The following is a 144179-nucleotide window of genomic DNA, read 5'->3' as shown; positions in this document are numbered from 1 at the left end:
CCTTTCGAGAAGTGCTCTAACCCTAGATTTTGAAGGCCATTTTGTAATCCCTGATTTTCCAAAACTGACATTCCACTGTATATTTCTACTAAGATCACATATGTCATTCACTGAAGGTCAATATGACTGTGGACAAATCACAGAACCTATGTGAGCATCAATTTTCTCATCTGTAAAATGGGGATAAAATACCTACTTTATGGGTTGTTTTTAGAAATAAATTAGTTTTTGCATGTGAAGTATTTAGAATACCATCTGGTGCATACTAAGGGGCAATGCAACAGAGCATTCAGAGTGTGGGTTGAGAAGCTGGAGGCTATGCATTATACAATTTCAGGGACATTCTTCCCATAGATCCTGAGAATGGTGTCTTCTGGAATCATTCAGTGTGTGACAGCCCTGCCTTTGACCTGAATTTCAAGAATATGTCCCAAAGACAAAAAGTACAAACAGACCAAATATATAAGTTGTGTGTAAGTATAATTTGAATAAGTTAATAGAAACAATTTAAATATTTACTAAAGGAGAGATGCTTAAATAAATTATGTAGCATATAAACAATGAAATATATACTCTGCAGCTGTTACAAAAGACTATAAAAAGATCTATATTGATATTCTACAAATTCTATAATACATAAACTAACAAAAGCAAATTGCAGTGCATTAGTATATTATTAAATATTAAATATATAGGGAAATTTTAAATACTTTTACCAAACTATTAACCAGTGATTATACTGAAGAGTGGGATTACAGAATATTTTCCTATTTTCTTAAGTAGCAAAAATGTGTGATTAGTACCATTTACACATAACTGATAATATTTCTATCTGTCTTAGTCCATACAGGCTTCTTTAACAAAATAGCACAGACTAGGTAGCTTATAAATAATATAAATTTATTTTTCACAGTTTTGGAGGCTAGGAAGTCCAAGATAAGGCACTGGCAGATTTGATGTCCTGCTTCCTGGTTTATAGATGACTGTCTTTTTGCTCCATCCTGAAGTGGTGGAAGGGATTAGGAATGTCTAATACTTTCATGAGGTCTCCATCTTCATGACTCAATCACCTCCCAAAGGCCACCCACCCCAATATCACCAGGTAGAATGTTAGGATTAAAGGTGCGAATTCTGGGTGACACAAGTCTTTAATCTACAGGTACTAGACAACCTTTTAACTAATAGTCATTACTTACAGGATAAAGCCCAGGACCTTCGTAAAGTGCACAGCTGCTTGCTTGTCCAGTATCTTCTGCCATTATCCATTTTGCTGGAAATCCCCAAGTTACAGAAAATGACTGTAGTTCCTATTAATCATATCATTGGATAACTTGATGTTTCTGTCCATGCTGATTGGCCTGCATATAACACACCTCTGTGATGGACTTTATTTCAACTGCCTATTTGTATACACATTTCTCTTTCTACATTTTGACCACTTAAGGAAAGACAACTGGCGTTCCCGTTGTGGCTCAGTGGTTAACGAATCCGACTAGAAACCATAAAGTTGTGGGTTCCATCTCTGGCCTCACTCAGGAGGTTACAAGGATCCGGTTGCTGTGAGCTGTGGTGTAGGTTGCAGACGTGGCTTGGTCCCCACATTGCTGTGGCTGTGGTGTAGGCCTGCGGCTACAGCTCCAATTGGACCCCTAGCCTGGGAACCTCCATATGCCATGGGTGCAGCCCTAGAAAAGACAAAAAATAAATAAAAAAAAGAAAGAAAAGACAACTAAAAGAGGGAATAGTAAATAATAATCCCTCAATAAATGCTCATTAAACTAAAGTGAGCTGTCATGATATTTTGAGAGAGTTGACAGGTCAAGATGAGCTCTGTCTCTCTCACACTCAAAATTTAAGCAATATATGTTGTTAATTGAATATTGACCAGAACAGCAGTAGGTAGAAAGAAATTAGGTGCAAACCATGTTTGGTAAGGTGATATATGATTTTTGTTAAGTACATGATATTATAATTTTATAATTGAGCATATTTGGGTGATTAATGGTTTATCAGATACATACAAGGATATAAATAAAGAGCACAAATTGTTACATTAATATAGGACTGAGCAGATAAGTTTCTTGAATAGTTATAGACCACTTACAGATAAGGCTGGGGATAAGAAAAACATCAAGAGATGGAAGATTGTGTAGAAATAATATAGGAAAATAATTAGAAAGAAATAATGTCAGTTTAAAATAAGAAAATGTAAGATAAGAGATTGAATTTGAGATTACTGATGTAAAACAATACAAAGAAGAAGCCTTATTTTGGAGCATCTTTTAATTAAAGTACCAGCAGAAGCTTTTTATGGGAGTGCTTCATCTCTTAAATGGATCTATTTAAGTGGATGCCATATAATGTGGGGCTATTTGATTACTTGTAATAAAAGCCAACTCTAGCTTCATTTGATAATGTATCTATCTTCTTTTTGAGAAAAGGAACAGCCAGATCAAGGATGAGATCTCTTAATTTCAGATCCAAATTTGTTGGGAAGTGCCAATTTAGCTAACATAAAGCAAAGGTTCCGTTACATTCATTTAGCTGTATCAGTGAGGTTCAATCACATTTGTAGAACATTGCTTTTAAGAATTCATAGCTGTCACCATGAAGTTTGAGATAGATGCTGTTTATAGAAAAATGTGGGCAGAAGTAATTTCAGTGGATGTTTGCTGCTAAACCCAGAAAGAAGTATGAAAACCCCCAGATAACTTCTCTTGGATTGCTTTTTTGTAAACATTTATGTACCCATTCATTCGTTCCTTCATTCACTCTTACATCCAATCATCTACTCATCCGTTTATTCATTCACAAACTATGTTTGATGGCTGGCACCATGACCAATGCTATCTATAACCATTTATACGTGTGCAGTCATTTAAAAGCATACAGACTGGCAAAGGTACAGACATTTTGATACAAGTTGCAAAGTACTCTAATAATTTCTGGATATATGCCTTAGAGATGTCAGTATAAATAGCAGCCTATTAATCTTGACCAATGAAATCTATAAGGGGAAATATTTGAGTTGAGCTTTAAAGGATACATAGGAATTTCAAGAAGAAAAGAGAGGAAAAAATAAGGGATGTGAAGCCTCAAAAGAAAGAAGGGACTTTATGAGTTTAGGAAATGGAGCAAAACTAAGGACAATGAGTCTGAGGGTGTGATAGGAGACAAATATAGGGAGGCAGGTTGATTACAGATTCTACAGGCCTTAGTGTAGCATGTCAAGTAGGTGGAATTTGTCAGGGATTAAAAATGTCTTTAAGAAGAGGAAGAACTTGATTAAATCAGTGCTTAGAAAGAAGACTCTGATACGGTGAGGGTGAGTAGGAGTGAGATGGTGTGAAAGCAGGGAAATCAAATAAGTGACTTTTATAAAAATTAGGTGACAGATATGAGTCTAGACTGAAGATAACAGTGTTTAATTTCTCTTAGTAATTAAGTTTTTCACTTACAAAAAGAATATGGAAAGGAACAGAGCTCTGTGACTGATGAGGTGATTCCCTATATCTGTGGCCTAATTAATTAATTGTTCTCTGATAGATATTTAATTAAATAGTTGTAGGTATCTTTATAAAGGATGTGGAACAACCAATTAAAATTTTCATCGTGGCCTTTCAAAATTAATTAACCATGAAATGCCACAGACTAACCTATATCACAGATATTTAGACATAAAGGAAAAATAATGTTTGGACTTGGGTGAATCATACTATGTAGCCCATATTCATATCTCACAGGGAGAACAAAAGGCAACTGGAGATATATTACAGACTAGTGTTCTTCTTTTTTTTTTTTTGGCCACCCTGCGGCATATGGAGCTCCAGGGGCCAGGGATCAGATCCAAGCCATAGTCACAACCTAAGCCAGAGTTGCAGCAATGCCAAATCCTTAACCTACTATGCCGGGCCAGAGATCAAACATGTGACCCAAGACTCCCAAGGCACTGCTGATCCAGTTGCACCATAATGGGAACTCCCAGAGGGGTGTTTTTCAATAAAACTTTCAGTAATAAAAATTTTCTATACAGCTGCTGTCTAATACACTCGCTTCTAATGTATATGGCTATTGAGCATGTGAAATGGATCTGGTACAATTAAGACACTGAATTTTTAATATTTTACATTTTTGTTTAATAGTACTTAGTTTCAATACAAATTCAATAATCACATGACGCTAGTGGCTACCCTACTGGAGAGCACAACTATAGACCATGAGAAATGTGCAGATTCAGTTAGACAATACTGCAATGCATCTATGAAGTAGGCAGTGAGAGGCAACAGAGGAAGAAAAGGGTGGAGATTAGGGGTGAAATTTATTCTCAGCACAGCTAGTTAATAAGCTGTGACATCTTGGAGAAAGCAGTTCACACAAAAACTTTTGTATGCTCACATGTACTATGAAGTGACTAACCATTTAACCTCCATGTTTCTATAGAAATAAAAGCAACTAGTTATGATTCAACCAAATAAGACAGCATTCAAGAAAATGGCTTATTTTCCTTGTTGTTTCATTAATTCTTATTGTGAAATTGCTGTATTCTTCCTATAAAATTGCTCTAATATGAATTTGAGATATGAAAGTTAAGAATGGACATTTTGGGCAGGTTGAAAAAGGGAAGGCAAATGTGAATATTTGGTGAAAGCTGTTTATTTTCAAACTAGTTATTTACGTATATCTTACTCTGTTATTGCTTTTTATTGCCTTTTACCTTCTGTGACAGCTGCCTCCAAAATGACCTCCAATGGTCCCCAATTCCTGTAATTTATATGCTCCTTTTCTGCCCTTCTGCAGAGTAGCAGGTTTGTTCTGTGTGAATATGGCAGAGGTAATAGAGAGTCACTTCTGAGATTAGGGTATAAAAGACTGAGGTTTCCAAGCTTCCATTCTGGGTTTTCTCTTACTCTTACTCCTTTGGAAAGGACCATGCAGTGAAAAACTTAGGTGTACAGTATACAGTTACTAAGGAAATAAGGACCCAAGATAACAGCTGAGCGAGGGAATCTCCTTGGAAGAGAATCCTCCAGCCCCAATCCAAACTTCAAATAATGGAGCTTCATTGCAACCTTATGAGAGATTTTGAGTCCAAAATACCCAGCTAAGCTGCTCCCAAATTTATGATATTGAGATAATAAATGTCTGTTGTTTTAAGCCATTAAGTTTGGATAATATGTTATGCAGCAATAAATAATACACTGCCTTTACTATTCTTTCTTTACTCATCTTTCAAAAGCACTAGTCACCATACTACACTATCTGAAATCCCCCAAACATTTCCCATTCATGGAGGCCTCCATAATTTCTTAAATATTATTCTTTTAGCATCCTCCTTTAAAATATCTTAACACAGGAATTCCCATTGTGGCTCAGCAGGTTAAGAACCCAACCAGTATCCATGAGGATGTGGGTTTGATCCCTGGGCTTGCTCAGTGGGCTAAGGATCTGGTGTTATTGCAAGCTGTGGTGTATGTCACAGATGTCGCTTGGATCTGGCATTGCTATGGCTGTAGCTGTGGTAAAGGCCAGCAGATGCAGCTCTGATTCAACCACTAGCCTGAGAACTTCCATATGCCACAGGTACAGCTCTGAAAAAAAGAAAAAATAATTCTTAACCCATACTTTGTCTTTTGAAGTGCTGTTCTTCTTCAGGAATTCATGTTTCCACTAATCTATATTAAACACCCATCATCGTTCATATCTCAATAGAACCAGCTGCCTGTATCTAACTTAGCGCTTGGCACACTGCTGTGGTTATAGTTTTCCACAAAACAAATATTTCATGTTCTTCAATATATATGTGTAACACTCCCTTCATCCCTCCAGACATCCCAACAAAACACTAAAAAAGAAGTTTTGTTCTAGAGAAAAAAAAGCCAAACTCTGAAACAGAGTGGAAAAGTGGTTGGCAGGGGTTGGGTTTGGGAGAGATAAGGATCATAAAAGGTCTTAGGATCTAAAGTAAAACATAGTGGCTACAGTTGATAACACTGTCTATTACGACAGAAATATGCTAAGAGTAGAATTTAAATGTTCTCACACACACACACACAAAAGATAAGTATGTGAGATGATGGAATTCATTAATTAACTAGATAGAGGGAAATCCCTTCATAACATATACATATATCAAATTGCCACAATGTATATGTTAAATATCTTATGATTTTAGGTGTCAATTATACCTCAATAAAGCTGAAGAGGAAAGAAGATTTGCTCTGATGTGATTTTTAACTACAGAGAGATTGAGAGAAACTCCAATCTCTCCACTGTCAGTTCAGAAAATCCTGACGGAGTTTCTCATTCATTGTGGCCAAAAATGTTTCTGGCTGCTATTGACAACTGTCATTTTAACAACCATTGGTGAATTTCTTTGTTTCATTTTCCATTTCTGCGGTAGTATCATTTTATTGTTTGGTACCAAATATTTTCAAAATGTGTTCCAGCAGTTTCTAACAGCCCTTAATTCCAAAAATACTACCTCTTTTCTTTCTAGCCTAACAAAATGTTTTCTTGGGTCCCTGATCTCTTTGAGACTTTAGAAATATAATCTTAAAATTCCACTTAAAATTTAAGATCATAGAGAAGGTGGGCTGGAAAGAAAAACAAAGGAAAAGAAGAGAAAAATATCAGCCTGTTGTTTCACTGCTTTTCAAAGTGTTCCAGCCAGGTGATATATTAGAAGGGAGTGAAAGCACATCTTATGCAAATGTTTATAAGATATCACATGCTCTTTAACATGTTCATGTTGCTTTAAAATAGAAATAATTTCCTTAAATTTACCTACCATTGGATGAAACAAGGTCTTTGGGAATACAAACCTGAAACATAATAGGACGATTTTATCAAACAATTTTGTAGTTTTGCACAGTCACCACCAAAAAGCTCCATCTCAAAAAAATAAAATCCCTTTCTCTTTTCGTAGCAAAACTTCCTTTTATTCTATACTTATCTTCTTGGTTCTCTATTATGCAAGGATTGATCTTTTTATTATTATTAAAACTCTTGGGCTGTTTTGCAAGTTTATGTCTATATACTTAACAACCTGAGCTTTAGCATAGCAAAACCTGTATTGTGTAGAAACTGAAGTTTATATCCTGAGACCAGAAATATTAAGGTAAGGTACTTTTTTTTTTTTTTTTTTTTTTTGCCTCACCCATAGCATGTGGATGTGGAAGTTCCCAGGCCAGGGATCAAACTCACAATGCAGCAGTGACTTGAGCCACTGCAGTGACAACTCCAGGTCCTTAATCTGCTGTGCTTTAAAAGGGGAACTCCCGAGATAAGGTGGTTTTGAGCTGTTCTGGATGTAGTTACCTATCCTAGATAAATGAAATAAAATGGACTCCTGAATCTAAAGAAAAAAAAAAAAAAAGAAAAACAAAGTTATATTTGATACAAACAAACCCACCCTGAACAGACCTTTGACTTCATTATCAGTATTAGCCATAGCAGATGAAGGTATTTAGTAGATGTTTAAATAACATACAATGGGATTACATCTTTGAGACCTAAATTCCTTACCAAAAAGGAAAATACTAAAAGTGAAAATATATACACAGTACCCTCTAAATTATATCACAACGCTATCAGTCAGTTTCAGTGAGAGTTGGTACACTGCCAGTTATTTGAAAAGTCTCTGCTTGACTGACTTCTTTCACAGAATATAAGTATATATTTCTTGTTTGCAGAAGCCAGTTGGCATTCAATCATTCCCTGGCATATCTCATTGTTGCTATAATAATGTGATAATAATTTAATGGCACAGTGTATTAGAGAGATATAGTGGCTACTCCCTGCTGAAAGTTTTACAAGGGGTGCTTTTCTTCTGCTCTAAAGAAGGCTTGCTATAGTATTAAGAAAAATTACCAAAGCTGCAGTAGAAAAATGAGGACGACTTTTTAAACAAGGTTTCAGCGACTCCTGTCATTTCCTTACTATTGCTTGTGGGAGGCATCTGGGGGATGGCGGAAGAGGCATTGGTTTTAGTGTCAGAAAACGTGGGATCAAAAGTGGGCCCTGTCTTTTACAGGCTGTGTGACGTGGGGCATAACTGCAGGCTAATTGTAGTCTTTTTCCAACCTCAGTTTCCTATAGTAGGAATAAATATACCTTGGTAAACAAGAACTATATGGCTCCTCTCGCTCTGGCGATACAGCCTAGCAGGCAAGATTGAAAGAGGAAGTAGCAGTGAACAATATGATGTGTGTTGGGAATAGGAAGGGTAGGATAAAATGATGTTTCACGGGGATGACAATTGGTGTATCACAAAAGCCATCCTGAGGAAGTGACAAGTAAGCTGAATGCTAAAGATAAAAAGAAGCTAAGGGAATAAGGAAAAGTCGTGGGCAGATGAGAATAAAACATGTCCTCACATGTCTAGAAAAAAAGACCCATTTTTCTACAGCCCTGGTAATAAGTAGGACTGTAGAAACATGTTTTAAAGTCCTTTGATCAATCAATAAGAATAACTCAGCTCAGTGAACATGTTCTTATTAGCTGATGAATCAGTGACAGTTCCTTTAAGTCAGGCAATTAGGAATGGAAATACTCCAGTGAAAACTCTTCTAAGTGCCAACCAATCAAAAACACCTCCATTCAAGCATCTAAATATTTAGAATATAATTCTCTGAAAATCCAATCAACCAGTTAGGTCTGGTACAGGCCCTTGAAAAATCCAACAATCCTTGAACTCTATACATTCCTAAAACTCTATATAATAGCAGTGACCTATTCTGCTCAGAGAAATTACACCCAAGCAGCATGGTTCTCCCTTGCTAGAGAAAGCAAAACATCAAGTTTATTCCCCCAGATATTGAGTAATGGTCTGTCATCCTTTGCCGTAGGTGAAAGAGTATGGCATACCTGAGGAAGTGGAAGGAAGTCCAACAGAACTTGATGGTAATAAACATAGGAAAAACTGGCTACGGGGTTAGTCAGCAATAAGATTTGGGTTGGGGGGGTGCATTGTAAGCTATGCAAGTGATTTTGGACTTTATCTTGGAGCAACAGAAAGTCACTATACCCATGGGTGGTGTGATCACATTTCTTTTTTAGGATGATAACTATGGCTGTGTTTTGGAAAATAATAAAGGAGAGTAGATGGAGAGAGTGCAAAGAAGATCTTTAGTAATAGTTGGAGTGATGGCCGACTGTAGCTTGTATGGCTTTCTGGAAAAAGGATGAATACAAGGGGATGAATTAAAGAAAACTACAGAAGAACAGAATGAGCTTAATTAATACTCACTGGAAGTTTTAGAGTGAGGAGGGAGAATGAACAGTCCTAATTTCTGGCCTATACAGCTGGATGGTTGCTGTCACCATTCTCTGAGGTCAGGAAACACCATAAAAAAAAAAAAAAAAAAAAAAAAAAAAAAAACAACAGTTTTGTGAGGAAGGCGTTATCACTGTAGCATAGGTTTTAATTTGAAAAAAAAAAAAAATGAGGAAGATCCAAGTGGAGTGGTTTAGTAGAAAGTTGGAGTACAGAAGACAAGGCTGAATTGAAGATACAAATCATCTGGAGTCATGCTCTAATAATTCCTAACATTTTCTTCCACCATGCAAATGAAGTCATTGTTTTTTTTTTCTTTTTTCTTCTTCTTTCATAACCACACCAGGCTCCTGTGGAGACTGTATCCCAAATCTGAACAGGCACCATGCTTGTGCCCAGTGCTGAACCCCAAAAGACTTAAGGCTGGAATGCTGGTTCTCTCAGTGTTCTAGTGGTTAGAGGTCCCAAACCATTCAAATCAGGCTCCTTCTTGGTTGATCTCATAATATTGAATAAGTATTAGGCATTTCTTTTATTTTTCTGGGACATATCTCTTTAACAAAGATCTCTGAAAGAGTTCATCAAATGCCTTAGTAAAATGTAGATAGAACATATTAATACTCATTCTTTAATCCAAGATCTAATGTCAATTTCCTTATACAACATTTCTGAACATCTCTATCCCCCAACTGGATATATTAATTACTCTCTCCATAGCGTTCTTCCAAGAGTTTAAAATACCTTTATTATAACGATTGTTTTGAGTCATAATTTTTTTCATGTTATTGCAGTATAGTTGGCTTACAATGTCCAGGTATACAGCAAAGTGAATCAGTTACACATATACATATATCCATTCTTTTTCTGATTCTTTTGAAATCTGAAATTGAGGTTTCAGAATATTGAGTAGAATATTGAATAGAATTCCCTGTACTATACAGGTTCTGGCTATTTATTGATTTTATATATAGTGGAGTATATATGGTATCCCAAACTCCTAATTTATCACTTCTCACCACATTTCCCCTTTAGTAACGATACATTTGGTTTTGAAATCTGTGAGTCTGTTTCTGTTTTGTAACTAGGTTCTTTCGTATCATTTTTATTAGATTCCACATATTAGTGATCTCATACGATATCTGTATTTCTCTGACTTGCTTAACTTAGTATGATAATCTCTAGGTCCATCCATGTTGCTGCAAATGGCATTATTTCATCCTTTTTTATGGCTGAGTAATTTTCCATTGTTAAATATGAGCTCCAAAATGAGAAGATATTGGTGAAGCACTGGTAAAGACTATTTAACAGAAAGCCCTTTGTTATTCAGTATGCATCGGTGGTTTGGGTTCTAAAGTAGCAAGGGCTTGGATTCCTTGACTAAACAGAAAAGGAAGAGTTTTTTTTTGCTTCCTGGAGGAACCAAAGAAAGAGATGTGTAACTGGTAAGAGAGGGCTCCAGCAAGATCACAGAGGTGGTACAAGGTTGATCTGGTGTCTCTCCATGATACTTTCAAATACCTATGAGGTATAAGTCTCATGATGTGTATGGGCTGAAAGAATCTGTGGTATCAACAGGGTAACAGCCTAAATTCTGTGCCCGGGTGGTTTGGAGGATCATGATGCACACTTAGAAAGCCGTTCTGAAGAAGAGCCATGGGAACGTAAATATGAGAACTTTTAAAAAATGACAGTTTGGGAGTTCTACAGATTGAAGAATCAGTTCCGTCTTAGTCAACCTAGATCTATGCAGTAGTAAACTTCTCTTTACTTTTTTTTTTTTTTCACCTCTGCTTTTAAAAGCTGAACCCAAGGAAAAAGGCTGAACTTCATCTCAATAGTTGATTTAGAAGTGGGATGGGTGGGAATTTGGGGTTAATAGGTGCAAACTATTGCCTTTGGAATGGATAAGCAATGAGATCCTGTCAAGTATAGCATTGGGAACTATATCTAGTCACTTATGATGGAGCATGATAATGTGAGAAGAAGAATGTATGTGCTAGTGGGTCACCTTGCTGTACAGCAGAGAACTGACAGAACGCTATAAACCAGCTATGATGGAAAAAATAAAAATCATTTTAAAAAACTCAAAAAACAAATAGCTGATTTATTCCCAAATGATTTAGCCTTTTCATAATGAGATCTTGATACCAATATTATTCCTAGCTACAAGGAGCTAAAAGTAAAAAGCTTGTCTTTTTAAATGATAGGATTTTCTTATGAAAGTAAATCCTTTGGAAGGAATTTAAAAATTGCTCTGTCCAGCTTATTTCTTCAAATTTTCTTCAGCACCCTTATCTAGTAGGAAGACTTTTCTCTTGGGTAGAAAAGGAAGGGTGTGAAAAATCTGAAGCTTTATATCTGCCCAAGAAAAACAGAAAAATTGCCAAATAGGGTCCTCAGCAACTTTCCAGGTAGGATGGAAGTGTTTCCTCTGAATTGCAAAAAAACAAGGAAACAGATAAAAAGTGATTTTCTAAAAGAATTACAAAGTAAGTAAAAGAGGTTTTCTACTAAAAACATAAAGACCTGTGAATTCCAAGAGAGAAATAAAGAAAATAACATTTATCAAAGACTTTAAAATTAATATAAATTTATATTTAATGTTAAAAAATACGCTCTCTTTTTTTTTTCTTTTTCTTTTATTTTATGGCCACATCCATGGCATATGGTAGTTACTGATCCACAGCTGTGACCTATGCCACAGCTGCAGCAACTTGCATCTTTTTAACTCAGTGCACCTGACCAGGGATCAAACCTGCTTCTCAACAGAAGTGTGAGCCGCTGAAGTCAGATTCTCTTTTTTTTTTTTTTTTTTTGATTTTGATGTTTTTCTATTATAGTTGATTTACAGTGTTCTGTCAATTCCTGATGTACAGCAAAGTGACCCAGTCATATATATATACATAATATATATATATACATTTTCTCACATTATCCTTCATCATATTTCATCACTCCACTGTGCCATGACAGGAACTCCTTAAATGCTATTTCTAATAAGATATCCCATCAACATTTTAAAACCTTTTAGTGATGGATTAAACTTTTAATATCAAATTTGTGTGTTGAAATGTATAAATTCTTTTTACATATGCACCTTTAAATGAGACATTTCCTTTCTAAAAGGGAATACAAAAAACCTGTTTCATTCATATAACCTAAAAATGTTTCTTCCCCTTTTTTCTTTATAATATAAACTATAACCTTTTCAAAATTATGGCATTTTAAGACCTTAAAGAAAATATTAACAACTTTGTTGAAATTTGTACTGGAATATCCTTTCTGAACTCCTCATGGTTAGTCCTTCATTGACTTTTTCCCTTTAATACCATCCTCAGTTACCTAATGTTTGATCAACAGTATCTTGTGACAACTAAGTCACAGCGCTGGTTTTTCTCAGCTCAGACTGTCTGGAGCCTTGTTCCATCAAGAGTAACTCTGCACTTAACACCTTAATGGTCTTAACAAAGAGAGGGAGGAAATGGAGAACTTCTGTGGCTGAGAATGACTAAAGACGGACATACAAAGGCATTTGGTGCCAGATTTGATTACCTCAAATGAGCAAAATTATAGCAAACACCTTATCATCATCAATTACACAGTTACTCCCTTGAGCATAATTCAGACAAATGGATAGAAGACACTAATGGAAAAACTTTACTTAGTTCTCAAGACAAATGGGAGACTCACATCCAAAATAACTTCAGAGCAGAAATATTTACTATTTAGTTATTATTTCCAGTTGTTATACAAGGTGGGAAAATCCCTCTTATTTTCTTCCTCGTCTCTTGTCAAATCATAGACAACCATTCAGCCTCATTTCTTGCACCAAGCTTTTTTTAAGTATAGCATAGCTTATGTGAAGACAGCCTGGGTTAGCATGAAGCAATTGGACTTTGAATTTAGATAGCCTAAAGTATGTATTTCATTAGCTACATGATGTTGACCAACTTAGCGTAAACACTCGCTTAGTTTCTCTGACCTTCAGTTTCTTTGCCTAAGCAATTAGGAATTACAGCAATGTCCAATCACATTAACCCCACAAGGTGGCTGTGAGTAGCAGATGTAATAATGTGAATGACAATAATTGATGAATGGTAAACGAGTATATAAAATTTAATCATTAGTTATTGGCCTTTCACCCTCCTGATCTCTAATATTTTATAATAACTGAAGAACCATTCTTAGAACAAGATGACTGCCGTTGTAAATTCAAAATCCAACTAGCAGATATTTACTCAAAAAATGTTATATGAATCACATAGCCGAAATCTTATGAGGACTCAATAGCTCTTTTGCATTCAGCTGGGGTCATTTATTCAGGTAACATGTGTATTATTCATTTTTTATATCCCAAATGTCTATTCTAAAAAGTGGTAAATTCAACTGAGTAAAGAGTAAATAAATATATTAAAGAATAATAAAAATGTCTTATCGATTGATTTCAGCAACAATATTTGGCAAGTAAAATATATATTACTGAGAAAAAACAAAAATTCAGGGAGGTTGAACAATATGCTCAAGGTTAAAGTGATAATAGTCAAAGATAAAGCAGTATTATATCAAATCAATCTAATGAACTCTTTGCTAAGACACTTCAAATTTTGGATTTGGCAAGCTTTTCTACTTATAATAGGATTCTCCTAATCAATGCATAATTCAACTAGTGAAATAAAAATATATGAATTTCTAGTCCTTAGCTTTGCATCCAACTGCCTGTCTGGAGTTTATATAAAATGCCAAACATGATCTATTATATCTGCAGATATCCTGGCTTGGGACCAAGAGCATTTTCACATTAAAGAAAACCCATGGAATTCATTAGTCTTTGGCAGAATTGCTCATGCATGTGTTTAATATATAAGAACTCATGGTCACTTTGATACAGAGCTTTTCGTGGCATGTAAAGTAAGGCACAGCTTTCCTCTGCCTTTACACTGGTACACTGAAATCTGAATACAAACTCTACGTGGTCAGAATGGCTTGGTGAGGATTAGCCAATTTTTAAAGATGTTAATTTATAATATGCTATCCCTTTGACTGTCCTTTCTTTCTTTTCATTAATTAAGTTTCAGGTACCAAGTGCCTAACAACTAAACCCGTCTGTCCAGAAACCCACACCATTACAATGATACCCACATCCCAGTCCAGGCCTTCCTACAGCTCTAGGTATTTTTTTAAATTTGAATTCCTGAAAGCTTTATGTCCTGTATGTCCAGACTTTGCTTGCGAGAGTGTTAACAGAGTTGTCCACTGGCACATCTTTTAGCCTGTTTACTTCATGCTCTTTTATCTGTACAATGAAAGATGGAGTTGAACTTGCTGCTTTTCAAGGCTTCTTTCATTTAAATATTGCCATACTACTTCCTATAATACTGTTTTGGGGCTTGCTTTAATATTTCTCACATATACATTGCTTGTTTCATGGACTAACAGTATAACAGAATTTGAAGGGAGTTTGGAAGCTATTTGCATCTTGACTCACCAGTCATCCTATCTCTGAATATCTTCAGTAGCAAAAATACTTATCCCCATTTGCTGATAGTTCTAACTCGTGGAAAGTGTTGTCTCATAGGGAGCCAAGGATAACTCTGACCATTCATTCTATATTTGCTCTATCTACTTGAAATCTCTTCACAGATTAAAAATTGGAAGTCATGTGCTTCTGAGGTTTCTCATATTCAGGGTTAATCTCTTCCCATGTAAAAATCCAGTAACTCAACATACCAGTTATTAGAAGCTGTGTGGTATAACGAATTAGCACAGGGCTGGAGGCTGTGTCTGAAAGCCACATCTAAATAAGAGTCATTTGACCTGGGGCTTGATATTTAGCATATGCAAATTGTCTACCTCAGTGTCTGGAACATAGCCACTGTAATGCTTCTTTTTGTCTGAAAGCATGACTAGTTATTTCCTTTACCAAGTTCTCATGGTTCTTGTTCACATCTCTATTACAGACACTACCATGCTGTAGTGAGTTATTATTTTTTTATATGCATCTTTACTCTGTACCTTTTACTAGAGAGTTTTGAGTAGGGCTCTATTTTATTCATCCCTATATCTAGAGTGGTTGGCATCTAGCACACTTTTAATATTTGTTGAAAAAATGTGATAAAAAGTATAACTTGTAGTACTAGATGTGATATAGTCACCCCAGAGCAGCAAAAGCTGCTTTCCCATCTCCTAGATTCTGTATCCCTCTTCATGCCACGTTGAACTCCTTTTCATTTCCAGCCACTAAGATATTTGATTCTGTTACCACAAAGAACCTCAGCCTTTCAAGTCATCCCTCATCCCTACAATACTTTTTATATCCCTTAATCTGACTTAGATATCTTAGGTACAACCCCTTCCACTCTACTCTCTGTAACTCATGGTCTGTCATTAACAACTTTCTCTTTATCTCCTCCTTTCAATTTTACCCATTTCAGCCACACATTTCCATAACCATACTCAAAGCTGACATATCATTTTGATCACCACCTCCTACTTTGCATCTCACACCAGCTACACGTTCATGCCATTAATTCTTGAACCCAGTTATATCTTCAAGGCATTAACTTGACCATTTTTCTATCACTCCTCAAACCTCTTTACTTCCTTTCATACAAAGCAAGCATCACATGGTTTTGATCCTAAGCATTATCATTCTCTTATTGTGTCTTTCTTTCCTGTGAAGACCTGTCTGCAAAACTTGAACCATCATAATTTTCAACTCTGTGGCTATCGCACATCTACTTCTGAGGTGCTGAGAATATTTCCAGGAAATGTGCTACCACTGACACATGCTATGTTAAATTTATGATCTAGAGATTTTAAAACAGTTATATTATAGGTCCTCAGTCAGTTGGTTCTCTGATTCTCTGGGGAAAAAAAATATTAATATCTTTTCCTCTCACTCTAAACTTCCAACACCCAATATTCTCCTTATTTTTCTAAATATCTAAAGTTCTAGCTTCTTATTTGCCTGAGTAAACAGAGGCAATATGAAGAGAATTGCCATGTCCCCCAGTCACCAAATGGACTAAGTTTTTTTTAGCTTTCTTCCCTCCTATTGCAACTACTGAAATGACTCTATTCTTACTTAAGGTCCACACCATTTATTTTTTCCATTTTTACTGAGATGTAAATTGACACATAACATTGTATAAGTTTAAGGTGTATAGCATAATGATTTGATATATGAATATATTGCAAAATGATTACCACAATAAGCTTAGCTGACACATCCATCATTTCACATCTCACATGTGTTGATAAGAACTTTTCAGATCTGCTCTCTTAGCAACTTTCAAATATACAATACTGTATGGTTAAATATAGAACCACATTGTACATTACATCCCCCAAAGTTACTCATCTTATAATTGGAAATTTGTACACTTTGATCACCTTTATTTCCCCCCCCCCACACACACTACTAATTTTTTCTCTATTTCTATGAGTTCATTTTTTTTTTCCTTTTAGGTCCCACATATGGTTGAGATCATATAGGATCTGTCTTTCTCTGACTTATTTTAATCCATTTTATATCACATATTCAAGAACTCTTGTGATTGTCTTCTTTCTATCTTGTATCAACAGATTTTCCCTAATAACCCAGGCCCATCAGAATAAAAATACTAAATATTAGTCTCACTTAAAAAACATTTTACACTCCACATCTTCTTTTGTAATACACTTTTTCTTCTCCCTTTAGTGAAACTGCCTTTCTGTTTTCTCTTAAGCATAATCTAATGAATCTCCAGAGACTGCTAATTTATGTCCTTTATACTTCAGCAATGGAATTCTTAAATTTTAAGTTGGTTTGTGGCCACCTAAAAAAAAGTATCACCTTTTTATGCCTCCCTAGCAGTGAGGTTAGCTCCTTTAATTAATTCCAGTCAAATAATTGTAAGAAGGAAAAGAGATACATGCATCTTTTGGAACTATTGTTTAAATGGTGGGGTCAGGGCTCCCTTTCTATTTTGCTCTATCCAGGTCCTTGAACTGTATCCCAACAAACCAGAAGCAGCCTGCTTATGGACCACTATGGCACTGTAGTACTAGTTCCAACCTGCTTATGCTTGGACTTGCCTTCAGAAAATAATAATACTTCTGCCTTGGTTAAGTCACTATTGATCTCTTTTTGTAGCCAAACCAAAATTCTAATTAATAAGATATGCAACAATTCCCTTTTAAAATTATATGTAAAATATAAATATTCTGGGATCCTGGGCATTTGACTATCCTTTCTTTACTCATCTGTCATTAAATAGCTAAACTTTACCTTACAGTATCCTAGCCAAACTACTGGATTGAAGGACAGAACAAGGGTATAGAAGATATAGGATTTTAATTATACAAAGGCTCTTTGGAGAGAGAGAGACTGAAAGGTTGAGGTTGAGAGCAGGAGAGGGGAAAAGCAGAGAGAGAGAGAGTCCTGCAACTGGGAGGTTTGGGAAAAAAATAAAAAGCAGCCACAGAAGATTTAAATCTCAATAAACAGTTTTATATGCAATTTCCGCAAACATATTTTCATTTGCTATAAAACAGCAAACAGCTTAGGAGGGAAAAGCCAGAAATATGCACAGAGGAAAAAATCATCTTAAATAAATACTGGCTTGCAAAAAAGAAATGGGTACCTACGTCGAAATATGTTTATGTTATGGTGCTTTAAAATGCAATAAATTTCTCCTGACAAACAATAATTTGGTTCAAGGTTAAAACAAATTCCCATTTTGTCATAAGAAGGTGCATTTTCAGATTTCTGAAGGAGAATGGTTGTTTTTGCTTAGATATTGACCATTAGCTGTGCAATTCTGGCTGGACTAGGTTATTTAGACTTTGTAGTTGTGCTGAAAGAAATTTCATTAATATGATTCTTTGAAAGTTAAGCACAGATGACTGAAGAAAAAGAGGTACTAAAGCTTATAAGTGGAAAGCTAATTCAATTTTCATCATAAGGGAAAAAATATTTTTAAAAAAGAACTTCCTTTGGGGACAGGGACTTAAAGAAAAAATCTGGCATGATATGTTATATTTGAATAATTATGACTTATAAAAGAGTTTTGCTTTACATCCCCAAAGCCCAAAACATTTTAGGTTAATGAGTCACATCTCAATGAGATCCAGTGAAATGGCCCATCACACTGTATCTGTTCACAAGAACAAAGAAAATTATATATGAATTTCTGTGTGTGTGTGTGTGTGTGTGTGTGTGTGTGTGTGTGTGTATTACTAGGGCAGGTAGCAGAGAAGTAGATGCCTCTTTTACTTACAGAAATTAGAATGTGGCTGTGTATTCCTTAAACTTTTACTGCATACCCTTTATACAGAAGGTACTATCTGGGAATAAAGAATACAGAAATGAAAGTATTTCACATCTTTTCTTTATGAGCTTATGGACTAATAAAATATATCTAAAAGCAAATAAATAATTATGCTTTCTGTAAGGAAGGCTGTAATCTCAAAATATTTTATTTGGATCTCATTTTGTTTTAAATAGAATTTAAGGGAACAAAAAGACTCCTAATTTGAAAATGAAATAAAATATGTAATTTTGTTTATTACAACATTTCAGTAATTTAAAAAACTCTAACAATTTAAATGTCCAACAAAAGGAATCACTTTAACTCAGTAAGAAAAAAATACATCCAAATATTTAAAATACTCTGTACTGCCACAGAAATATTTCCATAGTATAATTAAGAAGAAAACATTATAACTAATTTGAATCTACTTTAGGAAAAACAGCATATATGTAAGCATTAAATTGTGCATGTATACATATAACATCCCCACCAGACACTTTAAAATTTTAATTCCTAATGACTTAGGACAGGGAGGAAGAGCTGGGGGAGTTTCCTCCAAAATAATTCCAGTCATCAGAGAAAGCAGGGAATTAGCGGCAAAAGGAACAAGAGAGAAAACTGCAGGTAAGGCTCAAAAGAGAGAAAGGACTCCAAAAAATGACACGCTAGCTATAAAGCAGTGAAAGATTTCCCATAGGCTAGAGACCAGATCTGTGAAAGAGAAGATTTCAAAAACCTGGGCACTGCAATGATCCTTGTTTCTTCTGGAAGGCAATTTTAATCTCATTTTTGAAACTGAATCAAACTAAATCTGCAATAAGCCCCAAACACTCCAATCCTGTCACATATCAACCCAGCTCCTTCCTACTCCAGCAAAATGACAGAAGAATAGAAATATCAACTTTCTGAGGATAGATATTTATTTCAATCTCTACTGAGTTGTTATAAAAAAATCCAACACTCAATCAAGGATCATAATATATAAGAAAGTAATCAAATGTGACCCAGACTCATTAAAGAATAAACAGAATAGTCAAAGAGATGACACAGATGCTGCAGTGATTGGAGATAAAACCAACCAAGCAAACAAATAAATAACAACAAAAAACTCCTGCCAAAATTCTACAGAACCTAGTAGAAAATAAGGTAAAAAACATGTATGAAGATATATAAGAATTTTAACAAAGACATGGGTATTTTCTCTTCAAGCACTGAAGTATTCATCTCTAACATATATTTCATATGCTAAACTTTTTCTCACCTTTTAAAGCATATTTGATAGTTATAAATTACTGTTGTAATGTCCTGATCTAAAATTTCTAACATCTGTGCTAGTTCTTAGAGGATTTTGATTGATTAATTTTCTCTTGATTTTGCACCATATACATCTGCTTCTTTGCAAGCCTAATAACTTTTTTATTGGTTGCTAGACATTGCAGATTTTACATAATTCATTGCCTGATGTTTTATGTTTGTAAAAATATTTTTCTTTTCTCTCTTTTTCTTTTCTAGGATGCAGCTAAGGTACTTGGAAACATTTTGAGTCTTTCAGATCTTGCTCTTAAGATACATTATATGGGGCAAGAGTAGTCATTAATCTTGAGATAATTATCTCTCAATACTGAGGCAAGACCTTTTTGAGTACTCTATCCAGTGCCCTTAATCAATGAAGTTTGGCTAATACCTGGCACTCTTTGTGGTCCTGTGGTGAGTGCTAAGTCTAATTATTTATAGTGGCTGTTTACTTTCTTTTGGACATTTTTCTCTCACACATAAGCTCTGACTAGTACTCTTCTGAGTACCGGAGGGGAATCCTGTGAAAATCTCCCAAATCCTGTGTGCAGCTCCTTCCTTTCTGGAACACGCTAGCCAATGTGGACTCAGCACTATGTCCTTTACTCAGTAGCGTCTTTCCAGCTCAGCCTGGGTTCACAAGCTCTATTGTTGTTACCTGGAATTTCACATAATGACAATAAGCTGGGACAAGGATAAGGCTTACTTCATTTGCTTCTAATGTCTCAGGGATCATGACCTGATGTCCAATATCATAAAAAATTTTTTTCATATATTTCTTATATGTTTTTTAAAATTGTTTCAAATGGAAAGACAGATCCAATCTTAGTTACTACTTCCTGACCAGAAGCAGAAGTATGTGTGATTCTCTTTATGTGAAACTTATGATGTCAAAACTAATCTGTTGGATATAAATTAGAACAAGTCTGCCTGTGGGTGATGACTGACTGAAAGGGTACAAACTATTATTCTGCAGTGATGTAAATATTCTGTATCTTCTGTGAGTGGTTGTCAAACTCATGGAAATTAACACCTAAGATATGTGCTTTTTATTTTCTATAAAGGGTACCACAGATATGCAGAATAAAAAATCTCTACATTTGGTCTTTCTCAAGCTACTCTAATCTCCAAACAAAAGAATTCAATCTGACGTTCCAGACCAGAGTCATGTCTTTTCGCTAAAATCTTTCCCCAAACCCTACCCCTCACACATAGAGAAAGCAGTGTTTGGGCTTGTTTCTATCACAAAAGAAATTCTGCCTCTTTAGTTTCTATCCAAGACATCTAAGATACTGAAGTTATTTAGGTAGACTCTAACCCAGTTTTAAGTTAAATAGAAAGAATCCTATTCATTAGTGTTTAATAAAGGCTAACTCGGTTTGTTCTTTTTGGCTTCAGAGGGAAATATGCCAGTTTTCCTACCACTGTTTATTTTCAATACCTTTAACCATAATTTCCACAAACACAGCCTTTTGAAGACAGTATAACCAGCTTCTTGTTTTTTGGTGGGACAGATTTACGACCACACCAGTTTTAATGGTTTCTAAGAGTTGTGGGTTTTTTGGTTTTTTATTTTTTTATTTTTTGTTTCAGGGCTACTCTCGATTGGGTTTTACAGCTTGGCAGTTAGGGGTCCTTAATTTATTATAACAAAAGTTACAATTTGCAGACTTGTTTTTAACCCACCGTTCCCCCCTCACCTTAAAAACATCTTACATTCTGCCATTATGATAAGCAGGCATAGTTGTGATGATGGCCTTAGTTTTTAAAAGATTCTTGCTTGCTCATATGCATTTTAAAGGTTGGTATAAAATAAAGCCATATGGATTTGATTTCTAGGATATGATCAGCTGATAGCTGGAAAACATTTGTATTTGGGATCTAACATGACAAAATTAATTTCCTTATTTGATAGAATGATACTGAAATTATAAGCAAAATTTAGAGGGTTAAATTAGTGACTCCAGGAAGATAGAAAACAAACTGGGAGGCTGATCTGGGTTCCGGTTCCCCTGCTCCTCTTTGGTAATCTCTAATTAGAGAGTAAATAAGGAAGTATATGTAAAATCCATTTGTGTTATTCATGAAATATATACTTCATCTACAATTAAAATCTGTATTAAGTCATGGAGGCATAAGTTATCTCAACTTTAACTTAAGGGATATCTTGCTTTCCTGAAGGCCAGAGGCTGTTCAAGTGATTATTATGTGGTATTTTTTGAGACCGTCCTATGATCAGGCACTTTGCAAAATGCTATAAATATAGATAAAGTAAACGACTTGTTTACTTTGAGGTGCCTACAAAGAATCAAGTTCAATGTAGACTGCAGGCTTCCTTCCTATAAAGTCAATCTTCAGAGAACTGACAGAGGGAAACATGGAATTAAGGAAAATAATGTTGACATCAACAGCAGCATAAGTAAGCAAAAGAAATCTGAGAAATTACTGGTAAGATGGAAGGCTGTTTGAACTCAAGAGAGTTTGTAGAGTGGGGAGGAATGGCTTATTCAGAGACAGAGTAAAAGAATCAACTAGAGAACAGTTGGAATCCAGCTCTTCCCTATCCGTTTCTTTTACCTTTAGACTATCGTTATTTACCTTCTTACTTAAAGTTCAGACCTCTGATGGTGATGTTCACAAAGATTAGAGAAAGGCACTAGAAAAAGTCTCTTGGGATGAAAAATTAGGAAAGATGGGCAGGAAATGTTGATTAGTTCTTGGCATTCATCTACTTCTGCCCCACCAAATATTTAGGACTGTTGGAGTCCATCATTTTCCCAGAGCTACTTACATCTGTAAACCAAAGGTGAGGCAGTGATCTAGATTATGGATTGCCAAAGTTATGCCTAAGTGCAGTGATTTGTTGTGGTTTTGTGATCTCAGTAATTCCTGCCACAGGGACAATTCTGTTATCTTTTCTTGAACTTCCTCAAGCAAGCAAACTCAGAATAGGTTCTGATCTCTCTTCCCTAATGTGCAATATGAGGGTGCTTGTCTAGCAGGTTATGAGCTCACAAATCAAAATAAAGAGAAACTATCCTATAGCACACTATCCCCAAAGAACAAAATAGCCACTGCACAACATGTATCATTAGAATGATTTCCATCTAAACAGGAGCACTAAGAATTTAAGCAAGCAAACGATGTAAGAAAAGTGTCGCATTATCAATTTGAAATGCAGGAAATTATTATAAAGATGAGTGAAAATATTATAGTTAGAGCATGAAGTTGTTTTAGTAAGGAAGATAATATACGGACTTGATAATGTAAGTAAAGCTAAAAAAATGAGTATGAGGTTGAGCAATCTCAAAGTGCCTCCCCCCCCAAAAAAAACAGAGACTGATAAAAAAAAGTGAAGAAACTTAGGTTATGTAAAATATGTAATTAGAAGTTTCTAATAATAGGAACCACAAGGAAGAAGAAAATCAAAATTGGAAAAAAAGAAATATTTGAAGAAATGGAGATGTATTTTCAGGAAATGAAGAAAGATGAATAACCTCAATGAACATCATGACAAATGCTAAATAGAAGAGTTAAGAGAAAACTCACACTACATAACTTCTAGTGATTTTTAAAAGCATCAAAGGCAAAGACAGAATTCTAAATGCTTCCAGAAAGATCAATTCACTTATGAAAAAAAATATATGATTTTGACATGAGCTTCTCAAAAGCAATACTAATGGTAAAAAGAAAAGGAAGTAAAATGTTTCTTGGTTATTGAATGGAAATCTTTGCTGTATAATTTATGTAAATATAACTTCTATTTCAATATTAGAGGATAGTACAATTATTTCATAAAAAAGTCCTACGGAGCTTTTATCAATTATCCAACTGAAGAAAATATTGGAAAGAGTGATGAAATAAGATAAAAAAACAATAGCAGGAGACACTGCAAGAGATAGGTGAAGTAGGGGTAATCAAATATCTTTGTGAAGTCTTATTGTCAAGGAAAATGCATGAACACACACACACACACATGCACACACACACACTATAAAGATGAAAATAAAAGGAGAAAGTTTGTCTCTAATAATTCAGAATTCAATTTATATAATACCAACATGTTAAGACTTTCTTTTGCTGATGCTTTTTAAAATGTTTTTATTAACTGCGTGTTGGATACATTGGCAAGTTTTTAGATTTCTTTTGTAAGTTATTTAAGGCTTTAAATCCTCTTTGTTTTCATAATATATATAGATATATTTTCCAAGTATTTTTATAATTTCTATTGCTCTTTTTTCTTTGATAAATAAACTACTTGATACTCCCTTAAACTTATAAAGTGAGGAATTAAAAATGGATTTAACCCCCAGCTTAAATGTGTTATGATTGGAAAATATGATTTATATGATACCAGTTCTGTGTATTTGTTGAGACATGTCTGTTTGATAGAATAGAGTTGTTTTTAATCTGAGGATCTTTGTTTTCCAACTGATATAAGTTTAATCAATTTATGTTAACTTTAATCTTTATATATTTATCTGGTTTGCTATATTATCCTTTTCTTCAAAGTTATTATAGTTTTCTTAAAATATCCCCTCTTTTCAAAATTCTGAATTGATATCCTAATCTTTCTCCAAGGAAATGATTTTAAATTCTCTTCCTCATGAAATACATTCTTCAAATCTTCATTATGTTGATATAGGTGAAAAATGTAATATTTGAGATGAAAAGTAAACAAGGTATAATTAATAGATCATACATAGACAAAATAAGTAAATTTGGAGACATTGCAATGTAAACAATCCAAATTAAAACAGAGAAAACAGAGGCTGAAAAAAATAAACAGCACATCGCTATAATTTGTGGGACTAACTCAAGTACCTAATATAAGTGAACCAGAAGAATGTGGGAAAGAAAAATATATGAATAAATGATGAGAAAAATTTTCCAAATTTCATTAAACTATCGTACATAGATTCAAAAAAATCCAAAACAATAAGCCCACTGAAAATCTATAATTCTACAGATTCAAAAAGATTACTTAACAAGCACAATGAACACGAATAAATCTACACCAAGGCATATTGCAATAAAATTCCTTAAAACTATAATAAAGAGAAAATCTGGGTCATAAGGTGGTTCTATGGATAGTTATCTAAGGTACCTCCATACTGTTCTCCACAGTGACTGTACCAGCTTGCATTCCCACCAACAGTGCAGGAGGGTTCCTTTTGCTCTACTCCCCCTCCAGCATTTGTTTTTTGTGGACTTATTAATGATGGCCATTCTGACTGGTGGGAGGTGGTACCTCATGGTAGTTTTGATTTGCAATTCCCTAATAAGTGATGTTGAACATTTTTTTCTTGTGCTTGTCGGCTATCTGTATATCTTCTTTGGAGAAATGTCTATTCAGGTCTTTTGCCCATTTTTCCATTGAGTTGTTGGCTTTTTTGCTATTGAGTTGTATAAGTTGTTTGTATATTTTAGAGATTAAGCCCTTGTCAGTTGCATCATTTGAAACTATTTTCTCCCATTCTGTAAGATGTCTTTTTGGTTTCCTTTGCTGTGCAAAAGCTTGTCAGTTTGATGAGGTCCCATTGGTTTACTTTTGCTTTTATTTCTGTTGCTTTGGGAGACTGACCTGAGAACACATTTGTAAGGCTGATGTCAGAGAATGTTTTGCCTCTGTTCTCTTCCAGGAGTTGGATGGTGTCTTGTCTGATATTTAAGTCTTTAAGCCATCTTGAGTTTATTTTGGTGCATGGTGTGAGGGTGTGTTCTGGTTTCATTGGTTTGCATGCAGCTGTCCAGGCTTCCCAGCAATACGTGCTGGAAAGACGGTCTTTTTCCCATTTTATGTTCTTGCCTCCTTTGTCAAAGATGAATTGACCATAGGTATCTGGGTTTATTTCTGGGTTCTCTCTTCTGTTCCATTGGTCTGTCTGTCTGTTTTGGTACCAGTACCACACTGTCTTGATGACTGTGGCTTTGTAATAGTGCCTGAAGTCTGGAAGAGTTATGCCTCCTGCTTGGTTTTTGTTCCTCAGGATTGCTTTGGCAATTCTGGGTCTTTTGTGGTTCCATATAAATTTTGGATTGTTTGTTCAAGTTCTGTGAAAAATGTCATGGGTAATTTGATAGGGATCGCATTGAATCTCTAGATTGCTTTGGGCAGTATGGCCATTTTTGCAATATTAATTAACCATATGACCTAGCAATCCCACTCTTGGGTATATATCCAGACAAAACTTTCCTTAAAAAAGACACATGCACCCGCATGTTCACTGCAGCACTATTCTCAAAGGCCACGACATGGAAACAACCCAGATGATTGGATTAGGAAGATGTGGTATATATACACAATGGAATACTACTCAGCCATAAAAAAGAACAAAATAATGCCATTTGCAGCAACATGGATGGAACTAGAGACTCTCACAGTGAGTGAAGTCAGAAAGAGAAAGAAAAATACCATATGATATCACTTATATCTGGAATCTAATGTACAGCACAAATGAACCTTTCCACAGAAAAGAAAATCATGGACATGGACGTGGAGAATAGATTTGTGGTGCCTGGGGTGAGGGGGAGGGAATGAGATGTATTGGCAGTTTGGGGTTAATAGATGCAGACTATTGCCTTAGGAATGGATTAGCAATGAGATCCTGCTGTATAGCACTGGGAACTACGGTCACTTATGATGGAGCATGATAATGTGAGAAAAAAGAATGTATACATGTTGTGTAACTGGGTCACCATGCTATACAGTACAAAATTGACAGAACTCTGTAAGCCATTTGTAATGGGGAAAAAAATCCTAGTATATAAAAAAATAAAAAATAAAAAAGGGACAATCTAAATGGAAACAGAAAGTAAACACAAAAGAATAACAGATTTAGGAGTTCCTATTGTGGTTCAGTGGTTAATGAATCCGACTAGGAACCATGATCCCTGGCCTTGCTCAACACGTTAAGGATCCAGCACTGCTGTGAGCTGTGATGTAGGTCACAGAAGTGGCTTGGATCCTGCATTGCTGTGGCTCTGGTATAGGCCGGTGGCTACATCTCCAACTGGACCCCTAGGCTGGGAACCTCTATGTGCCACAGGTGCAGCCCTAAAAAGACAAGAAGGCGAAAAAAAAGTAATAATAACAGATTTAATAAAACAATAAAAACCATGGAAGAGTGGAATAATATATAAAAGCACTTAAAGGAAAATAAAACAAAACAAAAACAACAAAACCTGTCAACCAAGCAAAAATAAATATCAAAAACAAAAGTGGAAAATCATCTGTTTCCTACATACTTAACTTAGACAAAAGGAAAATTTTATCAATTAGAAATATGAATCTCTAAAAGTGTACCTATAGTAATAAATTTATAGTTTAATATACAGTTTATTTTTCTTATTTTAAAATCTCTTTAAAATATAACAATCTTGATTTCAAAGTTTCATTATACACTGAATCCATATTTTACACTATTCCCACCAACTGCTGTTCTACTAACTGAATCAAAATTGGCGATCTAATTTTAAACAACAAGTACATGATTTCCAAGACATTTAGATGATACTATTATGCCTATTGCAAGGAAAGGAAAAAAATAGACAAAATACTGATATACTTAACCAATTAGAACAAAAATAACCATCATGTTTCATGATGGATTTTTAAAAAAGAAGCAGAATGTATTACAACAGCACAAATTTTTGAGGCAAAACCAAAGTATTTTATAGTTCCTATTTTATATGTGAAGTGCTATAAAATTCATTGAAGATAAACTGGGGTAAGTTAAAGATGTATAAAATAAATCCCAAAGAAAATACTAAAAAAGTTAGGCAGTTATAACCAATAAGCAAATAAAGGAGGAAAAAAAAAAGAATTATAAAAATTTTAATTAATCCAAAATAAGGCAAGAAGGGGAAAAAGTGGGAACAAGGAGCAGATATACATAGAAATAGAAGATAAACAGAAAATAAATAGGAAGATGATAGATTTAAACTTGACCAGGCCAGAAATAACTAACTAAATATATAAATGCATCAAATGCAAATGATCAATCACCCCAGAATTAAAAGACAGGGATTGGCAGATTGTATAAATAAAGCATGATGCAATTCTATGGTAGAGAATTCAGAAATCATACGTCTGACAAATATAATGTCAAAAACATGTAAAAAACACTTCAATAACTAAATATTACAAAGAAAAACATGTTGTTTAAAGAACAGGAAAAAAATACTTGAACAAGATAACTCGCAAAAAATATATGAATGACAAGCACATAAATACTGAACATCATTAGTTATTAGGAAGGTGAAAATTAAAACTACAATGAGGTAGTACACAAACATTTCTACATGAAAAGATAAAGACAGAAAATATTAAAATTTGGAAAAGATGTGGAACAATCAGAACTCTCACATAGTGCTGGAGGACCACAGAAATAGTTGAAACCAATTCACCATGCCGAATGAAAGCAATCTTACATAAAAACTATATAATGTGTATATTCCATTTAGTTCTAGCATATTCCAGAATAGATTAGCAAAACTAATTTATGGTGAGAGAAATGGAATTCAGTGATATTTCTGAGGAAATCTGCTTGAGAAATGGTACCAAGCAACTTTTCTGGGTGATGGAAATGTTCAGCATTTCACTCCAAACGCTGATGGAATGAAAACATCTGTCAAGTCTATTTAAACCATGAGCTTAACACCTTGTGCATCTTATTGTATAGAAATTTTAAGGAGAAAAACCTGTAAAATAATAACAGAATGGAATGTACACCATGGAGTTATGTCTCTACCAAGACTAGAGCTTGTTCCCCACACTGGAACATTTCAAAAAGCCACATCGAAATTGAGGAGGAAATACATAGATCCGAAATGTGATAGATGATAGTGTAAAAAAAAAATCCACAGCAAATATAATAAATCAGCTGTGTTAACTATGAAAAAAATGACAATTCTATATGGTGTATAATTATATACAATTCATTTTTAGTAATTTGTATAAAGAAAAATGATCAGTTCCAAAATAAAGAAAAATGTGCTACTACCAAGCAGAGAGTGCTGTGTGAAACATTCTTGATCACATAACTGTTTCTTTAATACAATGGTACTTGTATAATTTCCCTCAACTTTCAACAACCAGTTTCCGCATTCAACACATTTACAAGTTTAACTCCATTCTTAACAACAATCATAGGCGTTAAGGAGATAATATTCTCATTTTGCGGTTCATCACCTAAGATTCAATGTGGTTAATTAAAGCTGGTAAATGACAGATCCAAGCTTGAATCTAGGTCTTCAAAGTGAAAACTCTTCACCTCTTCCTTCATAACAGAATCACCATAATTTCAGATAGTAATGCTAACCAGGATTCTTATTTCTTTGGTTTTGGTGCTAGAATCCAGGTTCTTTCTAGGCTCCAGCCTTCTTCACTTAATTTTTTAGGTCCTAAAGATTCTTACTCTGTTTCCTTCTTTATTTCCCTCTTAGAGGTAAGTCTTCTTCCTCCCAACATAAACCAATGGTTTGAAATATATCACCTATTCTGACATCTTGCCTTGCAAGACCTTACTGAGCTTTTAGCTCCTCAGAGGTATATATTCTGTTCTCACTGAATTTTCTCCAAGCCTATGCCTTTGGTATAACTCCTTCCTTCAACTGCTCAATTTTCAGGTTTTGTCCTATCTCCTTCTTTCTGAAGCATATGACATAACATAGTGACAAAAAGATAGGTTTAGGAGATATACATATTAACTTCCAAATACTAATTCTGCCAATAACTGAGCATTTAACTTTTTTTGAGCATATGTATAGTAGAGACTCAGATCTACTATACAGAACTATTTTAAGGATTACATTAAATGAAATTATGGAAATCCCTAGAAGAATGTAGTAACAGAGTAGATATCTAATAAATTGTACTATTATTATCATCATTACAATGCAATTTTCTTTAACTATGGACCCAAGTTGTTTGGGGGAAAATAAATGTCCTGGGCAAATGTGTTTTGGTATCCCCAGCTTGAGATATGAGAAAAATAAACACATGAAAGATATTGAGATATTCTTTGGTAAATTCACTTAGAGCTTATAAACATCCCACATAACACAGAATAAACTCTGAAAGACCTTGCCTTCAGAGAAGTCACCCATTGTCTTCCACCAGTTCTTCTGCATATGGAATCCATGCCACAGACACCAATATTCCATCAATTTATAGTGGCACTAGAATAACCATAAAGTGCTATGGGTCATACGAATAAGACATGCCTATTCAAAGTCAAGAATGCCAACTAATGACGAAATGCCTAAAGCAAACACTTTTTTTTTTTTGTCTTTTTGCCATTTCTTGGGCCGCTCCCCGCGGCATATGGGAGGTTCCCAGGCTAGGGGTCTAATCGGAGCTGTAGCCACCAGCCTACGCCAGAGCCACAGCAACGCAGGATCCGAGCTGCATCTGCAACCTACACCACAGCTCACAGCAACGCCGGATTGTCAACCCACTGAGCAAGGGCAGGGATCGAACCCGCAACCTCATGGTTTCTAGTCGGATTCGTTAACCACTGCGCCATGACGGGAACTCCCAGCAAACACATATTGATAAAAACCATTTCAATTTTAGAACATGACAAGTTTCTCAAATATCAAACTAGGTATTGCTGGAAGGTAGAAAGTCAAGTTTTATAACATTTATTTTTCCATTGGGAAATTTACTCATGCTGACAGTACTGAACAAATAGGGATATAAAATTTTGTTTAGTTTCAGATTCAAAGGCAACACTACTAAATTTTCTTTCCATTATCATTGTTAGTAGGAAGAACAGAAAAATTTCCCTAAATACAAATTATACCATGCTTCTCTTCTACTTGAAAACATCCAACAGTTTTTCAGCTTAGCATAATTCTATAACTTGTCCCTTACTTACTTCAGCCACAAGTCCAATATGGTGCTTTATTACAATCACCATGAGCATTTAAATCTTCTGGGACAATATATCTGGTCACATCATAACATCATAGCTTTTTTTTTAAGCCCAAGAGAAAGTGTTCCAACATATATTAAACACCTTGTAGGACCTATATGTACTTGTAAAATTATAAAGCAGAAGATGTAACCTTAGAATCCACCAGCTTAGAATTCTTTGCTGACTGCTCCTGATGTACTTTCCCCCAAATTCAATAAGTTCTGTTTCCCTTCATCCTTGGACCCCTCTCTCCTAGGTGAAAATATACATGAAGCTTTTACACATGTGGAATGAAGACTTCTCTAAGTATCACACGAAGATGAAAACTCATAAGAATCCATAAATCTTCTCTGTGACAACTACACATGGACAACAATATAAACACTTGCCCTTGTGCAAACTTAAAGACATGTAAAAAAATTGACAAACAAAAGGGTAACATCCCTCAAGGTTCTTCAGCCAAAGACCACTAGGAGCACATACGTGGGCAAACAAGTTGGATTTACAACTGGATGCAGCGAGGAGGAACACACTCCAGTGGGGACCATTGGGCATCTTAGGATGAAGGTTTCAAACATATATAGGATTGAGGGTTTGGTGGTGATTTTGCAGAGGGCACAGTGCTGCCTTGTATAGTCTGGGCTTAGACAGAATAATGTATAATCTTGTTGTTTCCCACTATGTTTTGGTCAGATATCCTTGTCTGCTGTTGATGTTCTCTGAGGTGACATGTCCAACAGAACAACACGGCTGCGTGGTGAGCATCAGTCCAGCTTCTGACAACACTGAGGCCTGTTGTAGGTGTCAAAGCAGTTCCTGATGTCAGGGGATGCTATATCCTTCTGAAATTCACTATTTTATTGTTTTTTATTTGTTTAAGTTCTTTTTTTTTAATCATATGCCACAGGGACCAACTTCTCTTTATTGGAAGGAATTTAAATAGGAATTAAATTTAATTTTCAAAGGAATTAATTTTTAAAGGAAGGACTAAATTTAAATTTTTTTTGGGAGGGGGGGTCCTTCTTTTGTTTTGTTACTCAATGAATTTTATTACATTTATAGTTGTACAACAATCATCACAACCCAATTTTATATCATTTTCATCCCAAACCCCTAGCGCATCCTCTCCCAATCTGTCTCATTTGGAAACCGTAAGTTTTTCAGAGTCTGTTCTGCAACGAAGTTCACTGTACCCTTTTTTCAGAATCTATAACAAAATACCTTAAACTTTGTTTGGAAGCACAAAAGATCCAGAATAGCCAAAGCCATCCTGAGAAAGAAAAATGGAGATGGAGGAATCAGGCTCCTGGACTTCAGACACTACTACAAAGCTACAGTCATCAAAACTGTATGGTACTGGCACAAAGACAGAAATATAGGTCAGGGGAATAGGATAGAAAGCCCGGAATTAAACCCATGTACCTACAGTCAACTACTCTATGACAAAAGAGGCAAGAATATACAATGGAGAAAGGACAGTCCCTTCAATAAATGGTGCAGCCACATGGAAAACAATGAAATTAGAACACTCCCTAATACCATATACAAAAATAAACTCAAAATGGATTAAAGATATAAATATAAAATAAGATACTATAAAACTCTTAGAGGAGAACATAGGCCAAACACTCTCCAACATAAACCACAGCAGTAAGTTCTCAGATCCTCCTTCTAAAGTAATGACAATAGGAGTTCCCGTCATGGCGCAGTGGTTAACGAATCCGACTAGGAACCATGAGGTTGCGGGTTCAGTCCCTGCCCTTGCTCAGTGGGTTAACGATCCGGTGTTGCCATGAGCTGTGGTGTAGGTTGCAGACGCGGCTCGGATCCTGCGTTGCTGTGGCTCTGGCGTAGGCCGGTGGCTACAGCTCCAATTCGACCCTTAGCCTGGGAACCTCCATATGCCGCTGGAGCAGCCCAAGAAATAGCAAAACAAATAAATAAATAAATAAATTAAGTAATGACAATAAAAACAAAAATAAACAAATGGAACCCAATAAAATTAAAAGTTTCTGCACAGCAAAGGAAACCCTAAACAAAACGAAAAGACAATCCACAGAATAGGAGAAAATCTTTGCAAATGAAGCAACTGACAAGGGATTAATCTCCAAAATTTATAAACACCTTCTACAACTCAATACAAAAAAAAAATCCCATCAAAAAATGAGCAGAAGATCTAAACAGACAATTCTCCAAAGAAGACATACAAATGGCCAAAAATCACATGAAAAGATGTTCAACATCACTAATTATTAGAGAAAGGCAAATCAAAACCACTACGAAGTACCACCTTATAGCAGCTAGAATGGCCATCATCAAAAAGTCTGCAAACAATGCTGGCGAGGGTATGGAGAAAAGGGAACGCTATTACACTGTTGGTAGGAATGCAAATTGGTGCAACTGCTGTGGAAAACAGTATGGAGATTCCTCAGAATACTAAAAATGGAATTACCATTTGATCCAGCAATCTAATTTCCTATCTTTCTGTACAAATTGTTTCTGCTGTCTGGAATGTCCATTTAAATATTTACTTCCCAATTGTGTTATTTTACTTCAAGCTCTAGTTCCATTAAGAATGCCACACTGCTTAAAACTTCTGATAATGCTTAAAGTGTGACAAAATGGTTTTTTTTTTTAATATTAAGAAAGGTAATTTAAATTCCAGATCTTGCCCCTTCTCCTTGTGTGAACATGGATAAGTGCACTGATTTTTTTTTTTTTCAGGCTTGTTTTCCTATTTTTTAAAATTGAGATATAAGGAAAACAATACTTACCTTAAAGGTATTCTGTGATGGTTAAATGACACGAGTAAATGTCACAATGTCACAGATGCACAACTTTACTCTGGGCTCTTGGATGATAAATGTTACATCTCTTCATATTATGCCTCTGGGCTTTAATATGATGTTTGTCACATGTCTGTTGTTTAAAAATGGATATTTTTAAATCAAAATACTAGTGATAAGGATAGTAGTAGTTGTCATCGTCATCTTGACAACTTGAAAACAGCTTCTATTCTGACTTCATTTAAACAATGATGAGTATGACACGACAGTTACTACCATCATCACGATTATTTTCATTTAAAATAACAATTTTTAACAACAGAAATACGACACACATTATATTTAAATCAATCACCAGCTCCATTTTCCACTGTCCTCCCCTCTCTAAAGAATGGAGGGGACAGTCAGGCCGAACGTTACAAGGTTCTAATGATGGACTGGTCTTTCTAATGACCAGCTTCCATCCAGGAGTTCACTGAGAGTCATCACCTCTTAGACGATGCTCCTAGCATCCAGGAAGTTCCAAGAGATGCAGGATCTTTGTGTCAGACACTCCTACCATTCAGGAAATTAGAAGGATTTTAGGGACTCTGTCAGGAACTGGGATTATTAGTACCAGGGGCAGAGGCAGAGGCAGATACACACACACCTATAGGTGAGTTATATACATATATGTGTTTTGTGTGTTTATGTGTGTGTGTATATATATATAATTTCAGAACATAGTATTCAAGAAACTTATAAAAACTGAATTAGAAAGTAATATTAAAATGTGTAATTTTTTTTTCTTGTCTTTTTGTCCTTTCTAGGGCCGCACCCACGGCATATGGAGGTTCCCAGGCTAGGGGTCTAATCAGAGCTGTTGCCACCGACCTTCGCCACAGCAACACAGGATAGAGCCGTGTCTGTGACCTACATCACAGCTCACGGCAACGCCGGATCTTTAACCTGCTGAGTGAGGCCAAGGATTGAGCTCGCAACTCATGGTTTCTAGTTGGATCTGTTAACGACTGTACTACGATGGGAACTCCAAAATCTATAAGATGTTTAAATCCATTTTTAAATTCACCCTAAAATGGATTCCTCGTATGTATTTCTTGTACTTCTGTGTGTTTTTTGACTTTAGTAGGACATTAAAATAAGTTATTCTGCCAAACAAGAGTGTGACAGAATACTAAACACAACATAGAGAAAGCAAATTTCCTTTTATTTATAATGGCCCACTGCTTACAGTCTCAGATTCAGCCTCTTTCAATTTCAAGACACTCAACATGGCTTACCAACAGACAAAGAAAGCTTTGCATAATTTCTTCAATTACTCTGGCTACCTACTGCTTGATATTATACATAACTGACAATGACACAAGGTATTGATTTTTTTAGGCTGTAATTTTTAAAGAAGTTTTTGGAAGAAAAATACATTAACTAATCAACCATCCATTCAACTTTTAACATTACAGAACTGAGGAAAAACCCAGGAGTTAAAAAAAAAAAAAGTAAAATCCCCAGGGACTATAATTCCAGTTAAAGATCTATTTCATATCTCTTAAATGTTTGTCAGTGGGAATTTCTCTAACAGTTCAGACTTTGAGACCAGAAACTCTGATACAGATTACAAAAAAAAAAAAAAAAAAAGAAGAAGACCTGGCAAAAACAATAATTAAGCCCATATAGTGGAATGCTAACATAAACAAGAGAATAACAGTAGTAAATTATATTCGGATATTATTTTACATACAATGCATATATACATATATAAAATAAGAGCTTCATTTTAAAAATCAGGAAATTAAAACTTAGTGGGACTAAAAGGAAGACAAAGTCCACATTCAACGACAAAACCTCTGTCAGCGAACTGGCAGGGCTGAAAACCCAGGGCTGGGATTCTCTATAGAGACCTAATTTAGGATTCTGAGTCTGTCACTTGTAATTATTTGACTTAATTCAATTTCCTTAACCTTTCCATATTCAAATACCATGTAATTCTCATGTAAAATGGGGAATGTATAATTTAGCTTGTAGTTTTCTGTCGTGTTCATTATTATTGTTATCACTGTTTAGTATAGTTTTACTTAAAAGTGTAGCTATATATTCTCTGTATATGCAATTAAAAGGGATGAATACAGAGAATAAGTCTAAAAGTACAAACTCTGGCCATCACAAGAAAGACCTATCAGAGTCACTGTTAACAGAGAGTTGGACTAAGCAGGTGTGAGAAATAGCTGTTTATAAATTAGATTTCCTGTTTCCCTGAAAGATAAATCTTTTGCATCCCTAACTAATTAAAACACGGGAGTAATAAAGCAAAATGAAGAAAGTAAATCAAAGCAACACAATCTGTGACCCAGATTTGAGGAGGAAGGATAGAGATGGCTTTGGCTTAGGAAGAAGAGAAGGAGCATTGTTCAAGAAAAGGAAGAAAGAACATTTTTTGTAAGCCAGATTTTTTGTCAGATTTTTTTTTTTTTATTGTAGTTGACTTGCAGTGTTGTCTCAATTTCTGCTGTACAGCATAGGGCCCAGATTTTCCCTTCGGTTATCAAGTCTTGTTCAACCTTAAGCTAGTGACAGGGTCCCTTGATATAGAAGGTATATGGAAGAAGAATGGAGTGAAGAAAGCTTGTTACTGGGGCAGATTTCACATGACAGGTGATGTGGTAGAAGAGTCTTTTTGAAATGGTTTGACTTGGTGTGAATAGCTTAATTCCATGAATTGGTGAGGTAATTGCTAAGGTTAATTACCAGAGTGCCAGGTAGAAATATTCAACATATTGTGAGAATACAATAACATATTTAAATTACCTGACTCATGATGAGAATTCCTTAAATAATGTTGCTTTAATTATACTTTTCTTCTAAGTCTATGCTCCTTCTCATACACTGTTTTCTGCTGGCATAAACCTTGTACCTGGAAGTCAACTGGACATACCTTTTCACCAATTCCCTACAGGTCAGTCAATAGATATACAGATACCCTAATAGTGCTTAGTGTTAGATATAAGAAGGTAGAAAAAAATACTGAGATTAAGTCACAAAGAGTCTCCATAGTCATTTTTATAGAGTGCAGATTTGATTGCGGCTGGATTGTTGTCAAGAGAATCTCATACGGAGTTCCCTGGTGGCTCAGCAGGTTAAGAATCCAGAGCTGTCACTGCTATGATGCGGGTTCAATCCCTGGCCTGGGAACTTCATCATGCAACAGGTGAGGCCAAAAACAGAGAAGAATCTCGTAGGTCCATTCCTGAACCCAAAAGAGGTCTCACACTCCTCTGGCAATCTACTTAATATTGCTGGCCTCCATATTCTCATTTTAAAAGAATAAGAAATAATGCTCTTAGAATCAAAGAGAATTGAGGCTTCAAAAAGAAAAATCTTTAGCCCATTAATCAGTGCTCATAATTGTTTGCTTATGTTGAAGATTAGGCCCAGCAACTATATAAAACCAGTCAATACAAGAATCACCTTAAAAAACACATTTGAGATAGTGTGTGTTTGTAAATTAAGTAGAAGCAAAAAGAAATAAATGGCTTTTGCATCTTTCTGTACCGATTCCTTGGAAAGAGAGTAGTGTGAATGCAAGTCTTGAAAACAGATGTGTGATTTTCATGGGTACATCTTTGGAACTTTGGAGAGGATTTATTTATTGAGTGCTTATTATTGATTGATTATCTGCCTTTTCCATTCAAAAAGAGTTTTACAAATGGCCAGGAACTCAAAAGGCAACTTTCTGTTTGAAAATATTTTCAATCCCCTTTCATGTTATACTATTCTGTCAAAGTTAAACAAATACCAAATGCACAAATTACATATGAACAGCTCAATGACGTTTCATAAAGGGAAATTCTCCATATAACAAGCACCCAAATAAAGAAGCAGAAAATCCCCAGCAACCCAGAAGCCATACCTTCTTTTAGTTATTTACCCCGTCCCATTTCACAGGTTGTTTGTCTGTTAGCATTGAGTTTGTAATTTTTATACAAAAATGAAGAACACCTTCTTCGTCAGATATTGTCTTTATTTTTCTCTCATTATAAATTTCCTGATGTGCATATCATCTGCAGCTGTCAGATGATAGAATCAGGAACGAATGCCTGGAGGCTGTTAAGGCTTAGTTGATTTCTTAAACATGAAGCCAAAACAAAAAGGGAAAGGTGGGTGGGTGGAGGACAGAAAGAGACCTGCTGGATGTTGAGGGTGGTGACGGTAGTGGTAAGGGGGATCAGAAGAGGCAAGCAGAGAGGAATGGACAGAAAATAAGAAACTTGGGGCACCAGAGATGTTGGGGCTAAATGAGGTACGGGGCCAGCCACCGTGACGGGTCTCACCTTACTTGGACAGCTGACTTCCCGCACTTCCTGATCTTTGATGAGACAAGAAATTCCCACTTATTGAGCCACTACTCTGAACAAGAGATGGTCTTTTGCCTCCAGTAGCCCATGGTCCAGTGAGGGTAGCTGGTGCCAAGAGAGGTGATGATTTTAGTGCAGTGTGGAAGGAATGATCTCTAATAGAGGCCTGGACTGAATGTAAAGAGGAAGGAGGGTTTAGGCGGCAACAGACACAGAAAGGGATAGATCTGGTTAGCTGCTGTAAGGGATAAGAATATATTTAGAATTAAGGACCATTTAATTTAAAAGTGCAGCTCAAGGGTTCATTGGAAATAGACTACTTAGTGTACATGCACCTCAGTACAAGAATCACAAAACAGAGATGCTGTCAGGAGAACGTGGCTTCACATGTTACTGAATACCCTCCTAACACAATACAAATTTAGACAAATGTCCTGATGGTGTTGCCTGGTCTGTAAGTTCAGTTAAGAAACTGGAGGGTGTTATAGCAGAAATCCAAAGCCAGTTGGGAAAGGTATTATAACCAGTTTCACCGAAATCCCTAGGACCCTGATATATGACTGTAATTTTCTTTTGCCAGGCTGGTAATGGATCTGTATTTGTGTAATCTAAATGGGGACGTATTCCGGAGGCTTCCTGGCTATCATTTCGGTGAGCTTCGTCAAATGGAGAATCAGAGTTCATTTATGCAGGTGCTCAGAGGAAGGCCCCGGGGTTAGGCAGAGGAATGGGTTTATTTAGCAAAGCTTCCCCATCGCACCCCTCCCATGTCCTGATAACGTCTGAGCTGATAGCCTGATACTGTGAAACCGCTACATCCTTCTGGAATTGAGAGACCTAATTCCTCTGATTAAAAGAATTCAAAGACTTTCCCACTGCTCTTGGGATCAAAATGAAATGCCTTATCTTGAATTACAAATTTCTTCCTGATCTAGTCCCTCCTTATCACTTCGGCTCACCTAAAACCAATTTTCTCTTCATCAGTATGCTCTAATCACAGTAAACCATGTTTACTTCCCCACACTAAGCCTTCTGCTCCTGTCTCTTTGTGGTTTTTGTTCTCTGCTTGCCATCCCCACCTCTGCCCTCTTCACTCTGAACATCACTGCTCTTCCGTTCAAGCCTCACCTTAGGTATCAGCTCCACTGAAAAACTGATATAAAATCTTGGGAGGGGTTGAGGTGTCTCTCCAATGCGTCCACCGCACTGTCTTATGAATTATTTTATACCAGTTATTTGAGTGGAATTGAGAATGCTTTTGTACATGACTTCTCAAGTCTATCAACTACCTGAAACCAGAAAACTTAAATCTTCTAACCAACGAATCTCTAACTTCTAGAACAGGAGCGGCTTAGAATAGATGCTCAATAAATATGAAAATATTTGAAGAGACGAAAGAACAAACCAAAGAATATAATCAAGAAATTCTAATTTTAGCAACTGGCTTTCCCTAGCTATTGTGGTTACTCCACCCACTTCCTACCAAAGGACTCATTCTCTTTGTAAACCGATGATTAATTCTCACAGGTAGGCATTGCTCATTTATAGACTAGATGTGTTCCTGTTCAGGTTTATTTTAATAACTTGTGTTTTGCTTTGATTTTTTGTATTTGGATTCAAGATTCTCCTAGATCTATGGTGACCACCTTCATTTCAGGTTGTCTGAAATCACTGAACCTTTTTTATAGTTTAGTTAAAATGTTACTATTATCACCCAGCCATTTCCCTAAACTTTATAGTCAGTAATGAATCCTTGCATGCATAAGGAAAATACATTTTTACAGGAGGCACAGGATGAGAAAGTAAGCAATACTTGCAAATTTCAAATAATTTCTCACTGTATTTTGTAGTTTATAAATCTGCCATTTAATATATCTGCTTTTATCAATGTGAAGCTAAACTAAATGATTTGCAAGTGTATTTGCCACTGTGTATATTTAGGTCTGAAACTTATTTCTATTTAAAGTTAAAATGGAAAACTTGGGGAAAAATCATTATGTATTTCACACTGTGGGAGTGGTAAAATAAATAATGACTCTTTTTCTTTTCTTTTTGTCATTTTGTTACATTTCTCTATAATGGGTGCCATTTTTTTTCTTTGAAAATAAATAAAAGAAATAAAAAGCTTTGGATGTCATTACAGACAACTCAAGCTTCACTGGGTCTGTGTGTGAGCCTTCTCCGCCCTCGGGAGACTACTTTTTAGCATGAGCTGCTGAGAAATCAATTGAATAGGGACTGTGACATTCACACTGTCTGTCTCCTCTGTCCTGCTCTTGAAACTTAAAAAGAAAGTCATTTATTCTCTTGTGACTCTTCTGCCAGTACATGATGAAGGCTTCGCAAAGTGTCATTTAAGTGGGACATTCATCACTTATAGCCTGGTTCCCTCACTTGCCAAAGACGCTCACACTTCAGTACCTGGGATGTAAACAAAGATAATGCATTTGATTTTCATATTGATCTTGTCTGTCTTCTAGCCTGGCTCCCTCCACAGGGGCTCATTCCAGACCAAATGCTCTTCCAGTGACCTCACCCACCACAGCCCAGGACCTCTGCTTTTGCAGCTCATTTTCCATGGATGCGAGTGTATCCAATCATGCTTTTCTCCCTTTCCTCCTCTCCTTTTTTTTAATCTTAGACAATAAAGTGAGTGATGCTGACTCCTTAATTTGGATGCCATCTTATGGTTCATAAAGAGCCTTTATGAAAGATTAAGAACATTTAGTGGGAGTTCCCGTTGTGGTGCACTGGTTAACGAATCCGACTAGGAACCATGAGGTTGCAGGTTTGGTCCCTGTCCTTGCTCAGTGGGTTAACGATCCGGCGTTGCTGTGAGCTGCGGTGTAGGCTGCGGATGCGGCTCAGATCCCGCGTTGCTGTGGCTCTGGCGTAGGCCGGTGGCTACAGCTCCGATTCGACCCCTAGCCTGGGAACCTCCATATGCCGCGGGAGCGGCCCAAGAAATAGCAAAAAGACAAAAACAAACAAACAAACAAAAAGGAACATTTAATGGGTAGAGTAGTACTATACAAACACCTCAGACTTTGGAACCTAAAGCTTTGGGAATTTACAGGCTGTTTCTACCATTTATCTATTTCATATTTAGGAAAGGGTATTCGAATTTTTATACCGTTACTTGTAAAATGGGGATAACTATGTTATATTCTTGTTGTAAACACAAATTTCTTTGTTAGTTGGTTTGCTTATTTATTTATTTAGAAAGTAATTCTTTGGTTCCAGAACCTCTTCCAGGCACTGGAAATATAGCACTTTATGAGACAAATGGAGTCTTTGTATAACTTTCATTCTAATTTATGAATGAGACAAAGTAATTAAAAATTTCTCATAGGATTAGATAAATGATGTGTATGTCAATAACTGGCACATAGTAGCTTTCAATAAATACTACATTCCCTTTTATTTCTATTACTAATACAGGTATTAAGATTTTAATCAGTTTCTTTTTCTGTTTATAAAAGGAATGTGATGGCTTTGTGATGTGCCTACTTCACTGTTCTGAACCACAGTCCCCCAAATTCCTTCCCTAGCATGTTTCCACTTAAAGTTGGCTACACAGATATTCTTTTTAGAGAGCTAGATGGAGGAAGGGAGGCAACAGCTGTTTTGTAGCAAACACACATACCTTTTCCTGTTATTCAATCAAACACTAATTCAGATACTGCTGTGAAGTGATATGCTGATTTGATTAATGCCCTTAATCAATACACTTTGAGTTAATCAAAAGGGAGACATTTGGGGGCGGATCTGATCTAATCAGGTGGGAACCCTTTATAAGTTTGCATAGGCTCTCTGCAGGCTGATGTACCCCGAAGAGCTAGACCTGCCATCACTCTCTCTTTCCCTGTCCTGGATCTTCTTTGCTGCCTGCTTATCTGTGAATAACAAGCTTCGGCTCATGCCTGTGGCGTTACAGGCTGCTCCTGAGCTTCCCTTCCTGCTACCTCTCCTCAAGACTTCAGGCTTTAAGTATAGGACTAAATATGCTGAATACAATTGGCTTATGCGGTTAAACTCTATCTGATATACTAATATAGGCTCAAACATTCGTTAAAATTCTAAATGGTAGATAGAAATTATTTTAATATTTATTGCATCTGTTTTCACAAAAAATGTAACATGCATTTCCCTGTAACATTACAAACTCTCTGGAAACAATATTATGTACTATATAACAGTTATTCTGTGAATGTATTTAGGATGATTATTCCGTTTCACTGATGTAAATAACATTAATGTCCTTATGCATAAAGCTTACTTTGTATTTTATATTATTATTTAAGAACAGAGCCCCAGAGGTGGAATTGTTAAGTTTAATGGCATGTACATTTTGTTGCTATCAGTAACTAACAGTTTTTGCAATGACTGTAATCTTTGTATTCCCACCAATATAGCATAAGTGTCAACTGAGATATTGCCAAAAATAATTACCCATTCATCCAAGTTAGCAGTCCTCTTCAAACTGTCAAAACCTGCACATACCATGGAGTGGAGTTTTGCTACAAATTTCATTCCAGTCTTTACTATAAAATTTGTGAAAGTCTTATCAAAGTTTATGGAAGGATATTCTCCCTGCCTCAGTGCTGGTTGCTGTCCATTATTCGTCATTGTATTGTCTTTTTTTGAGTGCCACAGAGTTCTTTCTCTATTTTGTACTGCTTTGTCGTTCGTAAGAGAAAATTATTTTGAGTGCTCTTGCTATAATTGCTCAAAATTCATACAAGACAGCGTCTTTCTCAGTTAGTTATATAGTACTCTTATGACTAATTTGCTACCTAAAAATGTCCTGCTCCTCCATTGAGCCCTTAGAAAGATATTACTACTCCTTTCTTCTTCTCCCTTGCCTCATGTAACAAACATTTGTTGGGCACTTAAGGAAGCACGCCTGTCTTTATTTTCAAGGTGATTAAAATGTAACCAAGGAGGCAAATAGTATAAAAGTAAATGAACAAATATAATTAAAATTTTTAAAGTACACTAATGGAAAGAATCATGTATAATCATAGAGAATTATGAGTGCTTGTGTATTTAAAAGGGTAGATATCACTTTCCACCCTTTCTGCCTAGGGAGACCAGACAGAGTTCTCTGTGGAGGTAACATTTAACAAAAGACCTGAGGACTAAGAGAGGTTAGTTATGTATGAAATATACCGAAAGAGGAAATGTTCCTGTCAGAAAAAACTATGAGGTTCTACAATTGTCTGTTTGAAGGACTGAGAGTGGGTTAGAGTGAAACTCTGTGGTCTAAGAAAAGAGAGATGCGGAGGGAGGCTAGAGAGATCATGAGAGATGGAGCACAAGGAAACCTGAGGACAAAGTATGAGTCTGGGTTTTTTTTTTTTTTTTTTTTAATTTGTTTTTGAGCACAATAGGAAACCAGAGAAGGGAGTTTTAGCAAGTGAATAACAGGATCAGATTTTTGTTAAAATATTAATTTTAAAAATTTGTTATTTATTGAAGTATATATTTGCTAAGCACTGTGTATGTATTATTTAATCTTCAAAATTATCCCCAAAGTGGTATTATTTTCAATAATATTATCACCTAATTTTATACATGGCTAATTGGAGGTTAAGGTAGCTAAGTCATTCACTTAAAGTCACAGAGCTACTAAGGGACAGAGCCATGATTTAAGCTACTGCTTTTCTTATAATCCCAAACTCTCCAGTTTTCTGAAATCAATTACATAAATCTGTTAAATGAATGATACTAATTTTATCTATTTTTGTCCCTAGCTCCTTCCATCTCTTTCTGCATTTTCTCTTTTCTCACACTCACCCAGGTTTTTCATCCTTTGTAACTGTGTCTTAGTTGTAATGTCTAGCTTTTAAGTGATTTACGTGGCAATTCTAACACTGCTTTAAACCTAAGAAAGAGAAACATGAATCTTCATCTAAAGCTCTTGTTAGGGCTTTCTGTTTAGTTAGAAAACTCTGCATTTGGATATTTACCTAAAAACACTTTGCAAGCTGAGAATACGGCTCAGAGACATGAAAAGAGCAGAGTCTGCCTGTCACCTTTCAAGAGCCATTCCATGAGACTGAGGACAGTTGCTCTTAGCCCAGTTGGTAGCAATGAAAGCAAAAAACCTATTTCCCTAAGAATCTCATTTTAATCTGCCTTGACTTCCCATACCAATTACCTCTATCTTTAGGGCTCGGCATTTCTATGTAATTATCAGCAGGCTGTAATACAAATGACTGAGCAAAGGCACTCTAGTATGTGTATTAAGTTTTTGAAGTAAGCCTTTTATGAGATGCACACCAAGATTTTCTGAGTTGGACAGCCTCTGCTTCATATCCAGAATAAAATGTTCATGAAACCTCTTGGCATGAATTTGCTACATTTGTTTTATAACATTTCAATACTGAAGATATTTTAAAAAATTATGTTTTATAGTTGGACATAAAGAAACAATTCTCTTGTTCTGTTCCTTTTACATTACGTTAGATTTTTTGTTGCTGTTGTTATTAACAACCACTCAACAACAACAAAGTTACTAAATTGAACACTGTGATAGGAACTAGGAAGTTTTTTGAAATCTAAGAGAAGTGTCTCATCCGCCAGAGCTAAGAGTAAGGGAACAAAAGCCAATCATGGAGTTTCCATCGTGGTGCAGCAGAAATGAATCAATCCCTGGACTTGCTCAGTGGGTTAAGGATCCAGTGTTGCCATGCAGCGTGGTGTAGGCTGCAGACACGGCTTGGATCTGGCATTGTTGTGGCTCTGGTATAGGCAGGCAACAACAGCTCCGATTAGACCCCTAGCCTAGGAACCTCTAAATGCCGCAGGTGCAGCCCTAAAAAAAAGACAAAAGACAAAAGACAAAAAAAAAAAAAAAAAAGCCAATCACTGTAGTGACACTTTAAGGAAGTTTCTGTGAGGCACTGTGAGCCTCAGAGGAAGGAGTAAAGACTTTATCAAGATTTTGAGATTTGACCTGAGTTGAAGATGGAGTTTTCAAACTGAAGAGATGATAAGGAAAGTCAAGATAAAAGGAACAGCTTGAGCCATGAATAACAACTTATTCATGGAATAGGTAGCATTTCCTTTGGAATATAAACTAAAGTCCAGAAAATGTGAAAGAAAGAATAAGAACTTGAAGTTTGGAAGTAAGGCAGAAACATGTTAAAGTGTTGGGCATTAATATTTAGGAAGCAGGGAACAATTAGGAAGTTAGCAATAAATTAGGAAGGCAATAATGCAATTTTACTTTTATAAGATTATTGAGTTGCAGTTGTAAAATGCATTTTTGACAATATCTTACCAATGTATATTCCCTCTTGCAAAGAATGTACCCAATACTCATTCCTTCAGAGTCAAATTTATATGTTGACTTATATGCGCCATAATCGCTTAGGTATTGTGGCGCAACAATAAGATGACTTCAAAATTGATACTGAGTACCTCAATCTCTGGGTCTTTGGGAAAAATAATAGCTGGAACCTGGGACTCTCTCACTTCTCCCAGGAGGAGGCGTTAAATAGAACTCAGCTTCTCACAACTACCTGATCTCCAGATGATTGGAAACTGTAACTGTCAGAATACTCCTATAAAAACTGACATCTAAACCCAGAAAAGAAAAATAAAGGGGCAGGGGGGAGCTGGAGGAGTGTTGAGAAAAGCTGCTTTGAGAAGGTAGACTCTGACCTGGGTCTTGCAAGTATTTTAGGCAGAGGTGGTATTTTTGTCAGTGTCATCGGGGCAATAAGCCTGGTGACAAACTAATACGACTTGGAAGTAGGTTACAGTGAAAGCAGCTCTTTGTCCCTTCCCTGTTTGCCACTTCTATTCCCCTTTACCCTTGAAAGAACCTATTTATTGGAATGAAATCATTAGGCAATTTACCAAACTTCTGACTTTTGCTCTCCGGAATGCACACCATGCCTTGCCTAACCTGTTGATTCTTCTCCAATATTAAAAGGAGTAAGAATGCAGAATTAAGTAGTAAAAGAATGACTAGCTCTCTACTCTCAACAGCCACCTTAGCAAGACAACATCTGAAGAAAGAGTCAGTCAGTCTGTGCTCTATGGAGAATGATGCAGAATCCAACCTCTTACCTCGATGATTCACTGAGATTCTTCTCCATTTTTCCCCTTTAAAAACTGTTGTGACTGAGAAGAATCCTTGGAGTTGGTCTCAGCATATGAGTCCAGCTTCTCCTTAGGTTGTTGACTCTTCTGATTAAAGCATCTTTTCTTTCTACTGACACTTTCCTCTTGATTACTGGCTTTTGAGTGGTGAGCATCCAAACCAGAGTTAAGTAACAATAGATGGAGGATATCACTGAGGCATTGAAAAGAATTTACACTTATGTACAATAATATTAATATTCATATTATAATTATCTAAAATCTGCTTCTCTGCAGATACTTCCTCCTACTAACTTTAGGCACACATAACCAATCTATGTAGATAATTTTTTTTTTTTTGTCTTTTTGCCATTTTTTGGGCTGCTCCCGTGGCATATGGAGGTTCCCAGGCTAGGGGTCGAATCGGAGCTGTAGCCACCGGCCTACGCCAGAGCCACAGCAACGTGGGATCCGAGCCGCATCTGCAACCTACACTGCAGCTCACAGCAATGCCGGATCATCAACCCACTGAGCAAGGCCAGGGATTGAACACGCAACCTCATGGTTCCTAGTCGGATTCGTTAACCACCGCGCCACGATGGGAACTCCCCGATAAATATTGCATATACAAGTAAGTTGATCATTTTAGTTCTTTAAGAGTTTTCATTCAAGTGCTTGTTGAATGTTTATCATGTTTCAAATTTTGTGGAAATTAAAAGAAAAATCAGACTTGATAATTTCCTTCAAGGGGCTCACTGTTTATTAGAATATTACAAGAAGTTTATAATCATATATTTTAAAATTATTATCATAATTAAATCAAGAAAGGTATAAAAACGTACTATGAAGACTCAAGTCATTATGAAAAACAATATGGAAAGAATTGGTCATCTATGCCATCCGGGCTGTTAGAGAGAGCTTCATAGAGGAGGTGACTTTTGAGCTAAGTATAGGTAGATGAGTAGGGATTTCAAAGATAGCTTACAGAGGAATTCCCATCATGGTGCAGCGGAAACGAATCCAACTAGAACCATGAGGTTGCAGGTTTGATTCCTGGCCTCACTCAGTGGGTTAAGGATCCAGTGTCACCATGAGCTGTGGTGCAGGGTGCAAACATGGCTTGGATCCCACGTTACTGTCGCTGTGGGATAGGCCAGCAGCTGTAGCTCCGATTAGACCCCTAGCCTGGGAATCTCCACATGCCGCGGTTGTGGCCCTAAAAACACAAAAAGACCCCAAAAAAAAGATAGTTTACAGAAAAGATCATTTTAGATATAAAGAGTAATTTTAGACATACCTGAAAGATATTTCATTTTTAATAGTTGAAAATTTCTAGATTCAAACTGTAGTCTTATTTATTTTTCTTTCTTTCTTCCTCTTCTTCTCCTTTTTTAAAAAATCATACCATAATATCAAAAGCTTAGGGAGTACTGAGGTCAGCCATGAACATAGTATCCTGTGAGGAATGTAGGCTCATTATTTGAATTTTAGCACTTTTTGGATTAGGTGTTGCTTAGGGGAATATGTCTTTATCTAACGTCAATTTCCTTAGCTAAAATAAATTTAGTAATGACATAATTTTGTAGGGCTCTTGTGAAGATTAGAAGAGATATTATACAGAGCAAAAAGCACAGTTATCTCAACAGATGTAGAGAAAGCATCTATTTTGATAAAAATTCAACATCCATTCAGGATAAAAACTTTTACTAAAGTGAGTACAGACAGAATGTATGTCAATATAATAAATGCTATTAATGACAAACCCACAGCAAACATAATACTCAACAGTGAAAAGTTGAAAGCCTTCCTGCTAAAATCTGGAGCAAGAAAAGGATGCCCACCCTCACCACTTCTATTCAACATAGTACTGGAAAGTCCTTAGCCTCAGCAATCAGACAAGAAAAAAAAAAAAAAAAAAAAGCAAAAACCAAAAAAAACCCAAAGATATCCAAATTGGAAGAGAAGAGGTAAAACTGCCATTATGTGTAGATGGGATGATACTATTATGTAAAACCCTAAAGACTCAACATAAAACTACCAGAAAACAAAAACAAACAAAAAACCAAGTAATCCTAAAATCTATATGGCACTATATAAGAACCTGAATTGCCAGAGCAATACTGAAGAAAAAGAACAAAGCTAGAGATATTACCCTCCTGGACTTCAGATAGTATTACAAAACTACAGTAATGAAATGGAGTGGTATGGGCACAAAAACTAATTCATGGCTCAATGGAACAGAATACAGAGCCCAGAAATAAATGCACACACCTATGGGCAATTAATCTTCAACAAAGGAGGCAGGAATAAACAATGGAGAAAAGACAGTCTCTTCAGAAAGTGGTGTTGGGAAAGTTGAACAGCCACTTGTAAATCAACGAAGTTAGAAACACACCATCACATACACAAAAAGTAAACTCAAAATGGCTTAAAGACTTAAATATAAGACGTAGCTTCATAAAACTCCTAGAAGAGAACATAGACAAAATATTCTCTGACATAAATTGTACCAAAGCTTTCTTAGGTCTCCAAAGGCAATAGAAATAAAAAGCAAAAATAAAGAAATGGGACTTTATCAAATTTATAAGCTTTTATAGAGCAAGGATATCATAAGCAAAACAAAAAGACAATCTACAAAATGGACAAGAATATTTGCGAATGATAAGGGATTAATTTCTAAAATATATAAATAGCTCATAACAAAATAATAAATAATTCAATCAAAAAATCGGCAGACCTAAACAGACATTTCTTCAAAGAAGACAGACAGATGTCCAATAATCACATGAAAAGATGCTTAACATAGCTAATTATTAGAGAAAATGCAAATCAAAACTATAAGGAAGAACCACCTCACACCACTCAGAATGGCTGTTATTAAAAAGTCGGTAACAGGGAGTTCCCATTGTGGTTCAGCAGTAAAATCCATGAGTGAGACAGGTTTGATCCCTGGCCTCACTCAATGGGTTAAGGACCTGGCATTGCTGTGAGCTGTGGTGTAGGCTGCAGACATGGCCCGGATCTTGTGTTGCTGTGGCTGTGGTATAGGCCAGCAGATACAGCTCTGCTTTAGCCCTAGCCTTGGAATTTCCATATGCCACAGGTATGGCCCTAAACAGACAACAGCAACAACAACAAAAATCAACAATTACTGCTGGTGAGGTTCGTGGAGAAAAAGGAACCTTCCTACACTGTTCATGGGAATGTAAACTGGTACAGCCACTATGGAAAACAGTATAGAGGTTCCCTCCAAAATTAAAAATATAGATGCCATATTATCTAGCAATCCTAATCCTGATCATACATCTTTACAAATCTATTAATTAGAAAAGATACATGCGCCTCTATGTTCACAGGAGCACTATGTACAAAATAGCTAAGACATGGAAACAACCTAAACATTAATCAATAGATAATGGATAAAGAAGATATAGTACATACACACATGCACACACAGTAGTATATTACACAGCTATAACAAAAGAACGAAATAATGCCATCTGCAGCAACACAGATGGACCTACAGATTACTGCACTAAGTGAAGTCAGAAAGAAAAATACAAATATAATATGACATCCCTTGTATGTGAAATCTAAAATATGACACAAATGAACTTTATAAAACAGAAGTAGATTCACAGACATAGAAAAGAGACATCTGCTTGTCAAGAGGGGGTTAGGGGATTGATATATTGGGAGTTTGCAAATAGCAGATGCAAACTATTTTACACAGAATGGATAAACAATAGGATACTACTGTATAGCATAGGGAACTATATTCAATATCTTATAATAAACCAAAGTAGAAAAAAATAACAAAGCACACTTCTTCTTAGTATACCTATCCTACACATGCTTGCTTCGTCCCAGTTTCATAACAACTAACCAATCTGGCATGTGTTTCTTTGGTGTCATCAGGCCATAGTTACAACTTTTAGATGAAGGAAAGTGGTCCATGGGCAAAGTTCTGTGCTAAATGGCTAGAAATCTCATTGTAGAGGAGCATGATTAGCCAATAAAAACTTGTTTTAATTATCCAATTATTTTCTAGTCAGATTTATTCTAGATTCTATCCCATGTATTTCTTTTTCTCTTCTTTAGGGTGGTCAAATCAGGTTCCTGCAATGGTCTTTCTGATGTCCAGTTACACTATAACCTCTAAATGCCACTACTTTATCAGGTATAAAGAAAGAATACATTAGGCCTTGGGAAGAGGATCCTGTCATCTTAAGTTTTATAGAGCCAAGACAAATTTCATTATCATCCTTAAGTCTCTGAATGTCTTCTAACTCAAGCTATTTTATTTCATGGTATAATCACTGGAAAGGTACCATTTTGTCTGTAATATAAAAGTAATTTCTGTTTACATTTTAGCCCATAATACAACATAAATCCCAAATTTTATGCCATAGAAGTTTAATATGTAGCATTTAATAAACACAAATCTATTATTTTTTAACTAATTTCTTTCCTCTTTGTTCATATAAAATTCAATGAAGGCCATATCTTTTTTCAAAAGATGAATTTGCTTTACTTTCCTTTTCCTTACAAAAATCATCAAGATTACATTAGCATTTCATACAAAAGGATCTGGCACTTGAGACTCAGGGAAAGAAGTGTAGATGAATTATTCACATCCGAGAGGAAAGTCAATTGGAGAAATAAACATTAAAATGATTTGCAATCTGCAGTTATTCAAGAGAGGCAGAATCATCAAGTGTAAGAGAAAGATGAGAACACCAGGAAATAAATGGCTCAATTGATTTAAGGGATGTTTTCACAGCACCCAAATTTTGAGAGAAGGCTTGGATCGATCAAAAAGTTCCATTAATGTCTTTCATATCTAAGATGGTGAAATTACATATTATATTACCATTTCAACTGTTATTATTGAATACAATTTTCTCAGGGGCTAAAATCATTTCCTGATTAAAACTTAGAAAAATTTTAAAGTTACATTAACTTTGGGACAGCTAATATATGACTTAATTTTTTTTGATATCCTAAATGGCAGGGAACTAATGTTCCAAGAGTCAGAATTATGTCCAAAATTGTCCAATAAAACCAGGGAACTACCTGCGAATGATAAGAATACGACTTTAAAGGAGGACAAAGTAATCTAACTTTCCAGAAGGAAGTGAAGCACCTGGGTACAGCAAAGAGCACGTTGGCCTTAAAAGCCAGCAGCCCTATGCTCTAATTCTAGCTGTGCCCCTGACCCATGGACAGATTACTAAACCTCACTAACCCTGACGAAAGAACTTCACTGAAAATAGGCTTTCTGACATTTCAACTGTGTGTGAAGTACCTAGGACTTTGCCTGGAGCACAGAAAACACACGGCCAATATTAGTTCCCTTTTTGTTCTCTTACCAAACACTGTAGTAGGTGAACATCACAAGTAGGATCATATTTTCCCTTAGCATTCCTAGTCCATGGGATATGGTACAATAGCTATTTATCTGGATTTCCAATTTGGCTAAGTCAGAGTAAGATGAGTTTGTATGAGAAAACACTAAACTATAAAATGATGTGTACAGAATAGTTGTTTCACAGCGGTGGTGGTGAGGTCAGAGTGAAGACTGTAGTTCTGGAATTCAGGTTTTTCTAATCCAACTTTTATGTTCTTACCATCAGAATAAAACTTTAAAATGTCCCAAGGAATTTATGTCAAGCCAACTTATCAGTGCCTTGGTTCTTTTTTTTTTTGTTTGCTTGTCTTTGGTTTGGATTTTTGTTTGTTTTTCCCTAAGAGAACTGATCTCACAGAGGAGTCTCACAGGAAGTGACTGCACACCTACATTAACGATGATCTTCCTAAAGAAAAATAGTTGTTTCCAGCATATAGTCAGCAAGAATTAGGAACAAAGTGAATTTCAGAGCAGTAGTTCTACTATAATCTGTGGCACTTTGATAGCAGCATGAGAAGTAATGTTTAGAAGTAGCAGAATTGATACTGGAATAAGAGGAGAGTGGATGGAGAGAAAAGGCAGAGAGTGGGGAACAAGGAGGGAAAGAGAGAGAGAGATACTTATTCTGAGAAGAATCCACAAGCAGTGGATGGAATGGATGGAGGCAGAAGTTTCCATGAGCATGTCGTGGTATTTTCATTATGAGCATGGTGTGAATATGGACTGAGACAAAGTGCAATCAACAATGTCTGACTTATAATAAGTATTTAATAAACACTATTTAGTGCCTTTACCATAAAGGTTGTTGTTGTTATGATGATGATTCGAAAGGACAGTTATGTGGAAGGTTATGCATGTAGAAGGCAAATGAGGGAAGAAAGGAAGGAGGAAAAGAAAGTAAGGCAGGAACTTCCCACAGGAGAACATTCACCACTGAAAGGAAATCAGAGAAAAAGAAGATTTTAAGTGAAAGAGCATATTCTGAGGATTTGCAGCAACAGCAAAGTGTGGTATAAACATATACACACACTACCCCTCCACACACATTTGCACATCTTGAATAGCAGGGTCCTTTCATTTCTCATTTACAACTTGGAAACAAGTGCTATATTCAAATATGTTTTCTCATTTGGATCATTCAACTTATCTGAAAGTGAGGCTGAAAGACTATCCTCATTTCACAGAAGAGGGAAAATCTGAAGATCAGGAAATGAATGTTTTTCTGAAACGTGTGTAGTTAGTAAAAAGTAAAGCCTAGACCCAAGCTTCGCCTTCAAGGTCAATCCTTACACTGCTGTCCAAGAAGCCTTGATTCCATGTTGCACAGGAGGAAAGCGAATAGAGGCTAGAGGAGAACAGTTTCCCAAACACAGAGGACGTAAAGTGGGGATTGATGTTGTTATAAAATTTCCCTTGTGAAGGAAAATTGATATTCTATTCAAAACTTCTGCCTGCAGAAAATATCCACAATTTTTTGTTTCTGCACTAAAAAATTATGCAGAATGTAACCAGTGACCTGATGAATTATGCATTATAAAAGTTATGCAGAATGTAACCCACTGATGTGATGTTTATAAATTCTACCATACTACAAGCATATTATTCTCAAGTAACCATTTTTGGTTTCAATTTCTAATTAACAAAATTGAATTAGTTCTAGTGGAAAAAGTGAAGTCATTAATTACACAAGTCCCATGTCCAAGAAAGGAGAGGTTGTACATAGTCTATTTTAATTTCTGCTGAGGTCAAACAAAACGGTCAACTATGGGTTTGTAGGTATTTGTACATGTTACTGTCTGATGACTAGGAAGCCAGTAATTTGGGAAGGAATAGCTAGATGCAGTATTGTTCTTTTTGCATTCTCAATTTCCCTAGACTTCTCTGTTTTACTTTTTATTACACCTTAGGTTCATCACAGGAAAATAGAGTGTTTCAGATATTAGAAGTGGAGAAAAGCCACATTTCTGGGAAGAGAAAGGTCTTTGGTGACAACCATGTCTGGATTCACAACTAGAGTCCATATCTTACTAAATCTGTCAGGCTGGGCATGTTATGATTTAACTTTCTAGAAATTTTGTTTCCCCATCTGTGATGTGAATATAATACATAGGACTATTTTGAGAATGTAAGAGTTTATAAAGCACCTAGTGTAGACTTATCTATTGTGATCTTACTCCTCCTCCCCAATACAAAATCTGTATTATATATAAATGGGAAGACTAGTCATTTCTGTTACAGTCTAAGAAACATTACCTAGATTGCTTATAAAGCATTTTTTTCTGGCAAATATTCTTACTAGGATTTTTTTTTTTTCTTGTCTTTTTAGGCTGTACCCAGGACATGAAAGTTCCAGGCTAGGGGTCGAATCAGAGCTGTAGCTGCTGGCCTATGCCACAGCCATAGCAACATGGGATCTGAGCCACATCTGTGACCTACACCACAGCTCACAGCAACACCGGATCCTTAACCCACTGCACAAGGACAGGGACTGCACCCATGACCGCATGGATACTAGTCAGGTTTGTTACCACTGAGCCACGATGGGAATTCCCTTATCAGGACTTTTTAATCATAGGTTTTTTTTGGAAACCTGTGGACAAAGAGAGCTATAGATGGACATGTCCTACTGCATTGTCTTTATTCTCTGGAATGAGTTATCTACAAGGTCAATAATTTAAAAATATTTTAGAACAAATTTCTAACTCATTTTAAAAGTTGCAAAGAATCATCAAAATCCTCTTTTGCTTAAAGTGGTGGCTAATACAGGAAATGGAACAACTAACAGAACAATTGCTAAGTGCTTACTGTATGCCAGGTATTTAAATCTTCAGACCATCACCTGAAAGAGGTATTATCCCCACCTAGCTGATGAAGAACTTGTATGTTGGAGACATTAGTTGCACATACAGCAATGGAAGACTTGGAATGGTACCCAGTCATACTCCCACATCCAAGCCTTTTTTAAACATTCTTGTCCCCTAGAAAAAGTTTCCCTCTCCATGGGAGTGGCGAAGAGAGGAAGCAATACTAACTGATTATTATGCCAGGCTCTAAAGAAAGTTCTTTAAGCCAAGACCCAGTCTGATTCCCAGAGTTATCTTAAATTGTTATTATATATACCTTGGAAAACTAAGACTTTGTTAGATTAATTTGAGAACTACCACATCACTGAAAGAAGTGACAGAGGCAGCATTCAAATCTCACAGTGTCAAGTATTTAAACCTGGACACAAACCAGACCATGACAATGCCAGTCAATATGGCAGTTGTATAACATCCAATAGTGCATTAAAAGAGATGAAATCTTCATTCTTATCCAAAGAACCCTTAGTATAGAAGAAATGCCTAAGTGGTTAGCAATATACTGTTCATTTTGGTTTATGCAAAAAAGTTCTGGGGAGTTCCCATTGTGGCTCAGTGGGTTAAGAACGGAGGATGCAGTTTCAATCTCTGGCCTTGTTCAGTAGGTTGAGGATCCAGCATTGCCATGGGTTATGGTGTAAGTTGCAAAGTGGCTTGAATCCTGTGTTGCTGCGGCTGTGGTGTAGGCTCCAGCTGTGGCTCCAATTCCGACCCCTAATCTGGGAACTTCCATAAGCTGCAGGTGTAGCCCTAACATAAATAAATAGAGTTCCTATTGTGGCACAGCAGAAACAAATCTGACCAGTAACCATGAAGTTGCGGGTTGGATCCCTGGCCTTGCTCAGTGAGTTAAGGATCTGGTGTTGCCATGAGCTGTGGTGTAGGTTGCATACGTTTCTCAGATCCCATGTTGCTGTGGCTGCATCTCAGGGCTGGCAACTGCAGCTCTGATGCAACCCCTAGCCTGGGAACTTCCATATGCTGCAGGTGCAGCCCTAATAAGCAAAAAAAAAAAAAAAAAAAAAAAAAAAAAAAAAAAAAAAGAAAAGAAAAAAAGTTATGACCTGGAATTGTAGGCCAGGGTTTATTTCCATTGCTTCTTAATAGCTGCACTGCCCTTTTTATAAGTCATTGGACATATGTGAACCTATTTTTTATATGCAAAGTATGAGAGGTGGACTAAATGAGATCTAGGATCCACTCCAAATTCATCACTGTATCATTCTAAATTCACAGATGATCTTTTTGTCGCTGATATCTTGCATTTAGCTAAAAGCAACAATGGTCTCCCTATTGTTGGTTTTTGATTTAGCATCTATAACAGAAAAAAAACCAAAATTTGGGATGATTATTTTCTATTTCCTCTATCCTTTCGCTAAGGGCAAAATGTATATGGATATTTCCTAGTATTGCAGTTAATCACAATAGTAATAAAAAGGATATAATTAAGCAGGGCAATTTTCCAAACACAGTTCAAAATTCTTTACCTCATGAAACTAACCAATAGAATTGATGAGACTTGATATAAAATCAGTGTTTCAGTAGAAATATTTATTGAGCATCTAAGGCATTACAATAAGTATTGTGGTAGATATACAGATTTAAAAACCAATTTACTAGTATCTCTTCAGTTTTTCAATAAATTTAAAACTATTTCAAAATAAAATATCTAAGACAATGCAAGTCTTAAAAAATGCATTTCCCAATATGTACACATAAAATACATACAGTAATAGCTGCAATACAAGGCAATCTATAATTAATTACATGTGAGAGCAATAATAATGATTGCTACACCTTGGGTTTTTGAGATTTATTTATTTATTTATTCATTTTGTTTTTTAGGGCTGCACTTGCGGCATATGGAGGTTCCCAGGAGAGGAATCCAATCAGAGCTACAGCTGCCTGCCTCTGCCACAGCCACAGCCACAGCAAGAGCAGATCTGGGCTGCATCTGTGAACTATATCACAGCTCACGGTAATGCCAGATCCTTAACTTTCTGAGCGAGGCTAGGGATCGAACCCACAACCTCATGATTCCTAATTGGATTCATTTCCTCTGCACCACGATGGGAAAGCTGTTAAGAGTAAAATATATTAAAAAAAAAAAGAATAAAGAAATTCATCAAAATATTCCTAACCTTGACATTTTATAGCTATCTGGATGTTAAATTAGATGAAATGGTAAAAATGTCTTAATAAGTAAAATATATATTTTAGCAAAACTATGCTAACTCTTCACATCCTCCCAACATCAAGAAAACTTTGAAGGCCAATAAAAAAATTTGTCAACAATGATAATGGTGATGGCATGTCCTATAAAATTCTAAAAATTCCATAGGATGTTTTATTCAGTGTTACTTTAGTACATATTTCTCAGTTTTGGAGTCAGGCACAATTATGCCATCACCAATAGTTCCATTAGAATACGAGTCTCCTTCGGGCAGGCACTGTACTTGGTCCATGTTTATATCCTCATTGTTTAGCTGGTGGAGATTCAAAACATTTTGTATTGATGGGTGGAAATAAAGAAGCATTTTCCAAGAAAATGTTTTGAATATGAGTAAAACTGTTTTGACTTCTGACCCACTTGTGTCTTTTATATTTTACATTTGTTCTTAGTTTGAGTTCGGTTTCTGCCTAACAAAGAAATAAGTATGAGGTGATGTGTTTACTGTACTGAATATTTAAATAAACGAGGTTACATAAATTCATGGCATATTCAAGGATCTAAAAAAAGAGCAATATGGATACAGATAAGAGACACAGATAAGGTACACAGTAAGGCAGGAGCTAGGCTGGTGCACATGTTAAAAATATTGGCCCACAGAGTTCCCGTCATGGCACAGTGGTTAACAAATCTGACTAGGGTTCGATCCCTGGCCTTGCTCAGTGGGTTAATGATTCGGCATTGCCGTGAGCTGTGGTGTAGACTGCAGGTACGGCTCAGATTCAGCGTTGCTGTGGCTCTGGCAGAGGCCAGTGGCTACAGCTCCGATTAGACCCCTAGCCTGGGAACCTCCATATGCTGCAGAAGCAGCCCTAGAAAAGGGAAACAGACAAAAAAAAAAAAAAAAATGTTGGCCTTTATCCTAAGGACAATGGAGAGTCATAGGGTTTGTGAACAAGTACAGCATAGTCAGATTACCTGTTTTTATTAATAACTGAAGGGGAAAACTGTACAGCTACATGTGAAAGAATGAAATTAGAACATTCTCTAACATCATACACAAAACAAACTCAAAATAGGTTAAAGACCTAAATGTAAGGCCAAATACTATAAAAATCCTAGGGAAAACATAGGCAGAACGTTCTTTGACATAAATCACAGCAACATCTTGTTTGATTCACCTCTTAGAGTGACAAGAAAGACAAAAATAAACCAAAGGGACCTAATTAAAATCAAGTGTTTGCAAAGCAAAGGAAACCATTAAAAAAAAAAAAATCCACAGAGCTGGAGAAAATTTTTGCAATATGATACAACCAACAAAGGCCTAATCTCCAAAATATACAAATAACTCATACGACTCAACAACAACAACAAAAAACAATCCAACTGAAAAGACATTTCTCCAAAGAAAACATACTGACAGCAAGCAGGCACATGAAAAAAAAAAAAATGCTCAACATCACTAATTATTAGAGAAATGCAAATCAAATCTACAATGAGGTACCACCTCGTACCAGTCAGAATGGCCGTCATTAAGAAGTCAACAAACACATGCTGGAGAGGGTGTAGAGAAAGGGACTCCTCCTTCACTCTTGGTGGGAATGTAATTGGTACAATCACTATGGAAAACAGTATGGAGGTTTCTCAGAAAACTAAATATAGAACTACCATATGATCCAGCAATCCCACTCCTGTGCATATGTTTGTATAAAACTTTCATTGAAAAAGAAACATGCACCCGTATGTACATTGCAGCACTATTCACAATAGCCAAGACGTGGAAACAACTCAAATGTCCAACGACAGATGAATGGATTAAGATGTAGTAGGAGAGGAGAGACAAGATGGCGGAAGAGTAGGGGGACACGCTCGCCCTCTCCCACAAACACAACAAAAAAAGCACATCTACAGAAGAAATGACTCGCACAGAACAGCAACCAATCGCTGGCAGAGGAACCTAAACTCCAATAACGGCAAGAAGTTTGTGACATTACTAGGTAAAACAAGAGAAAAGAGGAGAGTGAGAGAAGGTGAATCCAAGCTGGACAGACGCTCCCAAAAGGGAACTGAGGAGAAAGGGATCCCGCACCCTGGAAAGTCACCTACTGGGGGAAAGATCAAATGAACCGGAGGAATCTCCAGATGCAGAGAAGAGTGTAGCAGTAAGTTGGAGTACGGAAAAGCAGATCGAGAACTGAATGGACCATCTGAACTATGGGCACAGTCACCAAAAATTGAGACGCCTGGGTGGGGGCTGGGCACCGAATCCTTGGCTCCAGAGGTTAGTCCCCGGGGAAAGGGCTGGGGGGGCGGGGCGGAGCAGAAGCTGCTTGGGAGGTCTAGAAACCGGTCTGTCAAGTTTGACAGGACAGAGACTGCCTGAGAGACTAGAAAACAAAGCTGTCGCAGAGGAAGGGAGCAATACACCAGGGGTGGGGAAGTGGAAAGCCACATCAGAAGGAACCTGGGAGAAGAGCCTGGTCTACGCCCATGCTGAGGAGGGGAGAGAAGAAGGGGTGGGTCCCCATAGAATACTCCCCACGCCACAGCAAGCTTACAGACCCGCTAGCTAGCAGAAAGCTGTGCTTCCCAGTGCATCCCCTCCCCCCACACCCCCCCACCCAATTGCCAGACCTGGGGCTGCCTGCCATCCGGGAGGGCTGGCCTCAACAATTGCCTGAAGCACTACCACTGCAGGGGCTGTCCCTGCACGGGCCTGCTTGCCCTTTGCAGGGGCTACACCCCCACAGAGCAGCACCAAACACCACCAGTCCCCGAGAAAAGGCCTGCAGCCCAGAAAAGCTAGAACAACTCTAGCCAGGCCGTGAAAAGATCTGCCTAATTCTCAGACGGTCTTTCTGAGTTGGGCTGCCCTGGGGAGGAGCCTCTCAATCTGGTCAACAGACAGAAAACCGAATCAAAAAACTGGAAAGCAATATAAGAGACCTATGGGATAATATAAAGCGGGCCAATCTATGCATAATAGGGATTCCAGAAGGAGTAGAAAAAGATAAGGGAATGGAAAATATATTTGAAGAAATTATCACTGGAAACTTCCCAAATCTAAAGGATACTGGATTCAAGATACAGGAAGCACAGAGGGCCCCAAACAAATTGAACCCCAATAGACCCACAGCAAGACACATAATAATAATAAAAATGGCAAAAGTTAGTGATAAAGAGAGGATCCTAAAGGCAGCAAGAGAAAAACAGAATGTTACCTACAAGGGAACCCCCATAAGAATATCAGGTGATTTATCTACAGAAACACTACAGGCCAGGAGGGAATGGCAAGAGATATTTTAAGTGCTAAAAGGAAAAAATATGCAACCTAGAATACTCTCTCCAGCAAGAATACCATTTAAAATAGAAGGGGAAATAAAAATTTCTTCCAACAAACAAAAACTAAAAGAATACAGCAACACAAAACCCAGGTTAAAAGAAATACTGAAAGGGCTTCTCTAAACCAAAAAGAAAGGAAGGAAATGGAAGAAAAAAGAAAAGAAAAAAAAAAAGAAGAAGAGGAATAACTAGGACTGAGGAAACTGCAATCAGAGAGCAGTCACTCACATAAGCCAGCATACAGATTTAATCATGAACATGCTTCAAACAAAATAAAATTAAAAAGAAAAAAATAAAAAAGAGTCATCAAAATCATAAAATTTGGGCAAGGGATGTTAGGAAATAAATAACCCTTTTTGTTTGTTTGTTTGTATGTCTCTCTTCTTAATTTTAATATAGTAATGAAGTGTTTGAACTTACAGGACCATCAGGCTAAAACACACATTTATGGGAAGGGGTTCACATACTTAAAAAACAGGGCAACCACAAGCCAAAACCAAATATTGCATTCGCAAAAAGTGAAAAAAAAAAATACACTCAAGCAGATAATAACAGAAGACCATCCAACCAAAAAAAAAAAAAAAAAAAAAAAAGAAAGGAAGAATGGAGAACTGGGACACGAGGCTCAAAATGGCAATAAATAATCATCTATCAATTATCACCTTAAATGTCAATGGACTGAATGCCCCAATCAAAAGACACAGAGTGGCTGAGTGGATAAAAAGGCAAAAACCTTCAATATGCTGCCTACAAGAAACTCACCTTAGGACAAAGGATACATATAGATTGAAAGTGAAAGGGTGGGGAAAAGTATTTCACGCCAATGACATGACAGAAAAGCAGGAGTCACAACGCTCATATCAGACAAGATAGACTTTAAAACAAAAGACATAAAGAAAGACAAAGAAGGACACTACTTAATCATTAAGGGATCCATCCAAGGAGAGGATGTTACTATCGTCAACATATATGCCCCAAATATAGGAGCACCCAGATACATACAAAAAATATTAACAGACATAAAGGGAGATATTGATGAGAATACAATCATAGTAGGAGACCTTAATACCCCCTTCACATCAATGGACAGATCCTCTAGACAGAAAACCAATAAAGCAACAGAGATCCTAAAGGAAACAATAGAAAAGTTAGACTTAATTGATATCTTCAGGACACTACATCCAAAAAAAGCAGAATACACATTCTTCTCAAATGCCCATAGAACATTCTCAAGAATCGACCACATATTGGGACACAAAGCTAACCTCAATAAATTTAGGAGCATAGAAATTATCAAGTATCTTCTCTGACCACAATGCCATGAAATTAGAAATCAACCATGGGAAAAGGAAAGAGAAAAAACCTACTACATGGATACTCAACAACATGCTACTAAAAAACCAATGGGTCAATGAGGAAATCAAGAAGGAAATTAAAAACTACCTTGAAACAAATGATAATGAAGACACAACCTCTCAAAATCTATGGGATGCTGCGAAAGCAGTGCTCAGAGGGAAATTTATAGCAATCCAGGCCTTTCTCAAAAAAGAAGAAAGATCCCAAATTGACAACTTAACCTTCCACCTAAACGAATTAGAAAAAGAAGAACAAAAAAGTCCTAAAGTCAGCAGAAGGAAGGAAATTATAAAGATCAAAGAAGAAATCAATAAAATAGAGACTCAAAAAACAATAGAGAAAATTAATAAAACCAAGAGCTGGTTCTTTGAAAAGGTGAACAAAATTGACAAACCCCTGGCCAGACTCACTAAAAAGAGGAGAGAAAGAACCCAAATAACCAAAATTATAAATGAAAAAAGAGAAATCACAACGGATACAGCAGAAATACAAAAAACCATAAGAGAATACTATGAACAACTATACAGCCACAAGTTTGACAATCTGGAAGAAATGGACAATTTTCTAGAATCTTACAGCCTGCCAAAACTGAATCAAAAAGAAACAGACCAACTGAACAAACTGATCACTAGAAATGAAATTGAAGAGGTCATAAAATCACTCCCTACAAATAAAAGTCCAGGTCCAGATGGCTTCACAGGTGAATTCTATCAAACATATAAAGAGGAATTGGTGCCCATCCTCCTTAAACTCTTTCAAAAGGTTGAAGAAGAAGGAATACTCCCAAAGACATTCTATGAGGCCACCATCACCCTCATTCCAAAACCAGACAGAGATACCACCAAAAAAGAAAACTATCGCCCAATATCATTGATGAATATAGATGCAAAAATTCTCAACAAAATCTTAGCCAACCGAATCCAACAACACATCAAAAAAATTATACACCATGACCAGGTAGGGTTCATCCCAGGTTCACAAGGATGGTTCAACATACGCAAATCAATCAACATCATACACCACATTAACAAAAGAAAAGTCAAAAATCATATGATCATCTCAATAGACGCAGAAAAAGCATTTGACAAAGTCCAATATCCATTCATGATCAAGACCCTCGCCAAAGTGGGTATAGAGGGAACATTCCTGAATATAATCAAAGCCATTTATGACAAACCCACAGCAAATATAATACTCAATGGGGAAAAACTGAAAGCCTTCTCACTCAAATCTGGAACAAGACTGGGATGCCCACTCTCACCACTGCTCTTCAACATAGTTTTGGAAGTCCTAGCCACAGCAATTAGACAAACAAAAGAAATAAAAGGCATCCATATAGGAAGAGAAGAGATAAAACTGTCACTGGGAGTTCCCGTTGTGGCGCAGTGGTTAACGAATCCGACTGGGAACCATGAGGTTGCGAGTTCAATCCCTGCCCTTGCTCAGTGGGTTAAGGATCCGGCGTTGCCGTGAGCTGTGGTGTAGGTTGCAGACGTGGCTCGGATCCCGCGTTGCTGTGGCTCTGGCGTAGGCTGGTGGCTACGGCTCCGATTGGACCCCTAGCCTGGGAACCTCCATATGCCGCGGAAGCGGCCCAAGAAATAGCAAAAAAAAAAAAAAACTGTCACTGTATGCAGATGACATGATACTATACATAGAAAACTCTAAGGACTCAACCCCAAAACTACTTGAACTGATTAATAAATTCAGCAAAGTAGAAGGATATAAGATTAATATTCAGAAGTCAGTTGCATTTCTGTATACCAGCAATGAAATATTAGAAATGGAACACCAAAAGACGATACCTTTTAAAATTGCACCTCACAAAATCAAATACCTGTCCTGACCCTTGAGTTATTTTTTCAAATTTTTTATTTAAGAATGGTTGATTTCCAATGTTCTTTCAATTTCTGCTATACAACAAATTGACCCAGTCTTTTATATATATATATATATATATATATACACATTCTTTATATATATATCTGTATATACCTCAGAATACACCTGACCAAGGAGGTAAAGGACACATATGCCAAGAACTATAAAACATTAATCAAGGAAATTAAAGAGGATGCAAAGAAATGGAAAGATATTCCATGCTCCTGAGTTGAAAAAATAATATTGTAAAAATGGCCATACTACCCAAAGCAATACAGATATATATATAAAGAATGTGTATATATATATATATATATAAAAGACTGGGTCAATTTGTTGTATAGCAGAAATTGAAAGAACATTGGAAATCAACCATTCTTAAATAAAAAATTTGAAAAAATAACTCAAGGGTCAGGACAGATATTTCTACTACTGAAAACATTTTTGAATCCAGAAATATTTTGGACACTTCTATACCATTAATTCTGTATTCGTGTTCTAATGCATCCATTCCCCAACAGAAGGCTCTTATTCTCCATGTCATAGTCACTAGGTTGATTGTGATTAATGAAAAGAAAACATTGATTTTAAAAAAGACATGATAAGATATAGATCCCCTTTGTAAAAGTTACAACTTAATTGTGTGAAGAGGAATACAGATAACAGCTAGCAGTTGAGGGAAGGAAACGCATGAATTTCTCTCCAAAGGACCAGAAGCTCAAACTGGGACCTTTTCAAGGATGAAGGTGGGTGGTCTTACACCCTCATGGCCATTCTTAACTGCTATGGGAGACACATAGCCAGAATGTCTATAGAATAACCTGCTGATCTGGCATAGCCAGGTGCAAACTATAAATTAGAGATTTTAAGGTACAATTGTATCATGGCCTAGGAATAAACACAGCTAATGTTTTCAAGCACTTATTTGTGCCAGACATTATTCTAAGTTATTTATATATATATTCATTTAACCCTTACAAAAACTCTAAAAGATAGGGGACATTGTTATTCCCCCTTTTACAGATGAGGAAACTGAAAGATGGAAATGTAAATGACTTGCCCAGAGTCACACAGACTGAACAGAGGCTATTCGGCTCCAGAATTTGTGCTCTTACTCACGTTATTACTGTCTCTGTCCCTCTCACCAACTGGGGAGATAATAGGAGCCATTCCCCGTCAAAAACCTTGCTGAGCAATTAATACAGGGTGCCAGTATCTGATTAGCTCAGGAAGGATTAAACTTCATGCCTACCTGGAGTCATCTAAACCTGGACTGTAAAATCACGTATCTTAAAATGAGAAGCACTTTACACAATATACCTTGAATTAGTTTCTTATATGCGTGCATTTAATTTCAGTTAATCCTCACCTGAGAATGAAGCTGTTATTGTTACTGGTAACCCACTTCACAGATAAAGTCTTTTTTTTTTTTTTTTTTTTTTTTTTTGTTGTCTTTTTGCTATTTCTTGGGCCACTCCCGCGGCATAAGGAGGTTCCCAGGTCCAATCGGAGCTGTAGCCACCGGCCTACGCCAGAGCCACAGCAACGCAGGATCCGAGCCGCGTCTGCAACCTACACCACAGCTCATGGCAATGCCGGATCGTTAACCCACTGAGCAAGGGCAGGGACCGAACCCGCAACCTCATGGTTCCTAGTCGGATTCATTAACCACTGCGCCACGACGGGAACTCCAGATAAAGTCTTCTAAATATTCTGAAAATGCTTTGTTTTGAGTGATATTTTATCATCAGTCCATATGTGGCCTGAACAGGATTATTATTCTGTATAAGAAGCATTTACCTTCACCTCTTTTCTTCGTTAGTGGAATTAAAAACAGTGGAAAGTGCATTGTATTTGGACCGAAAAAAGAGAATGAGAGTGACTGAGTCATTTGAAATATATAGGGTCTGACAGCTCTCTTTATAGTGATTTCATTTTTGATATTGAAAGAACAGAGAAAATATCTTGGTAAATAAGACTTCTTGCAATTTCCATCTGTAGTTATGCAATTGCTTCTCTCAAAGGAATGAAGATTGTTCCTCTGTGCTTGATTCCTTTTACTTTCTAGTAATTTCCACATCACATTACATCATTTGAAAGGTGTTAGTTTAAAGTCAAAAGCAGTTGTATGAAAACAGTAAAAATGTTAGAGAGAAAAACAAAGACAAAAAAAGTCCAAGGGGAAAATAATCCTAATCTTTATAACCATTTGCTCTAAATATATAATTTCTAGTTTTAACTTGTTTTCATATTTGTAAATTATAATTTATAAGCTATTCTTTTTAAAGACAAAGTAGAATTTAAGGACTAGAACTGATTACTTTTTCTATATTTGTAGAAACATCCTCACAAATACCACTTTCCTGCATTTCCCTAATAGCCTTAGAAATTATATATTAGTTCCCATTTCACAGAAAAACATGAGATTGGAAAAGGTTTAGTCATTTATAGGGTCGCAGTTATTAAACGTAAAATCTGAATTCCTTCATCTGGCCCAGAGCAAACTCCTAAGACAACTGGTATCTGTGTGTTCTCATTACAGATGCATGGAAAAGTTAAATTTCCCTAAGGTCAATGATATAAAGGGGAATGCATTTTTATTCTATGTAATTATTTTATGTTAATGAGGGTGATAAAGGTAAGTCTCATCGTTTTCTCTCCATAAATTCATTGTAATTCAGTATGTGTACAAATTGATTCCATGGTTTGAGTTATGTTTCATATATGCATTTTCTTTCTTGTAGTCACTTATCAGTCAGTACTTTTTGACTATAAAGTACGTTGATTTCATGGCACTCTAGACTCCCTGGCTAGTGTTAGCTTGTTTGTTTTATCTATGAGCAGATGTAAAGAGATTCAATCACATTTTCGTTAATCTTGTCATAAAGGAAAATATAATTTTGGCAGACAAATTAACTACTACTTGAGTGCAATTATATATGTTGCTGTCTGCTCTAGCAAATAGAATCTGGAGGAAGCTGCCTCAGTTAGGAGGTACTTTACAATGTGTAAAATTGCAGCTCTGACAACATCCTTGGTACACTAAAGAGATGTCGTTATTTGAGGTAGAGTATGGAGATTCCACTGCAAAAGAATATGGGCGAAATTGTCTCTTTCTTCCCAAGGCACAAGGATCAGAGAACAGGGTAAGAACAGCGAAGACAGAAAAAAATCAAGAGATTGCTAGAACCAGGGAAACAGAGACTGACTACAAGAAAGACTGATTAAATCCCAGAATTTCAGATACTAGATATATTGGGGCCAGAACTGAAGAAATAAAGAATTTCTTTTCTTTTTTTTTAATGTTTGTTTTTAAAAATGTGAGTATAGTTACTTACTAATCAAATCTAAGTTTTCACTGTGAAGACTGTGACACTCTGCCTTCCCCTAATCTGGTTACACCTATTTCACACTGTAATAAGTGGCACTAAGACTTTTTGAGGAAATAAAAGTCCTGTGTTTCCAACTTTTACAATGGATGGGGAACAAAAACAGCCCAAAGAGAATGGTTAGACTATGCCGCCAGTGAGCAGTCTCCAAAAAATAAATAAATAAATAAATAAGTGCAGTGCCAGGGCTAAAGAGGAAAATGAGTTTCCAGGATTCAAATTTCCTTTGTAGTGGATTTTCTTAATGTGGAGTCAACCGGAAGATGCTATAAGTAAAATACATAAATCTCTAAAATCTCTCCTTTTCTGACTCTGCCTTTGTACCTTGTGAACCCGAATTTGGTCATGAAACCTTTCAATGGCTGAACCTTCAGATCACTAATTGACTCATCCGTCTGCTACACCAGCCAGAAAGCACCCCCAGAATGTAATGCAATCTGCTCTCTCTGCTCCTCGCTAAACTGATGAACTGAGGTATCATCAGCACCTTGCTTACCTTTCTCGACGTCGACACTTTCTTTTTCTGCTTCCTGCAAGATGATGGAGTTTGCACCGAATGGAAGGGGTGAGAGAAGAAGATAGGCGGGTAAACATGTAAACAAACTCGGTGAGGCAGTTTGTAAGAGAGAAGCACAGAATAATATCCCAAATGCTGAGGATAAACTTCACTTCGAATTCTATAACCTGTCAAAAAAGGATGAAAAGAAAATGAACATAGTTTCCTAAGTAATACGACTAGCTGCCTTTACCAGTACAAGCTCCTTCCTAGGCGCTGGGCTCTGGAGGACGCCGGGGCTCTGCGCTCTCGCGAGAGTCACGCGGGTCACATGACACCCGGCTGCTTCGGGTGCTGGGCTCCTTCTACCGCCTGTTGTCTTTGCTTCTGCAGGTGCTGCGCGGGGGACAGCTTCCTTCACCCCAGCAAGGTAAGCCTCAGGGCTCGCTCGCTCCACTCCAATAGCCCCCGACCCTACCTTAAAAAAAAAGTAAATAATATACATTACGATGCTAAGACATTGATAAGAATAGATGCAGAAATAAGTCGTAGGGAAGAACGGCAAGCACGAAGTTGATAGTGTGCTAGAAAGGTCAACTAACGGATACATATAAAAGTAATTATAAGTATTTTTAATGGGAAAGTTGAAAACTGAAATTTTTTATCATATCGATGATACAACACCCAGAAGAGGATGTGTTAAATGTGTAATTAAACATGTAGGAGTACCTGTTGTGGCTCACAGTTTAAGAACCCCACATGGTTTCTGTGAGAATGCAGTTCCATCCCTGGCCCCACTTGATGGGTTAAGGATTCGCCTTGGCCACAAGCTTAAGTCTCAAATGCTGTTTGGATTCTGAGTTGCTGGTAGCTGCAGCTCCGATTTGATCCCTAGCCCTGGAACTTCCATATGCCACAGGTGTGGCCATAAAAAGAAAGAAGGGAAAGAAAAAAACAAAAACAAAACAAAAAAACAAAAAGAGGTGTAAACACAGACTTTCCTAAATTTGTTGGAAAAGTTTACTGGTCAATTTATATCTTCAAAATTTAAGGAAAGCTACAAAAAAAAAAAAAAAAAAAAAACCCACAAAACTAAAATCTATACGGTCCAACCAGTAGCGGAAATTAAAAAATAAAATTACCTCAAAGAAACTGAAAAGATAAAAGATAAAAATGATGATGAAAGTAGGGGCTGGGGGTGATTTGCTGAGTTGAAGAAGGGCTTTGGGGATAACTGAATCTGGTCAGGTCTTTGGGAATACTTGTTGCTAAACCCCAAGCTTGGTAGCTGGATAAGGAGGGAGGTAATCTGGATGAGAGCCAGGTTGCAATCTGGGGATGCTGTAGGTTTCTCTGACCTCTGAGGGAAGAGATCCTAGATGCAAGATCCTGTTTGACTCTGCTGGTGCTGGCACCCTCTGAGGCTGAGTCTTCTGTCATATGATGAGAAGTCTGTTAAGAGATGAGACACTCTGGCTTCCCAAGTTACCCCAGAGACTCAGCCAGGAGACCCCCTTTGGAAAGCTAAACTTGTGTTATGTTAACAGGCTGGCTGTCAGCCTAGAGATGCCCCAGAAGCCAAAAAGAGTCTATGAAGGAATCAATTTGCCCCTAAAGCTCCAGGCTTTAAATTATGGTAAGAAGTACAGAGATTCACCAGGATGAGCTCTTTTAAAGGGGACAACACCAAAATGATATTAGAGACACCCATTCAGGCTCTCAGGAAGATGGACAATTCAGTTGCATAGAAGGGTAAGGTGAAAAGCCAATTTTCTGGAAATCCAGGCTGGCTTTGAAAGGAGGCACATGACTTCTGGAGAGGGCATAGCTTGCAGAACAGAGCCCCCAGGTGTAGAAACTGTGCACTTCCAGGCTCTGCTGGCTGAGGTGGTGGGAGAAAGATGTGTTTGCTATTGCAGGTATCCTGTGGATTTCCACACAAGGTAGTGGCTCTCTTTTCCTTGGACAGGATATCTCAAAGACAACACCTGTTATTTTTCAAAGAAGTCACACTAAAATGTGATATAAGACCTGCTTTTTCCTTCCCTCCTTTCATTCATTCTCTATTGAATATGCACCCCCTGCTATGAATAAGGTTTTTTGTTTGTTTGTTTGAGAGCAAAATGTTGGGCAGCAGAAGTCCCTGGACAAGTAAAGAGGGAAGGAAAACAAAGATGTTAGTAAAATAACAAATCTTAATAAATAAAACAAATGAAATACAAAAATAGTAAGATAATTCAATGTAAAATGAAGTAAAGACAACGAAAACTAATATTTATTTCTAGAAAAAAGTAAACTGGTCTAAAAAAAGTAAAAAAGGTCAATAATATCAAAATAAAAGGAAAATATAAGTATTTAAATATGCTAAAATATAAGTATATTTAAAAGAGATTTTGAAATCAGAAGAAAAACATTTTGACAGTAGAATTTCATAATTTCCCTAAAATATTAAAAAAAAAGTCATAACTGCTGGAGTTCCTGTCGTGGCTCAGTGGTTAACGAATCTGACTAGGAACCATGAGGTTGCGGGTTTGATCCCTGGCCTTGCTCAGTGGGTTAAGGATCCGGCATTGCCATGAGCTGTGGTGTAGGTTGCTGACGCTGCTCAGATCCCACGTTGCTGTGGCTCTGGCATAGGCTGGCGGCTACAGCTCTGATTCGACCCCTAGCCTGGGAATCTCCATATGCCATGGGAGTGGCCTTAGTAAAGGCAAAAAGACAAAAAATAAAATAAAATAAAATAAAATAAAAGCTGACCCAGTGATCTTTTATTGAATTGAATAGGTAATGAGTCTGCTGTTCCCAAAAGAAAATATTTGTGATATTTAAAAATTTATTTTAGAACATAGAAATCAGAACTGCTACCTTAGTAACTTTATGAAGCTAGTAAAACTTGATAGCTAAACCAGACAAAAACAGCCTCAGAAGTAACATTTATAGTTGTAAGAAAATATGAAGATATTTAGGAATAATGTATCAAATATTTACAAGGCCTTTTTAGACATACTTATGAAATATAATAAATCATATCGGTGGATTATGAATCAGTGGTACCAGGTTTCCCTAAGTTAATCTGTATATTCAATACAATTCTAGATACAATTGCCCATAGAATTTCTTATAGAACTTGATAAGTTGATCCTGAAGTTAATATTGGAGAATATAGGAGCAGAAATAAAGATAATTTTTAGAGACCTTTTAAGAAGTGAGAGATAGACTAATATGATATCAATGTGGTGTAAATCTAGGGTAATTAAAAAGTATAGAATTGCTTCAAGGATTAAAGCAAGTAAATGGAAGAGAATTGAGGTTTGATGATAATTTAGGTAAAAAGGAAAACTCCTACACTGCTTATGAGAATGCAAAATTTTACATTTTGCTGAACAATGTAGAAGTACATGAAAGTTGAGGAAGTGTATACTGAATGAACTGGACATTACAGTTCTGGATATGGGTTCTAAAGACATTCTGGAACTTTGCTCAAGGAGATACAAAAAAGACCAATCAGCATTTTTAATCATAGCAACATGTCCATTAGTAGTAGTATGAGTAACTTGTGTTTTATTCATAAATATTGCATAGCACTTAGAATGGTGTTTAGTCATTAACATAAATTTTGAAAGCATAATGTAGAATGAAATAGTTATGTTGCAATAAAATCATACACTTACTAACATTTATGTTTAATAAAATGAAAATAATATTATTTGTTGTTTATGGAAACATACATGCAAAGTTGAAATATAAAAACTTGGAAGAGAAAATTAAATGCAAACTCCAAGTATATGTTTCCCTTTGAGGATGGAGAAGGGTGAATAAGGTCGGGGAAATAAAGTGAGGAGCTTGATATGTAATAATTTATTTCTCTTTTAAAAAACACCTAAAGGTGATGTGGAAAATACTTATATGTTGCAGTATGGGGAATGGGAGCCTATTTTTAATACTCTAGCTGTTTAAATATTTTTGTAATGAAAAACAAATATATGTTAACAAATTACTCTTCATTTATTCATTTATTCATTCATGACTGCATCCACTAGTATCTATTCTCTACTTCTATACTTTGGGCTAGGCCTTGTGCCAGGAACAAATGATGAATATGAGTCAGAGTCTTCCCTCTAGGCAGTCTCCTCTAGGTGGCTCACAGCACTGTAATTCTGCCAGTTCACACTGGAGTCTAGGAGAAATAGTTGAAGTATTCAGTGTATTAGAGGAAACTTAGTTAAGATAATCCTCGAGATGAGGATTGAAGAGATTTGACAAGTGAAAGTGAAGGAAGAACATTTACAGACACAACTTGCTTAAGTCTCTAATTGTCTAAAAGGAAGGAACTCTATGATGCACAATTTTTTTTCTTGGGCTCAGGGCCCACTATACAGATATACATCATCTATTATTGTGTCCCATGTACCTGGTATGGTAGAGTCCCTGGCTCATAGGAAGCATTCAAGAAATACTCAGTTAGCTGAATTCAAGTACTTAGTGCTCCTCTTGAAGTGTTTCAGCACTGAGGAACCACAGTTGAAATTTTATCCTATATAGGAGCTATCGGAGTGATTCTGTAATGTCCTTATCCTTGCTTTAGGAAGACTGGACAAGTGTCAGATCTCTAGACACCCCAATATTAACTAATAGTAATTAACAATATTAGAAATGTTAGGGGGAAAAGGTTACTAAGCTAATAAGAAGAACATTTTAAATCTCAGCATCTTTCCATTCCTTATTTAATGATGGTCTCATATGTGCTCTCTGGTGTGCTCGAATTCTGGCGTGTAGAGATAATAAGGCAAAGATAGGTCCTGGTAGAGCCTGGGATGTAACGAAAAAGTAAGGCACAGACAGAAAACATTAAGGACACGCGAGTGGGAAACCGACTTTGCCTGGAAACTAAAATAGAGAACAGTTGCTTGAATTTTGAAGCCTGGGACAAGAATATAAAAGACCTTGTTAGCCACAAAAAAGATTCCGAATTTATCATGAAGGCAATTAAAAACATAATGCAAACTTTTAAAAATTAAATTGTTTAGGAAATAAAGCTCTAGTTGGAATTCTTGCCCAAATTAGTTACATTATCTGCAGCAGATTCAAGCCTCATTGGCTTAGTCGTTCAGTCATAATCAATTGTACGAAAGTTTTGGATGAGACTTTCTGTCATTGTTACCTTCTAATGCTGACACGATTTTTTTCCTAACATTCACTCCTTATTGTTTCCACCACAATTATTGATTTGAAAAACATTTATTGCATTTCAAAGAAGATTTAAGAATCTCCCAGAAGCTCTGTGATAAGAAAATACATTGTTTGTTTCCATAGAAATGCTCTTGTACATGCTGTTCACTGTATGTGCCTGAGCAAGATTTTGGAACATTTGGTGTTTTGTGGTTGAAATATGCACCCACAAAGCAGAACAAATGCAAAATGCTGCCCTCTGTTGAAAAGTGCCCAGTATGCAAATCAATCCTTGAAAGGTAGATCAAAATATTACACCTACATTAGTAGGAGATGATTTGAAGAGCTGAAATTATTGATAGGATCTGTGAAGAATTGATAATATTCCTAGGTTTGAATCAAAAAGTACAAGATCCAAGGAAAAGATGATAAAATTGAATAATTTAAAAGGATAAAACTATCTATATTAAATATATTAAGCTAAAATAGAGTAATAACATATGCAAAATATATTCTCTGCATATGACAGATGATTGGATAATTTCTGTAATTTTAAGTAGCTTCTATAAAACATCGATACCAAAAGATAATTAAGGAAATAATACTGAAGGTACTTCACATAGGAAACTATAGAAATTGTAATATATGTGTGACAAAATGTTACTATTCTATCCATTTTAGACTTGAAATATACATCTAAAAATGTTTGCCTTCAATTCTGAGATAGTTATGAAACTCTGATCTTTTAGGGCTGAAATTTATAAACTATTATAAACCTATTTTGACTCAAGATAGCAATAAGCTGAAAAAGCCCAAGTTTCTACCCATAACACAGTGATACCATTCCCTGATATCTGATTAAAGGAAATAATTCAAAAGTTCTAGGTGAAATGGACAGAACATTATAAATCAATTACACTTTAATAAAAATTTTTAAAAAATTTTTTAGGTAAGATGATATAATTTAAAATTGTAAAACACAAAATGAAAACAAATATATATCCCCAGAAAATGTTCTCTAATATTATATCAAAATTTTAAAATTGCTAAATATGGTCCATGCAGTGATAGGTTGAATAACCCCCCTGCCCCCCAAAAAGATGTCCACATCCTGATCAGTGAAACCTGGGAACGTGTCACCATACAAGACAAAAGAGGCTTTGTATACACTGGGCTTCAGGCAGGAACCAGAGAGAAATCTCCAGGAATTAAGGATGCTCCTCACTAGCGGTCAGTAAGGACATGCATGTAGTAGTCTTACAACCACGAGGTGCTGAATTCAGCCAACAATCTGAATGAAGATGGAAGCAGATTGTTCAGTAGAGTCTCTAATAAGAATATAGTCCTGCCATCACCTTGATTTAGACCCTGTTAAAACTGGGAGCTGAGGACTCAACCCAGTCCTGGACTTCTGTGAGATGATAAATTTGTGTAGCCCTAAATTTACAGTAATTTTAATGGAAATAATGGAAAACTAACACACATATGAAGATTATGTGCAAGAATATTAACGTATCCACACCAGTATGCTTTATGAAAGGGCAGAATCCTAACACGCACACACTTTCTCTCCCCACTGCAGTGTGCATGGGATGCACACACAGAAAAGTAAAACAGTACTCAGATGTATATACCGACCGTTATCGAGCTAGATAAAAATATAGAAAAACAATTATGAAAAGAAAAATATGTTTGAGTTCTAGAACAGGGTTTTTTTTTTTTTTTTTTTTTTTTTTTTTTTTTGCTATTTCTTGGGCCGCTCCCGCGGCATATGGAGGTTCCCAGGCTAGGGGTCGAATTGGAGCTGTAGCCACCGGCCTACGCCAGAGCCACAGCAACGCGAGATCCGAGCTGTGTCTGCAACCTACACCACAGCTCACAGCAACCCCGGATCGTTAACCCACTGAGCAAGGGCAGGGACCGAACCCGCAACCTCATGGTTCCTAGTCGGGTTCGTTAACCACTGCACCACGACGGGAACTCCTAGAACAGGGGTTTCTTAATGATTATTTGAAATTATTAGTATTGTTACATTGTCCCTTTTTTATGAATGTGAACATTAGTATACAATATAGATAACAAGAATATAAAAAGAAAGGTTTTTCTAAACCAGGAACCTTTGATGAGAGTGTGTGTTATACGTCTTCCTAAGACTACATGCCCTCCTCTGTGAGACGGCTGTGCACAGAGGAGATCCTGTGTGTGTGTGTCCAACCTTCTGAATTGTCCAACTGTACACAGCTGTTGCCATGTGGTGCCTGATACAGAGTTAGTCTCGCTTTTAATTTGATGACCAGTGTTCCACACTGTCTATGAAACAGGTAACTCAGAACTAGTTCAGCCTGAAGAAGAGTCATTTTCTGATCATATGCTTCAACTTGAATGATTAGACACATGATGTGCTGCTTGAGAAGGACCCTTTCTGAAGCCAGTTCAAAACAAGGTATGTTTCTTTTTGTGTGTGTGCCTATGTTCCAATATCAGAATTCTTACATTCTCCCTCACTAGAATATTAGGTGGGCAAACAAGGGTGCTGACCAGCTATAGAAATGAGGAGTTTGATTTAGAGAGACTGTGCTGTGGCAGGTATATGAACTGAAATTCTTCAAGGTAGAGGAAGCCAATGATAAATTAAATTCAGAGTCCTTGGAGAGAACTTGAGTTCAGGAATTAACTCAAAGTAGTGCAAGTATGATAGAGAAATTAAATAGTGAAGCAAAGCTGAAATAAGCTTGGTCATTCCGAAATGATATCCACAATCCGCTAATTTTGAAATTGTATGTTAATGGGCATATAGCACATCATAAAGGGTCAAGCTTCATGTCAAGTGTTTGTCCCCCAAATTTGCCAGCACTCCAGCTCCTCCAGTCCTATGGCCATGCATGATTTTCATCTGTCATGTGAAGTTATGCAGTTCTCTTCTTGATTGTTGTACCCATGGTCAAACATTAATGCTTATTGAGATCTTTAATGAATGGCATATCCCCCCTGTGTACTGGTCAGCTGCCAATGAGGGCCAGAAAATTGTGTTTGAATCAAAGAAAAGAAAAGGCAGTAGGAATACTTGAGTAGTCTTTACCACTCTGACAGACTTTCTTCTGATCTATGAGTGTGTTAAATATTCTCAACACAGTATCATGCTCCATCATAAGTGGCCAGACATAGTTCCCAGTGTGACACAGCAGGATCTCATTGCTAATCCATTCTGAAGGCAATACTCTATATCTGTTAAACCCAAATTCCCAATTCACCCCACTCTCTCCCCCTCTCCCTTTGCAACCACAAGTCTATTCTGCAAGTCCATGGGTTTCTTTTCTGTGGAAAGGTTCATTTGTGCCATATATTAGATCCCAGATATAAGTGATATCATATGGTATTTGTCTTTCTCTTTCTGACTTACTTCACTCAGGATGAGAGTCTCTAGTTCCATCTATGTTACTGAAAATGGCATTATTTTGTTCTTTTTTTATGGCTGAGTAGTATTCCATTGTGAATATATACCATGTATTCCTAATCAAATCATCTGTCAATGAATATTTGGGTTGTTTCCATGTCTTGGCTATGGTGAATAGAGCTGCAATTAATATGCAGGGGCATGTGTCTTTTTTAAGGAAAGATTTGTCTGGATATATGCCCAAGAGTGGGATTGATGGGTCATATGGTAGTCCTATGTGTAGTTTTCTAAGGCATCTCCACACTGTTTTCCCTAGTGGTTGTACCAACTTACATTCCCACCAACAGTGCAGGAGAGTTCCCTTTTATCCACACCCCCTCCAGCATTTGTTACTTGTGGACTTATGAATGATGGCCGTTCTCACTGGTGGTACCTCATGGTAGTGTTGATTTGCATTTCTCTAATAATCAGTGATGTTGAGCAATTTTTCATGTGCTTGTTGGCCATCTATATATCTTCTTTGGAGAAATGTCTATTCAGGTCTTTTGCCCATTTTTCCATTGGGTTGTTGGCTTTTTTGCTGTTGACATGTATAAGTCCTTTGTATATTTCAGAGATTAAGCTCTTGTCAGCTGCATCATTTGAAGCTCTTTTCTCCCATTCTGTAAGTTGTCTCTTTGGTGTCTTTTTGGTTTCCTTTGCTGTGCAAAAGCTTGTCAGTTTGATGAGGTCCCATTGGTTTACTTTTGCTTTTATTTCTGTTGCTTTGGGAGACTGACCTGAGAACACATTTGTAAGGCTGATGTCAGAGAATGTCTTGCCTCTGTTCTCTTCCAGGAGTTGGATGGTGTCCTGTCTGATATTTAAGTCTTTCAGCCATTTTGAGTTTATTTTTGTGCATGGTGTGAGGGTGTGTTCTGGTTTCATTGGTTTGCATGCAGCTGTCGAGGCTTCCCAGCAATACGTGCTGGAAAGACGGTCTTTTTCCCATTTTATGTTCTTGCCTCCTTTGTCAAGGATGAATTGACCGTAGGTGTCTGGGTTTATTTCTGGGTTCTCTCTTCTGTTCCATTGGTCTGTCTGTCTGTTTTGGTACCAGTACCACACTGTCTTGATGACTGTGGCTTTGTAATAGTGCCTGAAGTCTGGAAGAGTTATGCCTCCTGCTTGGTTTTTGTTCCTCAGGATTGCTTTGGCAATTCTGGGTCTTTTGTGGTTCCATATACATGTTTGGATTGTTTGTTCAAGTTCTGTGAAAAATGTCATGGGTAGTTTGATAGGGATTTTACTGAATCTGTAGATTGCTTTGGGCAGTATGGCCATTTTTCCAATATTAATTTTTCCAACCCAGGAGTATGGAATATCTTTGCATTTCTTTGCATCTTCTTTAACTTCCTTGATGAAGGTTTTAGAGTGCTCAGTATACAAGACTTTCACTTCCTTAGTCAGGTTATATTCCCAAATATTTGATTTTTTTGGGTTGCAATTTTAAAAAGTATTGTATTTTTTAATTCCTTTTCCGATATTTCATTGTTAGTATGCAGAAATGCGACTGATTTCTGAATGTTTATCTTATATCCTGCTACTTTGCTGAATTTGTTGATCAGTTCAGGTAGTTTTTGTATTGAGTCCTTAGTGTTTTCTATATATAGTATCATGTCATCTGCATACAGTGAAAGTTTTACCTCTTCTCTTCCTATTTGGACGCCTTTTATTTCTTTTGTTTGTCTGATTGCTGTGGCTAGGACTTCAATACTATGTTGAATAACAGTGGTGAATGTGTATCCTTGTCTTGTTCCAGATTTTAGTGGGAAGACTTTCAGCTTTTTTCCATGGAGTATTACATTTGCTGTGGGTTTGTCATAAATGGCTTTTATTATGTTAAGGAATGTTTCCTCTATACCCACTTTGGTAAACGTTTTTATCATGAATGGATGTTGGACTTTCTCAAATGCTTCTTCTGTATCTATTGAGATGATCATAAGTTTTTAACTTTTCTTTTGGTGTATGACATTGATTGATTTACGTATGCTGAACCATCTTTGTGCACCTGGGATGAATCCCATCTAGTCGTGGTGTATGATCTTTTTTATATGTTGTTGGATTCAGTTGACTAAAATTTTGTTGAGAATTTTTGCATCTATATTCATCAAATATATTGGCCTTTAATTTTCTTTTTTGGTGGTATCTTTGTCTGGTTTTGGTATTAGGGTGATGGTGGCATCATAGAATGTCTTTGTGAGGGTTCCTTCTTCTTCAACCTTTTGGAAAAGTTTAAGGAGGCTGGGTACAGGTTCCTCTTTGTATATTTGGTAGAATTCACCTGTGAAGCCATCTGGTCCTGGACTTTTATTTGTAAGGGAGTGTTTTTATGACATACTCAATTTCATTTCTAGTGATCAGTCTGTTCATTTCTTCTAGGTTGTCAAATTTGTTTGCATGCAGTTGTTCATAGTATTCTCTCAGGGTTTTTTGTATTTCTGCAGTATCAGTTGTAACTTCTCCTTTTTCATTTCTTATTTTGTTTGTGTTTTTTCTCTCCTCTTCTTGGTGAGTCTAGCCAGAGGTTTGTCAATTTTGTTTACCTTTCCAAAGAACTAGCTCTTGGTTTTATTGATTTTTTCTGTTGTTTTTTTAATTTCTATTTTATTGATTTCCTCTTTGATGTTTATGGTTTCCTTCCTTCTACTGACGTTAGGTTTTTTTCTTCTTTTTCTAATTCATTTAGGTGTTGGGTTAAATTGTTGATTTGAGATTTTTCTTCTTTTTTGAGGATGGCCTGTATTGCTATGAATTTTCCTCTGAGCACTGCTTTTGTGAAATCTCATAAATTTTGAGTGGTTGTGTCTTCGTTATCATTTGTCTCAAGGTATTTTTTAATTTCCTTCTTGGTTTCCTCATTGACCTATTGGTTTTTTAGTAGCATGTTGTTTAGTCTCCAGGTAGACATTTTTTTTATAATTTATTTTCCTGCAGTTGATTTCTTGTTTCATGTCATTGTGGTCAGAGAAGATAACTGAAATAATTTCTGTACCTTTAAATTTGTTGAGGTTAGCTTTGTGCCCCAATATGTGATCAATTCTTGAAAATGTTCCATGTGCACTTGTGAAGAATATGTATTCTGATTTTTTTGGATATAATGTCCTGAAAATGTCAACTAAGTCTAACTGTTCTATTGTGTCCTTTAGGATCTCTGTTGCCTTATTGATTTTCTGTCTAGAGGATCTGTCCATTATTGTGAGTGGGGTGTTAAAGTCTCATACTATGATTGTATTCCCATTGATTTCTCCTTTTATGTCTGTTAGTATTTGTCGTAGGTATCTGGGTGCTCCTATATTAGGAGCGTATATATTGATGATTGTAATATCTTCTTCTTGAATGGATCCTTTAACCATTAAATAGTGTCCTTCTTTGTCTTTCTTTATGGCCTTTATTTTAAAGTCTATTTTGTCTGATATGAGTATTGCAACTCCTGCTTTTCTGTCCTGTCCATTGGCATGAAATATCTCTTCCCATCCCCTCACTTTCAATCTATATGTGTCAGTTGCCCTAAGGTGAGTTTCTTGTAGGCAGCAGATTGAAGGTTTTTTCTTTTTTATCCAATCTGCCACGCTGTGTCTTTTGATTGGAGCACTCAGTCCATTGACATTTAAGGTGATTATTGATAGATATGTATTTATTGCCATTTTCAACGTTGTTTTCCAGTTGTTTCTGTATTTCTCTTTTCTTCTTTTCTTTTTTTGGTTGGATGGTTTCCATTTGTTTTATACTTGAGTAATTTTCTTTTCAGTTTTTGTGAATATAATGTTTGGTTTTGATTTCTGGTAGCCTTGTTTTTTAACTATGTTAACCCCTTCCTATATCTGCTTGCTTTAGTCTGATAGTCATATAGACTCAAACAAATCATTAAAATAAGAAAAATAATCTGTATTTTCTTACTTTCCTTCCCCACACTGTGTGATTTTGGTGTCTTTTTTTTTAACATCCTCATGCTTAGATCTGTGTGTCGGCAGGATCTTTTATCTGACACATGTAGGGTTCTGCATGTGAACCATTTTGCACAGTGGTCACGTCGGTGTGTTTGTTACATTTCAACACAATTCCTTTCTTGCTAGCTTTCTAGTCCAGATGACACCCTTGTTCTGCATATTTCAATCTTTAAACATCCTTGAAAGGGTTGCCTAATTTCAGCTAATTATGGTTCCAGGTAACTAGTCATTCTTCTGTCTCTAAAAAAATCCATTTCTGGGACTCTGTGCTCTTGCAAGTCAAGTAAGCACTCCTTCACTAATGGAGATGTGATACTAGGGTTAGATGGACTTTTATTGATCATTGGTTGGAAGATAACCATAGGAAAGTAAGAAAGGAGATGAAATGCTCTCTTGAATCTCAAAGTTTTTTGTTAAATTAGCATCTAGAACTGTGGGAGAAGGTGCTCTGGGGAAAGCAATAAAAGTAACTAAATAAAAGATACAAAAGAAATAATATTAACAGCAGCAAAAATCCCACTTTTTTTTTTTTTTAAACCTACCCATGCAGGACCTCAGCCCTTTCAGAATCCCAGCATTTCTAGGAGATCCCAGTGGATGTCTCCTATAAGTGCATGAAAAATCTCTTTAAAATGCCCTGTTGCAATATTATTAGGCATCCACTGGGTACCATTTTGTTGAGGGCCCTTTCATACTTGAAACACTGAACCCATTTGGGTTTCACAGTTGTACAGTGTACAGTTGTACCCTAGAGGACAATACTTCATCTAATTAGTACTATGTTCTGTAAGGGGGATTCCAGCTCATTAATGTTGGTAACCCTGGTTCACTACAGTTGTTGAAGAAAAAAATAAAAGGAAAAGAAAGAGACGTCTATTTGTTTATGATACTGTGTCACATATATTATCACACCTGACACCCATAATAAGGAGTAAAACAGATGTTATTATCATAATTTTACACGAGAGCCAAATTGAGTGCCAGAGCAACAGTACTTTTCTCCTGTCCTGAGCATTCCCTGAAACACAATTTTCTATGATGGAAAATAGTTCGACGGGCTTGGGATGGATCTTTCCAAAATGGCAAATACTCGGCTCTATTTTCTCAAAAAATAGCTACTTCTCAAGCTTTTGGCAAACCAATACAATAATTTATGACTCGATGTTATTAACCTAAGGATTCTGCTGGCCTGTGCTAGTAATTCCCAGTGTTTCTAACATGGTCCTTATTCCTAGTCGTAGAATGCCTTCTTCTGAGGCCAAATGGGCTCTATAATCAAAAACTCTTTTTTATACTCTTTATATGATCCACATATAAATGAATCTATATACTTATGTAGATCTTAAACTAGATTTGAAACAGAACTGAAAAAAAATTACTTGTTATGCTCATCTTGAATCAACGATACCAGAATAAGATAACACAGTTTTAAAATAGATGCATCCACACAAACCAAGGAAAGTGGGGTGTGACAATACATTTGTAAGCAAATATTTAGAAATACATCCACATACGTAGAACACTGACTCAGATTTCCCATCTGCATGGAACTACAGTTTTTCAAAAAGTAACCATTATATCAAGGAAGTTAAAGAAGATGCAAAGAAATGGAAAGATATTCCATGCTCCTGGGTTGGAAAAATTAATATTGGAAAAATGGCCATACTGCCCAAAGCAATCTACAGATTCAGTAAAATCCCTATCAAACTACCCATGACATTTTTCACAGAACTTGAACAAACAATCCAAACATGTATATGGAACCACAAAAGACCCAGAATTGCCAAAGCAATCCTGAGGAACAAAAACCAAGCAGGAGGCATAACTCTTCCAGACTTCAGGCACTATTACAAAGCCACAGTCATCAAGACAGTGTGGTACTGGTACCAAAACAGACAGACAGACCAATGGAACAGAAGAGAGAACCCAGAAATAAACCCAGACACCTACGGTCAATTCATCCTTGACAAAGGAGGCAAGAACATAAAATGGGAAAAAGACCGTCTTTCCAGCACGTATTGCTGGGAAGCCTCGACAGCTGCATGCAAACCAGTGAAACCAGAACACACCCTCACACCATGCACAAAAATAAACTCAAAATGGCTGAAAGACTTAAATATCAGACAGGACACCATCCAACTCCTGGAAGAGAACAGAGGCAAGACATTCTCTGACATCAGCCTTACAAATGTGTTCTCAGGTCAGTCTCCCAAAGCAACAGAAATAAAAGCAAAAGTAAACCAATGGGACCTCATCAAACTGACAAGCTTTTGCACAGCAAAGGAAACCAAAAAGACACCAAAGAGACAACTTACAGAATGGGAGAAAAGAGCTTCAAATGATGCAGCTGACAAGAGCTTAATCTCTGAAATATACAAAGGACTTATACATGTCAACAGCAAAAAAGCCAACAACCCAATGGAAAAATGGGCAAAAGACATTTCTCCAAAGAAGGTATATAGATGGCCAACAAGCACATGAAAAATTGCTCAACATCACTGATTTTTAGAGAAATGCAAGTCAAAAATGCTGAATGCTTTCTATGTTACCAGGTGCGAGAGGAGGTGTTGTATCTTTGACTTATGTCCCTCGTTGAAAACGTCATGAACATGTGTGACCATAAAACCAAATAGGATACAACAAATTCTGGTTGTGGTTTTAGGACCTTCCATAATAGAATATGAGGTAGGCTTTTCTCTATATAGGAAAAAAAGGAATTGTAATAATTAGGGCCATGTATCCTGTGCTAAGTATAAAAAACACACGTTATCACACTCTGTCTTCTTGACAACCAGGCAAGTTTGGTTTTACATCCTCATTTCGTGGAACAGAGTAGTTTCAGAAAGCTGAGCCTGCGAGAGTTGGATGATAAAAGTTATAAGGTATAGAGCCAGCTTGGATTGAGAGCTTGTGGATTCTCAAACCCAGTCTTTTTTCCTCCATGTCATACTCCTACCCATGACTTTACTGAGTTAAGAAGCAAATTCACATGAAAGAATTGGAAAGCATATAAGATAAATGAATGTTTCAGGATCCCAAAGAGCAGGGATTAAAGTATTTTGGTAAACTTCCTTTAACATTGCCGTGCTGGCAGAGGCAGAGTGGAACATTAGCTTTGGAGTCGGTTGACGCCCAACTCTGTATGTGATTCGGACTGGCTACTTACCCTTCCTAAGAATCAACTTCGCATCTCTAAAGTGAAATAATACATACATGGTGCTGTTACAAAAATTAAATCATCTGCATAACTTATACATTAAGGTGCCTATTATTACATCATCATTATTATTTTTCTATTATTATTACAAAGATCATTAGGCTATTTCTCTCCAAAAGAACTATGACTCTCCCATATTTCCCAATTCTACTTGTTCTTAAAAACTTGAAAAATAGTGTCTACTCTACTCAGTACACACACATGCACACATACACACAAAGTTTTTTCCGGGCAGCATTTTCTGAACTATACCCCACACGCATTTTTTCCTTCCTTAATATGCTGGTTTTGTAGTTCTATCCAAGCAGGATGTACTTACATTTTTATTATTCTACCTGTCTTTGTTCTGTTCCCCCAATTCTAGGTCAAAGCACCTTAAAATTAAGATTCTATAATAGTGCACACAGGGCTTAGCTAGGTATAAAGTGAGCCTATTACACAGAGTATTCTTAATTAATTCATTTTGATAATATGTTAGACGTTGATATAATATGAATTTTTCTCCCAGTTTGAATTCATCAAATGGCTAATGCTTCCAGATTCTAGGACCCACATGAACTCAAAGTTTTTCTTTGTGTAACTGTGTATCTATTTCATCTGATAACCACTTTAGAAAACATTTTGACAGTTTCCCAGTGTGAAGAAAAAAGGATTTTTGCTTAATTAATGAAGCTTTTCTCAGGTCCAGATTTTAGTCTTTTAATGTGCTTTGGGCTGTTAGACAGACACTATTAAAATGCCTTAGCTATTGACTAATGCTTAATTATTCTCTTTCTGGAATAAATCACATTTTTAATGTAGATCAATCCTTGGCTTTCTTAGCAGGAAATCCTTTAGCTTAGTAATATATCAGTGATCCATTTTTATTTTCCATTTCTCCTTGTCTTATTTTAAATGGGAGATTTACACGGGCTGCACCTACAGAAATGCATTAGGTAAGTTTGTGCCTACCTGGAGTCTTATGCAGGGCGAGCTATTTGGTTAACTAAATGTAGCCTGAGCACTCTCTTCACCAAAGGATGTATATGTATGTGTGTATATATACTAATATATATGTAGTGTGCATATTTTATTTATTTGGTGAACCCAAATATGCTGAGTTTATTAGTTAAAGCACGTTGTATTCAAATGAACCAAGAAGTTAATAATCTGATTATTTTATATTTTATATTTAGCAAAAACACAGATATTAATGTACAAAGAATGCTCAAATGGTTTGGAAAAACAAACACTTATAATAACCCAAACTATATATATATATATGTGTATTTATATATATGTAATATATATTCTGAGATGTTCTATATGTCAAGCCTTTTTTTTTTTTTTTTTCACAAGCGAATTTGGACCATAAAGAGAGCAGAATTTGTGGTCTGTTAAAGATTTCTGGCAATTTCTTTTCTTTTTTCTTTTTGTCGTTTGTCTTTTTAGGGCCGCACCCACGGCATATGGAGGTTCCCAGGCTAGGGGTCTAATCAGAGCTCTTGCCGCCAGCCTACACCACAGCCACAGCCATACCAGATCTGAGCCGTGTCTGCCACCTATACTACAGCTCACGGCCAGTGCCAGATCCTTAACCCACTGAGCGAGGCCAGGGATTGAACCCGCAACCTCATGGATCTTAGATTCATTTCCCCTGCGCCACAACAGGAACACCAGTTTCTGGCAATTTCTAATGCAAGTGACAAAATCCTTCTTTCAGTCGTATGTTGAAGCCAGCTGTGCACATCTCTTCCCAAATTTGCATTTAGTGATATCTAGTTCATAGTTTAAAATCATTCATGGTAGAAACAGTTATACCATGTTGTAAATAAGCACTTTGTTGTCCACAAAGATCCAGGTGCAGGGATATAAGAGCATACACACTTAAACTGTCCCTAATCTCGTGAAATTTACCTTCTAATGGAGGATCTAGGTCTTACGTGTCATCCAAATGAAATACATTACTAATTATGATAAAATATTTGAGGAAAGCTTATAGTATGATCAGAAATGAGTCCAGGGTTATTTTTTCTTTTTTAATTACAGGTTTAGTTTGGAGGGAAGCTGTGTTAGGACAGGCTATTGTGAGGAAGTGGAGTTAGTACTAAAGGCTAAAGTGAGGAACAGGAGCTGATTTGATGAATCCAGGTAAATGGAGCTTTCCTGCTGGAAGTTCTTTGATATTGCCTAGAAATTAATTAAAAGTAATTCTTCTGATGAGAGAGGAAACATGTTGAAGCTGTTAAGATAACCACTAAAAGATTATTAAATTTTTCTTCTAAACAAAGAAGAAAAATTGAATAATTAAAAAAACAATCCAGAAGATGGCAAGGAAAGAGAGAAAAAAGGATCAAGTGCTAGACAGGATAAGTAGACAAAATATTCTAAAATATAGTTTTACATCTATGTGTAATTGCCTATCTGTATGTCCCAAGTAAAAGATAATTGCCACGTTGATTTTAAACAAATGTATATTAAAAATAAATACATATAAAAGTAAGTATAAATAAAATTTGAGTATATATAGGATGGAAAAATAAATACTCCAGTATAAACAAAATACAATCAAAAGAGTGATAGTGCAGCCCCATCATTTTTGGAGAAAATAGTTTAAGAGAACAAGCACTATAAAACATAAATATGATCACTGAATAAATATAGTCATGGGATTTTTAAATGTATCTAATAAAATCGAAATATGACAATAAATTGATACCCATAAAAATACATTAAAAATGTAAAAGCAAGGTTTTTAACTTCTTTTTCTCCTTGATATTATATCCGTCATGCCACTGGTCCCTCAGAATTTTGTCCCAACATAGCAATTGAACACCTAAATATCTATATCTTTTGTGGATCACCCTGTCATGTTCTACAGCAGAAATGTGTAATCAAATATATATTTTATGTCCTGCAAACTCATATAGTATAACAGATATATTAGAGTCCATTATAGTTATAATTATCAATAGTACACAGTTGAACTAAATGACTTAAACTCTCATGGTTATTAAATAATAATTTAAATTTTATTGGAAATGTATTTTGTATGGATATGGTGGGTGAATTACACAGCTTCTCACACTGATGTTTTTAATTTTCTGTGTAGATGACGTTCTAGAGTTTTTGTTTGCTTTGTTTTTTTTTTTTTGTCATTTCTGGAAATGCACTGGTAATTCTAGGTGTTTCAGTGTTAAATACTCTTCTGTTGTTGTGTGAGAGAAAGACAATTATGAAAAAGGATGTAGAAAAGAGAACCACAGATAAACTAGCAGTCAGATCCACTGAGGGCCTGGAAATCAGGTTCTTTGGAATACAAGATATTCCAACCGGGTATGTGTGTCCAGTTTTGAGACCACCAATCTAGACTAATGTATCTGCTATATTAATCCCCTCTTAAACATCCCTAACAAGTAAGCGAGCAGTTACATATATGCACAGTATCTCTCCCATTGAACTAATCAATAACTGGAGATTAATATTATTCCTGCAGCACAGGAATAATATTAAACTGATACTTGGAATAAATTCAATAAACATTGATTAAATTGAATTAGGATTATAGGGTATTTGCAGCAACTCCTGGTGGGGGAAAAAACATATTTCATTAAGAAGAGGTTAGATGGTAAAGCATTAGAGCCAATACGTTGTGTAGAAACTTATATTAAGTTTTTTTATCTCAGACAACACTTGGTGTTGACTGGGAATGAGTCAGTCTCTGCATCATGGGGAAAGAGCCAAAAAAGGGGTGGGGGGACAGAACAAACAGCAGATGGCGATTTAGACCAGCCACCCACTCTCCCCACAGGCCCTTTGGAAATCACAGCAGCTCCTTCTCAGATTCCATGTTTTGGAAGTTATTCTGCTGCTTTAGAAATATATCCTTGGCTCAGTCAACCAGGCCAAAATTCAGCTCAGAGGAAGAGAATAGAGAAATAATGGATGAGTTAGGGAAATTAGTCTTGAAATAGTATACATCTATACTTCCATCTCCTCTTCGATTCCTTCCCCATATCCAAGCTTTGTTTATCTAATTTCTTAACTGTTCCGTTATCAATAGGATGAACTCCACATCTCTTTGAGTTTTCTGATCTTCTGCTAACTTTGCTTACTATGACTTTTCTCCTAGAGAATGTTGCTTCCCATTCCTCTGTAGCTAATAGGTCTTCTGAGACTTCTCTCTCTAAATAGGGTTGATTGATGCATCTCAGTCCCACCCTCCATTGACTGTCCCAGGAAGCTAGATTAGATCACCAAGAAAGTGGGGCCAAATTAAATGCTTAAATGCTTTCTGATGCGTTGGATCATCAGCTGAAGAATCCTTCTGCAAACTCCCCACCCCTATATATATATATATTTTTTTTTTTTTTTTTGGCCTTTGGTTATTAATTTTGTGTAACTGCTTATACTATAGAAGTAAAATAAAAGCCAAGTTCAATTTAGTGGTATCATTGAATAAAGACTGCTGAACTTTTATCAAGGCCTATCATTAAATCACCCTCATTCTCTTTTGAGATGAGTTAATTCTTTTGCAGATCCCTATTTGTCTCCTGTGTCAATATTTTCATTTTCTCTGGCTTCAAAGTAAACAGTTCTGTTGACACAAAATTAATGAGCTCTGATTGGATTCAGGTTTAGATGTTTTCCTCCTTTCAGGTTGCCTTCTCAAGGAACCAGGATGAAACTCTGCTTTTTAGTCAACAGTAAATGTATTTCCTTTGATCGGTCCAAGACTACTGATGTGGGTGATAAATATTACATTTACTGTCTCTTTCCCTTGTGTCTTCACAGCATGAGGTTCCAAATAAGAGGCATGTTGTATTGAACCAAGTGAATGCATTTGGTTTGAGCTTAACTCAGAAACAGTCTTTCTATCAAAGAGCTCTGTTTTGGTACCCAGGTGTCTGCTATGCACTGAGAGTTTCCTGTTATTTATTAAAGTTACAATAATGCTATAAGCTACATTTATTTTCCCCATTTTACAAATACTGCAACTGAGGCTGACAGAGGTTGAGTACTTGTGTGAAGAAGGTCCAGTCACTGGTACGTGACAGAGATGAAACTTTGAATTTTGTCTGTGTGTCTTCACAGAGTGAACTCAAGCCCCTTCCATGGAATAAGTACAATTACAGTAGCCCCACTTATCCATGGTTTTGCTTTCCATGGTTTCAGGTACTCGGTTATCTGTGGTCTGAAAATATTAAATGGTAAACTTCAGAAATAAATAATTCATAAGTTATAAATTGTGACCATTCTGAGTAGCATAATGAAATCTCCACCAACCTGCACCATCAGCTCCATCTTACCCCACACATGAATCATCTCTTTGTCCAGCATATCCTCAATGTATAACCTGCTCTTCTGTTAGTACAGGGAAAAAAAGGAGGTAGCATAGTATATATGTCGGCTTTGATAGCATTTGCAGTTTTAGTCATTCACCGGGGGTCTTGGAGTGCATATCCTACAGATAAGTGGGAACTATTGTATCTTACATTTGTGCTCTACTCCAAACACTAATTTATTCATTCATTTAACACATATTTATTATAATACTTTCTTCAATTACTGGTTTAAAAACATACAATTAATAAAATAATGGGTGAGGAAAAAATCATAAAGTTATATATATCAATCCCTATCCTTTTCAGTCTGGTTCAGTTATGGTAAGCAACCCACAAAGTCCTTTTAAAGGTGCGCGGCTGAAAAGTTAGCATTAACACTTAGAGCAATCCCTTGTACATAGTAATGATTTAATAAGTAAAAAATATTTTATACAGTTGGTGGTCTCAAAGAGACCAATGACCTATCTTTTCTCTATCAGAATCCCTGCACAATTTTAGCAATAATTAAAAAATGAAAGGTAAAAATCATAATATTACCTTTATTTCTAGAAAGAAACCAAGCTGGAATGCCTGGCTTTAGGTCATAGCACTCCTGAATGAGGAAGTCCTCTGTACACTGGCAAAGAATGCCTGGGAAATCATCAAAACCTTCCCTAAGGGCAGCACACTCCCAAGGAGGGAGAGGGGAGCATTAGAAAGATGAAGCTCTTCAACATGTGTGTGTTTCCAGTAAAATCTCTCTTCGTGGAAGTAAAAATTGTTATTTACAGCAGCTCCCAAAGTCGTAACTAGAAGGGACAGAACTTTTCACCCGGACATGCCTTCAAGGAGAGGGTCTAGTCACCATTTACAATGCAGTGAAAGTGGATGCAGTTCAGTGTTATTCACTGAGATGGCCCTCAGAAATGTGTGTGTGTGTGTGTGTGTGTGTGTGCGTTTCCATGTGAGAAAACTCTGGCTTAGCCGTTTCTGCCTCTCCACTCATAATGTCTAAGATGCTGCTTCTCTCCTCCTCTCACTAACATTAGCCATCACTTCAACAAAAACATCTGGTGTTCTGAGGTTATAAATTTCAGTATATTGGTATTTATTTTTCAGTGGGGTAAAGATAAGCTTGATATTGCAGAACCCAAACATTTCTGAATAGGAGATGGATGGGGGAATAACAAGAAAAGATAGATATTTCATTTATTCTTTCTTATTCTTAGATAGCAACAAAGATAAAGACACACTAAACTTTTCATTAAATTGTTCTGTCACATATGAGGAAAAAGCCTAACACAAAGAAGATGTTGAAAGTGATTCATCAGAGTTCCATTCATGGCTTAGCAGTTAACAAACCCAGCTGGGATCCATGAAGATGCAGGTTTGATCCCTGGCCTCGCTCGCTCACTGAGATAAGGATCTGACATTGCCATGAGCTGTGGCGTGGGTCGCAGACACAGCTCAGATCTCATGTTGCTGTAGCTGTGATGTAGGCCAGCAGCTGTAGCTCTGGTTCGACCCCTAGCCTGGAAACTTCCATGTGCCATGGGTGTGGCCCTATAAAGCAAGAAAAAAAAAAGATTCATATCACTTCATCATCATGATTGTGGACATCGCTGTGGACAGAATAATGCCTTGTTAGGCACAAGCACTGGGTTCCTGGAGGAAATTCCTAAGATGTAAGTGTCCAAATTGAACTTTTTAAAACATTTCTCCTTGATATTTTTCCTTTTATTTATTTATTTAAAAAATTTTTTATTATAGTTGATTTACAGTGTTCTGTCAATTTCTGCTCTAATGTGACACAGTTATACATATATATACATTCTTTTTCTCATATTATCCTCCATCATGTTCCATCACAAGTGATTAGATATAGCTCCCTATGCTATACAGCAGGATCTCAGTGCTTACCTACTCCAAATGCTATATTTTGCGTCTATTAACCCCAAACTCCCAGTCCATCCCACTCCCTCTCCATCCCCCTTGGCAACCAAAAGTCTGTTCTCCATGTCCATGAGTTTGTTTCTTTTCTGCAGATAGGTTCATTGTGCCATATATTAGATTCCAGACATAAGTGATATCATATGGTATTTGTCTTTCTCTTTCTGAATTACATCATAGTATGAGAATCTCTAGTTCCATCCATGTTGCTGCAAATGGCATTATTTTGTTCTTTTTTTATGGCTGCATAGTATTCCATCGTGTATATATACCACATCTTAATGCATTCATCGTTGGTGGACATTTAGGTTGTTTCCATGTCTTTGCTATTGTGAATAGTGCTGCAGTGAATAAAGGGGTGCATAAATGAATGAAAGTTTTGTCCAGATAATATGGAGTGGGATTGCTGCATCATATGGCAATTCTATATTTAGTTTTCTAAAGTACCTCCACACTGTTTTCCACAATGGTATCACCTAACATGAGAGACTCTGAATGACGCAAATCCTACATCTGGGAAAAACCCAGGTGACATAGTTTCAACTTTTTGAGTTTTTCTTTCTCTGAGGAAGGTAAAAGAGTTTTCTCACTTAGAAAATAATTGATGATATGTGCTAAAAAATGTTATGGTCCTCATATAACCAAAAGCTAACTCAATATGAGGGACATCTGAATGAGATTATTTTTGCACAAGCTTAGGTATTCTTTTGGGGCTAGTGATGTTTGAAGTAAAAATAAAATAGATGTGATAATGTCATCATAATAGAACATTTCACTTAATTTGTATTTAGAGTAATGATCTAAAGGATTTAAAAATAAAATGTAAGCTAACAAATATTACTAAAATATACTATTCTTATCTCAAAGAATTCAGAAACCAGTCAGAAAAGACACTTCAGGAAGTTCCCGTCGTGGCTCAGTGGTTAACGAATCTGACTAGAAATCATGAGGTTGCAGGTTCGATCCCTGGCATTGCTCAGTGGGTTGAGGATCCGGCGTTGCCGTGAGCTGTGGTGTAGGTCGCAGACGTGGCTCAGATCCCGCGTTGCTGTGGCTCTGGCGTAGGCCGGCGGCTACAGCTCTGATTAGGCTCTTAGCCTGGGAACCTCCATATGCCGCAGGAGCAGCCCAAGAAATGTCAAAAAAAAAAAAGAAAAGACACTTCACTGACCAGATAGCAGAAATTATAAACATCTTCAAGAATAATAACTGCAGTGGATTAAAATATATTAAATATTAATAAATACATGAGCTTAAATTGTACTGAAATAATATTTATGGAAGATGTTAGGGATCCAAATCACTTTTTGAAAACTGGAAAATAAAGAGAAAGAATCATCCATTTATCTTTCCCTTAGTCTCTCCAAAATATATTGAAAAAAGAAGAAATGGCAGGATTAGAATATTGCCATTTGGCAACCTCTAATGAACTAATACATCTAAATTTTGAACATCCAAGCCAGCTAAAATCATAAAGAGAAAGAGTACCAGGGTTATATGCCTCTGAAAGAAAGAACATAAAGCCATTTATGAAGAATTCTTGCAAACAAACAAAGGAAAAAGCAAAAAGCAATTGTATCTGATTAAGCCAGTAGTTTGGATCCAACCACCAATTTATAGGAGCTGAAAAGAACAGAGGACCTTGTTAAATTATACCATAGTAATGCAATCAACAAATCTAGAGGTATGCTATCCAGTGTGGCAGCCACAAGGCACTAGCACATGTAGCTATTTAAATTTAACATTAGACATTAAAACAAAACTGGAGTTCCTGTTGTGGCTCAGTGGTTAACGAATCCAACTAGGAACCATGAAGTTGCAGGTTTGATCCCTGGCCTTGCTCAGTGGATTAAGGATCTGGCGTTGCCGTGAGCTGTGGTGTGGGTTGCAGACACGGCTCAGAACCCGCGTTGCTGTGGCTCTGGCATAGGCCGGTGGCTACAGCTCCAATTCAACCCCTAGCCTGGGAATCTCCATATGCCACAGGAGCAGCCTAAGAAAATGGCAAAAAGACAAAACAAAACAAAACAAAAAACTTATTTTGGTTCCTGGGCCACATTTCTTTCAAGAGTTCAGTAGCCACATGGCTAGTGGGTCCCATGTTGAAGAGCCTGGAACATTTCTATCACCTCAGAAAATTCTGTTGAACTGTGCTGATTTAAACTGTACAAATCACTATGGGACCAATGTCTGTTTCTGCAACAGTAAGAGAGTGAAGAAGAGAATCAAGAGAGTGAGGAAGGGTAAGAGCAAAAGAGAGAGAAACAGAATTTACAGAGACTTATAAGATATATCCATCAATTACGATGTCTAAAACTTATTGGGGCCCCAATTCAAAAAAATTATAAAAAGAATAATAAGTTTTAACACTTATGAGCCCATCGAAATTTTGAAAATCAGTTGGATACTTTATGATATGAAGTAACTATTATTAATATATTTTAGATAAAATACTATTTAAATTGTTCTTCTCTTTTAATATTATAAACTGAAATATTAATAGATAAACAAATATGATTGGCATTTGTTTCAAAATAATATTGGGGAATGAATGATGGTTGGTAGAGAAGGATTGTTGAAGGTGGGTGGTAAGTATATAGGAGTCATTATACTTTTATATCTCCAGAGCAAACTTAAAAAGTAAAACGGAGTCCCTGCTGTGGCTCAGCAGATTAAGAACCCTACAGAGTGTCCATGAGGATGTGGGTTCGATCCTTGGCCTTACTCAGTGGATTAAGGATGTGGCATTGCTGCAAGCTTCAGTGTAAGTCTCAGATGCGGCTTGGATCTGGTGTTGCTGTGTAGGCCGACAGCTGAAGCTCTGATTCAACCCCAACCCTGGGAACTTCCATATGCTGTAGGTATGGCCCTAAAAAGGAAAATAATAAAAAAAATAAAATAAATGTAACTGTACTCAATATATCAAGTGTGAATATATATTTTAAATTATAATAAATATAAGAATAAATCATTAATATTACTTTGTATATGTATTTTATGAAAGTTATTGCGATTTAAACTTTCAAAAATATCTAGTGAAATTAAAAGGGCAAATATAGTATTTAAAATATTTTAAAACAAATGATTATAATACTGTTTTTATTTAATCGTTAGCAATTTAATTAAAATGTACTAATAATTATAAAAATAAAGGTCTTAATGCTTCTAGTATTCAGTTAACATTTGTTTGCCAATATAAATATCATGCTTCAGGTATGGTATGTATAGATTTTCATATATACACATTTGAGGACATATATATGAATTGTTTAATATTGAAATAATTTTCAGCTTCCTAGTACAACTACTCTGAATACCATGCTAATTTTTCTGTATTTCCAGAACCACAAATTAGAGAACAAGATAAACTAAAAATTGGGTCTTTGACACTACTCTGAAATTATATTTTTTTAAATGCAGGAGTCAATAACATTCGTACTATTTGAGAAAGATTTGTCACTTTAAACAAATTTTTTTTCTTAAACTTATCCCCTTCAAATCATGTCTACATGGTACCCTAGAGTGCACTGATGTGGGCAGTGGCATATTTCAGAAACAGTTAGTTTTTAGATTTAGTACCCTTTTGTTTTGAGAATATTAGTCGGGAATATGGCAGTATCTTTCCCTGGGAGATATTGTTTCACATGTGTTTGGACAGAATCATCACATGCTGTATCTAAGCCTACCAAATGATAAGGGGAAAAGAGATAGACTAGGGAGGGAATTCCTCTAGTGGCTCAGTGGCTAACAAACCTGACTAGTAACCATGAGGTTGCAGGTTAGATCCCTGGCCTCATTCGGTGAGTTAAGGATCCGGCATTGCCATGAACTGTGGTGTAGGTCACAGACGAGGCTTGGATCCCATGCTGCTGTGTCTGTGGCGTAGGCCAGCAGCTGTAGCTCCAATTGGACCCTTAGTCTGGGAACCTCAATGTGCCACAAGTATGGCCCTAAAAAGACAAAAGACCAAAAAAAAAAAAAAAAAAAAAAAAAAGAGAGAGAGAGATAGAGTACGGAGAGATTAAGCCTGTCCTGTACCTGGGGTTGTACAGTGCTCAAATGTGGCAAAGTCAGTATTCTCATAATAAGAAAGAGAAGGGTGGAAAAATTGGCTGGGTGAGCAACAATGCCTGCCAGACTCACTGAACTAATACATAGCATCTGAAAACATCGGAAATGACTGGACGTGATGAAAAGTTGCATTTCTAGAAATGGAATGAGTGGGAATCACTATATAGTTGATTGGATGTGCTTTCTACTGATTTCAGTGGTCCACCGAAGAAATGGTCTGAGCCTGGAGGCAAGTAAAAAATCAAAGTAATATGATCATGATTACGATGCTCTTCTTTCTCTGCACCGTCATTATCGCAGTTCTTATTATCTCAGTGTTTTAAGAAAAATTTAATATTTGCACAATCTCTTCAAAGCAGAGGTCAGCAAACTTTTCCTATAAAGGGCCAGATACTAAATATTTTTATAATTAGAATTTGCAGTCCATATGGTCTCTGTTGCAAATATTCTACTCAGTAGTTGTAGTGTGAAAGCAGCCGTACACAATCCATAAACGAATGTGGCCGTGTTTCAGTAAAATTAATGGATACTTTAACTTGAAGTGTATATAATTTTTGCGTCAAGAAATATTCTCTGTTACCCCAGTGGAGTGTAAGCTCCTGAAAATGAGATTATTTATTAACTCATATTTATGTCCCTCAAATTGGGGGACACAAAACAGACACCCAACACATTATGTTCCTTAGATGAAGAGGAAACGATAAAAATAGTTGTAGCTCTCATGGATCAGCTGGCCAAAATCTAGAGACAGGATCCTGTTAGTTACTCTCTGCTCTGTCACCATGTCAATTACATCTCTATGCAAAGTAAATCAGTAAATCCTGAATCTATCCTCCCACCAAAGCACTTAGGCCCTTGCTTATACATAGTATAAATATTTAATTATCTGTTAATTACCTCTTTAAAGCCATTGTGTATCAGTGTATGCCAGTGGCAGCATCTTGGGGATAGGATTAAGATTTAAAAACTGTCTTTGGATTGATTGCTTGCATGTCTAATGAAAGACGAATGGCGCTTCTAGTTTCAATGTCTTTGACCTGCATGCTGCAGCAGGAAAAAAATGTGATTCTTGAGGAAGCAAAATTCTCCTATACAAGAGCAGATTCTTCTGTGCATCATACTTTTTATGGTATAGATGACTGATAGCAAGAGTATCAAGAGGAGAATAAAGCAATCACCAAGAAAGGCAGGGAAATGTGGATTATCAATTATCACTCTGTATTAGCATAATATGAGAAGTGGCAAGTCACCCAATGAAAAATGCATGAATAATTTTTCCCAGTACTGGCACTCAGTTGGAAAGCTGTAAGCAAAAACATGGGGTTCTTCCCACTAATATAATATGCTATGTGTCCCCACATCAGTAGAAATTTCTTAGAAATTAGTTGCAGGGTGGAATCTGATTCCATATTAGTAAAATTTTTGTTCTCTGTTGCCTTAAAATTTATTAATATATCTTACATTTTGAGTGGATCTTTTACCTACGTATTATTTTATAACAATGTTCACTTGTCATTTGGAAAACAGTGGCTCCCTGAATTGTACTGATCTTCCACATTTCTTTGTAATATATAAACATTGCATTAAGTGATTTTACCACCAAGCTCATTAGAAAAGTTTTAATTATCGAAAGCTTTCAAGTTCATGGTGATATACACACATTTTCTAAAATTCTACTTTTTTTTCTTGAAAACTCACATTTTATCATTGGCAACAAATAATATTACTTGCTTTAATAGAAATGTCAGGCTCACATTTTTTGAGAAAGTTTCTGCCAGTTATTCTAATGTGTGTGAATAGCTAGTTTGCAAGTTGTTCTTCTAGATGAAGCTTTCTGTGAATAAAAGTGCGTATTAACTGGAAATTATTGGCATCAAAGAACAAAAACTGATCATTCAATTTGGTACCACCACCCTGAGTGGTGTTAGAGCTTGTTTTACTCATTGTAAATGAACTGGTAGTGATGAAGTTACTGGATATTATAATCCAGAATAAGAAAGATTTAAGATATGAGGCGGATGTTCAAAAATATTACTAGAGTGTGGTCCAAAATACAGTATTCAGAAAAGAGGGTGCCACTTAGTGAAACCTCCATATGTCATGAATACATGTCTGAAGAAAGTAAATGGACACACTGGTTCCTTTATGAAGTTCATCGGAAGATATACTATCAGCCATGGTTCCTTTGTTCCAAAATATCTAAGTTTATTTCATCTCAGTAAAGCCCTATCAAAAAGTGGTACAAATATCTTCAACCTGAATTACTTAGTGTTTCAAAACTTTAATATAAGTGAAGTGAGTATGGATTGGGGTGGATGAAAAATAACGTAACGAGGTGCATCTGGCGTAGGACTTGATCCTGAGCAGAGAAGATCTATTGTTTGGACATCTTGGATCTTCTGCCAAGCTTCTTGTCCTTGAAAGGAATCATGTAACTAATTCACATCTGAGAGATAGTAATTTGAATTAAATAGTCCATGAGAGATAAATGTGCCTGGGATATATATCGTTAATCTTTCCTGTGCTCCAGTGGAATTCCACTTTACAAATGGAAAGTTTTATGTATATGAAATAATATCTGTAATTTAATTTTTAAAATGCTGTCAGAAAGAAAAAAGTTCTTCCATTACTACAGATGTCTACAGAGAAAAAGCAAATAGCATTGCAAAATTATTATTCAAGTAGTTTGATCTCATTGACCCATTGAAGTGGAGTTGGGGACCCCCAAAATTTGGTGGAGCACACTTTGAGAACTGTTCTCGTAGAACAATGAACTTAATTAATTAAGCCTTTCTGAATTGTGATATCCTTTGATTTTGTTAAAGTTCTGTTTGATGCTTCTTTTGTTTTGGGTAATTCTGATAATATGCTTTGGATATTTCCATTGGTATGCTAAGTTTGAGTAATATAGGCTATAAAAAGCCAATTGTGTATATCATTTCCCAGTTCTAAACTCAGTTCATTGATGTCATGTTAGTGACTTAAGATTAGTCACTATGAGTATTTATATCACAACATTGAGAAATGCTACAAATCGGAGTATTTTGCCCTGGGAGTGGGTTGTTAAACACACCTGTGTACTTTGGATGCATACTTTATGTATTTTATATGTTCAATATTAATATTATATCAGTCTCATCTCAAAGAATTCTAAATAGAGATGCATGTAAGCAGTTCAGGGATTCATCCGCTACGGGAGAGTTGAAATGATTATGACTTGGGAAAACCCAGACCCTTCATTTGCACTTATCTCTTCATGCCTTTCATATTTAACTCGGGTATATAGTTCAAACGGACACTGACCTTAGCAAGTTCATACTCTCCCATTCCATAGGCTAATTATTTATTTGTTTAACTCTGAAATAAACACACAAATAGTAACACTGCCAGATGCTATGCCTCAACCAAGTGGGATTCCTAGTTCTAGTTAAGAATTAGAAATAAAATAAATAATAATCTCCAAGTGTAGAATCATATCTCTAATAATCTATTTGATCAAGAAACGTAAAAAATAATAATTTGTTCAATTATTAGTAATAATCGTTACTAATTAGCAATTTAAGGCCATATATATGTGTGGGTATGTGAAAAACATGGTGCTATTAGTGGGATAATTCTTGCCTATTGCAGGTTGATTCACAGAATGGCCCTGTTTGTTTTTATCTTTCCTTTAAGGGCCGCTCCCACGACATATGAAGGTTCCTAGACTAGGGGTCAAATTGGAGCTACAGCCTGCATCACAGCCACAGCAATGTAGGATCTGAGCCATGTCTGTGACCTACACCACAGCTCACCACAACTCCAGACCCTTAACCCACTGAATGAGGTCAGGGGTCAAACCCACAACCTCGTGGTTCCTGGTTGGATTCCTTTTCGCTGCGCCATGACGAGAACTCGGAACAGCCCTGTTTAAGTTACTTAACTTTTCTCAGATTTTTAAAAATTAATTAATTAATTAATTTATTTATTTATTTTTATTGCAACCATAGCACGTGGAAGTTCCTGGGCCAGGGATCAAAGCCATGCCAAAGCCAGTGCTGCAGCACTGGATCCTTAGCCCGCTGTGCCACACAGGAACCTCTTGTATTCTCATTTTTAAATCGCAGGGAATATATGAGTTAACCTAGACAAACCTGAATATAATTTGTATTTTCTTTTTTGTTAGGTAAAGCCTAGTTAATAATTAAAATTCTTCCCACATATTATCTGTTTGTAGAAATATTCCTTAATTCCCTTCTGGTTAGAGAGTACCCTATTATTCACATTGCCAATATCCACTTATCTGTGACCTATACTTGAGGGCAGACTATGCCTTTCATTTTTAAATTTCCAGGGCAGATTATTTTACACATGGTAGGTGTTCACAAAATATTTGAACGATATACATGAAGTATTTTTTTTTTTTTTTTGGCTGTGCCCACAACATGTGAAAGCCATGTGCCATAGCAGTGACAATACCAGATGTGTAATCACTAGGCCACCAGCGAACTCCTTATACATAGTATTTTAATGAAAAAAAATTCTGTGATTCTGTGGCCCATGTCCTTTCATCTACTGATCCTCATTTGGAAACGTATAGACGAAATAGCAAATGAACCTTATTTATCCTACTACCAAAATAGGCAGTTTCCTATTTTTAAAATGCCATTAAAAATATCTTTAGAATTAACATGAATGGGATCTGAGAAATGAATGGAAACTGAGGTGTCAGACACACAGCACCCCATCATTAACAGGCCTTGAATATTTTAAAATGCCTTTAGAAGCCCTTTATTAGGAGGATTTTTTAGTGCATTTTAAAATTAATGGTTGCTTTCCTCTGTTCATGTTCTGTTTGTGGAAACAGATGGAATTTTAAGCATTAGAGCTATAATAAAATTTGTTACTTGCTATGACAAAATATTTATTATAAGCTGTCAGAGGAATACAGAATCAGAAAAGTTGGCTTTTAAGTAGTTTTCAGGCATAAATGCTTAATTTACTTATTGAGGTAAAAAGTAATGGTGTGAGCTATTGCAACTGTAAACTGTATTTCTATTTGCCTGATAATCCTTTTTATTAGCCATAGAACTATGAATGTGTGGGGAGACACATTAGTTCAGCCACAGGAGGGATTCTTCTTTATTAAATGCATGTTTCCAAAGAGGAGAGATTATTTACTTTTCAGTGGAAACAACCACAGCATCCACTCAAAAGCAAATTGTGTTTTCAGGGCACAGATATTAAATGGATATTAATAGGCATTCTATTCTCTGTTAGTTCAGTTACTTCTCTACCTTTGAAAGGTTGCAGAATCGATGACCTAAAAGGCCTCTTAGTCTCAGATATTTATGGCTTGGATTTTTAGTGCCTTAAAAAAATACATAATTTTTTCGCCCTTCGAATTTTTATTGTGCCTTTGTTTCACAGCTTGGAAAAAAGCTTTGAATGGATAAAACAAAGAGAAAATGGTAGGTTTAGCTGATAAAGTACATCAGAAAATTCAAATAGCCTGGAGGTACCAGATTTTAGGGGAGATAAATACTAAGTTTTTAAAAGAAATGTTTAGAAATAGTCACTATTATATGACTTATCATCCATCTTTCAAGAATCTTTTGTTTAAAGAGTCTGAGAGACGAGGTTAGATTTTATGTATTAGGGTCACCAACTGGAGATGATGTATGTAGTGGCACTTTGTGAGCTATTAAGCTCTATAAAAAGAGGACAGGCTGATTATTGCTATTCCTGTGGGTTTAATTACTGATAATCTTAAAGCTATAGAATTAGGTTAGGGAAAGGTATCCCAAATCTCAAACCTAGACAATGCCTTCTTGGAAGGAATGAGGAAAAGATAGACAATTTTATGAAGAAATGGCTCAGAGAACATTATTTAGATAACTAATATATAACATATTGTTATATATATAATGTTATATATATATACACACACACATATATAAATATGTAGATATAGTGTTACATATAATATTTATATAACTGCCTAAGCAGGGTTGCTCCCCAACACATTAGTGGAATAAAAGTTGTACAGAGGTGTGAATCTCCATGTTTATGCTCCAGGTGATATACTTAAATACTGTCAAGTTTTTCTTGATATTTATCAGTTCACTTCAGCTCTAACTCTTCTTTGGTATCTTGGATCTTCTTAAGTTAATAAGGCTTACAAATCCTCCAATGAAAAATCTAAAGAATCTTTGATTTGGAGTTAGTAAGCATAGGTCTACGTTTACTTGATGTGTATCAGTGGGTAAAGAACTTAAGTGTTACTCTGTATTTCTTTGTGTTTTCATCTGTAAAATAAGAATAGGTTGATTATAAAGTTTCCATGAGATTTTCTTATATGCATAATATTTATTGGCACATAATTGTTCAACAAACATTTAATGCCTCAATATCATGCTAAAAATCATGTGGGGTTACTGACTGATTTATCCATACTCTCAGTCATGTTATATACTTCTAGCAAAGTTGCCGCCTTCTTCTTTCTTTCTCCTCCCCTCCCCCTCTCCCTCCTCCCCTCTCTCCCTCTTTCCCTCCCTCTCTCTATCATTCTCCCTCTCTCTTACTTTTCCTTTCTTTCTCTCTTTTTCTTTCCCTTTCTTTTTTCTTTCTTTTTCTTTCTTTCTTTCTTTCTTTCTTTCTTTCTTTCTTTCTTTCTTTCTTTCTTTCTTTCTTTCTTTCTTTCTCTCTCTTTCTTTCTTTCTTTTTCTTTCTTTCTCTTTCTTTCTTCCTTCTTTTCTTTTCTTTTCTTTTCTTTTCTTTTCTTTCTTCTGTTGCTGCTGTTGTTTCGATCATGAGCCAATGTGCTAAATGACAGCAAGCCAGGGAAGTTATGCCCACGCACCACCTTCAAAGAAATACACCGGCACATGGGGGACCAAGAGGTCTACTTCACAAATAGCTGGATGGTGAAAAGGAGGTCAGGGAAGTTGGTTTTTGGCTCAAGCTAACAGATTTTTTTTGGGGGGGATAATAAAATTATATGAAGCCCCGAGTGCCATGTCTAGTGTATAATGCATGTTCTCTATAGATGTTTTCCCTCATTTTTATCCAGCATTTCTTGAGGGTAGAGCAACAGTTTATTCATCTTAGCTTTTTCTGGGTCTAGTGCAGTGCCTAGTACATATTATGTCTCAGTAAATGTTGAGAAAATTCTGTTTCCAGAGGGGAAGATCAGGCTGATTTGATGTCTTAGCAAGGGTAGATTAGGGTAAGGCTTGTGAAAGTGAAAAGATCCACAAAGGCCAAAGATCCAGATCCATCTAGGAATGGTAAATGAAAACAACCAGAGGAGATGAGAAGTATCAGGGAGCAGTGCCAAGGGTCTAGCTGTGATCCTAGAGCACAGTTCTTGGCTGAGGCTGAGCAGCAGGAGGGTGTGGTTTGTGTCATCTCCAAGGAGACTCAGAGCATTGAGGACAGACAAACAGCTAACTGTAGCACTGTCCCCAGCCTAACACCCTTAGAGATGACTTTCTCTATCTATAGAGTCTTCTTTGAATATAAGCCACATTATGTACAACCATGTAGTTTCAAACTTCAGGCTAATGCTGTGTAGCTTCCGTGATCTTGCTGAGCATAGAATCCTGGGCAAAAAATTACTGTTTACTTAAACTAAGGATGACTTTTCTGAAAATATTAGACCCTTAGCAAGACAAAGCTAGCTAGCTACATAATTTTAGCAATTAATAAAAATCTCATGAAGCTAAAGGCAACTTTGGTTTCAATATTTAATGATAGGTTTGTATTTTGTGAGCAACAAAAAGATAAGTTAAAAAAAATCCATTTTTTCCCTGCAATTTGTTTTAGCTTGGGGAAGAACTGTCACCCATATACTTAGCCACTAATTCCATTATTTTATTTTACTTTAGAACTTCAGTATTTTTGTTAGAATGTATGCCTACTATCATTCATTTTTTATGAATTAGAATACTGTTGAATTAATGACACAATGTTCAGTTTTTCCTAAATGCATTTAAAGAAAGCTTATTTGTAATTCTGGCCAGGAAAATACACTGTGAGCGTCAAAGCCAAAATGTAGGAAGAATTCAGCTAATTGATGAAGACGTCTGTCAAACCAGCCATCCCAGCTTAAGAGTTTCACTGTTCTCAGTTTATATTAAATCTTCTCACAGCAAGCCTGTTTTAGCTGCATCTATGAGATAAATGATGGGGGAAGCATATGCTCTAGCATATTCAATAAGTAATTGCTGAATAAATGAACAAATGAATGAATACATAATATACAACTTACAGAGTTCTTAAGACAAGTGATAAGAAAGCCATTGCATTTTCTCCTATTTAAAACCACCTCCAGCTGTTATTATTATTTTTCACTTTCCTAAATGAGGACTTTGGGGAATATACTGAGGAGGGGAGCCCAGAGAGGAAAGTTCAGCCCAAAGGATGTGCTTGAGTTTTAAGAAATGTTAGAAAAGATTTTAATATAGGAATTTTTCAAAATGTCGAATTGCTGGCAATATAAGGAAAAACACAGTGAGGAAATGTGAGTTAATTATAATATGAAATAATTTTGTTTTTAATATGGATTTATTTTCATTGTTTTTAAGAATAAGAAGAATAAAGGAACTAATATTACCCAATAGCACATGCCGTCGTACTGTGTTAACTTCCATATATCTGAATTTTAACAGTGCCTTTTACACAAATGTATGTTTTTTAAACAGATAACTAGAATGGGTTTAGCTTCTATGTATCACCCACAGATTTGGAGAAGATCAATATTTTTCTCTTAAGAAAATCTTTTAGATGACATACCCAACAGAAAAAGTATTGTCTTTATATGAAAAATCTAAAACATTTGAAAAGCTAAACACACAAAGACAAAACTTCTGAAGCACTTATGCAAGTAAATCATTTCAAGAAGAAATACAGAGGTTCAGTACACTTGAAAAATATTTAATAGTCAAAGAAAATCAAATTATATACCAAGACTTGGTTTTTAAAATGTTTATTCAAAAGAGTTAAAGATAAAATAAATATTGGTATGTGAGAGACATCAAAAAAAAAAAAAATCCAAAAACCCCAGAGAACTATTAATGAAGGGACATACTGGGAAATATGTATCAGATGCACAGGATTCTTCATATTTTTTTCTCTGACTGTCACATCAAGAATATTAATAATTATCAATTTTTAAAGATACATTTTCAAAGATATTAATAGTGCTCTTATAGTGAACATCTAGGGGAAAAAGAGTGTACAGCAATAGATTAGTGATTATTACACATCCATTTAATGAGATGCAATAACAAATGTTATAGAAAGAGGCTTTCAAGTGTGAATGAGAGAGTTAGGGGTATGATGGATTTCAGAATCTCCTGGTGGGGTTTTTTCACAAGACCCTTGCCTTTCAGAGCTATCCACCAAGATCTTACTCATTACATAGCGCCTGTTCTTAGAAATGTGGCTTTAGTTTATTCTGGTAAGTGCTCTTCATTTCTTGCTCTTATTAAAGAATCATTGTTTTAGAAGATTATTCTAATGACATAGAAAGGCATTTAAAACATACTATTAAGCTGAAAAAGTCATTTATAAGATGTTTCATTTTATAGAAATAAAAGACAAGACCTCTTCCTATTTATATTTTTAAAAGTCAGAAAAGATACATACCAAAATGCTAATGATGGTCATTTTGTTAGTAAGATTATATATAATTGTATTTTATTATTTTCTATTTCTGTATTTACCAAATTTTCAATAATGAATACGTATTCTTTTATAGCAAAAACTATATTTTCTTATTTAAAATTGTCACCTCGACATGCACACACCCCTCTTCATCTTTTCCACTTGATTTTTTTCCCCCAAAGAATTTATCAATATCTCTCATTTATTCTACTTATTTTTGTTCCTTTGTTTTTTTTCTGAGTCCCTCAACTAGATTGAAAACTCCTATACAGAGATGTGCTGTTACCTCAGCTGGATGCAGAGTGATGGTCAATTAAATATTTTTGAATGTATGAGTGTTTTTTACACACAGTCCTCCTTGAACTAAATAATGAACTATAATTTCACAATTAAGATGAATGTATACACTGCACCTTGTACTCACATTAGTTTTAATCATTCTGTTAGTCTTAATGAACTATTAGTTACTTTTTTATGCAGAAAAGAGAAAGAAAATAAAGTAGTATCTAGCCATTACTCTGGCATATCTCCTCACTCCCAGGTCCACTAAATGTCTTCTGCTGGTCATAGTGACCGCAGTAAACAGACCTTTTTTTTTTTTTTTTTTTTGGATTGATTAACCATTTATTCAAATAACCGTTGTTACTTAATTTAGTTATATATTCTAACCTGTGATCACATTTCATTTAAAAGTGGCTTTTGATGGTAGCCTGGCACTTATCAGACTGTAAATCTTTGAAGGAAGGGATTATACCTTTTTATCTCCTACAGACCCTAGTATTACCTGATTCTCTTAATAAGTCGAGAACATGACTGTGTATTTAAAATTTATTGAATATTAAATGAATAAATAAGAACTATTTATGCTACTATAGAGAGGCAAATTGACTAGAGCCAAATGGCTTGAGTTTTTAATTTATTTTTTATTTTAATTTTTATAATGATTTTTATTTTTTTCCATTATAGTTGGTTTACAGTGTTCTGTCAGTTTTCTGCTGTACAGCATGGTGACCCAGTTACACATACATGTATACATTCTTTTTCCTCACATTATCATGAGTTTTTAGTTTAAATCTCAGTTCCATTACTTATTACCTGTGCAAATTTGGGTACTCCTAACTCCTTCTATTCCTAAACCACATCTGTAAAGCAGAGTCTTTGAACATCTATCACATATAATAGTTGCTAATAATAAATTATATGTACACATACATTCATGTCACTTGGAAAATAGCTGGCCTGTATAAAAACCACACGAGGGTTAGTTATTGCTTTCATTCATTGTTGTTGATATAATAAGATTGTTTCTATTATGAAGGACAGGTCATTGAAGCAGAGGTCTTGAATTCAGATCATGTAGCATTCATTTACACTCTCTGGGCTTTATTTTGTCTAGCTGTAAGTTAGGCATAAGTCAGAAAGGTGATCCCTACCTCACAAAGATCAAGATGTCAGACTCAAGAAAAACAGATACATGAAAGGAATTTTAGAACTGTAATGTTTTATACAATTGCAAAGAGTTGTTATTTTTATGCTACGTAATAACTAATGAAAATGAAATAAAAACATACTGATAGCTACCACTTTTGTATCTTATAAAATAAGCTCTTAAATATATGTATTTACTAGCAGAAGAACCCAAATATATCATTGTGTTATGTGTATCAGTGCTCTTAGTATTTTATCAAAAATATTTTTATCATTGACATTAGTAGTCTTAATGTTTCTTATTGCACAGTTCTAAAGTTAAGACCAAAGCATTTTTTTTTTTTCTTTTTAGGCCCACACCTGAGGCACACCTAGGCTAGGTGGCAAATCAGAGCTGAAGCTACCAGCCTATTCCACAGCCTCAGCAGTGCAGGATTCAGGCCACATCTGCAACCCACAACACTGAAGCGTGTGGCAACACTGGATCCTTAACCCCCTGAGCAAAGCTAGAGAGCGAATCTGCATCCTCTAGGATATTAGTCAGGTTCTTAATTGGCTGAGCCACAACAGGATCTCCAAGATCAAATTTTAATTGAAAGAAAAAGAATATGATTCTCACCATAAATGTGACACCTAAAAATAAGAAGTTGGGTATATATAATTAAGTGCATAAATCAACCATAGTGTAGCTGTAGGAAGAATATAGCGATCATTGTTGACTAGATTTTAGTATAACAAACTTATTTTGCTGATGGGGAGATGGAGAATCAAAGATCAGTGACTTTAAAGTCACTGAATGAATGGCAAGATCAGGTCCCTGAATGGATCACACTGTATCCTAACAAGTACAGTTGTGATGTACTCCGAGTTTGTGCAAGTTACCAGACTTCTGTCTTCGTTTATCCAACTGTAAAATTGAGATAATAGTGTATACTTGACAGGAATGATGTAAGAGTTAGTTTAGGTCTGTGCTTTGAAGATGTGACATTCTCCCTCAAAGGACATGTAGTTAATATTATACATTTTAATCCAACATTTCTTTTACTTTATATAGTGTAATACTCATAATGTAAAAACAAGACTGAAATGATACTATGGCATTTCCCTAGGAAATTTATTGAGTCAGGTTTATTATAATCATGCTTTCTAATAATCCATAAAACATTTATGGTGGACATGCATATATCATAAAATTTTAATGTATACATGCATACCTCAGGTTTAAGAAAAAAACTTAAAGGTCATTAATTTAGTAGTATTGAGGATCTTAAATATCTCAGTTTAGACCTCAGTTGTACAACTTCCACTGAATTACTTAAGTGTTAGATTTGGCATTGATTTAATACTTGCGTGTTTTGAAAGCACAGCCTGAAAGCAGTGAGGCAGTAAGTGTGCACTGTTGGCAGTGATGATAATAGACTTTTCCTTTAAGTTCATTTTCATGTATTTTCTTCCTATTATTTTTCTTTCCTAATTTAAAACATTTTCTTAATAGCATCGTATAATTTTACTTTCAAATAACCCCCATGCCTAACTGACATAATAGGTCCCCACTGAATATTTGCTGAATGAGTGTATGCTCCAAAGTGTCACTCAGTCTATTCATATTATTTCAAAATTCACCGCAAATACACTTCTGTTACAGTGTTCAAAAAATTATCTTTTCCTTCTGCCTGAGCTCTAAAGATATCCGCTTTCTATATTCCTTACTTGTCATTCTTGTCATTTAGTAGCTGAATATTATTTCAGACTTAAAGTTGAACCCTTAGGCTTCAAGTCTAATGGGAGAGAAAGGCATGTAACCCAGTAATTACAACGTAGTTTAAAAGATGCTAGGATGGGGTATGTTCAAATTATTGTGGTAAAGAAGATGATGAAACAAGTGTTAGATATATTTATGAAAGCTCCATAGAGGAGATACCATGTGAACAGTATCTTCTTGAATAAGGAGAATTTTGACAAATGAGAATTGATAGGAAATTCATTCCATTCAGGGACCCAAATCAGAATGTCATTAAGGGAAGATAGCCTGGGGATATTGTGAATCTTTTGAATTTCCTGCTAATTTTATAATTTTCTTATATGCATTGTGAGATGTAGTCTCTCATTCTCTCTCTCTCTCCCTCTCCTCTCCCCCTTCTTTCTTCTTTAATTCTTCCTTCTTTTTTTCTTGCTCATTTTAAAGCAAGGTCTTACTTGAGCTGTTTTTTAAACTCAACACTTTTTCCTGTACAATAATGAATCTGGAAGGGTATTGGCTGTGTAGAATTGAGGAGTCTATGTTCCCACTTCTCTTCTGTTGCATGTCATATTGCAAATTCTCAAAAACAGAATTGGAACCCTATAACAATTTTAACTTTACAATATGTTGTGATTTATTCCTCCTTTTCTAAATTTTGGCCCTGATATAAAGTACTCATCATCTCTTTGCTTTGTACTTTCCCTGATCAAAGCAGGTCCATGATATTTGCTGATTGAAGACTTTGTTTTTGTTCTTGCACTACACCCAACACCTTAATCAGCAACATGTTTGTGATTGGTTGAAATTTTTAAAAGGGATAGAAGTAGTGAAATCATGCCAACTGTACCAAGAAGGAACCAGATAAAATTAGCTGAAACTCGTTGGCTTTTATGGTCACACCCTTGGCAAATGGAGGTTCCCAGGCTAGGGGTCGAATTCAGAGCTACAGCCTCTGGCCTATGCCACAGCCACAGCAATGCCAGATCTGAGCTGTATCTTTGACCTGTACCACATCTTACAGAAATGCCAGATCCTTAACCTACTGAACAAATCCAAGGATTGAAACTATGTCCTAATGGGTAACAGTCAGATTCATTTCCACTGAGCCACGATGGGAACTCCAGAATAATACATTTTAAATGATGTTTTATTAACAAAGAAATTATTTATTCTCCTATTAGTTAGTTAAGGCTATCATAGTGAAGCATTACAGACTGGATTGCTTAAACAACAGTTTGTTTTCTCATAGTTCTGGAAGCTAGAAATCTAAGATCAGGGTTAACTTCCTCTAAGGCCCCTCATGGCTTACAGATGGCTGTCTTTTCCCTCTGTCTTCACCTGGTCATTTTTCTGGGCATATCTGCATCCTAATCTCTTCTTATAAGGACACCAGTCATATTAGGTTAGGTTCCACCCCAATGACCTCACTGAACCTTAACTACCTCTTTAATGTCCGTATCTCTAAACACATTCATGTTCTAAAGTACCGGATATTGGAACTTCAACACATACATTTCAGAGGGGCAGAATTCAGCTCACAGCCCTCCCATTCAGAAGGAAGAAGACATTTAAATCTGCTCAAGAGCAGCTTGGGAATAGAGTGAACATGGTTATCTTCCCTGGAAGTTTCTCTAGGAAGTGGTAATGAGTTATGAACTGTCTGGGGAAAAGGTCACATGATAGAATGGGATCAATCAGAAAATGTTGCTATGGCAAATGACCGTGTAGTATGACAGCTACTTTCAGGAGTATTGATAGAGGAGGTGGGGCCAGAAATCACATTTTCAGTTGTTAATGGCAACATGATCTCTGCTGCTTCTCTCTACTAAGGCTTTAGTCTTTGTGCTAGCTTCCCCTTTATCCTTTTCTTTCCTACTGCACCTTTACTATTTCTGGTGCTTTGTAAGTGATTTTAAGAGTAATTTTATTTCACTGATGCAATGGGTTCAAATGCCAGTGAATGCCTAGTGGTACTAAGTGAGAGCTGATGGATTCTGTCACCAAAGGCAGTGGTGGGATGGGAGCTAGTCTAGTCATCTCTTGGGTTAAAGGGAGAGAGAAGGTGGGGGTTGTGAAAGGCAGCAACTGCGAAAGTGTGGAAAAGTGTGTTTTCTCCTCACAGTTTAAACAAAGAAAGGGTGTCAGAAATGGTGGCATCTGGTCCTCCGTTCTGCCTACACTAACACCAGGTATCTCACAAAGGGTGAAATTCATCTAGGAAAAGAAAAATACTTGGATAGAGCCTTGATTATATTTGTTGTATTCTTTATGATGGGTTACCATGCCTTATCATTAGTTTATTTATTTATTTATTTTACATTTCTTTTTTTTTTTTTTTGTTCTTTTCATCTTTTCTAGGGCCACAGCCGCAGCATATGGAGGTTCCCAGGCTAGGAGTCTAATCGGAGCTACAGCTGCTGGCCTATGCCACAGCAATGTGGGATCTGAGCCGGGTCTGTGACTTATGCCACAGCTCACAGCAACACTGGATCCTTAACCCTTTGAGCGAGGCCAGGTATCGAACCCTCAACCTCATGGTTCCTAGTTGGATTCGTTTCCGCTGTGCCACAATGGGAATTCCAAGTTTATATACCTACTTAAAATATTCAATAGTGAATAATAGTATAGGTAGCAGCAGTAGCATTTGCCAAGTTATTAGAAAATAACTTGGGTGTGTAGAAGATTGAGAATTAAAACATAAAATAACTACAAAATCTCCGAGGTTTCCAACTAGCATCATTTATGTGTTTTTTTAGCTTCAGTATCAGTATAATAACTGCTCTAAAATATCTGTTTTATGCTTTATTCTCACCCAGAAAATGAAAAGAGAGGAAAATATGGGCTTTTTAGATGCAATTTTAAATGGATCAACATGAAGCAGTAAAAACTGCTATAACACTGAAGTGTTTCTTGGTCTGGGTGAATATTGTTGGAGAGATATGAGGGGGGTTTACATTATTCTTTGCTTTCATTTGTGGTGACCATGTTGGTTTATTTCCAACTTTCAAATAGTCATTCATTCAATAAATATAAATTGGTTATCTAAAAATGCCAAGATCAGGGAAGCACAAAGATCAAAGAATTCAAAATTTAAAGAAACAAAATGTTAAAACGTTCCATGGGAAAAACATGAAGGGAGATGTGAAGTATACCTTCAGGAAAAGAGGCAGGACAGTTGTACAAAAGCAGGATATATGATCTGTGCCTTAAAGTACAAGTAGTTTACAGAAGGATAAATGGAAGATAAACATCCTAGCAAAGATAACTAGAGTAGTAAAAGTTCTGAGAAATCTTCTTTGTGATGCTAAGGGAATTGACTTTTGCCTGTAGACAGTGGAAGATCCAGTGATAATTTTTAAGTAGGAACATGACATGGTATTATCTTATGCAGGTACTTTGGAAAGACTGGAGGCCAGGTAACCAGCTGGGAACATGTGGTCTTTGTCTAAGCTGAGGGAGGATACTTAGTCATGAAAGAAGATGATAGTGAGGAAGGGAAGGAAGAACTGGATTCAGGTCAAAGAAAAAAGACCCTTTGTGTTCAGGACCACCAGAGATTTCTAATGCTAAATGGATCAATACTGCAAAAAAACACTTAGGAATGACCTTTTGCACTTACTTTGAGTGGGGTTTTCCACTCTCATGGAGAATATTGCCTAGAAAAGCAGAAGCCTTAAAGAGCAGTGGAATGAGTCTAGGTCGATTTGTTGCAACCGATATTTACTGTGCCCTGTTCTAGGCATGGGAGAATGAAGATGTATTAGGACTGTGATTCTTGACTCTAAGAATATACAGACTGATAGACCTGCCCAGCTAATTTTGGAGTCTTAACTTTTTGTACTACTGTTCTCTCTCTCTTCCCAATACTCAAAAGAAATTTGTTAAGACAAATTTGGCCTTTAATTAGGCAAAGGCTAGAGAGTAGTATTACCTCTGAATAGTAGAATAATCTACTTCAGAGTAGATTACCTCTGAAGTCCCTTGCAAAGACTGTAAAATTCTCTAGTCATTTCTCATTCTGCTCTAAACTGTCCCCCCATACAGCAGTCATCTGAAGAATGACTGATATATCCTATGATAATTCATTCAATTTGGGAAAAATGTGTTTGAAAGCTGAGTCAAAAAAGTGATATGTGGAGTTCCCGTTGTGGCGCAGTGGTTAGCGAATCTGACTAGGAACCATGAGGTTGCAGGTTCGATCCCTGGCCTTGCTCAGTGGGTTAAGGATCTGGCACTGGCCATGAGCTGTGGTGTTAGGTTGCAGATGTGGCTCGGATCCCGCGTTGCTGTGGCTCTGGCATAGGCTGGCGGCTACAGCTCTGATTCGACCCCTAGCCTGGGAACCTCCATATGCCGCAGAAGCAGCCCAAGAAACAGTAAAAAGACCAAAAAACAAAAAAGTGATATGTATAGCCTTTTCCAATTATTCATGCTTTTCCTGCTTCCCCTGGGATCTAAAAAAATAAAAACCTAAACAGAATTAACTCTCAGGAACCCCAAGAGTTTCTTCCAACTAAATGAACCCAAGGCTGCCACCATCTCCTAAAATCATAATATTCAAAAGCCTGTCACCTCTCCTGTTACTCTTTTCTGGACTGCCTGCATTGTATTTGCCTGCACCATGCGTGACTTTGAAAGTGTGGCATTTCGCCCATGTGATGTGAAGCTGAGCTCTAAAGTTTATCATCAGAGATGGCAACACAGGTACATTTTCACTCTTCTTCCAACACTGGTGAAATATAAGTTGGTACCACTTCTCAATCTGTTTAAAACCCAAGTTCTTGTTAGATTACTTTCATTGGCTTGATAAACTTCTCACACTCTTCAGTCTAATTTATGAGGCAGGACTTGGAACACATACTGTACAGATCACCTTACCCTCAATATAATTTATCAAAAACTTTTAATGGGGTTTTATCTCCACTTTTATTAATTAAAACAAACAAAAACAGAGTTTGATAACTGAAACTGTTGTGATGGCCCTCTGGCCCATATTGTTTTTTCAAGGGACTGAGGCTTATAATGTTAATCGAAGGTCAAAGCAAGACCCTGTGGACTGAAGCTTGATGAGTGAAACATATGTTTGCCTAAATACTGCTGATCTTCCAAGATGTGCAGCTGAGGGGAAAAAAGAAGCTGGAAGGTGTTAAATTGCCTCCTTAACACATTCATTGTCTCAACTTTGAATTTAGATGCTAATATGCCAACACGAAAGTTATCAGGGAAATTGTGATTTTTGAGTACGCAGCATAATGTGAATGATAACATCATGTATTTTGGGCTAAAAAGTAAGTCTAATCAGAGAGGGAAGTTTCAAATTGAGTACAGGTAGGTAGTTTTTCAAAATCCTCAGAAATCTTCTTTGGTAAAATCATTCATTGATACCATTTGAAATCCAAATTGAACATATCTGGATGTTTTTTAATTGTTGTTTGTATGTGACTCAGTTTTACCAAAAATGAAATTTTGCTCGTCTGCAAAACAATCAGTAGAAATCAAGTGAGGACAGGTTAATAATTAAAGTCATCCATAGGAAATGAGAAGATTTATTCATACAACATTTACTATACAGAAGCCAGGCCATGGTGCTGCTTTACACAGAAGTTGGAAGAGTGTCCATATTCTTCCTAAAATGATCTGGCTAATGTTACTTTTCATCTGATTTTGAAGCATTAAAAAAAAATTGAGTACTAACCAAAGAATGGCAGATCATTCATTTGTTTACTACTTACTCTTTTTCAGTAAAACCATGGCTGGTTAGTTCATTGATAAGAATGCTTGTATTGAAAAGATTAGATGCTCTCAAATCTAGACATTTCCTCAGTTATTGCCCCCCTTTCATCTACTCTTCCTTCCCTTCTTCTTTTCAGACTTCCTTCAGTAAGCTTATCCTGAAAACCAGCTAATCATAGGCAAGCACTGAGAGGAAAAATGTCAAGTTCCTTGTGTTACTGATGAAATACAGCAAGGGTCAGCAATTTTAAGAGTAAATATTGTAGTCTTTATGGTCTCTGTCACAGCTACTCAGTTGTGCTGCAGTGAAAACAAAGCCATGTGTGGCTGTGCCCCAGAGAGATTGTATCTACACAAACAGGCAGCAGCTTGGCTGGTGCAGTAGATGCACACAAAATGGTACGGGAGGTGGGCAAGGTGTGCAGAGAACTCGGGCTCGATTACCAGTTTCATCTCTTTCTAGTCTTGCTAATTACCTCATTCAGTTACCTCACTTACAAATGTAGATATTGCTGTTTGCTTGCCTGATTTGGGTTATTGTGAGGATAAAATTGTAAGAGTGACTATATTTCAATTTAAGTCTGTCCTCTCTTTTCAGGTCAGCTTTCATAAGCGTGTTATATATTATCATTTCTAATCTTTTGTGGTAATTGTAGTCCTTGTATATAACTCTAGAGAGCAGTAGCGAGACCAATCAGAGAGCAGAGATTACCTTTCCGCATCTTCTGTCCCTTATCATGCACTGTTTTGCACTGCATGTACATTGGTATTCAGTTTGATTTATGTGTCCATTTTCTACCATTTTTGAAACAGAAGAAATGTGGCACAGGATCACTAAAATGACAGGTCCAACATTAGAGATTTATAGTGGCAGAATCAAAATAGCAATCTGTATTTTCTTATCACCTAAGCAATTACAAGGACACAATTTTTTAAATGAAAGGAAAAAGTAAAATAAGGACCCTTAAAATTATAGTATAGATGCAGAGAAGGCTTGTATACTTGCTTACAAGGAGAGTAATTTTACAATATATAGCCATGCTTCTCCAGTTTGGTAAGTGAATAATTTCAGTGACTGAGAAAGACATTAAGACAGTCAATATGACAATACAAGACAGGAAAGATAATTGTTCTGATAAGATAGAGTTCTCCCTTCACAGTTTATTCCAAAAGACAAAATGTCTGGAGGTTTTGCAAAAAAAGTATTCCCTACCTCTTTATCAAAATTGCCTATTTTCTTTATATGTGACATTATGGCTCAGTGTTCTTGCTGTGTGTGTGTGTGTGTTTTCCCTTTAAAAGGAATCTGTAGTGTATACTAATAGTCTCTTGATGTGCAAGCTGCTTTTAAACCACATTAATCTTGAGGCTATCGTACATTTATCTTGGCTTCTCTGATGTTAGCTTCTGGGCTATAATTTAAGCTTCCTTTTATGTAACTGATGCTTATGAAGCTTCCAAAATCGCTGTATTTTATTACTTGAAGATTTTAGCAAGATTGAGTATATCAAATATACACTCTGGGGAAGGGTACTTGCTCATATTCTGCTCTATTCATGTTTATTTGGAAAATGTTCTATTTGCTTTTTCCTACAGTCACACAGCCCTGTACACAAACTCTGAACATACACAGTGTGATGATGAAAGATGAGGAATAAGACTTCTGTATCCTTATGGAAGAGTACTCCAACTTTAAATTCCAATCTTCTTTACCCTTAAGTGCTACCCCAGATTATCTTATTCATCCTAGCTCCCTCTAACCCTCATTCATTCCAGCCATACTGAATCACAGTTCCCATCAATGCCCACATCTTCCAACCTCTGTTTTTTGTTTCAGTGTAGTGTTTTTTTTGTTTGTTTGTTTGTTTTTAATGAACTTTGACGTTAGATAGATAAGTCTGGGGAGTCATGGGCCACAAAAGACTTTGATTCAAGAAGACTGAGAAATCAGAGATTCTTTAAGTAGTGGCCATAAATCAATATCTCCTGCTACTCACTGTCTTTCTTCTTATAAGGTAATAAATAAGCTACTTTATATACAGCAAATATCCTGAGCTGAGGCATCATAAATGCAGTTGGGTTTGAGTTTTTCCATGCTCTCTTTATGAACTGTGAAATTAGATGATCTAGAATAATGGAATGGGCCAAATGTCTAAGATTGAGCTAGCTTCTCTCAGCTATCTCCTATTAAGAAGGATTGAGGGGAGCTTTGAAATGTTGGATAGAGTGTGAGTATTTATATTAGTCCTTCTGTAGTATATCTGTGTGCCACTGAAAAAGCTGCAGGGTTGCTCTAAGACTCATTTACCGTCTGTGAAGAATGGAGAAGATGATAAAATAAGGCAGATACTACTACATGTGCCATTTACACCTGCAAGTCATAATAAATGTTCTTTCTCAACCTCCGGTCCTATAAAAGCACTTCCTGGGTTTCCTAGGCAACTAGGGGCCACTCTTTTTGCCTTTTAACCTTGAGTTACTTTAAAAAAGGCACATGACCTGTATACACATACTATAAAGAATCTCTAGGGCCTACTTTTCTCAAAAGTAGCAAATGTAATTGGAAGGCATTTTAAAACGTTTTAGCTTATCAAACGTGCTTTCTTATTTCACAGAATACCTAACACTGAAGGAATGTAAGTCTGACATTGTGTTCAACTAAAGGTATTCCCCCTGACTTTAAGGCCATTCCCTTACATTTTTCCTGCTAAATGTATATTTCTGGCTAAAGAACATTTAACTGGAATGTCAAAGCCCTAACTCTTGGACCAAATTAGGGGCTTTTTATGAAAATATCCAGTTTACAACCAATTAGGGTTTTGGTCTCCACCTTTACTTAGATTTTTTTTTTTTTTTTTTTTTTTTTTTTTTTGTCTAGAGCACTTAAAATCTTGAGTGGTTAGGTTCTTTCTGTAACTATCCCAAATAAATTTAATGGTCTTGCTCATGGCTTTATCTTTCTGAATACTACTTTGATCCCTATTTCATCATCTAAAAGGTTATGAAGGGGAAGTTTCTCTCTAAGAAGCAGACGGGCATTTTTATCTAACTGAATCATCTGATAAACCATCCAAGAGATGAATACCCCAAAAGAGGACCCTCATTCTTCACTCTCAAAGCTCCAATTCCCACACTGTTACTTAAAAAAACCAAAATTCCCTTGGAAGTTAGATGAACCTAGTAACAACATTCTTTAAAAAAAACAAGCAAACAGGTTTTGGCCATTTTCTATTCCACAAGAAATCACCTGCTCTCTCTGGACTCATGTGTTCTAAGGAGCATATCCTTGGCCAACTTATTCACTGGGAAACTCTCACCTTCTTCAGTTCTGAGTGCTCCTTGAGTCCTCATACACCTCATGGACCAGTCCTGTGGACCAATTAACTTCATAGTCACCACACATAAATCTTTCTCAATGTGTGGTAGGAACAGGGAGATATACTGGAAACATTAATAAAATTGTGTGAATAGAATGAGTCAGAGACAGCGTGGGAAATCCTCCTGTAACAAATCCTTATACTAGCTTCCCAGGAGTCTGCATTTTCAGTGATCATGGTATGGCTATGTCAGATATCTCTTCTAATTTTCTTTCCTGCTTAAGAAGCAGGAGAGGCTTAAGTCCACATTAACTATCTCCCTCCTAACCACTTCTAGGCAACCTTATAGCTCACAGGTCCAAATTTACCCAAACTCTCTATATACAGAAGTGATTACTTTAACAAATTAAAAATAAAATGCAGTGGAATAAGGGGAGCTATTTACTATCCGTAGATTGAGGTTCAATATGCCCTAAGCCCATTTGCCTTATGCCACTTGTACAAGGTAATCTAAAGATGGAACTGACTCAGATAAGTGCGCTTTTGCAGGTGGGAAAATCTCAGAAGAGTATATTACTCCTAAAGAGGCATTTATAATCAATCTCTAATTCAAAATCTAGCAGGATTCCTCAGTTTTAAATCATAATTTTATGCTTTTAAAATATCTTGATATGTAAATTTTTTATGCTTTTCCTAACACCTTGATCATAATATAGTTTTAAACTAATCAGCTGTTTAGATTACATGGAATGGCATACCTTGCCCTGCACAGTCCTTGGGTGCACTCTGGGTGGTGAATGCTAAGAAATGACTGGTCCCATCCTGAAGTTCCTTTGTTCTGTTCTGTGAAAATCTGAAACTTCTGTACTGTCAGATACCCTAGATCTTCTCTCATAGGCACTCATTGCTTTGTCATTTGTTTCTTCCTTGGGATTTGGTCCTGAAAGATTATCCCAGACTTGTTTTGTCATTACTCTACTTGCTTCCCTGGAGGATGCCTTGACAACTTGCAGAATTTCAAACCAGTATCCACCATATAGGGATTGAGGGAGTTTCAAGAATCCTAATTAAGTTCCGCACATGTGCACTCACTAAATAATCAAGTTTTTCTACTCTTTTAGTGATCCTGAGATTCCCCACTTAGCCACATCCTCTGTATAATAGTTCCCTTCACATTTCCCAAAAGGATGAAACATCAAGAATCCCTTGTAGGTTCTACTTCCAACCTGAGGATCTGTATTCCTCAGGCTTATACAGAGAAACTATATATGTATATATATGTGTGTATCTATGTATATATGTGTGTGTCTGTGTGTGTGTATATATATACACATATACATATACAGACAGAGAGAGAATATAGGGAGACTATATATAGATACAGGCAGAGATAGAGAAAGTCTAAAAAGACATTTGGGTTCTAATTCTCAGAAATATGTTATGCTACATGTCAAAGAGAATTAAGGTTACCTATAAGCATACTTTATATTGGAGAGTTTATCTTGGATTATCCATGTGGGCCCAGTGTAATCACAAGGGTCTTTAAATGTGTAAGAGTATAGCAGAAGAACATAGTCAGAGGTAGACGTGATAAAAGGATGGTCAGAAAGATGTAACATTGTTGGGGCTGAGATGGATAAAGGGGTCTATGAGTCAAGGAAAGTGGATTATTCTCAGTAAACTGGAGAAAGGAAGGAAATGGATACCCCTGGAGTTTCCAGAAACAAAAATCACTCCCTTGGAGTTCCCATCGTGGCTCAGTGGAAATGAATCTGACTAGCATCTATGAGGACCACATTCAATCCCTGGCCTCACTCTATGGGTTAAGGATCCAGCATTGCCGTGAGATGTGGTGTAGGTTGCAGATGCAGCTCGGATCCCATGTTGCTGTGGAGGTGGCATAGGACAGTAACTACAGCTCTGATTCAACCCCTAGCCTGGGAACCTCCATGTGCCACAAGTGCAGCCCCAAAAAGACAAAAAAAAAAAAGCAATTGTAAACTAATAATAATAATGTAAAAGGCCTATACTTTTCTTTTAATTTCTCCCATTCCCCTACTATTTTCTTACTGGCTGATAAAAATAAACTGCTTTGTAAAATCAATCTGGGTTCTCTTTGAGCTGGCTCTGTGATCAAACCTCATTATTAGAAAAAACATTTTAGGCACAAGCTTTTAAAAGAACATGTATCTTTAAAATATCCATTTTAGTCTTTGTAGTAATTTAATAGTATTCCCTACCTAAACCCAAGAAAGTATCCTTTTCATTTATAATAAGGACCCCATTTTTGATCATCAGTAAACTTTACTATTACTCTAGGGTGAACCCACAGTCTGGACTCAACTCCAGTTGTAGTACTGATTCGCCTAACACTATACTACTGGACAAATTGTACTGTTATGAGTTGAGTTGTATCCTCCTTCCAATTCCTATTTTGAAGTCCTAAGCTTCAGGGCCTCAGAATGTGAGTTTATTAGGAAAGAGGGTCCTGATTAGGAATTGCAGGTATAATTAGTTAAGCTAAAGTGAAGTCATACAGGAATAGGATGGGGCCTAGTCATACAGGAATGGGATAGGGTCCCTAATCTCATGACTGGTATCCTCATAAAAAGGAAAAAAATGGATACAGACATACACAAACATGGATAACACTCTATAAAGGAAGAGATTGTGTTGATCTTCTGCAAGTCAAAGAATGACAGAGATTAATCAGCAGCCAACCAGAAGCTATGGGAGAGTCAATGAACAGGTCCTTCCTCAGAGCCCTCAGAAGGAATCAACCTCATCAACTTGCAGATCTCATATTTATTGCCTCCAGAAATGTGAGGCAATGCATTTGTGTTGTTCAAGACACCCAGTTTGTGGTACTTTGTTATGGCAGCCCTAACAAAATAATACAAGTACTAAAGTCGTTTGCTTGTACATCGTCACTGAACAAAGCTGCATGCCTACCAACATCAAGCATAGTGATACCTGCAACAACATGTTAAATTCAAAGGCCTTCATGAGAAAGTCCAAGATTACTAAAATCAGATCTGCTCCAGAAACTTCAGTCTCTATTAGTTGTTTATTGAATCTCAAGTGCTTTCTCTTTGGGAAGGACGTTTGCTTCATGACCATAAACTAGGCATTTTCAGAATGACCTTTAAAATCCTTCTTTCCTTCTGCATTATGAAGCTCACTAAAATATACACATTGGAATCTAAAGGAAATTAAAGGTTAAAATCTGCTTTATTAATGACAGAGCCGCATTTAACATGGCGGCTAGGTTTGGTGACCCAATTGGGAACTTTCTGTATCTTCCTAAATTTAGGCCTTCATCCAGTCCACCACACGGAGTTCTGACTCATAACTACTTATTCTTGAGAGACAGACATAGAGTATAGGACCAAACTACAACTTCAGTCCTTCTTCCATGTGGAGGTTTAAGAGTGATGGAACTAGTGCAGAGGCCTTCTCCAGGCTCTTTCATTTATCTGTTGAAGGAAAAAAAAAATCCATGGTTAATAAAAGGATATTGACAGAATTTTTTAAAAAACCAACATGTTGATTTAGTACATTCAGGTTGCTATAACAAAAATATCATTGCCTGGGTATCTTATAAACAGTACGAATTTATTCCTCACCATTCTAGAAGTTAAGGGGTCCAAGATCAAGGCATCAACAAATTTAGCGTCTGGTGAGAGCCTTCTTCCTGGTTCAGAGACGGCCACCTTCATGCTGTTGCCTCACATGGTGGGGGGAAAGGAAACTCCCCAGGGTATCCTCTCTAGTTTCTTTCATGAGGGCTCTACTTTTATGCCCTCATTACCTTCTAAAGGCTCCACCTCCAGATACCAACACCTTGGGGAGTATGTTTCAACATATAGATTTGGGAGGATACATAAGTTCCATCTGTACCACATATAAACAAGTGAGCAAACTAGACTGTGTGTATTTAGCAGTTAATAGTAGGGGTAATCTCTGTCCTAAATGCTAATTTTTCTCACTTAATCCTCACTAGAACATTAGGCAATAGAACACAGAATGATTCTCCATTAAGGTTTACCAGTTGTCCACATTATGTCCTTTATAGGAAAAGAATCCAATTCTGAGTAACATTGCATTGGGTAGTTAGGTCTCCTTTGTCTGCTTCAATCCAGGATACTTCCTCTCTCCTCATTTTGTGATTAAGTGATTACAGATCACTTATTTCATAGAAAATCTCTCAAGTTTAGATTTTCTGATGTTTTCTCAGAAGATTTATTTTATTCATCCTTTGGAGGAAGACCTCTTAACTGATGTTCTGTATTCTCATTACATTCTGTAAGATTGCACATGATTTTGTTTTTTCTCATTGCAGTTGATGTTCACTTTGATCACTTGATGAAGGGGCTGTCAGACAGGCATCTCCATTGTAAAATTACTTTTTTTCTAATTAGTAAGCATTTTTTTTGTAGAGTTTCAAAAGTAGCTAAAAGTCCCACTTCTCAAACTTTTAGCTTTTTCTCTAACATCACATGCTGGTCTTTCTTCTGCACAAAAACATTCCTCATTCTTCACTGTTTACTAATATTTTGCCCCATGCTCCCATCTCTACTTGAGGACACTCTCTGAACTTGATCATGTTTCAACACATTGCTCTACATAACCATAGCTTTCCATGCCCACCTTTATTTAAATACCTATCTTATTCTGCCCCCCCAATAGTTGGGGGGCTGATTTATTAAGAAAGGAAAAGAAAATGAGAAACAAATAATTATTCCAATATAAAAATTAAAGACAGGAGTCGTGGCTCGGCAGTTAACGAATCTGACTAAGCATCCATGAGGGTGAAGGTTCAATCCCTGGCCTTGCTCGGTGGGTTAAGGATCTGGTGTTGCCCTGAGCTGTGGTGTAGGTCACAGACCTGGCTTGGATCCTTTGTTGCTGTGGCAGTGGTGTAGCTCCGATTAGACCCCTAGCCTGGGAACCTCCATATGCCATGGGTGTAGCCCTAAAAAAGCAAAAAATTTAAAAAATTAAAAAAAATAAATGATGGAAGAGAATTGAGATGTGGATACTTGACTCAAGCTTGTTTACCCCTTTGTTCAAAGGCTGATTTAGTTCTGGAGAGACAGTAATGAAGAATAGATCCTCCGTGGTGGTAGATCAAAATATGATATTTTTAATCCTTGCTTTGCAGTGTACAGGGTATTTTATCTTAGAAAATTTCCTTTTCCTCTCTCTGCAACAGTTGCTCCAGTTGAAAATGAAAGATTTTCCTGAGGATTCTCCATTATCCTTTTGTTGCGATGATGTTCCTTGTTGTACTGAAGGTCAGTGAAAAGGTCCTTGATATAGAAGCTGTGTTTCTTCCTACCAGCATTTATGGTTTTCAGTGTGCTTTTTAAAGAGCTATCTCATTTCATATCCAAATTAAGTTACTGATAGTATTGAAAAAAATCAATTCTTTATCATTATTCTTGCAATTGGATACCTCTCTGACTTATGACTTCATTATATCAAGTAGAAGTGGGATCTTTTATTAGATTTTCATCTTGTAGTGGGAGGAAAGTCTAGGGTACATGGAAATTCAATTATATATTCAGCAACTGAGGAAATAACTACAGGATGAATCTGTGGACCCACTGATTTAAATTTACCCATGAAACTCTGTTTATCACCTGACTGCCTGAAGACTACATGTCGACTGGTGGACCGTGGCGGCATCTTGGATTTGCAAGGATTTGTCAATTTAGTATCAGTTTAAATTATTCTGTTCCTCAGTACCCAGTCACAATACCTCAGTAAATGGCTGCAGTTTCCTTTGGAGAATTCCTGGGGGAAGATTTAAAATACGAAGTTGCAACATTTTTGAGGGGCTTTACTCAGTGGATTCTGGCCTTCAAGTAAGGTAGTATGGTCTGTAACCTGAGTTAAAAGCCAAAAATCTCCATTTTGGCCATCAGGCTGAATTGTTGGGGCCATATGTATTGTGGCAGGTCTCAATCATCATTAACAGACTGTTGGTTGAAATATAGACATTCAGACGTAAATGGGGACCATGTTGTTAGAACTGGAGGAAGGAAGTTTTTTATTGTATAGTAGCATAAAGCTTAGCAGAATTGTGCGCTTCAGTTATGTGAAAAGCAAAACATGTCAGTGATTACCTTGAATATTTATCTAAGAAGATTTACATGTAAAATATTGAAGAAATGTTCTAGATTATTCTCAGTATTTATAGTAAAATCAGAGATAAATTGAGGGAATAATTCGTAAGTGATAAAGAACCAGAGCTTGATGATTTGGGAAATTCTTAGCCTATACAGATTGCAAAAATAGTAAAATTAAAAGATGCACTATTAGAAAAGTGTGTTCTGTAGAGAAAGCCAAGGGTGTGGATGAAAAATCCTTTGCTAGTGCCTCAGAAGAATCAATAGGTCAAAGCATTCAATCACAGAAAGGGCTTTTTAAAGAGATTAGGTATGTGATTCAGGGATCCCCAAAGCTATCTTGGCAGAAGCCAGAAATAGAGATAAAATTATCCAGGAACGATCTGTGGAGGAGCCTTGTGTCTGATGGAATGAATCCCATGACATATATGGGAGACTCACAGAGTTCTTAAGAATCTGCGAACAGCAGTAACACCACCAGCTTAAACAGAAAGGGATAAAGGGAAAATAAAATGAAAGAAGGACATGAGACTCACAAAATTCTACAGTCAGTAAACAGACTGATGAAGGTACTCAGCTTCCAACATGTAGTATCCTTCTTTAAATAGGAAAGAGGACTCTGAAATCGAAGCCATTGACTCAGATGGAGGAGTCCTGATCCAAAAAAGACTGTTCCCAGACCTTGAAACCTAATGGAGTTTGTCCAGGTGGATTTCAAAATTGCTTGAGTATGACGATGACTTTTGGCCTTCTCTCTTTTCCCTCTTTAAACAGAAATTTTTAAAATTTTTGCCGTTGGTCTGCCTAGCCTTTCTCTTTGGAACAGATAATTTTTCTAGCTTTACAGCTCTGCAGATGGAGAAGAATTTTGCCTGAGGTTGGGTAATACTCAGAGTCTCACCTCTACCTGATTTCAGTGTTTTAATTGATGAAATTTGAGACCTTTGAGTTCATGATACTTAGATGAGATTTTGAACTTGGAGTTGATGCTGTTGAGACTTGAAGGAATATTGGGATGAGGTAAATGTATTTTGCAGGTGGGACAGACATAAGTCTGTATATTGACTCTGGTTGACTAAATAACGCTCTTCCTACAAAATTCCCATGTCCTAATCTCTTGAACCAATGGATATATTAGCTTACATGGCAAAAAGGACTTTGCATGTGTGATTAGATTAGGTTAAGACTGTTCAGATGGACAAATTATTCTGTAATATCCAGGTAAATCCACAAATCCTATGTAATCATAGGGTCCTTATAAAAGAAGGCAATGGGACACAGTCAAAAGAAGGACATGTGACATGGAAGCAGTGGGAAATACGATGTGATGATGGAGGCAGAGGTCAGCGATAGAAGTAGAGAGAAAGCAAGGAAGAGCGAGAGAAAAAGAAAAAGAGGTATTTGAAGCATCTATGCTGCTGGCTTTGAAGATGGAGAAAGGGTCCATGATCCCTGTTACAGCTGATCTGTAGAAACAGGAAGAGGCAGGAAACAGATTATTCTTTAGAGCCTTTATAAGAAATGCAGCCCTGCCAAACCTTGGTTTTAGGACTTCTGACCTCAATGGCTGTATTATAGTACATATGTGTTGCTTAAAGTCACTAAATTTGTAGTAATTTGTTAAAGGAGCAATGAGAAATTAGTATATACATCAAGTAATACTTTTAAAAAATTGCCCATTTTTTCATTCCTAGGGACATGGTAGTTGGTTAGTTACTGCTAAATATCTCAATGTGTCAAGACATTCTGGTTACTACTTTGTCTCTGCTGCCCATTATGATAAATGTGACAACTGTGTCAATAGCACTGAGATACTCACTGACACCGAGTCTTTGCTTTTCTAAAAGCTCATCAGCACCAGTGGCATCAAGGATAATGTCTCTATGGTAGCATCTCCTGCTGTCCTGTCCAGTCTACAGAGGTAGCTCTCAGCACCCTTCTCTGGGATATTAATGCTCCCTCATTAGTTATCTCTTAATTCTTTAATGAAGGAAACAGTCTCCAAACCTTCTTGGAGCATATAAATGGCAGGAGGTAAGGCTGTATAGTTCATCTATAATGAATTAACTCAAATATCCCCATCTTCCAAAACTTTTGGATTCTATCCTTGACATTATGACAGGAATTTCTAGTATCTCAGCTTCATTAGATGTGGGTTACTCACTATCGAATTCTAATTTCACTCAATTGATCATATACATTTTTAAACTTCCAGCTACATAATCAAGCACAAACAACCCAGAATCTCTGATAAGTAAAATCATGAACAAATTTGGTCCAATTTGTTGTAAATATTCTATTTTACTTGGACTCCTAGCATCTATCCCCACACGTAGCCAGTGTGTTTTGTACCATATATTTTATGACAACATATTGTAAAAGAAATATTTTAACTATTTTCAAATATAAAGTACTTCTTCTAGAGTTAGGCTTTGTATTGTTTTTCCCCCTAGAATGTATTTAAATCTGACTCTTAATGAGAATCTGGTGGCAGGAACTGATTATGTTGAGTCTTCAAGATGCTGGGTACATCCTTACTAGATAACCACCCCAGGTTGGGTTATTATAAGATGTCCAAGGAAGAGAAGATGGATAGACTCAGACACGAGAGGGTGGTATGCTTCTACTTAGAAGGGAGGCTCGAGGGTTTTATCTAAGTTCATCTAGATGTTCTTATTCCAAATTTCAGTACTTTCCTAGTCAATTCCTTATTGCCTTGATTTTCACATTAGGGGATTGGTGAGGCTATGAACTGGTCACAGGTTGCATTCCATGGGAAGCAAAGTTTCAGCTGAAGATTGCAGTTCAGTTGTTATTAGAAAATGCTTGTGACATCAGCATTTGTGGAAGGGAGTGAAAAGAAACAAGACTGGACCTGGATAACCTCTGAGGAGCTTTGGTGTGAGATACCTCTTCAGTATTATACCAAGTGGAAATGAGAGGACCTGGTCTTTATGTAACAGTGTCAGTCACTGGAGATGCGGAGAGTCTCTGGAATGGGTATGGCCTTGGGAAAGGCATTTTTCTTTAGTCAAGGTATTCTTCAAGAGAATGATATGGCCATGGTCCCGCCTCTAGCACTCAGAGCAGCTTGGGGAATCAGGTCTTCATTCCTAAAGGAAGTTTGGGTGGTACATCACAGCATCCATCATAGAAATCAACTTACATAACACATAATTATAATTTTGGTGAGATCAGCTTTGAAGCTCTAAAACTAAGAGATCCCCTTAAGACCACCATAGAACCTTTCTAGTTTCCTGACCAAGACTTAAGCTGAGAGTTTAAAGACATGAGCTTACTCTTTTTATTTTTTCCATTATAGTTTTAGTGTAGTCCATAGCAGTATCTTATTCTGCTGCCCTTATAGTCATTGCTGCCAAGGTAGTTAATAGCATAATAGCGTCTTGGTCCCTCAAGGAACTGGTTTCAGTAAGGACATTATCACTGTCAACCTTAGATGATGATGTAATTAATTCTGATGCCATCGCATGACATGGATGCCGCTCATCCTACTTCCCATTTTCAAAAACTCAATTTCCCTTTAAGTCCAAGGAAACAGACCAATCACAAAAAGCCCATCATTTTTTTTTTTATTTTCACACTGTACAGCAAGGGGGTCAGGTTATCCTTCCATGTATACATTACAATTACAGTTTTTCCCCCACTATTTCTTCTGTTGCAACATGAGTATCTAGACATAGTTCTCAATGCTATTCAGCGGGATCTCCTTGTAAATCTATTCTAGGTTGTGTCTGATAAGCCCAAGCTCCCGATCCCTCCCACTCCCTCCCCCTCCCATCAGGCAACCACAAGTCTCTTCTCCAAGTCCATGATTTTCTCTTCTGAGGAGATGTTCATTTGTGCTGGATATTAGATTCCAGTTATAAGTGATATCATATGGTATTTGTCTTTGTCTTTCTGGCTCATTTCACTCAGTATGAGATTCTCTAGTTCCATCCATGTTGCTGCAAATGGCATTATGTCATCCTTTTTTATGGCTGAATAGTATTCCATTGTGTATATATACCACATCTTCCGAATCCAATCCTCTGTCGATGGACATTTGGCTTGTTTCCATGTCCTGGCTATTGTGAATAGTGCTGCAATGAACATGCGGGTGCATGTGTCTCTTTTAAGTAGAGCTTTGTCCGGATAGATGCCCAAGAGTGGGATTGTGGGATCATATGGAAGTTCTATGTATAGATTTCTAAGGTATCTCCAGACTGTTCTCCATAGTGGCTGTACCAGTTTACATTCCCACCAGCAGTGCAGGAGGGTTCCCTTTTCTCCACAGCCCCTCCAGCACTTGTTATTTGTGGATTTATTAATGATGGCCATTCTGACTGGTGTGAGGTGGTATCTCATGGTAGTTTTGATTTGCATTTCTCTTATAATCAGCGATGTTGAGCATTTTTTCATGTATTTGTTGGCCATCTGTATATCTTCTTTGGAGAAATGTCTATTCAGGTCTTTTGCCCATTTTTCCATTGATTGATTGGTTTTTTTGCTGTTGAGTTGTATAAGTTGCTTATATATTCTAGAGATTAAGCTCTTGTCCGTTGCATCATTTGAAACTATTTTCTCCCATTCTGTAAGTTGTCTTTTTGTTTTCTTTTGGGTTTCCTTTGCTGTGCAAAAGCTTTTCAGTTTGATGAGGTCCCATGGGTTTATTTTTGCTCTAATTTCTATTGCTTTGGGAGACTGCCCTGAGAAAATATTCATGATGTTGATGTCAGAGAGTGTTTTGCCTATGTTTTCTTCTAGGAGTTTGATGGTGTCCTGTCGTATATTTAAGTCTTTAAGCCATTTTGAGTTTATTTTTGTGCATGGTGTGAGGGTGTGTTCTAGTTTCATTGCTTTGCATGCAGCTGTCCAGGTTTCCCAGCAATGCTTGCTGAATAGACTTTCCTTTTCCCATTTTATGTTCTTGCCTCCCTTGTCAAAGATTAATTGACCATAGGTGTCAGGGTTTATTTCCGGATTCTCTATTCTGTTCCATTGGTCTGTCTGTCTGTTTTGATACCAGTACCACACTGTCTTGATGACTGTGGCTTTGTAGTATTTCTTGAAGTCTGGGAGAGTTATGCCTCCTGCTTGGTTTTTGTTTCTCAGGATTGCTTTGGCGATTCTGGGTCTTTTGTGGTTCCATATAAATGTTTGGATTGTTTGTTCTAGTTCTGTGCAAAATGTCCTGGGTAATTTGATAGGGATTGCATTGAATCTGTAGATTGCTTTGGGTAGGATGGCCATTTTCACAATATTGATTTTTCCAATCCAGGAACATGGAATATCTTTCCATTTCTTTACATCTTCTTTGATTTCTTTGATTAAAGTTTTATACTTCTTGGCATATAGGTCCTTTACCTCTTTGGTTAGGTGTATTCCGAGGTATTTGATTTTGTGAGGTACAATTTTAAAAGGTATCATTTTTTTGTATTCCTTTTCTAATGTTTCATTGCTGGTATACAGAAATGCAACTGACTTCTGAATGTTAATCTTATATCCTGCCACTTTGCTGAATTTATTAATCAGTTCAAGGAGTTTTGGGGTTGAGTCCTTAGGGAAAAAGCCCATCATTGATTGAATGGGCCCGGGGGTCCTTCTGGTGTCAGTTTTTATATCAGTTAGGATTTCTGTGATAGATAGAAATTTAATATAAAAGAGATAATTTAATATAAATAATTATTTACAGGGATTGGAGAACTGGGCGAGAAAAAAGAGAAATTTTTTTTTTTTTGGTCTTTTTAGGGCTGTACCTGTGGTACATGGAGGTTCCCAGGCTGGGAGTCCAGTCATAGCTGTAGCTGCTGGCCTACACCAGAGCCACAGCAACTCGGAATCCAAACTGCATCTGTGACCTACACCACAGCTCATAACAACACCGTATCCCTAATCCACTGAGCGAGGCCAGCGATTGAACACACTCCTCGTGGATACTAGTCGGGTTCGTTAACTGCCGAGCCACGACGAGAACTCCAAGAAGAATATTAACACAGAAGGAGTAACTACTGAAAGCAGAGTCAGGGATCAAAGAAGGAGACGAGGAGTATTAGAATTTAGAGATTTAGAGTAGGGTTCCTACAGAGTTGGGATTCCAAGCTACAGGCTGTGGGGTTGGCAGGGGGTAGGGGAGATGGTTGTCCTGGTGCTAGAGCCATAGCATCTTTTATATAGGTGCCTCCTGAGCTGGGCATCAGCCAGCTGTTGCTCTGGCATCTGTGAAAAAGCGTGATGAGGCTGGTTCTGCAATGTGGAGGAAAAATCATGCTGCAAAATGGATCCGGGTGTTGCCGCCAGAGTAAAGGACAACTGGATCAACACTAATACGAAGCAAAACAGAAAGCAGCAGAGCCCTCCTCTCTGGCCTCCCATTCTCCCTCTAGCGCTTCCCCATTGACAAAGACAAAGAGGGAGCCAGCTGGCAAAAGGAAAATGTGATTTGCAGAAGCTCAGCTTTAGTACCACAGATAGAAGAATAGAGATGAGTTCGAAGCTGAGGGACAACAACATAATATCACTTCGTGAAGAAATCATATAGTAAAGGTTAAGTTAAAATAGAAACAGTGCATTTCTAGACACCTTTAATAAAATGTGGAAGTTGTTGGCTCAATACCTGTCTCCCTTGCCTCCCACTGCTGCAATAGCTAGAAATCAAATTATTTGGCTTTTTACTCTCTCTTGTGTTTCTAAGATGTCATCTTACTTCTTTTGACCCATGAGAACAAAAATCACATGAATTAAAAGATGCAGTCTCAAGTTCCTGCCATGGTGCAGTTGGTTAAGAATCCAACTGCAGCAGCAGTCTGGTTGCTGTGGAGGTGTGGGTTCCATCCCTGGCCTAGCACACTGGATTAAAGGATCCACTGTAGCTGTGGCTTGGGTTCAATCCCTGGCCCAGGAACTTCCATATGCCATGGATGCAGCCATAAAAAAAAAAAAAAAAAAAATGCAGTCTCACTTTTTGCTCTTCACCATTTCCTTCCATTATGTGTAACTCGTAAAACTCAAAGACCATTAAAGGACCAGGTTATTCACTAATTTGGGGATATACCGAAATGCTAAGACTGGCAGATAACAGCTGGAGAATTTGAGTCCCTCATAGCGCATTTGAGCCACTGTATTGCCTATATCCAGACTTATTGTTTTTTGAGATACAAACCTGGATTTCCTTATGCTGCTTTGCTCAGGTTTTCTATTAATTACCTATAAACTTTAATGAACTCAAATCTTAATGAATATATTGTGAAAGATCCCAGTAAATTAACAGTAATCAATTTATAATCTATTCTTGAAGACATAGTTTACATGGTGAGGTTTTTAAGAAAATTAAGTACCATATTTTTTTAAGTCAAGTCATAAATTAGTTAAGTAATCTTGGAAAATTACTAAATCTTTCTAGGTCTTAAATTTTCCCATCTGTAAAATTTGCTACAGACTTTGATGAAATCATACTATCAATTATACATTAGATTAAAATTTCCTGTTGAGTAGGAAATGATAGAATAAGCAAATCCTGAAGTAACTGAGCCAAGAATGACAAAATATTATTGATGTACATAAAAATGGAGTGTAAAGTACAAAAAAACAGCGTATCATGCCTAAAGTTAACCATATGGAAGGCACTCCAACACTCAAGTGACCAAGAACCAGATTGAAAAGTCAGCCTTAAAATTCTAGTTTTAGTTCTAACGTGTAAAGTGCTAAGCAGTCCTCACTCCCAACATTACAACAACAACAGAGATTGAAAAACTGAGTATCAGTGGCTTTTCTTGGATGCAATGGAGAGGTGAGGGCAAAAGGCAGACTGACGCCCTGAACTCTGGTAAGACAGGTGGAGATTGGGAACTCACGTAGCTAACGTAACCAAGATCTCCTGGAGCAAAACATCAATGGTAATTTCTAATGAATTTCTGCAAACTGCTTGTGGACTATCGTGACAGTAAGAAAGTCCTGCAACCAAAGTATAGGGGTCCCCTGTACTAATATGGGCTTTTTATCCAGAAACACCGTCAGTTTCTCTTAGTGAATATATGCGAAAAATTTCCTCATGGTCCCCGGAAGGTGTAGGATAGAGTAGCATTGCTAAACACCCACAGACTTATGTATTAAAACAAACAAAAACGCTGTAATTCAGTGGGAAAAGCTTGAATTGCACACAATTCTGAAACCAGATCCCAGATGGGGGTATGGCATCACTCCCAACTCCAGCAGCACCAGTCTTCCGAATGTCTCCTTTAAGGGAGGAGACTAGGAATCTGGGGTTAATAGATGCAAACTATTGCATTTGGAGTGGATAAGAAATGAGATCCTGCTGTATAGCACTGGGAACTGTATCTAATCACTTGTGATGGAGCATGTTGGAGGGTAATGTGAGAAAAAGAATGTATATATGTATGTGTGACTGGGTCACTTTGCTCTGCAGTAGAAAATTGAAAAAAAAAAAAGAAATAAATAAAACTTACAAAACATAGTCAAGACTTCTGATTTCAACTCCAAAATACAGTTTTTGGAAATTGTCATTCCTGTTCTTACAACATAGGGAAGAAAACAGAAAGTGAACAAACTGAAAATTAATCTTTTTTTGTATCTGTTGGATAACTAAGATCACCAAGACAAACCACAAGGAAAATCTGGAGATGGGCAGATGCAGAAGTGCAGCTGAGATCAGTCGACCTAGAGTAGGGTTGTTACCGAATTCACTTGGACCCCACTCAGGCCCTACCAAGGCCAGTCTCTCTGCCTCCGCACAGGAGAGATTTTTCATTCGAATAGGCAGATAATAAAACCAAGCTAAGATCGACACAGCACAAGCCATAGAATGTGCTTTGGTGGCCGAAGAATGGTGAAACCTGAGCTAAGTTCACAGATCAACTTTTGCCCACCTGGTGAGAGGAATTTAATTTTAAAGAATAGAGATAAGGGGTAGGAGTGAGGCTAATGATGGGGAGGCAAATGCAGTAGTCTGCCAGTGAGGGGGCAGGGCTTCTTCTAAGGGTGTCACCCCTTTTTAGTTTCTTCTTTGGTCCTTAATGTCTAGTTCTGGGTGCTTGTAGGTGTGTCATTTAATATGTTGATGAGGTGAAATAAGGATATAAGGAGACTCAAGGTCTGTTGGAGGTCACATTCCAGATTCGTACCATCTTGGTCCCAGCTGGTTCCACATGGTTTTTGTTAGTTTGTTTGTAGCTTCCTTTCTTATCTCTGGACACTGTAACTTAAAGATTTATCTCAATTCTTGCTAAAGGGGAGGTGGGTGAGCAGATGTTGAGCAAGGACAGTGCTGCTAAAGATGGGGTTGGAGGGTTGGGAGCAAAAACCTGGAGCAACTCTGGCAGTGGGGTTGTTATAGTCCTAAAGTTGTGGGCACATTGAAATAGTCATTTTGACAAATTGCTGGAGGCTGAGTGTGGATTGATGTAAGAGTGAGAAACTCTTGGGGGGCGGGGGAGAGCTCAGTCTCAGGTTGGCCCTTAGGAGTTCATAGTTTTTAATCTCCAAAAACCTTACCTGATTCTTGGAGTGAAATGCCAAAAATGGTACCCTTGAGGCTCTGACACAGGCAGGGGTAAAGTAACCTCTGTTAAGTACTAGAGCCTTCTCCATAACAAAGACAAACTCTCAATATGAAAGATACTTGTCAGAACCTTATCTGACCAAGAAATTGCCATTTCCTGATCTCCAGGCCCCTCTAGTCTCCTTGTCTTACCTAAGAAGAAAAAGTAGAAACTAAGATATACTTATTAAGATCACTGTCCAGGTACACAGACCCTCTAACAAACTGAGATTCAATCATATGATTACAGAGCACCATACCTCTCCTGGCTCTTCGAACCATGGAAAGAGCTCCAGGATAGTAACAGCATTAAAGCTCACAGGGCTGTAAGTGCAGAGTGTTCAAGGAGTTCTCAAGCCACAGGCAACAGTGGGGACAATTAAAACAACAACAACAAACCCAAACAAAAAGGCAAGGATTCTGGAGGAATTTGAAGCTTCTAGACCCTAGAGCTATAGTAAAAACTACACACAGCCCAGCACACATAAAAAATACACACAGCCCAGATACACATAAAAACGTGACAATAAAGATGTACCTATTTCAGTTTCTATTATTTCAAATACTATGTTCAGGTTCCAGTAATAAATTGAAACACACAATGACTGTTAAAAAAGTTTGAAAGAAAAAAATCATCCAATCTGACTCAGATACGATGAAGATTTTGGAATAACCAGGCTGGAAATTTCTAACAACTATGATTAATTGGTTAGAAATTCCAATAGAAAGAGTAAACAACATGCCTACTGAAAGAACTCTCAGTGGCCAAAACTGGAACAATTTGAACAACAAAATTAATAGTGTATGAACTCTATTATAAAGTATAAAATAAATACAAGTGATAAAAAATGACTTGGCAAATGATTGGAAAAAAACATAAATGGAGAAAAATAGACAAATCTGTCATAAACAGGGTTCCAGATAATGCATGTACATGCTTGCCCCTTGAGGTGGAGCATAACTCCCACTTCCAAAGTGTGAGCCATGAATAGTGACCTGCTTCCAAGAAGTACTATGCTGATAGGGGAAAAAGATTTCAATGGGAACACTAAGAAAAATACTGCTGAATTCAGTCTCTGAAAGTCAACATCAGTAATGAGAAGTCTTGTTGATGGCATATGCCTTTGACAAATTATGAGAATGGTCTTTACCTCTGTGATCTTCTTCACAAAAACTTAGATCTCAGTCTAATCATGGGAAGAATATGAGAAAATTCTTCTTGAAGGACATTCTACAAACCAGTAAGCTTCAAAACTTTCAAGGTTATCAAAAAAGACGGAGTCTGGAAGTTCCCTGGTGGTGCAGCTGTTAAGGATCTGGCATTGTCACTGCAGTGGCTCAGGTCGCTGCTGTGGTGCTGGTTCAGTCCCTGACCCAGGAATTTTAAAATGCTTGGGGGTAGCCAAAACGAAGAAGGGGGTTGGGGATATTTAACTGTCACAGAGATCCATCCAAAGAAGATGTGACAAGTATATTCAACATGGTGTGGAGCAGAAAAAGGACATTAGGTCCAAATTAAGTGACCATAAATGAAGTATGGACTTTAGTTAATAGTAATGCATTGGTTATTTAGTTGTGTGTAATGTATTGGTTATTTAGTTAGTAATGTGTTGGTTATTTAGTTGTGACAAATTGCTACTCTAGTATAAGATGTTAACAATTGCAGAAACTAGGTGGGAGTACATGGGAATTATTTTCTCAATGGTAATTTTTTCATAAATCAAACTATTCTAAAATTAAAAGTTGATTTTAAAATGTCACCTACTTAAAGACTATCAGAGTCAAAAATATTCTGATATCCTATAGTTTATTCATAGAATTGTTGGGAGTGTTTTTTCCTTTGAGACCCTTTTTTAATGTTTAAATAATTTATAAAGAAATTATTCTTGATTCTGTAATATAAGAGGAAAACAAGGTAAAAGAAGATAATGTCCCACAGTTCCTGTTGTACTACAGCAGAAACAAATCTGACTAGTATCCATGAGGATGCAGATTTGATCCCTGGCCTCACTCAGTGGGTTAAGTATTTGGCGTTGCGTGAGCTGTGATGTAGGCTGCAACATGGCTTAGATCCCACATTGCTGTGGCTGTGGTACAGGCTGGCAGCTGTAATTCCAATTTGACCCCTAGCCTGGGAACTGCCATATGCCCTGGGTGCAGCCCTAAAAAGCAAAGAAAATAATAAGAAAGTAATGTCCCTATGAAGCCAACATTTTATTTGGCAGAGGGTAATGAGGAGAAGGGGGTCAATGAGAAAACTCATAAATGACAATAATATATACTTAGGCAAAATTATCAGGTAAATACAAAAATCATGTTGAAATATCAAGATTCAGCAAGAGATGAGAGACTGTGACTGTCTATTCTTGATGAAGTGATCATGAAAATTCTCACATGCATTGAACTTATTTCTGAAAGTTTTTTTTTTAAAGCCAGCCATATAAAAATTACAGTAAGGAGTAATTCCATGCAGTAGGAACAGATACTGCCTTGATCCTAGGGTAGAAATGAGCCTGTAATGTTTGAAAAAGAGTAGGAATAGCAGGGAGTTTCCATCGTGGCTCAGTGGTTAATGAATCCGACTGGGAACCATGAGGTTGCGGGTTCAATCCCTGGCCTGCCTTGCTCAGTGGGTTAAGGATCCAGCATTGCCGTGAACTGTGGTGTGGATTGCAGACTCGGCTCAGATCCTGCATTGCTGTGGCTCTGGCCTAGGCTGGCAGCTACAGCTCTGATTAGACCCCTAGCCTGGGAACCTCCATACCCTACAGGAGTGGCCCTAGAAAAGGCAAAAAGACAAAAAAAAAAAAAAAAAAAAGTAAGAGTAAGAATGGCAGTGTGGCTGGAGAAGAATGAGAAGGACAGAGAGCAGGGGGAGAGGAAGAGAAGGAGAGAGAAAAGAGGAGGGGGTCATAGTGGAGAGAAGAAGGAAACTATGTTAAAGTTTATGTTAAAGTCATGAAAGTAATATTTACATTTTATTCTTGGGTGCAGTGGGTTATTTTGAAAGGAATTTATGGACACAAAATTTGACTTTTACATGTAAAATCATTAATATTCTTTTTAGTTAGTCTGATTTCTCTTTGCTTTATCACTTACATCTAGGTATTTTCTGCTAATCTTTCCATTTGTTCAACCTAAAACTGGGATTATCTCATCTTGTTTGGGGTTGAATTTTTGAAATAATTTCTTTTAAGCAGTTTTCCAAAACAATTTAGAGGGTGTGCCATCATCTATTAGTAGCTTCGATCTCATCATGTGTTTAAGCTGAGCATTAGGAATCCTTAATGAGTTGCATGGAAAGGTTGTAGTCTGGCTCAGTAACTGCCTCGGTGCTTCAGCAGCATAAATTATAATGAAACATCGAGCAAACATATCCAGGAGTCAGCACTGATCTGAATACTCTTACACAAAAAAGTAATCTTTAGTCAATTACTGTGAATTATAAGCACAAAATACTCAGTATCTCATTTTATGACCTTCAGCAAGACCTTCATAATAAATCTAAATTGATTTGGGAAATTTATTTTGAAGAATATAAAGTGTCTTACATATCACAGCTCAGAGGTGCCAAAATGTAATCATGTCGGGGTTCAGATAAAAATATTTAGAAATGAATTTGATCTTTACCAGCTACTAAAGAGAGCCTCTTTGGGGATTAGCATTCATTAACCTTGTACTATATGCTAAATACTATGTTCATTAAGATATTATCAGACACATACACACAATCAAATACACATACATATGTGGGTGTTTACTTTTTTCTATTAGTTCTCAAAACAGTTTCACAGAGGAGGCTCATACCCAAACATACAGCTATTTGCCTAAAGTAAAACAGTGGTTGCCAGAGTATTAATTCAATGAAAAAAGATGATGTTTTGAGTAAAAAGATATGTCAAGGGATATACAAAGAGCTTGTCTTTCATCAAAGAAATTTCATGTCCATCAAGAAACATTCTATTTTTTATGAACTGCTGTCTTTATAGTGTATTGATATAAATTATTGGTTTGTATACATTAGTGCCTAATCTCCAACCTGGTAAAAAGGAATGGAAATAATGAAATACAAAGTTATCTCTACAAAAGGAATGGAAATAATGAAATACAAAGTTATCTCTACTCTGTTCTCTCTCTTTCTGTAACAAGTGTCCATTCAGGATCGGAGGATGATCCTGGTTTACTACTCCGTATGGCATGGAGAGGCAGGTAATACGTAGAGCAACAGTAATCTGAAACAGTGTACACCCCAGCTGCAGAACAAAATTATATCACTGAAAAAATTTGCAAAAATGGAAGAAACATTCTATTTTTTTTTTCCTGCTTTTTAGGGCTGCATCCACAACATATGGAGGTTCCCAGGCTAGGGGTCAAATTGGAGCTACAGCTGCCGGCCTACACCACAGCTCACAGCAACACCAGATCCTTAACCCATTGAGCAAGGCCAGGGATCAGACCCGTAACCTCATGGTTCCTAGTTGGATTCTCTTCCACTGCGTGACTATGGGAACTTCCCAAACTCCCATGTTAAAAAAAAAAAAAAAAAAAAAAAAAAAAAGCACCAAAATGGGTCTTTTTTTACATTAGTACTAACTATAAAATCAAAAGTTCATTCAAGTTGTAGTGTGAAAAATGTCTGACTTTGCCAGCTTTCCTCATTTTTCCATCTACTGGAGTTTACACGGGTGCTCTGTTTTCATGACCCATTTGCCACTGTAGGGTATTCATTCTGTTTCATTGTGGCCTTATTTAGTAAGAGGCAGAGAGGATGTCACTGATCCAGGTAGGGGGAAGTTTGTGTTTCCTCATTAGCCAGCCTCTTGGATAACAGGCCTCTGAACCTTAACACCATAGAGCTGTAAATGACACAAATTGTCAGCTAGAATAAGACCCCAAGCTTTCAAACAAAATGAAACCAAAGAAAATTAGTTTTGACTTATATTGGCAAAATGATAAGTTATTAGCTAAAGGATAATATAAAATTAATTTCTAAAATTTTTCAAATATTTAAGAATTGAAAATAGGTAGTTATTAAAACACTTTTATAGTTGAGTTTTTAAATGTTTTCATTTTTATTTTTGAACTTGGATTTTAGCACCTAAAGCTGATATTTAAATTAGTCCTCAGTATAAAATCAAAAGTTCATTCAAGTTGTAGTGTGAAAAATGTCTAACTTTGCCAGCTTTTCACATTTTTCCAAGTGCATTTTGACTAATGATCTGCACTTTTCAATTCATTTTTTCCTTTTTTTTCAAAATATAAATAATGATTCTAAGTAAATGCTGTATTTTGAAACTCATATGGTAACATTTTATAGATAACCAATGAAAGATACAACAGTATTAGATGAGGCAGTTCTAACAATTAAGTGCTGAGAACAGATACATACTTTATGCCCTTAGGAGAAAGATCCTATAATTTAAAACTGGAAGACATCAATACAGTCTGTCAAATACTAGAAAAATTATAGAGATAAGAATATTAATATGCTTAATCTTTGTGATTCTCCTTGAAGTCGTTCTTTAAAAAAATTCAGAGGCCTTCAACAAATCTCAGAGCAAGAAGCATAGCTGTTGTTGAAAGGCAACTCAGTAGGTAACTGCTGTTCTTTATATAATTTATTTTATTCAGATTTCCTTTCTGTACCTGTATACTATTCTATTCTATATACCTGTATACTCTTCTTTTTATACTTGCTTAGTTTAGTCGATGAACTGGAAAAAAAGGGACCACACATTTAGTTTATGACAAATACTAATTTCTCCCTTAAACTCCAAATCTGTACATCCATCGGCTTGAGCCCCTCGTATAGTTTAAATCTGTTCAAAACCGAGTTACTTGCATTTTCTCCAAAGCTGGTTGTCTACTAAAGGTACTTTCTCACCTTAAAGTCAACTCCGTAATTTCTGCTGACCAGGTTAAAAACCATGGATATTTTATTTTCTTTCTTTTTCTTTTTTTCTTATAACTCATATCTCATTTCTGCTAGCATATCTCCAGAATACGTCCCCTTCTTGCCATTCTTATCCCCATCACTCTGGACCATAGAGTTGTTGTAATTATTGCCATAGCCCCCTAACTAGTCTTTCTGCTTCTGCTCTTGCAGCTAGAGTATTCATAGAATACTCTTCTCTCAGGTATATTCCTTTCTTCTCAGATCTTAACTCAAAAGTCACTTTCTCTGTGGAACTTTCCCTGGATACCCTAATTACATTTTTAATAAACAAATTTTTAATATCCCCTTCCCCTTCTTTACTTTTCTTTATTGTATATTTATAGATAGTAGATGCAGATTTACATGTATATATAGAAATCACATGTATCTATAAATCATACATGTTATATGTAATACATTTAACTTAGTGATTCTGTTTTTCATTCTCTAAAACATGGCCTCCATCATGGTAAAAGTTTTGTATATTATTGTTTCCTCATTATCTGAAATAGTGCCTGACTCAGGGTAAGTGCTCAATAAATATTTGAGTGAATGGATGGATGGATGGATGGATGGATGGATGGATGGATGGATGGAATAAATGAACTCATTTTGGATTTTTCAGATAAGTAGATTTTAGGAGGCAAGAGAGTTATTGGTTAAATCATTTACAGTATTCCAACAAAGAAATAAGAGTGGATTGGTCTGAGCTGCCAGTAGGAGCACTGGCGAGAGGATGAAAATTTTGGATTGATTATAGAACCCAAGTGCAGTACAAAGGTTGAATCTCTGGTGACAAGAAGAAAAGCAAGTGGTGTGGGCAGCCCTCAAATACCAGTAGACTGTCAGTTGTTTTAAGGAAGATAAAGAAATACCTTTCTGAATATTTCTTTTTTTTTCTATTAACTATGCTCTATGCCTGAAACTATACTTCAACAAAAATAAGTAAATAAAATTTTAAAAGTATGAAGCAAAGTGATTGGCTGGTTGGATAAAGGTATACTTGAGAAGAAAGAAGGACTTTAAAAAGTACATTAAGTAGGTGAGAAATACTAAATGATAGGTAAGTAGTGTAGAATCACTAGTTAGTATAGGCACCTTGAAAGCCCTGAAAATTATTATTTCTTCTACCAAATGATAAATCTTCAATCCATAAGCACAGAACAAGTCTACTTGGATGGCCTTTTATACTATTTCTTTCTTCTTTCCTTCTTTTGCTTGTGAAATGAGCTATTTATTGGGAAACAATGCACAATTTTAGAGATACATTCTACATTTTTTCCGTTAGTTTCACGGCTGAAATGTCTTCCTAGATAGTCAACAATCACTTGGATAATAAAATTTAAAAAATGGGGAATGAAGTCTTACAATCCTTTGACATTGCATTATATTAAAGATGATAAAGACGAGCTCCTCAGAAATGAGCAGATGTGTTTATCCAGCAATACTTCTGCCAAAAAAGTAAAATCGTGAATCCAGTTTTATTTAGGGATACTAATCAATGTTCTTCAAAGCACCGTCAATTCCTCTTCACTAACTTGATTGAACATTGTTTCTACATTCTTGATGTTGAATTTCACTTCATTTAGATGTTTGTACGTATTAAATGTTTCTTTATTCTCTGTGTTAAACTCAGTGTTTCAGTTCTTATCTTGAAGAAATTACTGTCTTTTATTGGGGAAAAAATGTAACTTGAAAATGTAAGACTATATATAATGAAACAAGGTCAAGCATTAATTTAAATGGTATAGATCCACAAGGTCTCTAAGATCAGAGAAGGGAGAAATGAGAGAAGATATGGGACTTAGTTCCACTGAGTTGGCATGGAATAGCATGGGAAAGAAGATTTCATTCAGGTAAAATTATAATGGCTGATGCAAGAAGGTTTTAGAAGAGACCCAGTCCATTGACCCCCACTCTACCACCTAGAGATTAGTTAAATCTCTCATTGCCATATTTTCTTCATCTGTAGGTTAATCTAAATAAGAGCAACAGCTATTTCACAGAGTTGCTCAGAAGCTATATTAGATAAATGATGAAAAGCCTTTTGTAGCATTTAAGACATTGTACACATATTGTTAATTTACTGTCTTATTCTATAAATTAATGGGTAAGTCCAGAAAAAAAATTAAGACATCCTTTCCAAATAGTGACTTCCTTGTAAGTATCAGGGAACCTATCTTTAGTCACTCATTTAGTTTTAATCTTATATCAACAATATTTATTCTGACCTGACTAGTTTCAAGGGCTGACTTGTGCTAGGCACAGGTCCTAACCTTAAGAAAAGACAAGGCATCTATTGAGAAAGCTTAGGTCACTAAGGGTTAGGATAAAGAAACTTCTACCAGAGTTTTACAGAATATTCCAGATGGGCTGATAGAGCAAGGGGTAACCAGTTGTCTATGGTTGTCATTGTTTTTCAAAATCTCTAGGTATTAGCAGAAAAAAATGCCAGCCAAAAAATCAATATAAAATTATTTTTGTCAAATTATAGAAAGTGAGCAAATAAAATTTCATGTCAGAAATTTTTCAGCCAAGAGAGAACTTGCCAAATGAACACTTTGAGCCTTTTGTTTTCCACATGAAATAGTTTGCACAGTTTTAGTAAAGATGTTTGGCAAGTGAGGCAGAGGTGTAGGATATGATTGGGACTTTTCTGCATTCCTCAAAAATAGCATCTGCTCAGACTATTGAGGGTTGTGAATCTTTTACTGTGCAGCCTCTACTCTCCTTTTACATGAAATCCGTTAATGTCTTTTGGGGGAATAATGGGGAAATTTAAAGTATTGCTAATGCCTATATTTTGTTTTCAATAAATTTTTACTTGAGTGGCTTCAGCATCATGCCATGGAGAGCCTAACCTTTGAGCAGGATCACCAAAAAATAATCCTTACCTTTTTTTTTCTTTTTCTTTCTTTCTTTTTTTTTTTTTTTTTACAAATACTTAATGATTTGACTACAGAAGCAGAGGTCCATAAAAATATGGACTATTGTGAATATGTATGATGTGCTGGTGTGGCTGTTTTTGTATACGTTTTTGCAGTGTAATGGTCCCCCAAGTATAGAGTATATTATGAACAGTATTCAGAAATTATATATGAAAAACTAAGTCTTGAATAGTTTAAGTAAATGGTTCAGTGTCACACAGTTAATAAGTAGAAGAATTGAGGTGTGAACTCAGTATTTTATTCTCATTTCAACTTCATATTCTTTTCACTTGGCTATGCTATCTCATAGTATATGATATAGTATAGTATTATCATAGTATAAGTCTTAGTTTGTATTCACTGTAAAATTATTATAGTTAAGATACTATGCTACTTGCAGTAGGGGTGGGTCACCAAAGAATATGAGCTCACCCAGCCTTTACAAAGATTTTGAAATGCACAGTAAAGCACTCACACATACACATACACACACATCCAAAATACAATATATAATAAAAAAAAATCTTCCATAATGAAAATGAATATATATCAAATCAGGACAAATTTAGGTAGGTATGACATTAAAAATACATTTATTTGGTCTCTGTATCTGGACTCAACACAGAGTTCCTAAAACCTTTGAAATTTCCTGAGTGATGGGGTAGTAGAAGCATCTTAAATAAACTTCCTGTATTGGAATTTCATGCCTGATAGGAGCATCTTTTGTTCTAATGAGGTGACCCTTGGTGAGCTCCTGAATAGCTTCAGGATGGGGGCTGGTCACTAGAAAGATCAAGTCATAATTTGAAGCTTGGAATATTTAGATCCATACCCCACCCCCATCCTCTGAGAACTGAGTTAATAATGACTATGTGATGTTTCCATTGTGGCTCAATGGCAACAAACCTGACTAGTATCCATGAGGATGCAAGTTTAATCGCTGACCCCTGCTCAGTGGGTTAAGGATCCGGCATTGCTGTGAGCTGTGGTATAGGTCACAGATGCAGCTGGAATCTGGCGTTGCTGTGGCTGTGGCTCGGATTCAACCCCTGGCCTGGGCACTTCCATATACACCACCTGCGGCCCTAAAAAAATAATAGTAATGGCTACATGAAAAATCTCTAATTATAGCAGTTAGGAAACTTCCAGTTGGTGAAACCCAGAAAGATGGCACACTCCTACTCTGCAGTGACGGAAGTTCCTCCACTCAAGACCCTTCTTGACCTCACTGTATATAGCCCTTCATTGGGTATTTAACTGTATTCTTTAAATATTTTATACAAAATCAAAAAACATAGGTGAGTTTCCTATTTCTTAAGTTTTGTGAGTCATTATAGCAAATTATTAAATGTGAGGAGGGATTGGTGGGAACCCCTGATTTATAGCCAAGTCAGCCAGAAGTGTGGTTACCATGGGGACCTGCTATTTGCCATTGGCATTTGAAGTGGAGGGCAGTTTTGTAGGATTGAGCCCTTAACCTGTGGGGTCTGTGCCAGCTCCAAGTGGTTAATGTTAGAATTAATTTAAATAGTAGGATACCCTGTTGGTATCCAGAGAGAATCAAAGAATTACTTCTGTGGAAAAATCATACATTTTGTTTTAGAATTATTGTAAGAAGAAAAAATATTTTCTTTTAGTAGGAGTCTAAGTTTGACCTATAACTTGAAAAATGGGCAAGGTTTTAATAAAACAGAGTACTGAAACTTATGCACACAGGTCCAGACATGGGAAAACTCTAGGCATATTTAGATGATAACAAATTGAACAAGCATTTATGATATAGAGGAATTGGGTGGATGTATAGGAAATGAGTTAGGAAAATAAGTGCTATAGAATAAGTTCTGGATAAAGCATTTCTTTTTTTTCTTTCTTTTTTTTTTGTCTTTTTGTCCTTTTTAGGGCCACACTCACAGCATATGGAGATTCCCAGGCTAGGGGTCTAATCGGAGATGTAGCTGCCAGCCTACGCCAGAGCCGCAGCAACGCGAGATCTGAGCCGTGTCTGCGACCTACACCACAGCTCACAGCTATGCCAAATCCTTAACCCACTGAGTGAGGCCAGGATTCAAACTCACAACCTCATGGTTCCTAGTCGGATTAATTTCCTCTGCGCCACAACAGGAACTCCGAGCATTTCAATTAAATTCTTAAAAATATAAAAGGAGCTAGCATAGACAATTGAGAACTTAAAAATAAAATTACTGATTAGTTAAGTTAATAAATAGATTTAACAATAGATTAGAAAGGCTAGATAAAAAATTGTGGAATTAGCACACAAGTCAGTAGAAAATTTCCATATTAAACTATTGAGTAATCTCATTTCCTTGGAGTTTCTGGGAAAATGTAAAATTAATAATTTATATTGGAATTTAATTTCAAGGACAAACTGGACAGCCACATGTAAAAGAATGAAATTAGAACACTCCCTAACACCATACACAAAGACCAGATACTATAAAACTCTTAGAGGAAAACATAGGCCAAACACTCTCTGACATAAATGATAGCAACATCTTCTCAGATCCATCTCTTAGAGTAATGACAATAAAAAAAAAAAAAAAACAAGTGGGACTTAATTAAACTTAAAAGTTTCTGCACAGCAAAGGAAACCCTAAACAAAAAGACAACCCACAGAATGGGAGAAAATATTTACAAATTAATCAGCTGACAAGGGATTAATCTCCAAAATTTATAAACACCTCCTACTGCTCAATACCAAAAAACATACAACCCCATCAAAAAATGGGCAGAAGATCTAAACAGACAGTTCCCCAAAAACAACATGTGGATGGCCAAAAAACACATGAAAGATGTTCAGCATCACTCATTATTAGAGAAATGCAAATCAAAACCACAGTGAGATACCACCTTATACCAGCCAGAATGGCCATCATCAAAAAATCTACAAACAATAAGTGCTAGAGAGGGTGTGGAGAAAAAGGAACCCTATTACACTGTTGGTGGGATTGTAAATTGGTGCAAATTCATCAGTGAATTTTACCAAACATTTAAGAAAGAAGTAATACTAATAATAAATTATTTCAGAGTGAAGGGAATCAATTTTTATAAAGCTAAAATAAACTTGAAATGAAAGCCTTATGAGATTGTTATAAGAAATAAAAATGATAGACTCTCATGAATATAGAGAGCAGAATCAGGCAGAATATTACCAAACCACCAAATCCAGCTCTCTCACTTTCTCTAATTCTTTAAGAATGCATTTTGATTTAATATAAAAATTAAGTCGATGCTGTTTATTAAATCAACCGAGGAAAAAATTCATTTTAATATGTACAAAATTCAGCATCTATTTGTTAGGAAATTTTAAGCAAAGTTGGAGTGAGAGGTATTGTTTAATTTATAAGACCTCTACAAACAGTTATATAAAATATTTTTAAAAATGAAAAATTGTATTATGAGACATCTATACTAGTACCATTAATAAATTATGGTAAATTTCTTAAATGTGTAAATTGTACTAGGTATGATAGAGAATGCCTTTGTTTTTAGAATACCCATGATGAAATATTAAATATTAACATTAAGAGGTGAAGGTTTGTGAATTCTGCAGTAGGACTTTCAAGTGTTTCTCAATTAGAGAAAAGGTATATGTATGTATATACTTACATATATACATATATATGTGTGTATGTGTGTGTATATATATCTATATATGAAAATGAAGAAAATGATATATGGCTCTTGTTGAATTTTCAACTCTTTGTAAGTTTGGAAATTTTTCAGAATAAAAATA

General features: G+C 36.4%; 2 long non-coding RNA genes across 2 annotated transcripts; one reads left to right on the top strand and one right to left on the bottom strand.

Annotated features, from left to right (window-relative positions):
• LOC110262274 lies at window positions 40231-46221 on the bottom strand. The gene is made up of 2 exons (XR_002347102.1): window positions 46000-46221; window positions 40231-40338 (listed from the first exon to the last, which is right to left on the bottom strand). It is a non-coding gene; the product is annotated as an uncharacterized LOC110262274 (long non-coding RNA).
• LOC110262273 lies at window positions 67265-121170 on the top strand. Its single transcript, XR_002347101.1, has 3 exons — window positions 67265-67346; window positions 74407-74528; window positions 121092-121170. It is a non-coding gene; the product is annotated as an uncharacterized LOC110262273 (long non-coding RNA).

Source organism: Sus scrofa, chromosome 9 (genome assembly GCF_000003025.6).
Source record: "Sus scrofa isolate TJ Tabasco breed Duroc chromosome 9, Sscrofa11.1, whole genome shotgun sequence".
Classification (NCBI taxonomy): Eukaryota; Metazoa; Chordata; class Mammalia; order Artiodactyla; family Suidae; genus Sus; species Sus scrofa.
Note: the sequence above shows the minus strand (reverse complement) of the source record. Positions and strands in the feature narration are given on the sequence as shown.